Below are 144,179 nucleotides of genomic sequence, written 5' to 3'. Positions count from 1 at the left end.
GCAAAAGAAGTCTTACAGGGTCCTATGAAGATGGCATTTCTGTATAATATATTCACACATGCCAAAAGTAGCATTCTAATAAGCTGATATTCTCTTATTTCTATTGACACTTTATCCTGAAAAGTGAAATTCTTTTCTGACCCTCCTGCTTAGCTGGACTCACTGTCTACTTCCATTGTCCTAGCACCAGATGGATGGATGTTAAATTATTATGGGTGGTTTTTTTTGTTCTATTTCAGAAATCAATAAAGTTGATGCTGAGAAGATAATCAACAGCCGTAAGTTCAAATACTTTTGAGTTAAATATTAGACAATCCGCTTCACAACAAACAAGATTGTTACCCTTGATCAGGCATATTACTAAGTGCTTTTAAGAGTAATTATTTCATCTTCTTAACAATCTTAAAAGCCAGGTGCTGGTGGCTCATACTTGTAACCCTAGCTACTTAGGAGGCTGAGATCTGAAGATTTCAGCTCAAAGTCAGCCTGGGCAGAAAAGTCTGTGAGACTCTTATCTCCATTTAATCACCAGAAAACTGGAATTGGAGCTTTAAAACTCTAGCCATGAGCAAAAGAGCTCAGGGCCTGCGTCCAGGCTGAGTCCCATGACCAGCAAAATAAACAAGTAGGTAAGTAAATAAACATCTTAGAGATAAATGTGGTTGCCATCTCATTTGAGAGATGAAAAAACTGAAACACAAAAAATGTAAAACAATTGTCCAGATTCACCAGCTTGTCCATGGTGGGACCAATGTTCAAACCCAGGAAGTCTGGTTGTAGAGCTCCTGGACTTCACAAAGACTTTTCTTCCCATAGCTTACCCATTCTTCAATTGCTGTTACTCTACCTAGTAGACAGGTGATTTAGGGACTTCTTATAATTCTTATAGGGATTACATTTTGCTCCTATCTGCACAAGACAGTTAAAAACATATAAGGCAAAGTCACTCACTCTGTGTCATAAAATAAACATTATCTTTCTCTTCTAAATGGAGCAAAATTGACCCAAAATTCTGACAGGCTGTGGGAGACGAGCAAGGATGTCAGCTACTTATGACAGAATCAAAGGAGGTTCCACTGCTCAGGAAGGAGAGTGGCCTTGGCAAGCAAGTCTCAAGATGAACGGCAGACACTACTGTGGGGCATCGCTGATCAGCGAACGATTCCTGATAACTGCAGCTCACTGCTTTCAAAAGTGAGTCCTGGGTTGGGGATGCAGCGCATAGTGAGCTACTCATGATGCACAAGACCCTGCGTTTCTTCTAACAAGTAAAGAAAACACAGTGAGTTTATCATATTCCCCAAGATTAGGGAGATCTAAGGCTTGGCGTTCTGGTTTGGAAGAAAAATGATTTAATAAACTACCCAGCTCTTACTATGAAAGATGGAAAGAGTCATTCATTTCATATACTATATTTTTTCCTCACAGTAATTTTATTTTATATTGTTTTATACTCCACCCTAAGTCATTATAGCTGGTAAAATACATAATCTCCATCTATACCTCCTTCTCTTTCTGTGTCTGCATTACTTTCTTGGTCCTCTAAGCAAATATGACTCAACCTTAGTCCAAATGTTACTTTCCCTAAGAAATTGTCTTTTTTCTTAGGCATGCAGTTTTAAGTCCTATATTATTTCCCCACTAAATATATACACAGGCATTTTAAAGTTATTATAAATGCCCATGTTCATGGCAGTTATGACCCATGTTCATTAGATTTTAGATTCTTGAACCATATGCAACTTCTTGATTTTTATTCCTAAATCCCTATTTCCTACTGTGAAGGAACTCAAAAAGGAATGTTAAAATGAATTAAGAAATCAGATTGTTTTATTGCAAATGGACTACACAGCAAGGAAATACTAATGTCATGAAAAGTATGTGAATTATACAGGATTTCTACTATTTGACATAGAATTAGCATTATTCCAAACATAAATAAAACATACATGATTTTTGTTTCTTTAGGTCAAACAACCCAAGAAACTTTACTGTTAGCTTTGGCACTAGAGTAACTCCACCCTATATGCAACATTATGTTCAACAAATTATTATTCATGAAGACTACATCAAGGGTGAACATCACGATGATATTGCACTGATAATGCTCACGGAAAAAGTTTTATTTAAGAGAGATGTCCATCGAGTTTGTCTTCCCGAAGCCACACAGGATTTTCCACCAGGGGAAGGAGTTGTTGTTACAGGATGGGGAGCACTTTTTCATGATGGTAAGCCAGTGAAAACTTAATCGAGGAGGCAAGGTACAAAAGCAATGTGAAAACTCAGCAATCTAGGCACAGAATTTAAGGTATTGCTTACTTCCAGATGCTTTGTTCTCTAAGGATCCTTAAGAGAAAGTTGCATATGGCGTTAGGCTTAGTAAATTGCTTCTATTTGGAACATTGTAGGAGGTAAATTTGTGTGTAGAATCTCCTTATTTGGAGAAGCTAGTTGAGAAAATCATCATCCAAACAGATTCGAAGATAAGTACTTTGAAAGGCAACATGTAAAATCAAATTATACTTTGCATATGACTCCTTCATTGGTTTCAGTGAGAAAGTGTATAGACTTGGTCATCTTCTGCAGAAGAATCAGTCAGCTCTAGGTCTTAGTGTGCAGAGGACAGAGCTAGGCTTTTATTCTGTAGCGTTCCTCAACAGCACTTTTCCTGACAATGTTTACTTCCTTCAGGCGAATATCCTCTGTTGCTTCAGAAAGCACCTGTGAAAATCATTGATACAAATGTTTGTAATGCTAAAGAAGCTTATAATGGTGTGATACTGGACACAATGATCTGTGCTGGGTACATGGAAGGAAATATCGATGCCTGTCAGGTAATTCTGGACATTATTCACACAGACCACATAATATATAAAGAATTGCTACTATCTTACAGAAATCATCAATAAGGAGACAATGCAATGATTTGTAATTTGGCCATTTTGCCAATGTTCTCAGCTTTGGCACTAAAGTAATTGTTCTCTATAGACAGCATGTGATTATTTATATTTAAAAACCATATTATATTTACTCTAATATAGTCCAGTACTGTCCTAAATCCTGTTTGCAAGAATTAATTTATCCTTATTACAATCTTAGCATATGCATAGTGTTTTATTTGACAAATGAAGCAACTGAGGTAGAGGAAAGTATGTAGTGACATCTATTAAGTGTGAAATTATTAAGTGTGGAACTTGTGTACATCCCAGTCTATCTAGCATCGTAGTGCAAACTCTTAATTGTATTTCAAAAGATCAATCTCAGAGATGATTGAGTTACTACAGTTTATTCTCAAGATTTTTTGTGCCAGTCTTGGTGTTAGAACTTTTTGCTCAAGTCTAGTGATCTATCACTTGAGCTACAGCTCCCTTCTGGCTTTTTTGGGATATTTAATTAGGGATAAGAGTCTTATGAACTTTGGCTTTGAACTTTGATCCTAAACTCTTAATCTCCAAAGTAACTAGAGTTATAGGCATGAGCCACTGGTGTCCAGCTTCATCCCACCTTCTTACCCATCTGTGGCTAGAGTTTCAAATACTTTCCTCAAATATAAAACTGCAAATGTCAAGTATATTCATTCAAATGATAAGTCTCCTAAAAGCTTTTTCATAGAAGTAGGGTTTGTACACTGTTAGATCACACCTGCAAGTATATGCAAACACAAGAATGCATTCTGGTCAGCCATAGTGGAAGCAGATAAGGGGGTTTGTATTACATTTTTTTTGTTGTGGTCTCTCTGATATAACAACCACTTACAGGCTTCACCTGAGCTTATTTCCTATAACTAAGGTGTCTGAAAGGAAATTGTCCTCATGATACATGTGCTTTGTTTAATTTAGGGTGACTCTGGAGGACCACTGGTTCACCCAAATTCTCGAGACATTTGGTACCTTGTTGGAGTCGTGAGCTGGGGAGATGAATGTGGCCAAATCAATAAGCCAGGGGTCTACACTCGAATGACGGCCTATCGCCACTGGGTTGCCTCCAAGACTGGTATCTAAGAAAAAAAAAAAAAAAACATCTTGTAGCAGCAAATGCAAGTCAATTTTGGCAGCTACTCCTACTTAATATACTTTCAAAATTAGCGTGTAAGGTATTACTTATGTACTTTTATTTAAACAGTCTCAACAGGACAAAATGAGAAATCTCAGTTTGGGGTCCAGAAAGGCCTAAGTTAAAAAAAAAAAAGAAAACAAAAACATAGTCTTGTCCAAAATACTATTGCAAAGAAGTGGCACCATGGCACAAGTGGCAGAGCACTAGCCTTGAGCAAAAAGGAAGCTCTGAGACAGCACCCAGGCCCAGAGTTCAAACCCCGGGATCAGCAAAAGAAAAACAAATCTATAAAATATAATATTATTTTCTGTTTCAAATAACCCATATCATGGCTGTCTCACCAGAGCACGAAGATTTAGTTTCTTATTCTGTCAATAATACTTTGCAAAATTATGGAAGTATGTTCTTCTCCATGACAGATTTGGAGGCAGAATGGTGTATGAGAGAGAAAACACCTTCCACCCAAGACTGCCTCTGCTCTCATTTCATAGCCTGTATGGAAGGTGTGTGGCTGTGACCTTGTACCATTTGAAAAGAGATGTTGAGCTGTACTCTCTTATTTGTATTAGCATTAATCCATTCTTGTAACCATTATGAAAGAATATCACCACCAGACACAAAACATGCTTTAAATTCATAAAGATCAGGTATAGTAACTCTTTAAGGAGTCACTGTGGAAATGTCTTATTTGTAGCATATTTTAAAAAGTAGTTATAAATTTAAATTTTGAAATTATTTTAATTATAATGAATTTAAAGGAACAACATCTTTGCTCCGTGACAGTTTTCCTTTTCTTTTTGCCTCTTCTTGGTTTACTCAATAGTTTGCACGTAGCTTCTTCTCATTCTGTCTGTGTTGGGAAGTGTTAAGTGTTCCAATTCAAGATTAAAGATATATACGGTTTGGAACTCTCCAACCTAGAGTTTGGATACATGATTGCCTATCTTCTGGATGCTTCTAGCTTTCCATCTGTGAAGTGGACCTCCAAGAAGCTGTAGAGGTAAAAGTGAGGATACACAGATGCAAAAGGGCCTGTTTCAAGCTCATCCCTGGGAGCCTGGTGGCTCTCATGATTTTCAGGCTTTTGCTCCTGATTTTCAGATGGCTACTGGTGTCCCAATGGAAGGCTAAGTCACTGCACTGGCTTTACATTTTAAACAGGTGCCAGGAATCTTGACACTTCACCACCAACTATGACAGTGTTCCATGCTTTACAAATTTTCATGTTGGAAACTGAGGCAGAGAGAGACAGGAGAGGAGAAGAAAGAGAAAGAGAAGAGAGGACAGAGAATAGTGGAAAGAAAAGAGAGAAGAGGAAGAGAGGTAGGGAAGAAGGGAAGAGAGAGAGAGGATCATGTTTTCTTAAAGTCAAATGGGGTGGGTCATAGGGGAGCTCTATGTGGAGTCTTTTGAGGAACCTCCATATTACTTTCCAAAGTGGTTGAACAAGTTTACATTCCCACCAACAATGCAGTAAGGTTCCCTTCTGGCCACATCCCCTCCAGCATCTGTTGTTATTAAAGTTCTTGATTATAGCCATTCTAACTGGGGTGAGGTGGTATCTCAATGTTGTTTTGATTTACATTTCTTTTATGGCTAGGGAGGTTGAGCATTTCTTCATGTGTCTATTGGCCATCCTTCTTTCCTCTTCAGAGAAGTTTCTCTTTAAGTCTTTAGTCCACTTATTTATCGGGCAGTTGTTTCTTTGAAGATTTGTTGTTGGGTTCCAGGTATATTTTAGATATGAGACCCTTGTCTGTTGTATGGCTAGTGAAGATCTTCTCCCAATCTGTGGGCTTTCCATTGATCTTGCTAGCTATGTCCTTTGCCATGCAGAAGCTCTGCAATTTCATGCAATCCCATTTGTCCAACCTTTCTTTGATTTGTTGTGTTTCTGGGTCTCTATTAAGAAAATTTCTTCCTGTGCCAAGGAGACCTAGAGTTTCTCCTATTCCATCCTGTAATGTTTTCAGGGTGTCTGCTTTGACTCTGATCCATTTGGAGTTGATTCTGGAGCAAGGTGATACATAAGGATCTAGCTTTTAGTTAATCAATTTTGCCAGCACCATTTACTGAATAGGCTGTCTTTCTTCCATTCTATTTTTTTTAGCTCCCTTATTGAAGATTAGGTGGCTACCACTTTTGGGCCTTTACCCAAACAAGACCATACTAAAGCTACCAGCACAACTATGTTTATTGCAGCATTATTTACCATAGCTAAGATATGGAACCAACCCAGATGCCTCTCGGTAGATGAATGGATCAAGAAAATGTGGTATATATACACAATGGAATTCTATGCCTCCATCAGAAAGAATGACATTTCCTCATTTGTTAGGAAATGGAAAGACCTGGGAAAAATTATATTAAGTGAAGTAAGCCAGGCCCAAAGAAACATAGGTCCCATGGTTTCCTTTATTTGCAATAACTAATATATATATATATCTGAGACAAGCAGAAAAGGTCAGATATAATGATGTTAAGCGAAATGAACCTCAAGATAAGGACACAAGTGGTTTTCTTCTTTCTTGCTATTGTTTCTAACATATTTATAAGGTACCAGGTGATTTTTTTTTTGTTGCTTTGTATGTCCCTCCCCCATGGTATAACCCTTGTTTTCACTGTATTTGATGTTGGTATAATTTGGGGAGTGAAAGGGAAATAACAAATTGTTTAAATAGGGATACAGGCTAACCCATTGCGAGATGGGTTAACCCATTGTGAGATGTACAAGACGCTATGTCGAAAAACGAACTTTACAATTTAGGCGTTGTCGGGGGATGGGATGTAGTTGTGAAGATGGGAGGGAAGGGATGGTAGGGGAAAAACAAAGGACGAGGCAACAATGCTTGATAAAAAATGTATTCATTACCTTGCTCATGTGATTGTAATCCTTCTGTACAGTATTTTCACAATAAACAACTTATAAGAAAAGTCAAATGGTACACATTTGTATATAATAGATGAATGATTTATTCTTGCTCTCGACAAACTTATTAGTGAAATGTGTTTTGATTGAGTTTTTAAAAGCTTAATGTATATTTTAGATTATGGCAATAGTTTTATATGCAAGTAAATAAATTTATGAATTATTTTTTGATACACACATATATTTACTTAAAGGGTGACAAATGTTTATTTTTCAGTCTTCTACAATCTATATTTTTCTTTTATGAACAGCAGAGGGTGCTGAAACTCAGTTATCAGGCTTCAAGTATTCCTCATAAATGTTGCATGTACATTATCAACTAGTCAACTCTCTAAAGAATCAAGTTCAGTTCCAACAAGAGGCAAGAAGATGGCTAAAGTAAAAATCTCCTTTCCAATTTTTTTCTTGTAAATAAGTATAAATCAAGGTTAGTTATGTACACTGTCATCAATTTGTATCATTTATCAAGTGAATGACACCAGGTCACTAGGCAAATAAATAAAGTTTATGAGGGTAAATGATTATGGGGCATGGTTATAAACAATTCTAGGAGCCAGGCACAATGACTCACATTTGTAAAGCTAATTATTTTGGAGGCTGAAAGGTGATGGTTCGAAGTTTGAGTCCAGGAAAAGCCACAAAACAGAACTGTTATCTCAACTATAATAATAGGAATTATAAGTAGGAAGATTGGAGTGCAGGGCAGTCTAAGCATAAATATGAGATCCTATTAATGAAAATTAATGATAGCAAAAATTACTAGGGACATAGGTCAAGGGGTAAAACGTCTGTCAGACAAGTATAAATTCTGACTTCAAACCTCAGTGTTACCAAACAAAATAAAACCTCCAGAAAGAAATATAGATTTATTTTAAAACTCTATTCCTGTCAAGGAGAATAGCAAGTACTATGATAAAAATATGTATATTAAATAATGGATTCTGAAAACTACATTTAGCAGAGACAAAATATACTGTAAAATACTGTAAAACTAAAAGCAAGATAGCTATAACTATTGTCATGTGTAGACCCTTACATTTCATTTCATATGCCTACTTGCATAATCAGTAAGAGTAATTCACTGTTAAGGCAACTGTATTTCAACTTCTGCCTCAAATTCCTCTTCTTTGCTCATTAATGTAATGGAGTTGCAATTCTCACAAATTCATTGTCACCCTTAACACTTTTAATTTCTCCTTTTCCATTATTTTTCTCTAAGTTCTAAACCTGATGGACTCTAAGACCTGTGGCAATTTATCAGTGCATGAAACCTATGCATACACACACACGCGCATGCACACATATATGAATGTATGTTCTGAATATGAAGTCAGTGCATTCAGAGATACTTTAACTTTTATCAATGAATGTCATTCTTCAGGTCTCTACTTAATCTCATATCCTCAGAGAAGATTTCTCCTGTTCTTTGTAATAAAGTATCCGTGTCCTTCCACTCAGGTCCCTATACCTTTTCAAATTCCTTCATAGTACCATATTTGACATTACATTGAGTATTTATTTGTTTACTTCTTGTCTTTGCTCTGCCTCTAATAATAAGGTCTGTGCTGACTTCACCACCATCACAAGAACAATGAGACATGCTCACCTAGCTAGGCCTTAACTGAGTATTTCTGAGAAAAGAAAACTGATCCATGAAATATTAGTTTCAAATGAATATAAAAAGCAAATGAACAGATTATGTTATATGCAGACAATTTCAACTTCTCAATGAATAACTCAAATCAAAATAGCACCAGATGACTCTTGACTTCATCTTTAGTCACCGTTGCCTCTCTGCCTTTCAGAGTTCTTGTCAGTAGGTCAGACAGCACAGAAGTCACAGTAAAATGGATGAGAAGGGATGCAAATTTTTCTTCTAAAAGGCTGCAAACAAAATACATGGAAGAACATTGCTTTGAGATACAAGTCCATGACATAGCTATTAAGTTTAGTACTCAAAGGCTAAAGACATAGTCAGAACTCCTTCTAATCTAAGATAAGTTAAACTTCAAACATATTGTTTATAATTAGGTAATGTATGTCGTCATAAAGGTACTGACTCATACACTATGAGCACATTTTGAACTTGTATAACCCCAACCACCACAAGACAAAGAATACATGTCACAGGTTACTTAATTGTATAACTTGTATATAGACAAGATCTATTCTCATGTGGTAATCTATCAGTCATCAAAGGATATATTTAACATTTGATGAGAAACTTGATAGGATCCAAAGTGTTCAACATACAGGATTATACTAGGAGTCACCTGAATTTTCACTAATGGTATTATTTGAGCCTTTGTTATGCTAAGTTCCTGCCCTTTTCTTATTATATCTATAGATCAGAATCAATTAGATTACCACTAATTGTAAGACAAAACACAATAGCTTTACTACATATTTTATGGATCTGATATGATTTTTCACTCTATTTTCTTTCTGTGAGAAGAGTGGCTGCATTCTCATTTCTAACCCCTGGACTTGCTTGTTATTCTTTAAACACAGAACATTTGCAAATTTGTTCTGGATATCTAGTGATGAATGCATACTATACAGTGATATAAACCACAGCCGCAGGGAAAACCATCATACATAAGATAACTTGTGGATCCATACTGCCCTATTGCTACATCAGTTATTCTTGACATGTCCATCCCTTAGAAATCCTAAGCTCCACCTTTTGCAAATCAAGGGAAACATTCCTAATTCATGTGGCTTGAATAGTCATATGAGTAATTCTCTTCCACCTACCATACTGTTTCGTATGTACAAAGTTCAGAAGCTGGCCTGGAGGTGTGGCTCAAGCATGTGGCTCTTAGTTCAATCCCCAGTACCACTGAGTGGTAGTCTCTATGTTAGTGTTCAGGCTTAAGAATTAATATTTGGTGTTCTATGGCGATCTCAGCCCTGTACCTGAGGAGAAACTCATCTCTCTGGGGTGGCTCCTGCCATTGTTACCAATCTGGATGCCAGTCTCACACTGTCAGTTTCTTGGGACTGCAGTGTTGTCAATTGTTCCAGGCAGGAGGGTGCATAGCAGGCAGTCGGGACTCCTGCTCACTTCCTGCCCTGCACACTGCAACCTGGACCTGCACCCATCGGTATGGCCACTGCTATGTCCACAGCCACATTCTCAGTCTGTCACCTAGTATATTGCTTCTACTCTACAGATATTCAAAATAAAATGATTAAGAATTTTGATCCATTCATCTACTGAGGGGCATCTGGGTTGGTTCCATATCTTAGCTATGGTAAATAATGCTGTGATAAACATGGTTGTGCTGGTAGCTTTAGTCTGAGCTTGTTTGTGATTGTTTGAGTAAATGCCCAAAAGTGAGATTGCTGAATCATAAGAGAGCTCTATGTGGAGTCTTTTGTGGAACCTCCATACTGCTTTCCAAAGTGGTTGAACAAATTTACACTCCCAGCAACAATGCAGTAGGGCTCCTTTTTGGCCACATCCCCTCCAGCATCTGTTGTTATTAGATTTCTTGATTATAGCCATTTTAACTGGGGTGAGGGAATCTCAACGTTGTCTTAATTTGCATTTCTTTTATGGCTAGAGAGGTTGAGCATTTCTTCATGTGTCTATTGGTCATTCTTATTTCCTCGTCAGAGACGTCTCTCTTTAAGTCTTTAGCCCACTTATTAATTGGGCAGTTGTTTCTTTGAGGATTTTTTGTTGGGGGATTTAGTTTTTTGAGCTCTAAGAATGCTTAAATGAGGATGCAGGCTGACCCATTGTGACGATGAGATGCACAAGACACTATGTTGAAAACCAACTTTACAATGTCGGGGTGAGGGAGGCAGGAGGAGTTGGGGAGGTGGGGATGGAAGTGATGGTAGGGGAAAAACAAAGGAGGAGATAACAATGCTCTCAACAAAATGTACTCATTACCCTACTCATTAACTGTAACCCCTCTGTACAGCATTATACATATATGTATAGATTTATACATATATATATATAATTTGAAATGGCAACAGTACAACATTAAAGCAAGCAAGGGTCCTTCCAGTGGGTAGTCTTATATGAAATTTCATTAACTGCACTTCTCATGTGTCCAAAAAAGCTATGGTTCAGAAAAGCCATTGCTGAGCTAGGGATTCTTATTAATCCTTTAAAAGAAATCATAAACTGAGGTTGAAAAGTTAACCCCCCCTCCAAAAGTGAGCCACTTACACCTTAAATGTGAGGCCATATCACATGGAAAGCTTATTGTATAGAAAGCTTACTCCTAAAAGATTCTTTTTCTTAGTCAGGAGCTGGTGGCTCATGCCTGTAATCCTAGCTACTCAGGAGGCTGAGATCTGAGGAACATGATTCAAAGCCAGCCCTGGCTCAAAAGTTCATGAGACTCTTATCTCCAGTTAATCACAGAAAAAGCCAGAAAGGGTGCTGTTGCTTAAGTGGTAGAGTGCTATCCTACAGCAAAAGAATCTTAGGTACAGTGCCTAGGCCCAGGGCTCAAGGCCCAGGATCAGGAAAAAAAAAAAAAAGATTCTTTTTCTTAAACCTCTGGTTAATCACAGAAACTGCAAATACTTTGTCCCTTTCATCAAGACCAAAATAAAAACAACAATAACAATAAAAGAGACCTATACTTCTTACATGTTTAGCAGATTAAATACTGTGGATGCATGAAGGCTGTGAATAAAATTCATTTTCTCCTTTGTAATTTTGGAGGGGCCATGTGGTACATAAATTCCAGAGAGTACTACCAAGAGTTGAATTATACTAAGATCTGAATCCCATCTGGCCACTTATTTGCTGGGTGACTTGGGGAAAATTGCTAAATTTCTGTTTGCCTTGTTTCTTGTTCTCTCATCTATAAAATGATGGCAAATAATTATAGCTATCTCATAGGGTTATCAATAAATATAGAGTAAGTTACTCTGTATAGAGTACTTAAATTTCCTGGCAGTTATTGAGTTCTCAATAAACACTAGTATTTATACAGTTTTAAGACTTCATGCAATCTTGTATTTGTGGGCTTGGGATAATAAAAGGTTAAGAAGAACTTGAACCAACCCCCAAATTTTAACAACAATCATTCAAGATAATAGGATTTTGAACTTCAAAATTGGTTTTCCTTCATACACATAAAAATGTATAAGATGTATATGTATGTATGTGTATGTATATTAGTTTAATAAAATCTAAAATAAATTTTGTTTTAGAAGCCTAAATAAGATAATATTTCTTTTTTAATTTATTTTTATTGTAAAGGTGATGTACAGAGGGGTTGCAGTTACATGGGAATATAATATTTTCTACCATTACTGTTCCTTCCAAAATCATCCAATTTTTTTATCCCCCCCCCCCACTGTATAAACATACTCAACACACACACACACACACACACACACACACATACATATATATATATACACACACATACATACATACACACACACCAAAAATTCACACATTCTTGATTATAAAAATTAAGGTAATAGTATAGATCACTGATAAACTAGGGTTGGTAAGATTAAGCAAACTAAAAATTTTAGTATATTTGTGTCCTAAATACTGAACTCAGGGCCTGGGTATTGCCCCTGAACATTTTTTGCTCAAGGCTATGCTTCATTCTGCCATTTGAGCCACAAAGCTCCACTTTTGGCCTTTTTTTGTGATTAATTGGAGATAAGTCTCAAGGATTTAAGGATTTTCTTGCCTGAGCTGGCTTCAACCAATGATCCTTAGATCTCAGCCTCCTGAGTAGCTAAGAATACATGTGTGAGCCCACAACGTGCCACTAATACTGCTTTTCTTAGTGGCAGTGTCAACATTTTGGGTCATACAGTTCTTCAGGATACTAGTATTGTATAGACAATACAATAAAAATCATGTATTGTTTACTTGAAATTCTAATTTACTTGTATAACCTGTGCGCTATCTCATAACTCTTTTTTTAAATCTCTGTTAATAGATTAGTACTGACTTCCTAAACTATCATCTCTAAACTTAGCTATATAGCCTCAATGGGAGGTATTTCTTTAGAATTTTAACATTTAGATTTGATTGGCATATTAAAAAGAATGACTATTCAGCTGAGGATACTACACACTCATAATCCCAATACTCAGGAGGCTTTGGCAAGAAAATCATACATTCTAGGTCAGACTGAGCTATATAAAAAGACCTACCCTCTCTCTCCCCCACAAAAGCAATACGCATTGAATATATGAGTCTTGATGAGATTAAAACACCTATAAAACAGCCACCACAAATAAAACCCTAAATGTAGACATTGACAGCTCCATATTCTTCCACAAAATAAAACAAAAGATAAAAAATAATAAAAAAATAAATCAAAGATCCACATAGGTGTTGCTTACCCTCTAGCTCCAAGCTAATTTTCTATCACACAAACACACACAGATGTCATACCTTCAAGAGTATTTCCCACTTCTGATACTACACCTTCTCTTCTCATCATTTAGTAACCCATTATCTCCCAGTCATATAGTCTATAATATTTTTAAGGATGTAAGAAAACATAACACATCACAGTTTGGAAGTAAACTAGTTTGAATCAGACTCATCTTGTTCTTCCTGTCTCCTTCGTTCAGGCTGTTTCTTCAGGTCCTGTCAGTCTTGAGTCAAGGTCCTTCCTTTGCTTTGTTGAATCCTAGATGACAGGTCTTGGGTTAAAGGGTAAGTTGTGGTAAGAAAGGGCATTTTTCACAGAATTAAAATTTTTAGTGTATTATTTCATTCTTTTCTGCTTCCTTATTCCCTAAGATATTTTCATTATGTTTTTGTTTTTAAGCCAAAGGCTGAGTGGTTATTTCTTATCAGGGATTGGGTCTCTCAATTTACTCATCTGATCAGACTAGCTTAGTTGTGTTTTATTTCAAATTTGTTAAGATGTATTTGTCATCTGGACTTCCACATTGATTATTTCTCCGTTTCATCTCTCTGTGACATTGTATCTTTTTAGCCAATTAAGTCATTTGAATTAAGGGTATTTTAAATATTACCTTTAAGTAGTTGTACAAAGGAGTTGCCAGTTAGCCAGGTAGTTTATAAAACAATGAATCTTGCAACTTAACTTTTCTGGAAATAGTAACAAGGTAAAGAATTAGTAAATTCTTTCTGGGAATCACTCACTTAGGTCTGGAGAGAATTAATATTCACGTGCTGAGATGTAATAGCTATAGGGTTGTGGAAATGGAGAGAAGGGGAAAGAGAAATGTCACGATACTTAAGAAGGACCCTAAACTGACCGAAATTTGGATTTAAACTCATTTCAGAAGAGACCCTGTGACCAGAAGCAAATGGTCAAAAGCAGACTATTGTGGCAGGTACCAGAACCATTCTCCCCTGGACCTAACCAGGACAGGAAACATTTTAGAGTTGAGAAGTCCAAAGATTTGTCAACCAGAGAACAGAAAAAATTAGGAATATCTCCTATGACTTTGAGGTGCTTCCTGGTAAGCTGCCCTAGCATATACCTACTATTTACCTACACATCATCAGTATGTTATCTTGGCGCAAAGCAGAACAGAATTAAAAGAAAAAAATCATACTGAAAGTAGATATTAACCTAAACAGGAACTTTTAGACAAGCTCTTATAGAAAACTAATCTGAAGATGGGACATGGCTCAATGGCTCCAGTGATAGAATATCTCCTAGCAAGCAAGTCCATGAGTTCAAGCCCCATGGAAGGAAGAAGGGAAGGAAGGAAGGAATGAAGGAAGGAAGGAAGGAAGGAAGGAAGGAAGGAAAGAAGGAAGGAAGGAAGGAGGGAGGGAGGGAGGGAGGGAGAGAGGAAGGAAGGCAGGGAAGAAGGAAGGGAGGCACGCAGAAAAGAAAAAAAAAAACTCTAAAAACAGAAAATTCATGACTGGGTACCAATGGTTCATAACTCTAATCCTAGCTACTCAAGAGACTAAGATCTGAGGATTTTGATTTGAAGCTACCCTGAGCAGGAAAGTCCATGAGACTCTTATCTCAAATAAACCACCCAAAAGCCAAAGTAGAGCTCAAGTGATGGAGTATCAGCCTTGAACAAAAGAAGATTAGGGACAGTGCCCAGGCCCTGAGTTCAAGCCCTAAGACTGGTACAGCATCAGAGAAAGAAGGTATGTCTGATAGAAAAAAGGAAAAAAAATCCACTCTTTGCATATCTGAGTATAATGAGCAAATGCTGATCACGCAGCAATTTCATAAAACAGATAAACAATATCTACAACTGAATCTCCAGAAAGATTCTGTCATTGCTTTTGCCATGTCATCAACTTTGTAAGACATCTTCAAGTCAGCTTTAAGATCATGAACTACCTGAAAAGAAATCGAAGGCAATAATAGATCCACATAGAAATTATAAACTGTTTTTACAGTTATAAATTGTTATAAATTCATTGTTTTTCCAATGACTCCAGATACTTTGGTAATGAATACAGAAAATCAGCAAGATACATTGAAGTGCCCAGCAAGTCAAGAATCCAAAATATGACAATAAAGAAGAAATCATTATGACTGGATTTTTAAAAACAAATTTTATTTTGTCCAGTTTTAGAGTTCAGGCCATGGTTTCTTTGTCCCTTGTTTTCCCAATGTTTTGGGGCTGAACATTGTAGTTATGGGAGTATATGGCAAAGGAAGCTCTTATGTTAAACAGGAAGGGGGAAAAGGAGAAAGGGGGGAGGGAGGGAACAAGGAAAGGAGAGAGAGAGAGAGAGAGAGAGAGAGAGAGAGAGAGAGAGACAGACAGACAGACAGACAGAGAGAGAGAGACAGACAGACAGACAGACAGAGAAAGAGACACAGAGAGAAAGACAGAGAAACAGAGACAGAGACTTCCAAAATAATAACTCCAGCTGGGTATGAGGCATTCAACACATAAGCCTATGGGGAAGTTTTATATTCAATGTATAATGACCTCTCATAATACAAAATACACTCAGTCCGTGTCCAGGACTCTCCATAGTCTTAATTCTCTCAGTGTTGAGTATGGACTGAACTCACTCAGTGTTGAGTATTAGACTTACCCTCTTTTCTTTTTTTTTTTTTTTTTTTTTAAAATTTTATTTTATTTTATTTGAGAACATACTGTACAGAGGGGTTACAATTACATGGGCAGGATAATGCATACATTTCTTACCAAGCATTGCAGCCTCCTCCTTTGTTTACCCTTCACCTCCCTTCCCAGCCTCCCCCCTCCCCCCCACCCAATCATACACCCCCACCCCCACCGACATTGTAATGCTGGTTTTGACATGACTTTTTGTACTTCTCATTGTTGCAACAGGTCCACCTGAATCCTTAAACGACTTGTTTGTCCCCACTTACCCTCTTTTCTGTGAGCCCTTTAAAATAAAAAAAGAAATGACTTCAAAGACAAGACAGAAAAAAAAACTCTCCATTTGTAAAGGGAGTAATTAAACCAAAATAAATCCAGCAGAAACAAAAACAAAACAAAAAAATCCCCCATTAATTCCTGTGGATCCATGGCCAGCATCTAGCACATTAGTGTCAGCATGTGCACTGAATGGGATTGGGCAGCCCAACCTCTAAGACCTTGCAGTGTGCGGCCCATGTGACCTTTCTCCTGGGCTGGCTCCACTCATTGCCTATTGCTTACCACAGTAGGCCTTTTCAATGTCCTCTCATTCCAACATCCTAGAATCTCCATTTTCTTAAGGTTTTTTAGGGGCAAGGATTCTGATCCTGCTAGACCTTGCTCACCTTCCCAAGTTTTTCTTTGAAATCTGGATGGATTTTATGATACCAGAGTTCTTGGCTTTTGCATATATGCAAAATCAGCATTGCTTGATGAATACCAATGTCTGCTCCCAGCTTAAGCACTAACTTGGCTCTCTGAAACCACAGCCACATTCATCTCTGAATGCCTAGATGGCTGGGCACTGAAACAACTTTTTAGCTCTAGGTGAGCCTGGAATCCTGAAGGCACTTTCTTCTCTGGAGAAGAGGTGTGAAAGATTAAACCCTGGAGGCTGAAGTGGATGGACTCAAGCAAATTCCTAAGATGTCCTCAAGGCATGTTTCCTATCTTCACAATTCTTTGACTTCTTTTTAATGATCCCTATCTTGTCAGAAAGCCTCACTTTTTTTCAGACCCAATGACATGGGGATTTTTCTGAGCAAACTTCAAAGTTTTCAAGTCTTTCTGCTCTTGATGCTTTCTGCAAACCTGGCTAAAAGCAGCTATCAATAATCCATGCCACAGTATGAATGCTATGCTGTATGAAATTTCCTCTACCAAATTTGTTAATCCATCCCCTTTAAACTGGGATTCATACAACAGGGCTAGACAAAATGGAGACAAAATATAATTTCCCATAATGGAACACGATCAGCCTCTGCTTTGATCTGGTGTCCAAAAGAATACTTGTTCGAATCTGAACCTCATTTCTCTCAACTTTATGGTCTTCTGGGATCTGATTAGAATTATCCATCCAGCTAAGAGCATGCTAAGGTTTCTTTATCAAGTCAGTTCCAAAAACGTACCAAAGTTAGGTTTAGTCACAGCAATAACTCACATCTGTAGTACTAGATTCCTGTATTTGTTATTTTTTCAGAGCTGTGAGCAGATACCTGTCAGAAATAAAGTAGGAATGATTTGGTTTTGGCTTTGTGCATCAGCACACAGTCACTTGTGCCCAAGCACTTCAAACATCATAACAGGAGAGTGAAACAGAGAAGGTTATCACCTCTTGGTCAGGATTTTTTAAAAACATGATTAGAAAGGGCATGATTAACCTTCTTTTAACCTGTAGAAAACTAAAATTAGATCCATATCTATTACCCTGCACCAGAATCAACTCCAAATGGATCAAAGACTACGAAGTCAAAGCAGACACCCTGAAAACATTACAGGAAGAAATAGGAGAAACTCTAGGTCTCCTTGGCACAGGTTGAAATTTTCTTAATAGAGACCCAGAAACACAACATATCAAAGAAAGTTTGGACAAATGGGATTGCATGAAATTGCAGAGCTTCTGCATGGCAAAGGACATAGCTAGCAAGATCAACAGAAAGCCCACGGATTGGGCTGAACACTAGCTGTACAACAAACAAGGGCCTCATATCTAAAATGTACCTAGAACTCAAAAAATTAAATCCCCCCAAAACAAAACCTCAAAGAAACAACCGCTCCATTAATAAGTGGGCTAAAGACTTCTCTGAAGCAGATATAAGAATGGCTAATCAACACATGAAGAAATGCTCAGCTTCTCGGGTCATAAAAGAAATGCAAATCAAGACAACATTGAGATTCCACCTCACCCCAGTTAGCATAGCTATAACCAAGAAATCTATTAACAACAGATGCTGGAGGGGATGTGGCCAAAACAGAACCCTACTGTACTGTTTGTGGAAGTGTAAACTTCTACAACCTCTCTGGAAAAGTGTATGGAGGGTCCTCAAAAGACTCCACATAGAACTCCTCTATGACCCAGCAATCCCACTTCTGGGCATTTACCCAAATGATTCACAAACAAGACCACACTAAAGCTACCAGCACAACTGTGTTTATTGCAGCATTATTTACCATAGCTAAGATATGGAACCAATCCAGATGCCCCTCAGTAGATGAATGGATCAAGAAAATGTGGTATATATACCAATGGAATTCTATGCCTCCATCAGAAAGAATGACATTGCCCCATTTGTTAGGAAATGGGAAGACTTGGAAAAAATTATATTAAGTGAAGTAAGCCAGGCCCAAAGAAACATAGGTCCCGTGGTTTCCCTTATTTACAATAGTTAGTATATATCTAAGATAATTTTACCAGATGAGCAGAAAAGGTCAAAAGCTATGTACATATGATCATATAAAATGATGCTAAGCAAGATATGGACACAAGAGGCCTTTCTTTGTTGTTGTTGTTTTAATGTATTATGTGATTTTTTTTGTTTCCTTTGTATGTTCTCTCCCCCTATGGTAGGTATATCCCCTATTGTCACTGTGCTTGATTTTGGTACCCTGCAGCTTGTATATACATTTCTTTAATTTGGGGAGGGGAAGGGGAATAACAAAATTCTAAGACAAGGACACAGGATGACCCATTGCCATAATGATACCCACAACACAGTATATTGGAAATGAACTTTACAACTTTGAGTTGGTGGGGAAGTAGTGAGGGAGGAGGGGAAGGGAAGGGATAATGGGAGAACAACAAAGGAAGGGGTAACAATGCTCAACAAGAAATGTACTCATTGCCTTCCTCATGTAACTGTAACCCCTCTGTACAACAAAATAAAATTTTAAAAAACAAAACAAAAAATTATTCTTTTATGCAAATTGTCAAGACTTCTTGTTTCTGCTCAATAGGTAAAAAAAAAAACCTATATTAGTAAGGAAAGAGAAAACCAATGATCTAACATGACTATAAGCAGTATCAAAAAGGTTTTTGAACTTGCAACTACAAGTTTTAAAAACCTAGTGGAGTTACACAACTCAGTATAAATAGATGTATATCTGTGAGGTTAACATAATTTGAATTATCCAAGAATACTTACTAAGTGGTTTAATACGCACAGAAATGTGCCAATTGCTATTAAGAATTTGGAAAGGAGACAATTTTTATAAACCCAGCCAAGTCATTCCTTTGCCTGAACTTTTATGTTTATCTTTTATCTTCTTTCTCTCCCCCTTCCCCCCACCTCTGCAGTACAAGATAATCTGAGTACGTAAATTTCATATTTGGTGTCACCTTTATTACAGACTTATTTTTTTCATTTTTGTTGTTGTTGCCAGTCCTGGGGCTTGAACTCAGGGCTTAGGCACTGTCCCTGAGCTTCTTTTTTGCTCAAGGCTAGACTCTATCACTTGAGTCACAGCACCACTTCCGGCTTTTTTTGTTTATGTGGTCCCATTCCCAGCCCCAATTTTTATTTTGAAAAATAATTTCACGCATAGAGAAAAGGCAGGTGTATATAAACAGAATCTTCTTTCCTTTTTTGTCGGTCTGGATCTGGGTGCTGTCTCTGAACTTTTCAGCTCAAGGGAGAGGTCTATCATTTGAGCCACAGCACCATTTCCAGTTTTCTTGTGTTTAATTGGACATAAAAGTCTCACGGACTTTCCTGCCTGAGCTGGCTTTGAACTGCAATCCTCAGATCTCAGGCGTGAGCCACTAGTGTCCAGCCAGTATCTTATTTTCTCCACATACTTTATTTTCTAATATATGATGATCACATTCCATTGTCTCCACATATGTGAGCATACATTTCCTAATGTAAAAATACAGCTCTGTATATGGTAAAAGCACTACAATGAGGAAGCTAACATTGATATTTTACTACCTCCCAATCCACATACCTCATCAAGTTCCACCAGTCATCCTAGCCACATTCTTGACCGCAAAGGGATCCAGGATTGTGTGTCACAATCTGGAAGAATTCTGCAACCTTCCTTTGACTTTGATGACCTTGAAAGTTTTGCATTAAGACATTACTTATTCAAGGTATCACTCAATTTTCATCTTTGTTATCTTCTCCTAGACACTTAAAAATATTCTTTTCCTCTTTTTGCATCCTATTGTTTAAGGGTTGTTGCTCTGTGTTTGACTTCATAATTGTTTTCTATTAGTTATTAGAATTCCTGAATTTTACCCCAGTTATAATGACTATAATCCAGTACTCTAATAACAACAGATGCTGGAGGGGATGTGGCCAAAAGGGAACCCTACTGCATTGTTGGGGAGAGTGTAAACTTGTTCAACCACTTTGGAAAGTAGTATGGAGGTTCCTCAAAAGACTCTACATAGAGCTCCCCTATGACCCAGCAATCCCACTTTTGGGCACTTACCCAAATGATCACAAACAAGGAAAAAGACTTTTCAAAGGAGAAAATATAGAAAGTACAAAGGCTCTGAGGAAAATATGACTAAAGGAAAATCAAATTGGAAAGAGTTGGAAAGTACAATGGCAAGGGATTCAGCATCCTAAATTCTAAGGTAAGGCTTTGAATTTTATTCTAATTTCTGAAAAAGCACATGGGGATTTATTTATGTAAGGCTTTAATATAAATCTCGCTAATATTTCCATATGATCACTTTATTTTTTTAGAGTGTAGATTGAATAGAGGATGTATTGATGCCAATCCAGAAGAAATGCAATAGTTCAAATCATGAATGACTAGACCATTTATTACAGTGCTATTTGGTAAGAAGTGGTAAGATTTGGGAGACATTTAAATGTACAATGTCTAGGTATTGGTCTTTTTCTTTGGATTGGATGTAGCAAAGAGTCTGCAATGACTTTAAGATTTTATTTTTTTCCAGTCCTAGGGCTTGAATTCAGGGCCTGGGCACTATCTCTGAGCTTTTTTGCTCAAATTAGTTAGTATTCTACTACTTGAGCCACAGCTCTACCTCTGGCTTTTTGGTGGTTAATTAGAGATGCCAGTCTCAGAGACTTTACTGTCGGGACAGGTTCAGATGGGTGATCCTCAGATCTCCACCTCTTTGCGTAACTGGGATTATAGACTGAAGCTACCAGTGCCCAAAGACTTTGACATGAAAAACTGGGTTAAAAAAATGCAACTATGTTACGAATCATTTATGTAATACTAATTTCTGGTTATCCTTGAATTCTTTTTTTGGTGCTTTCCTTAGTCTATTTTGTGTTACCTTAACAGAATGCTACAGATTGGGAAATTTATGAAGAAAGAAGCCTATTTTTTACAACAGCGTCTGACATGGTTGCTAGCATCTGAGAGGACTTTCATGTTGTGTTATCTCATAGTGAGAGGCAAGGGAGGTAACAAGAGGAAGAGAGGGCTGATCACTCTCAGGATGTCAATCTTATTCCCGTGATGCTGACATGAATCCATTCCAGAGGACAGAACTTTCATGAGCCTATCTTTCAGCACTATTGCATTAAGGATTAGATGTCCAACACATGAACTTCAGAGGAAACATACAAATCAGAGTTTGTATGTGCCTGGAAGCATGTCTTGCTATAGTAGAATTGAAAGCCTGTCACTTTTATGCTGTAATGTTTCATTTGTTGATATTTAATAATCACAGTCACTTTATGTATTGTAACAAAAAACAATGTAAAAATTATTACTGTAGTGCTTGTTTCCAGTTTGTTTGTTTGTTTGTTTGTTTATGTCAGTCATGGGGCTTGAACTCTAGGCCTGGGTGCTGTCCCTCAGCTCTTCAGCTCAAGGCTAGCACGCTACCCTTTGAGCCACAGCACCACTTCCAGTTTTCTGGTGGTTTATTGGAGATAAGAGTCTCACAGACTTTTCCTGCCCCAGCTGGCTGTGAACTGTGATCTTCAGATCTCAGTCTCCTGAGTAGCAGCGCCCAGCTTTCCAGTTTATTTTTCTTAGCACCACACAAAGGCATATGAATGAGAAAAAAAGGGTATTTGTTGAAGTAAAGATTGCATAACTAAATTCTTTGACCAGCTTTTTTACTTCTGATGTAGTATGTAGCAGTGGTCAAATTATATAGCCCTCCTATAAAATTTACCCAGTAAAGTTTCTCTCTACATTTTAGAAGCTGTAATAGCTGATAGGTAGTTTTCTGTCCTCAGATGTCTCTGGCAGAGAGCCACAGATAATGATAGTGGTGCTTACAGGTCATTAGATGAATGACTCAATTGAAGAGGTGTTGTTTTTAGCACAGTTTGGTGATTGGCTAAAGGGTGATGGCACATGACTAGCTTCAGATGGAACATATCCTTTTTGATCTTAAGCCCAGGCCTGAGCCAAACCTAAAGGGTTAAGTTTAAGAATCAGGAAGGAGCTCTGCATGTCTTTCATTTATTTTGGATCTCAGAGGGAAGAGTCCAGAGTTTCATTCCAGGACTATTTCCAACAACTGCCAGCCAAAGAAGTAGATGTTGTCTAATGGTGGAAATCTCAAGATTATAAACTGAAAGGTATGGAAAATGATACAAGCATTAGTACATATTTTAAAATTTGTTTTTTCTCCTTATGTTCTTTTTGTAGTTTTTCACGGTGAATTTTTTAAAAAGTTATTTCTGCTTACATTTAAAAACTGTCGTGGAAAAATTTTATACCCTCTACTTAAGTTTCAATGAATAATGGTATTCAATTTATTGTTAAGAAAACTACTTTAAGTCAGTTTTCAAATATATTGGACAGTTTATAATGGCGTTTATTTTCTTTTTCTTTCTTTTTTTTTTTTTTGGTCCAGTTGTGGGGCCTGAACTCTGGGCCTGGGCGCTGTCCCTCAGCTCTTCAGCTCAAGGCTAGCGCTCTACCACTTGAGCCACAATGCCACTTCCAGCTGTTTTTTCTGCTTATGTGGTGCTGAGGAACCGAACCCAGGGCCTCATGCATGCAAGGCAAGCACTCTACCACTGAGGCACCTTCCCAGCCCTGGCATTTATTTTCTTTGAAAGGTTTAACTCTGTGGATAAAATGTGTTGAAGTAAAACACATTTTATGATAACACTAAAATGCTATTTTGTATTTTTAGTATATTAAAATTTGTATTGATGAGGCAAAAGCAATGCTAATGGAAACTGCTGATATTGTCTGTAGTGTGAATCAAGACAGATGACCTGCACTGTCACATGTCATGAAATTCATCACTTTGAGGTATTTCAGGGGGAAAAAAGGAGTTTCAGTCTCCCTTAAGGCTGCTATTGATGATGCAGAGTAAATCATTAATTTATTAAATCTCAAATACAGTTCTTCCTTAATGGGATAAAATCAGAAGTATTCATAAGTACTTTTACTACATACAGAAATACAATCAGGAATGTCTTTTTGGAGAGTAGGATGAAAACTGAAATAGCTACTATTTGGTATGTCTCATCTGTGCCAGAAGAACAACTGATGAACTACAGTTATTAAGCCTTAGGACAGATTATTAAATATGAATGAGACAAATCTGTCATATTAAAGAAAGAATGAATCAGTTGTTGATAGGAATCAAGCAATAGTTAGAAGTTTTCAGTTTGTATATACAGTCATACAAATTTGACAGCTTCCCAATAATGAGATTGGTGTTGACATTAAAGGACGTTGACTTTATTATGATGTTATGAAATATGTCAACATTTAGGAAATCTATTTGCATAGCTATGTGAATAGTCAATACGTGACACCACAAAAATCATACATCTGAAAACATTCACTCAAGTGAGACAGCGATCAAAGTTCATACATAAACGCATTTTAAAATTTTATTGAGAGAGCTACAATTTCTATAATACAACTAACCTTTAAGAAAAGAAAACACAGCAGGGGTTGCACCATGGTGGAAGAACATACCAAAAAAAATCACATAGTACTTTAAGAAGAACAGCAACGAAGATAAAACCTCGTGTCCCTCTCTTGGGGTTCATTTCGCTCAGCATCAGGTTATATTGTCACTGTATTTGATTCTGGTGCCCTGCATCTTGTATACACCTTTTTCTAATTTGGGGAGGGGAAAGGAAATGACAAAATGCTGAAATAAGGATACAGGATGACCCATTGTAACAATGACATGCACAAGACAGTATGTTGAAAATGAACTTTACAACTTTGTGGGGGGGGGGGTGAGGGAGGAGTTAGGGAAGTAGAGAGGAAAGGATGGTAGGGAAAATATAGAGGAGGGTGTAACAATGCTTGATAGGAAATGTACTCATTACCTTGCTCAAGTTACTGTAACCCCTCTGTACAGTATCTTTACAATAAATATATATATTTAAAATTAAATTAAAAAAGAAAAGACAAAACCAAGGCTGCAAAAGTTGTAGGACAAAACCATAGGTGCAAAATTTTAAAAAGATGTCTGAATATTCTGCTAATATCTGTGTGACACAGAATTTTCTTAGAATACAGCAATCAAAAGAACATATTGCAGTACAGTAAATCGAAAAAGAGATAGACATAAGTAGGATTCATAATTTTTAATATATATTTGTAAATTAGAAAGATGAAATACATATTACTTCAAATAAATTAACAGATATATCAATTTTCTTGCATATATTTCTAATGAAATAATAAGGTAAATATTCATAGCTTATATCAATCATAATGTTGAGGTCTTTCAAAAAATTAGGACCAGATGTATTTCATTCACAATGTGAACATTAACTCAAAATGCATACCTCCAGCTTAATCCCCTGCAAAAGAGAAGTTAGCCATAACAGAACCAAATAATGATAGGGCTAATTTGTCAGACTTAATGCTAGATTACAACAATACACAAGCCACAAAAATGTTACTGTTCTTTTTTTTTTAATTCAGTGACTCACTCCATCCTGCATTTAACATGGTGATGATGCATTTAATGATTGTACACATCAAAAGCTTTCAAATCTGTACAGCTGTTATTCTGAATGGCATTTTTTTCTTTTAATTAATGCTTATCTCTTGTCCCCAGGCATTTAACATTTTAGTCATATCCACTATCATGCTGAGGATCTCAAACAATGCATACTTTTCTGTAATGAGAACTGTGTTTCGTCCTCATAAATCTAAGTCCTTGCCTTTTCCTAGATAAGGCAAATGAAATCATGGAAGCACAATCATTCTAGGATATAAAAAGGTATCAGAAATCATGTAGTCTAAACTTTCTTTTGACAGAGATAAAAACAAACTAAGGCCTAGAAATGAATAGAAAATATGCCAGGTGGCAAAATGAATAGAAAATATGCCAGGTGGCAAGTGACCAATTCTGGTCCTGGATTCTGGATTTCTAGTGAAATGATCTTCTAACTATATGGTCACCTAATGAATTCCCTATGGATTTCCACTTCCTAGTATGTATAGTCTTTGATCTTGAGTTTGAAATGCTGAATAACTAGTTTATAGCAATTCAATAGGACTAAATCAGTAATCTGTCAATCCACTAAGGGGGCTTAGTTTTATTAAGTTGATTTTTTTTGAGGTACTAAATTAGATGTTAGTAAGCATAAGTTGAAAGTCAATTTTGAAAGTGTAGCTTAGTTTTCCAGGTGTGTGTGTGTGTGTGTGTAGTTTCTTGACTCAGTAGATGAATGAAACAAAACACATATCCTTATCAATGGTCAATCCTTATAATCCTTATGGAAATAGATAATAGATTAATAGATAATATAGTTATTATATATTTTATACATATACAGGTAGTTTTTTATTATTGTTATTCAGGTAATATTATTTAACCAGAATCTCTGAAAGATTATACATAAAAAAATGTTTGAGCCTGGCACTAGTGGCTCATGCCTGTAATCCTAGCTATTGAGGAGGCTGAGATCTGAGGATTACAGTTCAAAGCCAGGCCAGACAGGAAAGTCCATGAGACTCTTTCTCCAATTAACCATCAGAAAACTGGAAGTGGCACTGTGGCTCAAGTGGTAGAGTGCTTGCCTTGAGCTGAAGAGCTCGGGACAGTTTCTAGGCCCAGACTTCAAGCCTCATGACCAACAACAAAAAAAAAAAAGAGCTAGGAACTAAGAACAAGTTTGTACCCTAAGGAACATTTTAATTCTTTAGCCCTTATAATTTTTATATTCTTTTTCTCATTTTTTTCTTTTCTTTTTCTTTTGTCTTTACCCATTTTCTTCTCCAGTCTTCAGAGTTGAATGATATTATCATTATATTTGGCTGGTCATCAAATCATATATTTATATTTTGTATTAAATCTCTTTGAAATACAGTATTGGTTTACCAATTTTCCTTTTAATGAGCTTGGAATTTTTTATGTACAAAATCACATTACTGCAAATAGTATCTTTACACATATGACGTCACTAGTTAAATGTCCTTTTCTAATCTCTTGCTATTTCACAATACTGTGAACACATAGAAAATTATTAAATAATATTTAAATTCCCTATTTTAGCAATGGGATAAACAATACCTCAGAGGAAATAATTGTCAATATTAAGACAAGTTAGTAGAAAAGTACAGATACTTATCAATGGTCAATCCTTATAATCCTCATGGAAGGAGATAATTTCTAACTTGATAGTAATTATGACTATTTATGTAACAATTCCTTTTTTGAGAGATATTTGATAAGTTTTACTTGTCTATAGTACATTTCAAGAAATTGCATACACATGAGTAAGTCTCTGTTTACAATAGGTTTCTATTCTAAACCAAAGAGTAGATAAGAGAATAATTTGTATATTTCAGATCTATCATTAAGTGTAAACCTCTCATCTTGCAGTTAATTGGGCATCTAACTATAGCTTTCATAAGGAAATCCTGACCAACCAAAATTGCACCCTGACTGGTTTCGTTCATGAATTACGGGCATAAAATGACTCCCCCAGTGACAGGTACTTCAGTTATGCATAGATAGTGAGATAGATTAGTCAGGAATTAGTATACGCACTGGAGATGAATGAAACAATTCACATGGCTTAGAAAAGGTAGAAATTAGTGAAGTTCAATGCTAAAAAATTGGAATTGATAGCAAAGTTGGCTAAAATTTAATGGGAGTAACATACGAGCTCGACTTCATGGGGAAATTGAGAGGTTAAGTCAGAGCCAATCTTAGAAAGAGAAATTCAAAAAGCAAAAAACAGAGAATCTGAGTGATACCTACAGCTTGCTGGGGACTGTCTTTCCTATTCTATCTTGTACTTATCTGATGTCTTAGTAGTGTCAATTTTGAAATAGAAATACTTTACAGAAAACAATACAAACTACTGAATTTGTTTTGTAAATGTTTCTTGGTAATAGCCATGTCAGTGATTAAAGATCAAATTAGAGCATTTTTCAAAGTCAGTAGTAAAGATGCTTGTTTGGTATAGAATATAGAGTGATGTGTGTACAATATAGAGTGATGTGTGAATTATTCATTATGCTGTGATGAAAATATGGTTCTACTGTGAAACAGAAAAAAAGAAAATCTGTCCTAAGAAATGTCAAAATATCATAATAGTTAAAAAAATTGAGTTCCCAGTGGTTTAGGTTTAGCTAGGGTTTAGGAGTTAGGTTTAGGTTTAGCAAGGGTTTAGGAGTTTGGGTGGGGGAGGGCGTCAGTGGAAGTGATCCATCTTCAGAAGGTAAAGAATAGTTTACCACTGATTTAGCATTGATGGTGGATGTTGATAGTAACCACACCAACTTCAATCAGTTCCTTATGGTTCAAAATCTTTATAGATTATATACCCTTATTTCCTGCATGCAGGTACAAAATAGACTGTGTCTATAACAACTGACTCCTGCCTGGTGCTGCCATTGCTTTATTTATTTATTTTTATTTTTGTCAGTCATAGGGCCTTTACTCTGGGCCTGGGTGCTTCCCTCAGCTCTTCAGTTCAAGACTAGTGCTCTACCACTTGAGCCACAGCACTACTTCTGGGTTTTTCTGCTTATGTGGTGCTGAGGAATCGAACCCAGGGCCTTGCATGCAAGGCAAGCACTCTACCACTGAGTCACCTTCCCAGCCCCCCATTGCTTTGTAGTTACAGTGGAAGGGCTAAGTTATTTTATACTCCTTTATTATTAGGAATCTTTATATAACCCATTCCAAAAAATCTTAAAAAGCCTTTAACAACCCAAGAAAAACTTTAAGACGAAATATCTATCTTGATTTTCTTTTGAGCATTATTCATTGTAAGATTCCTATTTTTAATCAGTTTAGACAGAAAAAAATATATAACTATTGTTGTGGCCTAGCAGTATCACATCAATCTAGTAAGCCTTAGTTCAAACTCCCATACCACCAAAAATGTTCTCATTCAGTTAGTGGGTTGTGGTAACTTAAGGCTGTAATTCTAGCTTCTTGAGAGGCAGAGATGGGGTGGTCATGATTTGAGGCCAGTCCAGGTATAAAGGTTTACCAAACTCCACCTCAACCAAATGCTGGATGTGGTAGTACAAACCTGTTATTCCTGGGACACAAGGAAGCAGAAATAGGTGGATCAAAACCAGTATTGGCCTGAGCATAAACAGTGTTAATGCCAATAATAACCAATGCAAAAGAGACAGAAGTATAAGTGGTAGAATGCCTGTAGAGCAGCCATATAGATCTATCTACTGATAAAGGAAAGAATTTTTACCTTCCATGTCCAGGTAAAAAGAGAGAACAGGTTACTTTCCCAACTTTCAGAAGGTATATTCAGAAAAAAATAAATAATAGAACAGAATAGGAGAAATCTGCCACTTAGTGTTAATTGATTACCTACTCTGAACATGTACTTGCCATCACATAAAAACTGAAACAAAACATGCAGTTGCTGGCCATTAAGATTTTTTAAACAGGATTGAAAAAACAAAACTCAAATACACAAATGACACAAACTGGCATCTCATTAAAATCTAAATTGTATATAATTGATTATAAGAGAAATAGCTAAGACTTCTTGAACAATGTAATACCACTCCTAAACTACAAATGACGACACAATATGTACTGAATGATCATAGTTTTGACAGATAATATTCCAAGTTATCTCCATTCCATATTTCATTTGTTAGAATTATTCTAAAAGATATGCTACTTTTACATCTCTTTTAGAGATAAACGGCGGCACTGACAGATTAAATGACTTAACAAGAACCACAAAAGTAGGCAGAACAAGGATTTGCAAGCAGTCTGTACTCAGGAACTGGCCCTTTAAACTTATTACCTAAACTGTGAGAAATTCTAAGAAAGAAGTGGTGTTAGCTTGGGCTTTTTACGGAGCCCTAGTTAAATGAGAGAAAACAATAGGGAGAAGACCTGCCTAGGAAAGAAGCTGTGATCATTGGAGAGAACTAACTAAGTTTAGAAGGCAGGGTATATGTTGTAAGGATGACAAAGCTTAATAAGACTTGAAAGTTTATTACGTGATACCACATGGGAACTGAATTTGAGATGAACTTCATTCTTCAGGGGGTTTGAACTTCATTCAGCCAATTCTTGATGAAGTCGAAAAGTGTCATTAAAACATCTTAAAAGGCATATAACAAAATTATATTGATAGGCCATTGGTTTTAATATAATGTAATGAACTTGAAGAAAGAACAAAGGACACAGTGTTCAGAATACGCTTCTGAACTCTATAAATATTGTTGTAATAGACTAAGCTAGGTTGAGAAGAGGGAGAAATATATGGACTAAGGCAATATTTTGAAAGAATAAGGATCAAAATCACCTGGCTAGATACTGAGAATGAAATTGAAATCAAGTCAAGGGTACCCATCAAATTTTGAAAGCAAATTATGTGGACATGATCAGGTACAAAGATTAATTAAGTTTGAGATGACTAATCAAATTTAATTATATTTACCATTTCAACTTTAACACTATGCTAAACACAATCCCTGGCATATGAATACATGGTTTAAAAATATATTTTCAAGTATGTGATTGAACATGCAAGACATGAAACAAAGACCCTTGTAATAACTGTTAAGACTTCAATGAAATGAGGGAGTAAGTAGGGATAAAGATTTAGAAGTTATTCAAATAGAAGGAAGTTTTTATAGAGTCATGAGAATGGATTGATTCATCAAAGACAAACCCAGAGAACTTTGCAGGAACATCATCCACCTGGAAGACATAAATTGGCACAGTAGAAGTTTTCAATGAAGTAAGGATGCCAAGAGAGGCCCTATCTTCAGTTTCTACATAATATTCTCCAACTGAGAGAAGTGTATCAAAGTATGTAAAAAAGTAATTTTCCAACTGATGACCTTATAGAAAATAATAATAATAATAATAATAAATAAATAAATAAATAATGATGACCTTATAGAAAAAGCAAGGAGATGAAAGGGAGTAGGAGGAAGAGATCATAAGAATTAGAGATGAAATAGTCATTAGTCATTCTTGAAAGAAGGAAGTAAGAAATAATTACTTAATGTTTGCTGCTTCCCAGAAACAATTTGAAGGAATCACTCTTAAATTCCTCGTATTCACTCTTTTATTGGATATTCAGTATCTTCATCAACATTAGCACCCATATTTTACTGATGAAAAACTTTGAGGTTCATAGAGTTTTGCACACTTCTTCCATTTTACCAAGTTGGTAAAAATGTAGAGAATTCATTAAAGGATTATGTTTTAGTTAAAAAGAAAATTTCCTACACTTTACTGGACAGGTGTATAACTTGAAAACTAAAGTACATGAAGAGGAAATAGAAAATGGAGGTATAGTTTTGTTTTTTTGTTTGTTTTTAAAATGGGCAATAGGGCTGTGAAGGTGGCTCAGTAGTAGAGTGCTTGCCTTGCATACATGAGGCCCTGGGTTTGATTCCTCAGCACCACATAAGCAGGAAAAGAAAAACAGAAGTGGTGCTGTGGCTCAAGTGGTAGAGTGCTAGCCTTGAGCTGAAGAGCTGAGGGACAGCACCCAGGCCCAGAGTTCAGGCCCCACAACTGAACCCCCCACCGAAAAAAACAAGGGCAATATATAGGCTGAGTGCCAGTGGCTCATGCCTGTAATCCTAGCCACACAGGAGGCCAGGTGGGGCAGGAAAGTCCAGGAGACTCTTATCTCCAATAAACCAACAGAAAACTGTAAGTGGTGCTGTGGCTCAAGTGGTAGAGTGCTAGCTTTGAACTGAGGAGCTCAGGGACAGTGTGCACACTCAAAGTTCAAGCCCCACGACCAATAACAACAACAACAAAAAAAAGTGGGCGATCAGCTATGGAGAAAAAACTGGGAGAGAGTGATAGAAAGGGTGACAGTGTCCAAAAAGAAATATACTCTTTATCTGACTTTTGAAACTGTAACCTCTCTGTATCTCACCTTTATAATAATACAAATAAAGAAAGTACTAAAATCTCCTAATCTGAAGTTTTTACTCATTGGTCTGGATTATAGCCACTGAATAGAAGGAAAATATGTGTGACCTCTCTTTCCATATTCAAATTCTCTTAGAAAAACAAAATCTCAGCTACTAGATTGATTTTGTCCTGTTTTCTAAATGTCCACAGATGTTCTTATACATTCTTAAAAAATGGTTTCATTTATTCATAGACTTCTGTTGAATGGATACTATACCACAAATTTTAGCAGACAATAATGAAAGTGCAAGTAAGAATGAGAATATACTGAAGAAGTCCTCATAAAAGAGTTAGAATATTCTCAATGAAATCAAATGGAGAACCTTGTTAATGTGAGAATGGGGTTGATATTAGTATTAAATGTTTAAATCAAGAATGCATGAAGTAGCTGTTGTAGGGATTTCCAGTTGGAAGGATCAAAGCAGAAAAAGGAAGAATGTTTTGGACAACAGGATCCAGATTTGTTTGACTTGATTTATGCTTCCATCGCCAGGGAATTGTTTCTACCATGAAAAGTGAAATGGCCAAGATGGAAAATTCCAAAACTGGCACAGATTATTTACTGGATGTGAACACTTTTGCTTTTTTTTGAGTTAGATAATAAAAAATCAAAAGATATGTTCATGAACTTCCATTTTGCTAAAAAATACAAATAGATACATGTAGCTTACTGAGTCATTTAGGTATACAGTTGTATAACTCTTGTGTTTTTACATTAAAATATAAGTTTTAGCATTTAAAAGCTTCATATATTTTTTAAAAAATTAAAGTCCTAGAACCAACTGGCCAGGTAATTTCCTTTGATAGAAATCAAACAAATGATTTGCCATTACATAAAATAGGGTTTGGGGTGTGTGTGTGTGTGTGTGTGTGTGTGTGTGTGTGTGTGTGTGTGCATGTGCGTGTGCGTGTGTGTGTGCATGTGCCAGTCCTGGGGCTTGAATTTAGGGCCTGGATACTGTTTCTGAGCTCTTGTTCTCAAGGGTAGTGCTCTACTACTTCAGCCAAAAATCCATTTCTGGCCTTTTGGTGGTAAGAGTCTCAAGATCTTTCCTGCCTGGGCTGGTTTCAAATGGTAATCTCTGATCTCAACCTGCTGAGTAGCTAAAATTACAGGTGTGAGCCACTGGTGCCCAGTTTAAAATAGGAATTTTTCAAAGGGAAATTAGTTAAATGAAAGTAAATTCATTCATAAAATTGCATATAATGGAGAATAATATCTAAACTGTGAGTGAGATTTGGAAAGTACCATTTAGGGAAAAATGAAGCAGACCAGGAAAGTGCATCTCTGTGTATTTATAGAATATATCTGAGAGGAGGCATAAAAAACTAGGGTGAGGAAGAGAGAGAATCATTATAGAACCATTTTATGTATCCTTAAGCATGGAAATGATCACAAACTGAGGGACATGCCAAGAACACAGAAGTATAAAGTAGGCTGTAATTAAGCATCAAAATGTTTAATAGAAAAGATAATTAATAGTTATTCAATGAGGAAAAATAGTTAATGTTTTAAAAGAGATCTGCTTTTCTTTACAGATAATGTCAACTATGTGGCAGGAATGAATTCAAGATTCAAAATTCAGAATTCAAAAGTGAGAATGTTGAAGGGGGTGGCATTGATCAATATGTAATATATTCACAAACTGCTTTGTAAAATGGCAACTTCTTCGTACAACTACTTAAAGATAATTAACAAAAATTACTTCTTACAATCAACTAAGTGATAAATAACTCAGCCAATACTAACACTGGGGGCAAGAATGTTGAAGACAAGATATGCCTAGTCTGAAATACAGACCCGCAGACCACTTACCAATTTTAAAGAGGTCAAGATATATTCACAAAAGAAAAATCTTGTAGATAACAACTTAATTAAATTATCTAATCATCAGTCAGAGTGCAAACAATTTTAAAGTGCTGCCTGACCTCAAAAGGACTCTGTATCATCCATGAAGGAGTATTCACAAAAACTTTAACCTGAATCTAATAATATAAAGACCATCAAACAAGTCCAAGTTAAAGAATGTCACACAAAAAGCTTAGACTCTTCATACATGTCAAAGTTTTGGGTACTGTTCTATATAAAAGGACACTAAAGAAACATAACAATAAGTACAATGTATGATCCCTGGCTTGACCCTGGTTAAAAAATATAACTATGCATGCTGATAATAATGTAAAATTAGACAGCTCAGTTGGAAAGAGTATGGTAGTTTTTCAAAAAGGTAAACATAGAATCATTACATGACCTGGTATTTTTCACATCTCTCTCTCTCTCTCTCTCTCTCTCTCCGTGTGTATATATATATATATATATATATATATATATATATATATATATATATGTATGTATTTATATCTGTCTGTCTATCTATCTCACTCTTTCTATCTATCCATAATCTCCATAAGAACTTGAAGCAAATATGCATGCCAAAAAACATGTTCATCATTGTCCATTACATAAAAGTCCCCTCAAAATTCATTAACAGATGGACATAAGTGAGTTGAGTGAATAACCAAATGTTATTCAGACATAAAAGATTCATGCATGCCATATGGATGAACCTCTGGATGAATCTCTGTACCATATATGGACCTCTAAAACTTACTAGAAGTGTGAGAAGGTAAACACAGATAACACGCAGAAGACAAACTACATCTCTATTTCTCACACATTATAGTCATTATATTTATAATTTTTATTATATCATAAATTCTATCAGGTACAGAGGAGTTGCAGTTTTATAAGTCAGGTAAAGAGCATATTTCTTTTTAGACAATGTCACCTCTTCCCTCTCCCAGTTTTTCCCTCTTGTCCCCACCCACAATCTCTTACCTATTATAAAATTCAATACAAAAAGCATCAAAGATCTTAAACAAAGACTTGAAATGTTGAAACTACTAGAGAAAAACACTTTATATTACAGATACAGGCAACAACTTTATGAGCAGGACTTCAATAGTTCCAAAAATTATAAGAAGAATTAACAATTAGAATATCATTGGATTAAAAAGTTTTGCACAACAAGGACAATATTAACATCCTGAAGAATGGGAGGCAATCATTTCCAGAATATATAAGGGACTCAAAAAATTAAGCAATTAACAAATGAATAAATGAATGGAACACCACTCTTAATGTAAGTACAAGTGGACAATGAAGATATTTAAAAATCAATAACACTCAACCACAAAGGAAACAAGAATTATTAAGAATGCATCTCACCATACTGAGAGTACCGGTCACCACAACAATAAGCAATAGCCAATGCTGGTAGGAAATCCATACCAGCATGTTGTAGATGGAAATCTTGTATACTATTAATGGGAAGATAAATTAGTTCAGCCACTACGGAAATCAGTATAGAGTTTCCTCAAAAACCTAAAAATAGAATTTCCATACTGTCCTGAAGTTCTACTTGTGGGCTAATACCTGAACAAATGTTAGTCAGCATACAATGGAGATAGCTGGATAACCATCTTTGTTGCAGCCCTGCTCAAAAAGCCAAGTTACAGAATCAGCCTAGACACACATGAACACATGGACCAATGAAGAATTATGCAATATGCATATAATTATGTAATATGCATATACAATTGTTATCACTAAGACACTGAAAATAAATTATGCCATTTGTAGGAAAATGGATGAGATTGGAGAGCAACATTTTAAGAGACATAAATCAGACTGAGGAAGACAAAGATGGAGTTTTCTGTCCTAAGAAAACTCTAGATTTAAAAAAATTTTTAAATAAGTTTTTTATTGTGAAAATACCATACAGAGGGGTTACAATTACATGAGCAAGGTAATGAGTACATTTCTTATCAAGCATTGTTGCCTCCTCCTTTGTTTTTCCCCTACCATCCCTGCCCTCCCATCTCCACGACTACCCTTCCCCCACCAAATTGTTTAAATAGGGATACAGTGGACCCATTGCAACATGAAATGTGCAAGACACTATGTTGAAAAATGAACTTTGCAAATTCTATATTTTTAAACAAATAAGGGCACAAACAGAAAAAGGGAGAAAAGCACATGGGAGTGGCAGGGATTAAAAAGAGGAATATGAGAAATGCACATTACATGCATGTAGATGAATATGACAAATGCACATTGTATGTATATAGGAAATACAATGAATGCCATGCAAAAGGCAACTATTAATGAAAAAATTAATAATTGAAAATGAAAACTAAGTCAATTTCCAAAAGCCAAGCTTGCTAGTAGGAATGGTTCTTTAGACTCTCTGGAATCAGAAAGTTGTTTCTAGATTTTATCATGAACACAACAGGACAGTGTAAAAACTAGTCCTTTTGCCTAGGATCTGTGCAGCTTAGAGCAAGCACTCTTGGTTAGCCAGATGTAGACAATAGAATTATCTAACTTCCATTGTGGTAGTAATAATTTCATATAGTCACAAATTGATAGTAAAGGTAACTATTATCTTTTTTTAAAATTATTTTATTGTGAGGATGCTGTACAGAGGTTTACAGTTACATGAGTAAGGTAATGAGTACATTTCTTTTTTTATTGTGAAAATACCATACAGAGGGGGTACAATTACATTGATAAGATAATGAGTACATTTCTTACCAAGCATTGTTGCCTCCTCCTTTGTTTCTCCTTCCCATCCCTTCAAGGTAACTAACTATTTTCTTAATCCTATCTCACAGGTTGAATGTTTTCCATAGAAATAAATGTTTTATAAGTAATAAAAGTAATATTCAAGTTGGAAAATATGCCAATTTCTCTTCCAAGTTTTTACTTTCAAGATAATATTTTTATTTGATTTGAATATACGTATTGAATTTACATATATCCATATATTCAATACATATTCTTTGATATGTATGTACATATTCAAATGTACTCATATATATTCAAATACAATACCTATTGCCTCTGAATTAATACTATGTATTATATTTGAATACGTACATATCAATGAATATATGAACACATATGTATTTATATTCATCAATAAGAAATGTGGTTTGTTTGGCTTCTTTTCTTTTTAAAAAACATTTATTGTAAAGGTGACATACAGAGGAGTAACAGTTACACGAACCAGATAATGAATACATTGCCTTTTGAACGGTGTTACCCCCTCCTTCATTCTCCCTGTTGGGCTTCTTTGAACCCCTAAATCTTTTCTGTATTAGCTAAGTATGTTCCTTTATAATACTTTACTTCTATTCCCAGACATATCTTCTCTGATTAGTTGCTTGACATTAATCTTTGAACAACTAAAGGTCTTTCTTCTTTCTTTTGGTATTCAGGGTTGAATCTAATGGTTTACACATGTGACACAAGATTTCTAACTCTGAGCTACATCCTCAACCCAATTAGAAAGTCTTTGTACAGCACAGATTGTAAAGACAAAGATACAGAAATTACTCTGCTTCTGTCATTTGCTGTTACCACAGGGGTTTTTATTTGAGCTTAAAAATTTAAACAACAAAGGACTGCAGACTGAGAAATGTTAATTATTGACTTGGTTGGTATAAATTTTAATTTATATTTGAAACAGTTTACCAAATTTGAGTAAAATCTTTAAAAATGGCAAAAAAAAGAAAATCTTTGTAGTCAGAGATGAATGCTGCTTACTACAGCTTGCTCAGCAACTAACTTACTTCTTTACCCAAAGCAGGCTCAATATATAACGTCTAATAATGGCACACATAAGTAAGAGTACATTTGAGTCCAGTATCTAGACTTTTTTTTTACATTTTTATTGTAAAAATGCTGAACAGAGGGGTTACAGTTACATGAGCATAGTAATGAGAACATTTCCCATTGAGCATTGTTGCGTCTTCCCTCTCACCTCCACAACGACAACAACCCCTCCCCCTTCCCCACTGTAGTTGTAAAGTTCGTTTTCAACATAGTGTCTTGCACATCTTATTGTTGCAATGGGTCAACCTGTATCCTTATTTAAGCATTTTGTTTTTTTTCCTTCTCCTCCCGGAATTAGAAAAATGTATATACAAGATACAGGAAAAAAAAAAAAAGATACAGGACACTGACATCAAATACAATGAAAACAGAGGTAAGAGGGGGAACATACAATGAAACAAAAATGTACATTATAAATACATGGTACGTTATAAATACATTAGACACAATAGCAAGAAAGCAGAAAGATATTTGTGTTCCTATTTTGGGGTTCATTTTGCTTAACGTCACCTCATATGATCATATGTACATAGCTTTTGGCCTTTTCTGCTTTTCCTACACATATACTAAATTGCAAATAAGGGAAACCATGGGACCTATGCTTCTCTGGGCTTGGCTTACTTCACTTAACATAATTTTTTCCAAGTCTTTTCATTTCCTAACAAATGGGGAGATGTCATTCTTTCTGATGGAGGCATAGAATTCCATTGTATACACATACCACATTTGCTTGATCCATTCATTTACTGAAGGGCATCTGGGTTGGTTCCATATCTTAGCTATGGTAAATAGTGCTGTGATAAACATAGTTGTGCTGGTAGCCTTACTATGGTCTTGTTTGTGATCGTTTGGGTAAATACCCAAAAGTGGGATTGCTGGGTCATAGGGGAGCTTTATGTGGAGTCTTTTGAGGAACCTCCAGACTGCTTTCCAAAGTTTACACTCCCACCAACAATGCAGTAGCGTTCCCTTCTGTCCACATCCCCTCTGGCATCTGTTGTTATTAGATTTCTTGATATAGCCATTCTAACTGGTGTTAGGTGGAATCTCAATGTTGTTTTGATTTGCGTTTCTTTTATGGCTAGAGAAGTTGAGCATTTCTTCATGTGTCTATTGGCCATTCTTATTTCCTCTTCAGAGAAGTTGGTCTCATGAAATTTTTTAAGTGCATGATAGGGTGTGACCTTGACAGTGATTGGTTCCTCTTCCTCCCCTGCCATGCCACCCGCCCCTTTTGGCTTTAAAAAGGGCTGCTCTCTATTAATAAACGAGTTTTCTTCCATGCTTAAAAAAAAAAGGAAGAAATTTCTAAAGCTGACAAAGTGATTTGACTATTTTAGATAACTATATATTTTGGAATGAGTACTATACCAATATAATGAAATAATAATCAACAAATAAAAAATATGAATCCATGTTTATCATATATGTATATCATATAAGTATCATTTGTATATACATATGATTATATGTCACTATATTTTAAAATCCTGTATTTAAGTTATCTTTCAGAAATTATGAAATATGTTTCTGTAGTCTTCTGTGTGGAATTCCCTTATTTTTATTCTTTATAATCCTATTGCTCCAGGCTTTAGAAACCAGAAAATTACAGTGCTAGGCACTCATGCTGGGGCTTATTATCCTGTAAGCTTTAACACGTGGCAGCTATTGTAATCCTCGCATGTCAGCATCAGTAAAAGGAGTAGCAGACAGCAGCGACCAGCGATAGGCATACTTTCTAGTATCACAGCTCAGATACTGGGCACCTAGCTGATGAAAATAATTTATAATATGGTGCTAATTCTAAAAAAAGAATGGGAGTTGAGAGAAAGCAAAGCACCCAAGGTGGGTAATTCTTAAGGTCACTGTTTTAAGTCCTTGGTATAACATAATCAGTCTCTTTTTCACAGAGAGAAAAACAGATGTAAGAAAGTTAATAGGATCCCTGTGTTCACAGAAGTAGTTATCGCGAGTTCCAGGATTGTACCTAGGCATCTCACTGCCGACTGACATCCTACCATGCTCAAGATTTTACACAAGCATGAAATAAGTTATTTATACATATTAATTGACACTAGAAGGAGTGAGGGAGAAACAAAAGCTACAAGATTTAAAAACTAAATAGAAAGTAATTTGTATCAAAATCCCAACAGAAAAGCTTCCTGGGGTAGACATTTGAGTTTCTATTTTTGAACCTTAAAAAACAAGCCAAACCAAGAGAAGATGAAAGAGTTATGATATATGTGTATGTGAAAAAAATAATTAAATCTGTAAAGTTGTTTAAAAAGAGAGAAGTGATAAGAAAGAGTAATAGAAAGATGAATATGATCAAAATACATGTGTATGGAAACATCACAATGAAACCTCTGTTATATGATTAATATGTACTAACTAAAATTAGATCACACCTATTCTAATCCTTAACTATTTAAATATACTTAAGGCACACATTACTCTGTCTTCTAAGTTTTTCTCTATAATAAGGTTCAATATAAAAATGTTAATATTATATAAGAGAAGTATGTTGTCTGATTTTAAAATCCTCAAGTCTGTTTCTTTTCTTTTTTCATCTTTTAAATTTAAATTTAAATTTAAATGTGATGTACAGAGGGGTTACCGTTACATAAGTCAGATAATGAGTACATTTCTTTTTGAACAGTGTTACCTCCTCCCTCATTTTCTCCCACTTTATCCCCTCCCAACTCTTCTGACCCTCAAGTTATAAAGTTCATTTCCAACATAATGACTAGTATGACTTCTGAATTGGTTCACCCTTTATCCCACCATTTCTGTGATTTCCTTTCTCCTTCCCAAATCAGATAACTTATGTACAAGACAAAGAGTACTTTGTAACAAAAAGAAAAAAAGAGAGAGAGAGAAAGAAAGTAAGAAAGAAAGAAAGAAAGAAAGAAAGAAAGAAAGAAAGAAAGAAAGAAAGAAAAGAAAGAACTGTAGACAGTACAATAAAAACCTTTTGTTTCCATTTCTTGGAGTTCATTTCAATAAGCATCACTTTATGTGGTCGTATACACATAGCTATTGAGCCTTATGATCTTCTCCTAAGAATATCTTCCTTTAAGCTGGTGCTGGTGGCTCACATGTGTAAGCCTAGCTACTATGAGGCTGAGATCTGAGGATCGAGGTTCAAAGCCAGCCTGGGAAAGAAAGTCTGTGAGACTCTTATCTCTAATAAACCACCAGAAAACTGGAAGTGGTGCTGTGGCTCAAGTGGTAGAGCACTAGCCTTGAGCTGAAGAGCTCAGGGACAGTGCCCAGGTCCAAAAAGAAAATATTAAGATCAAACTAAGTATATTTCTAGTATTTTAGATTAAGATGTTCTGGATGAACATTATTGGAGGATTATATATTCAAACTAAAGAAATATGCAAGCATATAAAGGCACTCACAGTCCCTGACTGTGAGGAAAGGGCCTGTTTTGTTTTTATTTGTTTTTCCTCCATTTATCTACTTATTTTATTTTATGCATCACCTTTATTAGGGTAAATTGGTTCAGTTTGATCCATTACTTCTAAAGCTAAAATGTGTTAGAAACCAGGAATTCAGTCCTGTCATTTGCTTCTGAGAAAGGGAGTCTCATCTCTCTACTCTTCTTAGTTCTAGTCATCGCAGCAAGGTGACAGAATCAGCTGCCTTGCTGATGAGCCCAGGACTTCCTCAGTCCACAGCACTACATAATTCCCTCAAGGGAAGAGAAAATATTTCTAATGAAGAAATAAGAAGGGCTACCAGGACATTCTAATGTTTTGTGTTCTTTCAAACAAATTGGGCCACACCTTAATACTGATCATACCTCCCTAACCGGAAAAGTGTGACCTTCTGAGTCATGGCCAGCAGTTGCACCTTGTGAGCCCTTTGCTCCCCGGTGCTTCTCTGCACAGGTATTGACAATTACTTCATTGTGTGGAAATGGCTGGCGTAAAATTGAACATATTCTTATCAGGTTCTATCAAGACAGCAATCCCCAGTCATTAAGCCTGTCAGACTTGTTTTCCTTCCTTGTTGTCAGTGACTGCCATTATTTTCCAGCCTCCCAGCCCTGACCTGACTGATAGAGATCAGATGGTGACTGAATAGAAGCTTGCCCCAGTCCTGGGTCCATGATGTATGCGTAAGTACTCAGCTTTTCTCAGTGACTTGTCAATGGCAGATGTTTATGTTTCCTGAGACATGCCGTGAAGATGCCAGGCTGGTAGAGCTTACTTTTTAAAAATAATATTTTCATGTATTTTGTGTTGAAGCTTTATTTTGTTAATTGTGGATATAATAATTTTGTGAAAGAAAAGAAGCCAGTATGCTTTTCCCCCCTAAATAATGGAGCTAGAAGTAGTATGCAATGCTATGTTTTAATATGTAGAAAAATATATTCTTGAAGGAATAGTCTTTAATTTACTTCTTTAATATATTTCATTTCAGTGTTTGACATAGGTCATTTATGTCTTTAGACTATTCAATACCATCGCCAGTAAGATGGTATAAGTTTTTTTTAAATCATATGTGGCTTATTGAAGCAACTATGGACAAGGAAGTATAAGTTGAAAAGGATAGTCTATTCAAACTCTTGTTTAACTCTAAATGGAAGAAAGTATGCCAGCAGTATGATTATTTTATGTACAGAAATGAAACAATTGTATGTATATATAATTATCATCTTAAACTTTGGTGATATTTGTAATAATTGGATTGAAAGAATCTGTCAGCTGATAAATATATAAATTTATTCAAATATTGTATATAGGTAACTCAAGCTATTGTTTTATAGACTCAGAAATGAATAATTGATACTTGATGGATCATTCCATTCAAAATTGCTTAGTGTATGTTTGTTTCTTTCTCAAAAGATGAATTGGTCAATGGACACAAATATTCTACATGTTCTCCACTGTCTGATGTGTTAGATTTGATCACAGTTTTGTGATAATTGTAATTGTACAATCTTTTGAGTTTGTCTTCAATGTAATACTTTAAGCCTGCAGGCTCTCACTGTCTTCAATGATGAGTGTTTTTACCCTCCCTACTTTACTTTCTAATAACACAGGAGCCTGAGGAAGTGTCCATTCAATGTATCAGGCTTCCCCCACAGACCCTTTAATGATGGCATGATATATCATATTGTCTATGCTTTTAATTAAATCAAGAAATATACTTCTTTTTTACCAAGATAAGACAAAACTCTATAAAATCGTGTAGAAAAACTTACTTTTATATTGATAAGCATTAACATAAATATGATATAGTTAGCAAAGTTCCTTTGAATTTCTCCATTTGTTGAAGAATTCTGTACTGTGGGTTTCTATCATCCTAATTTTCCTTGTCCTAATCTAAGGCCTCATCTCTATCTTCTCTCTCTCTCACTATATATATATATATATATATATATATATATATATATATATATGTATATGCCTTTGTAATAATATATAAAAATGTAGTATATATAATATGTAATATTTAATATTTTTGTTATCTTTAAGCAGTTACCATTCAACATGTGAGTTTATAAGTATAAGGCATCTTGACCCATATCACTCCTTTCATCATTCTCGCCCATTCCTCTCAACCCAATCCTTCCCTTCCATTTTCCTAGTTTCATAGGATTGCATTGGATATTATGACTTCATTCTCCCACCCCTTTTCTCTCTTCCTTTTCCTCCCTCACATCTCCGGCACCAACTTCCTGATATTCATTTTGTTGCACTGTGAAGTCAGTTTTTCTAAGGAGTTACAGCATTTGAATTCTCCCCTGCAGCTATTATACCACAGCTTCATCATTATTTCTTTCCACTCTGAAAGTGGTGTTCTAGACATGTGAAACTTCGAATTCAAAGTTACAAGAGGTTTCAATTCAAAATATGTAGTTTAGAGAATTTTAAATCTTTTTTTAACTTAATTTTTTTTCCCCCGTAGGGCTGGTCCTAGAGCTTGAACTCAGGGCCACGGCACTGTCCCTGTGCCTTTTGTGCTCAAGGCTAAAGTTCTACTACTTGAGCCACAGCTCCACTTCCACTTTCTGGTGGTTAATTGGAGATAAGAGTTTCATGGGCTTTCCTGCCCAGACTGGTTTCAAATATAAGCTCCTTAGATCTCAGCCTCTTGAGTAGATAGGATTACAGGAGTGAGCCACTGGCACTTGGTAGAATTTTAAATCTTTTGAACTGAATATCAAAGCAAAATTGTGGATCTTTTTTTTGTCAGTTGTGAGCCTTGAACTCAAGGCCTGGACACTGTACCTGAGCTCTTTTGCTCAAAGCCAATGCTGTATCACTTAGAGCCACAGCACTATTTCTGGTTTTCTGATGGTTAATTGGAGATAAGAGTCTCACAAGGTCTTTCTCCCTAGGCTGGCTTCCAACCCTCAGATCTCAGCCTCCTGAGGCAATATTGCTTTTATCACAGATAATCTGCAATAATATGGATTGTTTATAAAGATAAAATAAGAAGTTTGAGTAATAGGTGCATTGATTATATTACTAAAGGTATTTTGCTCTAGATCTAGAAAGAGTTAAATATGTTTGTAATTTCTTAGGATTAAGTCCTGTCTTTTTAATTTTGGAGAAGCTGAAAGGGTACTGACATAATGTTTAGATGTGTTCTAGATCCAGCTTTGCATGCAATTGTCTGGAAAACTTACCTCTCAAGAGCTCACTTTTGTCTATAAAGAACAGGGGGAGTTTACAGTAAAATAAATGGGGTGAGAATTATCATTATTGGTGTGGTTCTTAAAATAATCTTATAAATGAGCACAAAGCTATCTGTAGTTTATTGGTTTACTTGATTAATTTTGAAATTTTCTTTATTGTATTTGGATAATAATGATAACATTTTTTGTGATCTCTTATTATATCTTAAGTAGAAACTATAAGCATTATCTTGTGGGAAAGCTTCAGATATGTGAATCTTTGTGTTTCCTGTGGAGATGTAGAACGTTTCTTACTGGGTCATGGTCAAAAATATTTTTAAAGAACATTATATTAGATAATCCTAAAGTGCTTTTGAATTCTTATATTCTGTGATTTCACAGAGTCAATAGCTAGTAGTTATGGAAAATATTAACTCTAGAAGGCATAAAAGAACCACTAAAATGATAAAGAGAGTGTATATTAGTAATATTTTCCAGTAAAAAGAAGTACAAATGAGGCACTCTGAAGTACTCTCTAATCTCCTAAAACTTCTCTGAGTATGTAACAATATTAATCTTTAAAAACAATAAAAAGCTAGCTGATAAAAAAAGGATATGTTCTGAGTTGAGAGAATATAGTCTCTGAGTAGTCATGAGCTCTAAAACAGTTGCAAGTAGATACTGGAAATTTTCCAGTGAAACAGTCTATGGAGAAGCTTTTGTATCTGGATTAAAATATCTAAACTTTCTCCTGGACTTGAGTAAAATTTTACTTGAATAAAAGATGAAATCTACCTTTTAAACCTTTTACAGGGATTTACACACTTTGGAGGTTCTATTGACATCAGGTTTCAGTGGCAGATCTAGGTGAAGGAAAATTCAAGGAGACCACCTACATACACGGAGTTTTCTCAGTCTACAAGAACATTCTTTCTCACATTTGGCACCCACTGTCTTCCTTGTAAACAAACTTGCTATGACATGTTTTTCCTTCATTGATATCTTAATCATTCTTAAAGCACAGCCATCTCCTTCAAACTTGCATATCACTCATGAATACATCTATTGGTACTTATTTGTTTTCAGTTATTTGTTATTAGTTATTTGTTTTCAGTTATGGGTCTCTAGTTAAATATAAAGCTCTCTGTATTTCCAGAGACATACTGCTGCTCACTCTAGATTCTCAACATTTGTATGTATGACTATATACCACTAATGCCAAAAAACAACATTGAAAAGAGGAAAGGTTAGGAGTAAATTAAAATTAAAGTTTAGTCCTCATTACATATCTATTAACAATGCCATGAATATTTGACTGATAATATCTAAATGGTAAATTTATTCCAAGTAAGCTTACATTGTGATGATGAAGATCTATTACTAGAGAGAAGAAAACATCAGATAAGTGGACCAGATTTTAAATTTCATTCATCAACTGAATAAAATTACTTGTGACACTAGCTTACAGTGTATTAGTATCACATTAGTATCACATGTAGGCATTTATAAATCTGCATACATTATACATGCATGTTGGTTCTGTATGTATAAGTAAATATTATATTACATATGCATATCCGATGCATGTAAGAGACCACATGGGTACATACAATAAAAAGTCACTATTATTGTGTTTCTAATCTAAAGAAGATGTAATAAGCAGTTAGACAAGTAGAAGTAAATTATTATAAGCATAATGAAAATAATGTAAAGGTTGTATACTTTCCCCATATTCCAACTCAACCATTTAACCATCTAGCTTTAAAAAAAGAGATTTTTCCCTTTATATGTTAATATTCTATTTACTTATTTTTATTAGCAAGTAAACAATTGCTGAAGTTGTAAAAGGGATTTTGAAAACATTAAATACTGATATTGTTTGCCGCTATGCTTAAAGACAAGTGTAGGAAAGCAATATTGATACCAGTGTTTACAGGGAAGTAAGTCTCTGTTACTTGATATAATTATTAGCAGTCATCTTCAAAAAGGATACTGTGGCTGGCAAAGTGGCTCAAGTGGTAGAACTACCTGCTAAGCAAGTGAAGCCCTGAGTTCAAACCTCAGTATCACTAAGAGAACAAAAATAAAGAGGATATTATAACTTGGGAGTACTGCAAAGTTTGATGTGCTAAGGTAGTAGATGCATATTTTGGAATAAATTACAAGAATGTTTTTATTAAGTCATAATTACTATACAGCTTATTATTTATAGGCATTGTGAACTCTTAGCATTTCAAAATGTGTTCAAAACCCAAGTTCAAAATCAATTCAAAGACAAATCAGAGATTTCATATTTCTTGTGTTAGATTCTGTATATTGTATTGCCTTCCAATAGTGCACATAATAAAATTTTGACTTAAAAATTCTGTGTAGTTACCAAAATTTAGAATAACTTAAAATGAATTTAAGTTTTTTGCTGGGGGCCAGTGGCTCACGTCTGTAATTCTAGCTATTCAGGAGGCTGTGATCTGAGAACTGAAGTTCAGACCCAACCTCAGGCAGACAAACCCAGTTTGTTAATGAAGAGCTGGTAGTAGAGGTGTGCCTCAGGTGGTAGAGAGTCAGCCATGAGTGTAAAAACCAAACATGAGCATCAAGTCCTGAGTTAAAGTCCCAGTACCTACACACACAAACACAAATCTATTGCCTTTGTGATTTTTGCATAGTTAAAATATTTAATTAACTGCTTATTACTGGTCAAAATTTGAGAACAAGCTACTTTGAGGCATCCTATTTTTTACATATATATATGTATATATATATATATATATATATGTAAATGACATTATGTCTGAATGAAGAGTTATAGCTCACATTTTAAGTATCTTGCAAAAATAAAACTTAAACTATAGCTTTAAATGAATAAATGCATAAACCAAGTTAAAATGATATACCTATTAGAATGTAATTTAAACTTGAAGAGACAATTTCAATCTAACTCTTGAAAATAGTGGGGGGAAATCCAGTGAAGAACAACGTGTAGGTTGTATAGGTTCTATTGTAAAGAAAAAGGAATGCTAGGTACCTGTGGCTCATGCCTGTAATCCTAACTATGTAGAAGGCTGAGATCTGATGATTGTGGTTCAAAGTCAGCCCAGGCAGGAAAAATTGTGAGAGACTTATCTCCAATAAACCACCAGAAATCTGGAAGTGGAGCTGTGTAGCAAGTGGTAGAGAGCTAGCCTTGCATTTAGGAAAAGAGCACAGGCCCTGAGTTCAAGCACCAAGGTAGAGAAAGAAAGAAAGAAGGAAGAAGGAAAGAAGGAAGGAAGGAAAAAAGAAAGAGAGAGAAAGAAAGAAAGAAAGAAACAAACAAAGAAAGAAAGAAACAAAGAAAGGAAGAAAGAAAGAAAGAAAGAAAGAAAGAAAGAAAGAAAGAAGAGAAAGAAAGAAAGAAAGAAGAAAGAAAAGAAAGAAAGAAAGGAAGGAAGGAAGGAAGGAAGGAAGGAAAAAAGAAAGAGAGAGAAAGAAAGAAAGGAAGGAAGGAAGGAAGGAAGGAAGGAAGGAAGGAGGGAGGGAGGGAAGGAAGGAGGGAGGGAAGGAAGGAAGAAAGGAAGGAAGGAAGGAAGGAAGGAAGGAAGAAAGGAAGGAAGGAAGGAAGGAAGGAAGGAAGGAGGGAGGGAGGGAAGGAAGGAGGGAGGGAAGGAAGGAAGAAAGGAAGGAAGGAAGGAAAGAAGGAAGGAAAGAAGGGGAAGGAAAGGGAGGGAGGGGAAGGAAAGAGAAGGAAAGAAGGAAGGAACAAGGAAGGAAAGAAAAAAAGAAAAAAAGGGGAAAATCCAGCTAATATTTTGCTATATGATGTCAAACAACTACATTAACTTGTAACTCCCACTCACAATGGGCTGCTTTTTTCTCATGCTATTTTTTTCTTTAAGGAGTCATAAAAAGGAGTTGCCATTTAACAAAGCAGTCTATGAATACACTGCATTTTGATTTAATCCCTTTCAACATTCTTATCCTCACTCCCAACTCACACTTTCCCTCACTTTTCTTAATTTTGTAGGCTGTACATTGACTTCTGGACTGCATTCCATTCTCCTCTTCTCCTTTTCATTGTCTACCCCTCTCCCCTTAACCTCTCCCCTGAACCCATTTCCTGGAGTTTATTTTGTTGAACTTTTACTTTGCCTTTCTAAGGAATTACACTATTTGAGTTCTCTCTTGGATCTTTCATATTTCAGTTAGTACATCTATGTACACTAGCATACCACCCAACATATTTACTTGTAAGTTTCTAAGCTAAACCTACCTTCCATATATAAGGGAAGTCATGTAACTTTTGCCTCTTTGGGCTTGACTTCATTTGATATAATTTTTCCAAGTCTTCCCATTTCTTTACAAATGGTATATTATCAATTTATTTCTAAAGGCTGAGTAAAATTCCATTGTGTGGGTATTTATACACACACACACACACACACACACACACACACAATTTTCTTGATCCATTAATGCATTGAGGGGAATCTGGGCTGATTCCATACCTTGGCTATGGTGAGTAGTGCTGCAATGAATATGATTGTGCTGGTGGCTTTGCTGTGTCCTGGTTTGTTATCTTTCGGATAAATGCTCTGGACTGTTTTCTTTCATTCTTTCTTTCTTTAATCATCAGCCAAGTAAATCTGAACAGGCAGAAAGACCTAAAATATGTCTATACCAAACCATCAGAGAAACAATACAAAGTAAAAGAACCTCTAGCTTCATCTTGATAAAGGTTTTTAAAAATAGATTAAAAATCAGGTCATTTATCTTGCTCCCATCTTTCACCCTCATTTAAGCCACAAGCATAAACCTGAACAGGTTGGAGTTTGACGTATCAGTGTAGCTACCGCCTCGAAACTAACATCAGTAAGATCAGCTCAACTCTACTCTCTATTACATCTCAGAGGCATTTCCTGTCCCATTATGACTCTATACTTTGCCCTCTCTTTCCTTATTCATTCTTCCACATTCATCCTACCCCTTTGTGACTACTTCTGATGATTATACCTTCATTTCTCATCTCAGTCTTCCCTTCTTTACGGTACTGGCCAACCATTTCTGCTACATAGAGGATATATATATATATATATATATATATATATATATATATATATATATATATATATATATATTTCATAGCTTAACTAGCATATCAACTATTATATCAATATTAACTAATGGGTTATCGTAACTGAGTATTTGGGATATTACCAGATAAAATGAGTAGGACAAATATCTTTGCCTTTCTACAGAATAAGAAGAATTCTTTTTTGTTTTTGTTTTTGTTTTTGTTTTTACCAGTCTTGGCACTTGGGCCTGGGTGCTGTCCCTAAACTTTTTTTCCCCGCTCAAGGTTAGTGCTCTACCATTTAAGCCACAGAGCCACTTCCAGCTTTTTCTGTTATTAACTGGAGACAAGAGTCTCACAGACTTTTCTGCCCAGGCTGGCTTCAAATTGTGATCCTCAGATCTCAGCCTCCTGAGTAGCTAGGATCATAGGTAGGAGCCACTGGAGCCTGGCTAGAATTATGCCTTCTTTAGAGGAGGAAATATGTTCTCTTTAGCAGAAAGAACAGACTTTCCTTTCATGATTAATTCTTTTGAGACCCCATTATTCTTGCTTAGGATTGTTCCTGTACTCTTCATTCCTTTGCTCCATCAGAGCTGCAAGAATGTATTCAATACTACTTCATCCTAATTGACAAAACCGTAATTCATTCCTGTTTTAACTTATTTAACTAGTCATTTGTCATCTTTGTGCTAAGAGGCAACCTTTCAAAAAACATTAAATTTGTAACTAAACTGTAGCAACATGAAGGATAAGGCTGATAAGCTGTTCTCTCCTTTCATGAACTTAAAAATTTGAGTTGGGTATTTAGTTACATGTGTAACTCTTTACAGCATGGAGATTTATTGCTCCTCCCTTTCTTAGGCTCTCCATTCAGAGAAGTGGGTTGTAGTTCATTTAGGAAGGTAGCAAAGAATAATCACTATATTCTTATTTTACTATCCAACACAAATAGGCTGAGTTAGAGCTCAATCCTAACTATCTTACTACATTCCTACACTCATTAAAAATGTGCTTTAAAAATGAACTAAGAATTGAAGCCTCATTAAGATGTCTATTATCTCTAAACTAATAAGACTAAATATCCTATTTTTATGATTGTCTTTCTGGAATTGACTTAACAAGTTATAAACAAAGTACATAGGCATGTATTAGAAGTTATTTTAGATACAGTGGAACTGGTTTAACTGCTTGAATTGTGTTATCTGTGCATTAGAATAATTGACGAACATTATTTAGAATGGAATCTATTGAATTGTATTTTTCTTTGATTCATATGCTAATGTTGAGGAAACTAATGTTGTATTTATAATGTTTAACTGTTTAACATCATTGGGAAAACATAAAAAACTGGTTCTAAAGTCACACAGTATATTTAATTAAATGACTATATCTTGTTCATAGGTTTGAAATGATGCTTGGTTTTCAAGGTTTAATTTCTTCAGTGGCTTTTATTTGTAGCCAAATATAATAACAAGTTGACTGACGGATGTTAAGCAAATGCCTATTGTTTTTACAGAAATAAAAATAAGTTCTGTCAGAATACAAAATACAGGGAATAATACAATACAGGGAATCATAGGTTTTCTTTTTTATTATTAATGTTTTTTTATTGTGAAAATGCCTTACAGAGGGGATACAATTACATGAGCAAGGTAATGAGTACATTTCTTTTTTTTTTGGGTCCGGTCGTGGGGCCTGAACTCTGGGCCTGGGCGCTGTCCCTCAGCTCTTCAGCTCAAGGCTAGCGCTCTACCACTTGAGCCACAGCGCCACTTCCGGCTTTTTTCTTTTTGCTACATTATGTGGTGCTGAGGAATCGAACCCAGGGCCCCGAGCATGCAAGGCAAGCGCTCTACCACTGAGCCACCTTCCCAGCCCCATGAGTACATTTCTTATCAAGCATTGTTGCCTCCTCCTTGGTTTCCCCTGTTCATCTGTGCCCTCCCATCTCCCCCTACACCTCTTGCCCAAGTTGTAAAGTTTGTTTTCAACATAACGTCTTGTTCATAAGTTTTCTTATACAGGCAAAAATCAAGTACTTGCATTGCTTAAACTCTAGACAAACTATACAGTTTGTAAGTTTTCTTTAAAAGCAGAGAGGAGGTTAAGCTGGACACCAGTGGCTGTTGCTTATAATCCTTACTACTCGTGGAGGATCACAGTTCAAAGTCAGTCTTGGAAGAAAAGTTTGACAGACTCTAACTCCAAAATCAAAATCAAAAGCAGGGCTAGCTATATGGCTCCAGTGACAAAGTGCCAACCAAGCAAGCATGAGGTAGTGAGTTTTAACGCTTACACTGCCTAAAATTTAACTCTTTGATTTTTATTTTACAATTAAATGGTGTATAATTTTTAAACTATCAGCTAGTATCTGATTATAGAAAATAAATATGGATAAGCTGCTTTAATGTATACTCTGATCCTTAAAAATAAAATTATTTTTAGAAAAAAATGCAAATCTGATGAAATCTCTTTTTAGTTAGTCACGGATAAGGCAACTTGGCATTTGAAGGGAAAATTACAAGAATGACAAGCTCTTAAACTTGGTTGTATGGCACATTCTCTTTAACCTACTCATTATCTCTTATACTTGGCCTATCAGAATGTGACTGAGAGATTCTGGGACATGTTAATTTTGTTTATTTAATATGCAGATTATGTGAGGTGTAAGTGAGAACACTGTTGTTCTTCTTTAATCTAGGACATTAATATCTTAATCATAGCTCCTCCCTCTGAACTGGATTTCAAAACAGGACCCAAGTACAAACCTTTATACCAGATGCTTTGCAAGAGGCTAAAAAATAATAAATAACACTTGCTGCTTACTGAGAACAACTGCAGTGGATTTAAAAATACATATTGATGTATTTAGTTGTTTTTTTCATCATGCAAATGTTTTTAGAAGGGCGTATGGCTAATAGTTGATGACTTATTTTTCAGAGTATCTCAGGAGACAAAAACAGAATTAAAACAGTGATTGAAAAGCTAGTCTAGGATTTGAACTTAGTGCCTGAGCATTGGCCCTGAGCTTTGGTGCTAAAGGCCAGTCTTCTACCCCTTGAGCCACAGCTCCACTTGTGGCTTTTTGATGGTTAATTGGAAGATTCTCATTGACTTTCCTTCTCTGGCTGGCTTTGAATCTCAATCCTCAGATCTTAGTAACTTTACATATATAAGACCAAGTCATCTAGAAACTTTGTTGTTGTTGTTTCTGGGGCTTGGGCTTGAATTAAGGGACTAAGTGATATCCCTGAACATCTTTTTGCACAAAGCTAGCACTCTACCACTTGAGGCACAGCATCATTTCTGGATTTTTCTGAGTATTTTATTGGAAATGAGAGTCACAGACTTACCTGCCTGGGCTGGCTTGGAACTGTGATTCTCAGTTCTCAGCCTCCTGAGTACCTAGGATTAGAGGTGTGAGCCACCAGCACCTGGGTTGAGGCTTTTCTTTAAACCTAAATGGATATTGAAAATTTTCAAGTGTTTTTCTATTAATATATTGTTTATCTTTTATTTTTAATAATAATTAGTTTTTTTTTTCGGGCTGGGAAGGTGGCTCAGTGGTAGAGTGCTTACCTTGCATGCATGAGGCCCTGGGTTCAATTCCTCAGCAGAAAAGCTGGAAATGGCACTTGAGCTGAAAAGCTGAGGGAACAGCACCCAGACCCAGAGTTGAGGCTCCACGACTGACCAAAAAAAAAAAAAAGTTTTTCTTCATTTATTTTGTGCTTCTTTTTCCTATTATCATGGATTATCATGCTTTTATGTTCAAACACAAGAGATATAATTTTTTTTTATTCTTCATTCAGCTGATACTATATTGATTTTCACTTTGTTAAATCAGGATAAAATTAATCTGCCTTTCGAAGACACTCACATCTTTTAATGTGCTATTAAATTGCTTAAGGGCAATCTCTTGGAATGAGTTTTATAAATCTAGTTTTTATTTTCAAAAATCCTAAAGTCTGTCTCAGTTTTACTCTCTTAAAAGTTTTTAATTTATTAAACAAGTTTTTGGCAATGACACCACTCAGTGTTAATCTTTCCAGAACAGAGGGTAATATTTCTACTATGTGCTCATGTAGTAACTGTAGGGCCTACCTGGTCATTTAAATATACTTTCTTTGAGCTTCCTTTGTGTCTCCTAGCAGTTCTGAAGGGTACAGACACCAGAATTATGGCTTACTTTGCCTTACGTTCATTGGATTTTCTTTCTTCCCAATTTTCCTTTCTAATAGGTTTGCTCTTTTAGTCACCCAGTTCTGAGTTTTAACAAATGCATACAACTGTACAAATGCCACCACACTCAAGGTGTGAATTTAGTTTCTTATGTCCATTTTTTATTTTTTTCTACAGTTTGTTTGTCTTTCACAATATGGTATCAATGAGATAATACGGTATAAGCTTTAAAAAAATCATATTTTGTAACATGCTTAGTTGAAGCCACCACAACTCAACCATGTGGTTTCCTATTTAAAAGGATGTGTTTGTTGGAGCAATTGTGCTCTTTATGGATGAGCATTGCATATGGAGCAGAAGGGAATGTGGTTCTTGCTGTTGCTGGGTGGGGCATTCTTTCTACAAATGGCAGGTACAGCAAGCTGATTGGTAATTTGCTGAGGCCTTCTAGTTCCTTATTGATTTGTCTACTTACTTGACCAACTACTGAGAGAAATGTGTTGATATCTCAAACTATACATGTGGATTTGCCATTTTTTTCTTCACCATACTTCTTTCTGCTTCAAGTGAAATTATGTTATCAGTTGTACACTCACTAAAGGTTGTTCTATCATTCTTGTTGAATTTCCCTCTTTAATAGTATGTATTGTCTTCCCTTAGTTCTTGATAGAAATCTAGATTTTAAGTTGATAGTAGTATTAACATACATAGCCACTGGAGTTTTCTTTTGATTAGTGTTTACATATTTTATATTACATATTTTTTTTATCATTTTTATTCTTTTATTCTTATGTTTTTGTATTTAAAGTTGTTGGTGAAGTCTTTGTATAATTGTATTCTTTAATTGGGATTTTATGACAATTTATGTTTAGTGTAGTTACTATATGGTTGGACTTAAATCTAAACTTTTTTGTCTAAGTGCTTTATATTAGTTTCATTGATTCCCCCCACCTTTTAACTTTTCCATACCTTTTTAAGTTGACTCTTTTTGGATTGATTGTTTCAATTTTTCCATCATGGGAATTTTAGCTATAACTTTAAAAATTATTAACTCCTCTCTATGATTTATAATGTATACTTTAAGTTACTATATGTATATAACCTAATGATATATTACTTTACATCATATTAGGCTACATACTACTAGCTTCTCTCATGCCTTGGCCTATTTTTGGCATACATCTTACTTTCTTTCAATCATGTTATAAATCCCATGCTCTATTAATATATCACACACTATGTTGTTAGTAATTTTGCTTAATAAAATCGATAACTTTCCAGAGCAATTAAAAATAATGAAGTTGTCTTTTCTGTACACGCCTTCTATGTAAGTACTAATCATGCATCTGCTTCCTTCCCTTGCTCACGTATTGCCCCTGCTCAGAAACCTTTCCCTGCCTTCTGCTTGTCTCACTCACTCACTTCTTTACGGTCTTGTTCAAATGTCAACTTCTCTGCAAGGCTTTGTTTATTTGTTGGTTTATTATTTTTTTCCTTTTGGATTATCATTATTTGTCCTTCTAGTTATATTACATTAAATTTCTAACTGTCTAACTCCATTTGATCCTTCCCCATAAGAGTGGAAGTTTATGTCATGTTCACTAATGTATCTTAGACCTGAAGATATGTTAGGTCAAGACCTAAAGTTTCTTAGACCTAAAGCATATAGCAAGTGGCTATTTGCTTCATATAAAAATAAGAATGGTGAAGGAATGCTAATGGAACATTGAGTTAGCATTTAGAACTCAATTTTTTTATTGGTCCATTCAATGGTGTAAATACTGTCATAAAACTCATGTGTTAAAATTGTAACCTTCAAGGTGACAGTATTGAGTTTGATTTCTTAGAAGTGATTAGCTTATAGCATTATCATAAATGTGTTAATTGAATTATAAAAGAAGCCAATAGAATTTTAGTATGCTTCTTGCCATGTGAGGAGACACATCTGTATTAGAGTTCCAAATTTGACTCAGCAGACACAAATCTGCCAGAATCTTATCTCCAACTCCCAGTTCCCAAAACTGTGAGGAATGAATTTCTGTGGTTTAAAAACCCACCAGTTTTTTTTGGATTTTCTTTTAGAAACATAAACGTACTGAAATACGTGTATATTTTGTTAAATACTTATTCCTCAAATACACTAACTTCTTTTCAGTATGAGAAATCTCTGCATGGCCCAAATTCTGATTTTAATATTGAAATATCAGCATAGCAAAAAAGAAACTAACAAAGTACCCATTTTAATTATTTTTAAGAGACTGTAGGACACAGTGTTAAATATTACTGTGACTAATTTGTGTCTACGAATGGGTTTATAAAGTGAACCTCAAACTAGTAACATGTTAGGAAAGACACTTTAATAAAGACCAATTGATGCAATAGCTTCCTTCCTAGACCGCTCGACCATTTATTCTACATTTAAAAAATATTTCAATATTTGCTAGGTCTCATAGCTATTGCATTTGTCTTTAGGGGTGGTTTGAGTGCTAATAAAAGGTTGTGAGCAAATATTCCATAAGCTGTTCATTATTATAGTTTTTAAAATTCTGTTGGGTGAATTTAGAAGGAGATTGACTTGCCTTTGTTGCTGATTCACTGTTTTGAACAGTTTCTTCTCTTAAGAAATTTAGAGTATTGCAACTAAGGGTCTGGTGTGTAGGGTATACATTTGAAAAGTAATCGGAAACAGCTGAACATAACTTTGGCACAAACAAATAATTCCACTGATAAGCAGGTATACTATAAAATATTAAAACAACAGTAAAAGATGATTTATAGAAAAGGAATTGTTAAAAGCTGTTTATTTACTCATCAAGCAATTATTTCATTCTGACCATTAGTCTGGTATAAAAGTAAACAAATTCATGTCATTATTTATATAATTATATAAGTACAACTGAAAAGAAGAGTTAGAGCCATTTATAGCAAAAAAGAGACCCCAAAGTTTAATGACATAATAAAATGTTACTAAGTTTGAATTATTAGAAGATATAATATCTTGAATTAAAAATAATTGAAAATATAATTACATGCATGAATAATATTTAGAACTAGGCCATCAAGATAGTCCCAATTTATGTACCTTCAGTAGTGAGAATGATTTCTCTGTAACTCATTAGTGATTAAGACCAAATGTTAGAATCGTTTAAATAAGGATACGGGTGGACCCATTGTAACAATGAGATGTACAAGTCGTTATGTCGAAAACGAACTTTACAACTTTGGTGCGTGGGGGGCGGGGAGGGGGGGAGGCACAGAGGATTGGCAGGGATGATGGGAAGGGATGGGAAGGGGAAACAAAGGAGGAGGATGCAATGCTTGATAAGAAATGTACTCATTATCTTGCCCATGTAATTGTAACCCCTCTGTACAGTATTTTCACAATTAAAAAAAGACTAAATGTTAGAAGAGAAGCAAAGGAGGAAAAATGGGAAGGAAGGAAAAGAAGGAAAAATGGAAAGAAGGAGGAAAATATAAAAGGTTAGCTTTAATTTTTTAAAGTATTTCTATTTTATTCAAAGTAAAACCTCAGCAGTTAGAACTGTCTGACTGAAGTTTTACTGAGTTGGATTTTCGTGAAAAATCAAAATACTTTAACAAATTACAAACCTTTATTCCATTATTATGTTTAATCTCTTTGAATATACCTAATTCCTAATAGAGAAGATTGTTACTTGATTCTGAAGAGAAATTAATAAAATATTAAACAATGTAATCTAATTTAATAATTCAGAAAAGGCCACTCAAGAAATTTTATTTTGAAGTGTAAAAGTTACTTATTGCACAGCAATTTATATAATATTCATTTCTATTTGAAAAATAAACATTCAAATTTGGTTTTTATAAAGCAAGTTTTGTAGACAAACTCATATTTATGAACTTCACTGAGAAAAAATCTGTACCTTCTGTTCTTTGAATACATGTAACTTAGGATGTGATATAACTACTTGTATACTGTAAATTAAAATTAAATGAGGTATATTTTAATGTCTATGTGCTATTAATATATCAAGTACTCTCTACACATTGGAGATAAAGCAATGAACCAAATAGATACTTCATGTCCTGTTTAAAGATTCAGCATAAGAGAATGATTCATTTCAAAGCTACAAAACTTGAAAGAGTAAAGATTGTAATAACAAATTATCAACCTCAATTGGAAAAATACATTAGAAAAATAAGGTAAATAAAGGTAAAATACCTGTGCTTGTTTATATCTTTTTATTAAATTCCAGTATGATGGTTAATGTAACATGGAACTTGTATAAAAATAGTCTATAACTGGTAGACTTTACCTAAATAAGACATAAAAGAATTTGAGATGGAAATGAACTTAATTCTGTGTGTTTGAGAGTAGCTCCAGTTTTACTCATCATTTGCATCCTTGAAGTCCTTTTCCAGCCACTTTATTCTTGTAAAGACAAGAAAATTAGTTCATAATGTAGGAAAACATTCCATTAAAGTGAGAAAATAAAACAAAGCAATCATACTAAAGAATAAAGATATCTAGATTAGATTATCCTAAAAATTAAATATTTTCAATAAAAGTCAATGATTTAATAACATTTTAGCAATGGTACTAACCTTTATAAAATCATGGCGTGTTAAACACATCCTAACTTTAGTATCATAAGAAACTTATGAAATAGATTCTTTTACAGTCATTTGCTGATGAAATAAGTGATGCATATTGAGATTAAGTATCTTGGCTAAAATCACACAGCTAGTGCCAGATTTAAATTTTTAAATAGAAAAACTACAGCCTAGAATATATGCTTCTAAAGCATTATTTCACATTATCTTTCAACTCACATTTCTCAAAGCAAACTCTTTGCCTTTTAACTGCCCCAACAGAGCAAACCATAAAGAAAGATTTACCAATTTTTGGTGTTTTTTCCCACTTTGCCATGTGTCTACTACTGAAACTTGAAGGGGAAGGACTGAAGTCTGTGGATATTGGTTATTTTCATTGCTTCCTTTGTGCATTTAAAACTACATTTAAAATTAATATTGTTTGCTCTCTTGCTATTGCTCTTCATTAGCAAGCATGTATCACTGAGTATGTGTGTGTGCTATTATGTGCATGTGTGCTATAAAAGATCATTAACCTTGGTTAGCCCTTGATGAAGAGATGTTACTAATCACAGGCTTGCCCAGAAATGAAGACTTTTTTGGCAAGAAGTATAGAGGACTATGCCCAAACAAGTGTCAAATATGTATCTGTGCCCCATGTTGAATACAAATATGTTAAGACATGTGTAAAACAGAAAAAAATAAAGCATTTCCCTGAGGGCTGCTGCTGTGAGAACATCTGATCAGGGCATAAATATTTATCGTGTACATAGGAAGATACAATGCATTTAGTTTGCATTTGGTTATTTGCATTTCTTTGTTTCTAAGGATAGTCACGTATGTAAATCCTCATCTTGATGAAATCAGTTATCTGATTGCTTCACTCAGTTCAAATAAATTGCACAGTGTTTCCATGCAATGTTTTAATGAAATTAGAAACAAACAGATATAAACCCAATGAGAAAGTCATATAAGGGTAATCTTAAAGATTTGAAAGACTTTTCCATACATTATTACAGAAGGTAGAATCCTTACAAAATAACTTCGCATCTCTACTTAACCTTTTGCCCAACACTTCCTTTTTTCATTTGTTTTACTTGGTCAAACCAATAGCCAAATTTATTCAACACCAACACTTAGCTCTCTCTGTTTCTAATTCTGAGTTGCATCATTTGGTTGATTTTAAAACAAGGTTAGATTCTTAAATTCTAAACAAGCAAAAAGCAGACATGTAAAGTTCCCAGGAAGATGTGTTTATTTAAATTTACCTGCAATATTGTTCCTATTAATATTTATCAACTTATGAAAAATGCTTTCTCAACGTGTGTCTGGTATTTTCTCCATGGCAGAAAGGAGGCATAACCCATTCATTTGGTGGCTGGTGAAAGAAAGTGTGATTGTACAACTGATTTTAATTTATTTGACAACAGGAACCTTGTTTGTTTATTAGAGAGTAGCTAGTGCCTAGAAGTGCCAAAATGGCTGGTCGGTACAACATCAGATTGTGTGATGTAACTACTACAGCATATGTAAATGTTGATAGTGCATGCCTAAAAAGCAATAGAAGGCTCATCAAAGGTGAGAGATGCTTTCTTAGGAAGGGAGGAGAAAAAGGTTTTAATGTTTGGAAGCGTGGTTCAGATGGTTAAGCACCAGCCAAGCAAGTGCCAATGCTCTGAGTTCAAACTCTAGTACTAGAAAAAATATTTTTAAAAATATAAATAAACATATTTTTTAAATGGTTTTAAAGGGGCTGGGAAGTTGGCTCAGTGATAGAGTGCTTGCCTCACATTCATGAGGCCCTGGGTTCGATTCCTCGGCATCACATAAGCAGAAATATGCAAGAAGTGGTGCTGTGGCTCAAGTGGTAGGGTGCTAGCCTTGAGCTGAAGACCTAAGGGACAGCGCCCAAGCCCAGAGTTCAATCCCCACGGCCGACAAAAGAAAAAAAAAAGGTTTTAAAAATAGGCTGGTGATCTAATAAAATATTTTTTTAATCATTACTGATTAAAATATATGAATTGTAGGTTATTTTTAATTCTTAATTCTATGATTCTGTGTAGGTCCTCAGTAAAAGCAAGGAACGAATACATAAATGTTCAATTCCCATGCTTACAAATACATTTGTATATTCAACCAATATATAATATGTCATTCCTCAGCAAGCAGGTCTTATCACCAAGGGCTACCTTGCCTATATCTCAGTCTTTTCTAGCTTGCTCTAGTTTGCATCTTTCTACCAACTGGGAGGTGATGGAGCTTTGGGAGCTGGTTATAATAAGAGGAAGTTATATTAGAGGTAGTGTCCTTAGGTCATCCACAAAAAATTTGTAAGACAGAGTTCTTTGTGATAGTGAAGGATTTGAGCATATGACTGTCCTCAGCCTTCACTTGCATTATTTGTTTGTGCTATTTAGAATTCCTACAAAGCCATGAAAGGATTTTATCTCTCATTTTAGAACGAGTAGCTTGAATTGTATATCTCTTCTTTTTACCCTATGCTATTCTCTCTTCCTCCTCCCCTTCCTCCTCTTCCCCTTCCCATCCCTCCCTCTATCCCTCCCCCTTTCTTTCTCCCTCTTCCTCTCCTTCTCCCTCTCACTCCCCCTCCCCCACTCAAGAATTCTAACCTGGCCTGTCTGACCACTTGTCTACCTCTTGCTCACAGACATCTGTGTCAAGTTCTAAACTCAGGATCAGACTGTATTCTGTTGGATTCTCACATCCTTCAGGGTAAATTTCCAGCTTTTTGGATGATGAGCCTCCTCCATGAGCTCTGCCATGTCCTCTCACATTTCTGCAGTGCTGAAAAAGGTTTACATCCTGTAAAGTTTTTGTAGACCATATGTTCTTTGAGGACATGTCTCATCTTGTTTTTACTTGCAGTTTTGTTTCCAATAGTAATTATTACTGATGGATGTTTTTCACATCTCTTTTTTTATTTCATTTTCACATACTATTTTCTCTCTATTTCTTTTTCTACCTCAGAGAATTAATTCATCAGTCTGTCTCTTTGTCTATTTCTTTTAGCACATTCCCTAGATTGTAAATACTCCTGTGTTTTTCTCCCCATTTAAGATGTGAGCATGCTAAAGGCAATGATTGTATCTTAAATATTCCTATCCTAGGGATGCAAAGTACTTTCCAAAACACTACTTTATTATGGTAGGCAACGTTCCAGGGATTTTCTCTATTCTCATTTAGTGGAAGAAAGTTCATGATATATTTTAAATTCATTTTCCAAACTTCAGATTGCCTGTTTGCCATCTGAAAATGTAGTGGGGAGAAACCAACACTTACTGACATTGAATGTCAACATCAGTAGAGCTTTAAAACACATGCTGTAAGTGTGATGTTGGAAAGGATACACAAATTAAAGCCTAATGTTTGTTTCAAATTTACTTGTGATTTACTAATAGAAATATTACTGATTAAAAAGATGCTACAAGTAGACATAAAGTACAATCACAACGAGTATTTTCTTGCATTACTATTTTCTTTCTTTCTGTTATGACAGACCAGTTGAAATTTTAGAAACTGAATACCCACGAGTTGAATACCAAAGGAGACAACAGTTTTGGGACCCTATTCGACTGGCTCTTTTTACATTGGCAATAGCAGCCATCATAGGAATTACAATTGGTATTGTTACCCATTTCGTTGTTGAGGGTAAGTATTCAGATTACATTTCTATTGCTTGAGTATTCTATAGTATGATATTTTACAATTCCATTGTAAAATAGTATTTGCATGATATTAGCATTTTAATTACTGATGTTTTATTGATGCTAAATTACAGTTTTCTCCCACACAAAGTGTTTATCCTCAGTAATGCTTTTGTAGAAAATCTGAAGAAAAAATAAAAAAGAGAAAGAATGAATACAATGGTCTGAAAAATAAAGATAAATTTACATGATCTAGTATAACATGCTTTCCTCAGGATCAATAAATTTATAATTTATCTTAAGAAAAGCTCATTATATAAAAGAAAGTACCTCAAAATATTTTTATTAAAATTAAAATTTAAACTTAAAATTTAAGCATTATTTCTGAAAAAAATCAAATTATTCCATGACTAGAAGGCTCAGAATTGAATTATATGTAAAAAGTATATAATCAGGAACATAGATGTGCCAAGTAATAATTAACTAAAATACATTTACCTTTGTCTTTGATATTTGAGTTTATAATCTCAGATTATTGAGACTTTGCCTAAAATTTTAAGGACTGTCATTAGTCATTATAAAACAACCATACTTGAAAAACCTCCAAAGAAGAAATGAAATATTTTCCAATGTGTCCCAGCTCAACTTCCTACATCCTTTGATTGGGGTATTGATTAGATCCATTTCTTGGAACTTCTTAAGTCAAAAACATAAGTCAACTAACCCTATAAAATTTCCTTTGTTGGGTAGTCTCTTTGACATAAAACGAATAGCTAATGAATAGCTTTGTGTTTCAAACTACCCACAAAACCATAATTGTTCTCAAAAAAGAACAAATTTATAATAAAACACAGCAAAAACATATTGTTAACCATTTTGGAGTTTTTGAAAGCTGAAAATTACTCTAAACTCATACAAAGACGTTCATGTGCTAATCTTCAGAATCTATAAATGTCACTATGCAAGAGAAGGGATATTATATACATTAAGAACGTTGAAATGGATCCTGGACACCAGTGGTTCACCCCTGTAATCCTAGATACTCAGGAGGCTGAGATCTGAAGATTACAGTGCAAAGCTAGCACAGGCATGAAAGTCTATGAAACACTCATCTTCAATTAACTACCAAGTGGTACAGTGCTAGTTTGGAACAAAGAAGCCCAGATTCAGAGCACAGGCCCTGAGTTCTAGCTCCAAGATTGGCATAAGAAAAAGATCCTAGTATTTTTGAGACGGGAAGATCTTTAAGGATTTTCTGGATAGACCCTAAAATTAATCATAATTATATAATATTATATCATAATTATAAGATAAAAGAGTGGGAGGGGGGAGATGGAAAGGGATGGGAAGAGGAAACAAAGGAGGAAGCAACAATGCTTGATAAGAAATGTACTCATTATCTTGCCCATGTAATTATAACCCCTCTGTACAGTATTTTCACAGTAAAAAATTTTTTTTAAAGATAAAAGACTATTTTATTTCTTACTAGAGACAAAAGAAGTCAAAGGAGGAGGAATGTAATATGGAGTCATGAGTCAAAGAGTCTTTAGAAAAAAAGGCAAGATTTTTCTTGTTAGACACTCCAGAAGAAACCAACTCTTCTGACGCTGTAGTTTTACCCTTGTCAAACTGACATCAGATTTTTGTAGAAGAATCAATTTGAGTTAAGTCACTAAATATCAACAACAAGAAACTAATCCAGGGATTAACACTTAAGGACTTGATAAATCTATCATGAGACATTCCTAGGCTGTGTAAAAAGTTGCTTGAGTGATAGGGACAGTTAGTAAAGGAAGAAGGCAGATGATGAGAAGGGATAGAGAAGTAAAGAGGCATCTAAGCCGATAGCCACATTTTCAAAAGAAACAGACATTTTCATAACGTAACGTGGAAGAGACAGGGAAGAAGTGTACTGTTTTAAAACAGTACATTTAAAGAGTGTAAATCTAAAAAAAAATAGTCAAACTGGGAAATAATTGCTATGGAAATGAGAATTTTAGCAGATTTAACGGTGAAGAGTTGACCAGGTTAAGAGCTTGTGATAAAGTCATTTTGAACCTCAAGCTTTTGATAAATACGAGTGATCAGCTTTCATTGCATTAAAATTCTGAGTTCCATTGCCAATTAAAATAAGCTATTTTAATTTTGGAATATGTTAGGCTTATCATTGCTATCTAATGAAAAGTATAAGAAATGCTTTGAGCTATGGGGAACAGAGGGGCTGCTTATGAAGTGACTATAAGATTTTCCTTTCAGGTGAATGACTTGGAGAAGGGTTGAAGAAATCAGGTCCTATTAGAAATCTGAAATTTTGCTGTGATTATCAATTTATCTTATCTAAAAGGAATAACAATAAAACAAGGTCAAAGCTATTGGACAAGCATCAAGTATACCGATTAGTAAAGATAAAGAATTAGAAGCATTTGTGGTTTTGATTTTTGTTATTGCTTTTTGTTTATTTTGCTTTATTTATTTATTTATTTTAGGATATTGTGCTGTCTTTTTTCTTTTTCTTTTTCTTCTGGTCAGTTGTGGGGCTTGAACTTGGACATGGGTGCTGTCCTTGAGCTTTTGCACTTAAGGCTAGTGCTCTAATACTTTGAGCTATAGCTCCACTTCTGGATTTCTGGTGGTTAATTGGAGATAAGAGTCTCAAAGACTTTCCTGCCCAGGCTGGCTTTGAACTGGGACCCTCAGATCTCAGCCTCCAGAGTAGCTAGGATTGTAGGCGTGAGCCACTAGTGCCCAGCTTTTAACTCATATTATGGAGTGGACTTATGTTTGTTTGGATTTGATATGGACATTGAATGCATTTGTCTGGTGCTTCTATTTAGACTACCAAGACCCAGTTGATAATGCCAGATCAGTTTCTAAGAATTGAGGATTACTTTTTCTCTCTCTCTCAGGTTTTGTACTAACGGTTTTAAAAGATCATTTTATGTCACTTTGGTATTCATTTTTAAAATAATTTGTTTTATTAATTGACTACCAAGAACATGTATCTTATGTTGTTATTACATGAGAAGATACTTGTGAAGAAAAATGAAGCTCATGGTGTAGGGGGCTTACAGAAGAGGACGGAGAAGCTCCAGTGGTTTGACCTCTAGTGAGGGTCCATGTTGTTATGTCATCCCATGGGAATAGCATGATGAAAACACAGAAGGGAACAAGACAGGAAGATAGAAGTGGGAAGAAACTAACCAGTCTTGCTCTTTCATAGCCATCTTCTCTCAAGGGAAGTAACTCAGCATTAATCACTTTCAAGGGTAATTACCTTCCATAGGCTCTATTTCTCTGTTTTTCAGTGCTAGGAATCAAGCCAGTGCCTCACACACCGCTGAGCACAAGCTCTGACCCTGAGGTATATTTTCCAATCTCAAGACACAGTTAGGGATTCCGTGTCCTTTCACAGTACCACTATGGCGACCAACCTTCCACTACATGAATCTTCAGGGGACAAATTACATCCAAGCTACACTGGTGAACTCATATCCCTAAATTTTATCACTCAGCACAATGAAAAGGCCTATAAACTACTGTGTCATATATCTTTCAGATCCTTTTTGTTTTATCAAAGGAAGTAAAATTCTACCAAATGAAATTCCACTAAAAAATAAATATAAGAACATTGAACATTCTCTGATTCTTTTTTACTTGAAATTGTGGCAGAAATCATTAGTTGCCTTGTAGATTACTTTAGTTCATTTGTTTTCATTATTGATAATACCCAGTTGTCCTAAACATGCCATAATTTACTTATGCACTGAAGTAGATAGATAGTTGCCTTGCTTAAGACTTTAGACTTATGCATATAGCTTGTACCCCAGGGAACATGGACATGTGTGGTTTTTCTTAATCTTCATGAATAATATCAAACTTTTTTTTAAAAAAAGCACATTGGAAATTCTCATTGCTTCCAATTATCACCAACATTTTGTATTGTCAAATGTATTTTACATTTTCCAATTGGGTGTAGATTGTGGTGTTTTCATTGTAAAGTGAATAGTTATTTGTTAGGTAAACAATGATGCTGTGGACATATTCACGTGTCAATTGGTCATTTGGGTTTCTTGTTATTATGAAGTGACTGATTTTTATTTTATCTCATTGTTTTTAGTCATCTGTTCTTTCTTATTGGTTTTGAGTAGCCTCACTGAGCTTTGGCATGCACATGTAAAGGAGTATTATTTTTCACTTCAGAGGTTTATTATAAAGATTAACTTAGGTGATTAATTTGTAGTTAGCACAGTATCCAGAATTTAATAATTTCTCACAAATATTTGCTATTATAAAATTGGATTGTCTATAAATGCTTTATAATTCAATTTGTATAAAATCTCTTTAAAGCTCAGTTTTCTTACTGGTAAAATAAGCTGAACATATCTAGAAAAGTTCAGCATTACTGTAATACACTTGTCAGAAGATAATGACTAATGTAATTGTATCATTATTTTAGAGCTTTAATATAATTTAAGTGCATATTAAATCCCTTACTTCTAGCTCATTCAAAGGATGCTTTGTCTAATCTTTCTTTCTTTCTTTCTGTTTCTTTCTTTCTTTTTTTCTTTTTTCTTTTTGTCAGTTGTAGGGCTTGAACTCTGGGCTTGGGTGCTGTCCTTGAGCTCTTTTTGTTCAAGGCTAGGACTCTTCCACTTTGAGCCACTGCTCTACTTCAGTTTTTTGTTTGTTTTGGTGGTTAATTGCATGTAAGAGTCTCACAGGCTTTTATGCCTGGGCTGTCTTTGAACCAGATCCTCAGATCTCAGCCTCCTGAGTAGCTAGGATTACAGGCATGAACTACCAGCACCTGGCTTAATAGGGAAAGTTTAAAAAAAATGTGTTACAATAAAAGTTTCATTCTGGAAGGTAATTCTAGCTTCTATATGGATTTGAGGGGTAGATTTGAGCAAAACAGTATCCAGGTAAAGATCCTACTTACAATACTTAGGTTTTACAATCAACGGCGAGGGCATGAACCAAATTACTAGTGGTAGTAGGATGTAAGTAGATAGTGGGTTTTTAAAACTTAGGCAATAACATTACCAGGACCTAATGATTAGGAAGGTATTACATCTAATATTACTCCAGGATCTCTAGTATCAAAAGAAGTAGCTTATCATGAGAACATTTAAGATAGTGAATATAGATAAAGAAGCCAAGAACATTTAAGATAATGAATATAGATAAAGAAGCCAATATTTTTATAGGAAAGTCCATTTGCTTGTGGATTAAAAGGTGGTTGATGAGGACCTGAATTAAGAAAGCAGCTCCTAGGAATAGGTTAGTGTAACCAGAATCAGTCATATGCAAAACTCCAATTTAGGTATTCCAACATGTCGAGACTGCCCATCACCCAAGACATCGAATAAAGAGACTAGTGTTGATAAAGACCAGAGAAAGAGATCTATTATCATGCCACTGCATTTTAGTTCATCTTTCAGTTACAAACAAGAGCGTACGTTTTAAATAGAAAAAGAACTGGAACATGAGGCTAGATGTATGCATTATTAAATATTCCTGGTCAAAGTTACGGTGCTAGAGGAGTGGTCAGGTTATCATTTCACGAGTAGTCAGATGACACCTTGTTACAAATAAGAAGGCCATTGCTACCTGGTGATAATTTGGACTCACATCATAAGTTATTTACCCATAAACCTTTTTGTTCTAAAAACCAAGATGACCACAGAGGATGGAGCTCAGAGCAGAAGAGATAGATGCAAACGGAAACAAAGCATTTGCTGCCCCAAGTGAGGAGTTAGTGTTTTTAGGAAAAGCGGTTTCTAAATCGCTCTTACAAATCCCAAATCCCCCATAGAAATGAAAAAGAAAAACAGGATAGCAAATGCAAATGAATAGAAGTAGTTTGAGGTGATTTCAACATATATCCTCAGGGTAACACGGCAAAGAACAGAAAATCTAATTAAAGGAGAAGAAAGTACTTTAGAAGAAAGTACATGGAATCTGAACATTCCAGGTTTTAGTTTGGAGGATATTAGCTTAATGTAGTGTTCTCCTAAGCTTCGCATTCTAGGAGGCTTCTATACTTGGGGAATATAAATACATTTAATAAATGATGGAGTAAGCAATAGTTAACATCACAACTACACACAAGTCTTTAGATATTAATTTAGCTTCTACTTCCAAGTCTTTATGTCAGTAGGATAATAGCTTTACAATAGGGGCAAAAGCCAAAGCTTGAGACCTCTTATAACTTTATAATAGTGCTAATGACCTAAATAGACTTATTCCCTGATGTACATGTACATTTCATATATACAATAACAAAATGCTTATTTTATCAAGACTAACAGATGTACACTAGGAAATCCCAAAGGTAGTATTTGTAAAATTGAAATGTTACTGACTACAAGGAGCAGAAACATCAACAATTTTATTGTCCATTTTATTTGGAAGGTCCAAATGCAATGTCTATTTAACAAGAGTGGGGCCAAGGACATGATTATGTTTAACACTGGATCTTTCATTTATTTTACCTTTCAGATGATAAGTCATTCTATTACCTTGCCTCTTTTAAAGTCACAAATATCAAATACAAAGAAACTTATGGAATAAGATCCTCAAGAGATTTTACAGAAAGAAGTCATCAGATTGAGAGAATGGTAAGTCCCACAGAAAATGGTTTATGAGTTTATACTCTTGCCATAATTTGAATGTGGCTGTTATGTGAACTTAGTCTCTCTGTGCCTTAATTTCTTTGACAGTAAAGTAGATAAAGTATCTGCGCAATGCAGTTACAAGTATTGTAAAATATTACAAAATATCTAGGCTAATTGTGTACACCTTTAACATTGTCTGTATGTCCTAGATTGTCAAGATTATGGAGTAAACAACTAATTAGATCCTGAGAAAATTAAAACAAGTTTCCATTCTTCTTTTATTGTTTTGGGGAGTACTGAGTTTCAATTCTTCACGTCAGGGCCTCCTGCTTACTAGGTCCTTAAAACTTGAACTGTACTCCCAGCCCTTTTTGCTTTAGTTTTTATTTTCAGATAGAAACGGGATTATAGATGCTAGCTAGCATGCCCTTTTAGTGTTTGAGCCAAGGTCTAACTACATTTTTGCTTGGACTGGTTTTGAATCTTTGCCTATCTTAATCTTCCAAGAAGTTGGTATTACAGATTTGAGCCACAGAATTGTGGCCTCATTTTTTAAATAAGTTTTTTATTGTGAAAATACTGTACAGAGGGGTTACAATCACACGAGCAAGGTAATGAGTACATTTCTTATCAAGCATTGTTGCCTCCTCCTTTGTTTTTCCCCTACCATCCCTTCCCTCCCACTTCCACAACTATATCCCCCGCTCTTGCCTAAACTGTAAAGTTCATTTTTTCACAGTGTCTTGTACATTTTATTGTTACAATGGGTCAACCTGTATCCCTATTTAAACAATTTGTTTTTTCCCTTCCATTCTCCAAATTATACCAACATTAAATATAAAAGAATCATGTGGTACCTTATAAATACGTTAGAAACAATAGCAAGAAAGAAAAAAAAAAACACTTGTGTCCTTATCTTGGGGTGCATTTCACTTAACATCATCTTACCTGACCTTTTCTGGTTGTCTCAGATATATACTAGTTATTTCAAATAAGGGAAACCATGGGGACCTATATTTCTTTGGGCCTGGCTTACTTCACTTAATATAATTTTTTCCAAGTCTTTCCATTTCCTAACAAATGGGACAATGCATTCTTTCTGATGGAGGCATAGAATTCCATTGTGTATATATATCACATTCTCTTGATCCATTCATCTACTGAGGGGCATCTGGGTTGGTTCCATATCTTAGCTATTGTAAATAATGCTGCAATAAACATAGTTGTGCTGGTAGCTTTAGTATGGCCTTGGTTGTGATCATTTGGGTAAATGCCCCAAAGTGGGATTGCTGGGTCATAGGGGAGCTCTATGTGGAGTCTTTTGAGGAACCTCCAAACTACTTTCAAAGGTGGTTGAACAAATTTACACTCCCACCAGCAATGCAGTAGTGTTCCTTTCTGTCCACATCCCCTCCAGCATCTGTTGTTATTAGAGTTCTTGATTATAGACATTCTAACTGGGGTGAGGTGGTATCTCAATGTTGTTTTGATTTTCATCTCTTTTATGCTTAGAGAGGTTGAGCATTTCTTCATGTGTTTATTGGCCATTCTTCTTTCCTCTTCAGAGAAGTTTCTCTGTAAATCTTTAGCCCACTTGTTTGTTGGGCGGTTGTTTCTTTGAGGATTGTTGTTGGGGGATTTAATTTTTGAGTTCCAGGTATATTTTAGATATGAGACCCTTGTCTGTTGTATGGCTAGTGAAGATATTCTCCCAATCTGTGGGCTTTCTATTGATCTTGCTAGCTATGTCCATTGCCATGCAGAAGCTCTGCAACTTCATGCAATCCTATTTGTCCAATCTTTCTTTGATTTGTTGTGTTTCTGGGTCTCTATTAAGAAAATTTCTTCCTGTGCCAAGGAGACCTAAGGTTTCTCCTATTCCATCCTGTAATGTTTTCAGGGTGCCTGCTTTGACTCCGAGGTCTTTGATCCATTTGGAGTTGATTCTGGTACAGGGTGGTATATAAGGATCTAGCTTTAGTTTTCTACAAGTGACTAACCAATTTTGCCAGCACCATTTACTGAAGAGGCTGTCTTTCTTCCATTCTTTTTTTTTTTTTAGCTTCCTTATCAAAGATAAGGGGGCTATATGTCTGTGGGTTCATTTCTGGGTTTTCAATTCTATTCCATTGGTCCTGAGGTCTGTTCTTGTGCCAGTAACAAGCTGTTTTGATTACTATGGCTTTATAGTAGAGTTTGAAATTTGGTATTGATAGGCCTCCAGCACTGTTCTTTCTGTTAAGGATCGTTTTTGCTATTGGGGTCTTTTATTATTCCATATGAATTTTTGGATTGCCTCTTCTATTTCCTTGAAGAATGAGGTTGGAATATTGATAGGTATCACATTGAATTTGTACATAGTCGTGGCCTCATTTTTAACTATGGCTTTGATCTTCTTTCCTTCCTTCCTTAAAAAAATTAGCATTTACTAGTTGTACATTGTGACTTCCACAGTGGCATATAATGTATCCTGATTAAGGTTATCACTTCCATCAACCTTCCTCATCCCCCTCAAATCATTTCTTGAAACAATTTCAGTGGGTTTCATTGTTCTATTTTCAATCATGTATATCAAATATTTCAGCTTTGTTCACCCTCATTCATTCTGTTAGTCTTCCCCACCCCCACTGATGCCTTCTCATTAATAGAGCTGTTTTACTTTCCTTCAATATACTTTACAGGTTTTAATTTATATTAATTATTAAGTGTGTTTCATCACAATAGTTCATATATGTGAATGTATAAATTAATTTTCTCTTACTTTCTCTTTCCCATATTCCCCACTTGCCAATTAGTGAGTTTATGTCATTTTCATACACAATATACAAACGTCTTTTGATATTATCCTTTCTCCATGATTTGTAATCATCATTCATTATGCAGATCAAGTCTACTTACAATTGAAGAAATGTAGACCCATTTCACCTTTTTTTTTTTTTTGGTGGTTGTGGGGCTTGAACTCTGGGCGTGGGTGCTGTCCCTGAGCTCTTCAGCTCAAGGCGAGCGCTCTACCACTTGAGCCACAGAGCCACTTCTGGTTTTCTGGTGGTTAATTAGAGATAAGAGTCTCACGAACTTTCCTGTCCGGACTGGCTTTGAACCACAATCCTCAGATCTCAACCTCCTGAGTAGCTAGGATTATAGGAGTGAGCCTTTGGCACCCGGTCTTCAATTCTGAATTTTAGCTATTGAGAATAGAGCTCAAATAAACATGGATATGTAAGTATCTTCTTTGTATGTTGGTTTGCACAGTTTTGGATATATGCCAAAGGGTGATATCACAGGGTCACAATGTACATTCATCTTAAGTTTTTTGAGGAAGCTCCATACTGAGTTGCATACTTGTTGCACAAGTTTACATTCTTACCAGCAATGTATCAAGGTTCCTTTTCCCCTACATCCTAACATCTGTTATTATTTGATGATTGCGAATCTGGGTGAGGTGGAATCTTGGTGAGTGTAGTTTTGATTTGCATTTTCTTTATAACTGAGGACCTTGAATATTTACTTATGTATCTGATGGCCATTTGGATTATTCTTCCTAAAATTATCTGTTCAATTCATTTGTCTATTTACTAGATGGGTTATTTCTACCTTTATTGTTTAATGTTTTGCTCTTTGTATATTCTGGATATTAATCTTTTAGCCAGTGAATATCTAGTGAAGATATTCTCCCATTCTGTGGGTTGTTTCTGGATTCCAATAATTGTTTCTTTTGCTGTACAGAAGCGTTTTAATTTCGTGTGCTCCCATTTGTCAACTCTTACTGATATTTTTCTGGCAACCAGGGTCTTTTTCAGAAAAATAATTACCCATTCGTCAATTTTCCAGAGTTTTCCCTATATTTTTCTGCAGTACCTACAAATTTTTAGGATTATTAGGATATTTTCTCCATTTGAAGTTGGGTTTTATAGTAGGCAGGGGATTTAGTTTCAGTCTCCTGCATATTGGTAATCAGTTTTCCCAGTACTGTTTATTGAAGAGGCTATCTTTTCTCCAGTGTATGCTTTGGTTCCTTTGTCAAAAATTACTGGAGCTGTGTGATTTTATTTCTGTATCATCTGTTCAATTTGGTTGTTGTTTCTGTTTTGTGTCAGTATCATGCTATTTAGTTACAGAAGTCTGGTATTGTGATACCTACAGCATTGCTCCTTTTGCTCAGACTTACTTTTGCTATTTGGACTCTTATGCTTCCATGTGGATTTTAGGATTAATATTTAAATTTTTATAAAAAAGATTTTTTGGATTGTGCTAGGCATTGAATTACATTTGTGATTTACTTTCAGTAATATGTCCGTTTTCATGTTATTAATTCTACCAATCCATAAACATAGGAGATATTTCTGTCTTCTGATGTCTTCTTCAATATCTTTCTTCAAGAAACTTTTCTTCAAGTTTTCATTGTAAAAGTCTTTTACTTCATTGGTGCATTTATACCTAGTTTTGTTTCTTTTGTGGCTAATGTAATGGAATTGTTTTCCTAGTTTCTTTCTAAACTTGCTTTTGCTGGGATTATTTGGCATTCTCCTCTATTTGGATCCTTTCTATTTATTTCTCTTGTTTTATTGCTCTAGCTAAGAATTCTAGTACTCTGAAGTAAGAATGATGAGAGTAGATATTTGATTTGATTTTAGTTTGTTTCCTTCAGTCTTCTTTAACAAAATAATTTCCATACTCATTTCAGCATTTTCTCTATTTTGTTTTTGAAATCACTTAATATAGCTCCTCAATGGATAATTCCTGGTATCAATCTCAAATTTAGTTATGTCTTTGAACATTTTGGTTTTCTTTTATGGTGTGTATATTTACCAAGGAATTTATTACTTAAAAGTATATTTGATGCACTAGTACTACCCAATATAGCAAAAACATCAACTAGAACAGCCCTCACTTTTGTCCCGTCAGGACTACAGACAGAGTCAGTTATCAAAACTTAGTATACTAGCTAGGAATGTAGACCTTTATGCTTATGAAAGTTATCCTACAACAAACAGGTAATGGTTGTGTAAACAGAAACTATATTAATATCATTCTTTATGATTAGCTCTAAGCACTATCTTTTAAAATTAAAAGGTGAAGTGTTTACAGGATAACTAATACCTTATAAAATAATTTTTTATTTTACTCTCTGAGAAGAACCTCTTCCTTTGCTGATCAAAAAGGAAAGATTTTCCCATGTTGATCTTTTTCTCATTGAACTTTACTTTCTCAGTATGAACAAGGTTTAAATTTGTATGCTTTTTATTACTGTTTACTTCTATATAAGCTAGTTCTAAATGTTGAAAAATCGATACACAGCATTCTTCTTTCCCACAGTTAATATTTCATATCCAAAAAGGTTTTACAATTATATTTCCACAGTTTTTTGCCATTCAAAGAATATCCCTAAAGTTAAGTCTGAATAGTCTTTAATAGTCTCTCTTCCTTTGTTTAAAAAAACCTATATCCTCATACATTTTATTTTTCTTGAAACTTCCAGTTTAGTCTTTCCTGTCTGTCCTCTAGGTCTACTTCACAAGGATAATCTTTGGCCAGGATGGTACTGCCCCCATGTGGGAAGTCACTGTTTTCCCTGATTTTTAAAGTAATTAAAGATTATTCTTTTTAACTAGTGCCTTTTGTGTATGAGAATTTTTTTGTTTTCTCATGTAATTGTTTCTTTAAACTTCTTGCTTTTGACTTTTGCAAGAAGGCCAATGGTATATGAAATTTATGTGCTTATACACACATACATGCTAATTTAGAGACTTAATTTTATTTTCCACCTATATAAGCAATTTTCTTAGTTCTACAAACTGACTTACTCCTAAACTGAGATGCTAAGCCATCTCTGCCACATATAAATTTTCAGCTTGTTTTCATTCTGTGATTATCAGCCCTCAGGCTTATCCTCTTAGTTTGACAGTAAGTGTTGTTATCTATTATTTTAATTGGAACTGCTACAGCAATTTACTACGCAATTATGTAGCTCAAAATAACAAACATTTGATTTTTAACAGTTCTGGAAACTAAAAACAGGAAATCAAAGTGTCAGGAGTTTGTGAGCAGGCTCTAGGCTCTTTCTTTGTTAATTCTAGCTTCTGGCCACTCCAAGTGGATCCTTACTTGTTACTTCAAAGCACAACAGAAGTTGTCATCTATGTCATCATCTTCCCATGGATTTCCTTCCTGTCTCTGTGATTTTTTTAGTCTCTGATTAGGATCATTCTATGCCTTTTTAGATCTATGATGTTCTCATTTTGAGATTTTTGGTTATATCTGCAAAGACACTTTTACAAACAAGAATATGTTTACAGATTCCTGGATTAGCTACATTTTTAATGGGCTCACTTTTTTCTTCAGCCCAGTGCAACTAGGATGATTTCAGTTGCATTCGGGCTCTTGGTAACATCCCCTGATCTTTTCATACTGAGATTTTTATTTAAGTTGTTTAAAATCTACAAACTTGTGTAGAAATAATTCACTTCTTTATTTAGACTTCTTTCATGTAGTTTAATAAAACTTTACATTAAAAAATCTTACCTTTAATCAGTTATAATCAGTGATATTTTTGTCATTGCTATTAATCCTTATTATTATATTTTAGGTACATATTCTTTTTGAATTTCTGGTCATTTCTGTCTTTTCAATCTCCTGCCCTTTTGGAACTTGTTATTTTTAGCTCTGTTCTGGATTTTCGGGCTAGTGGATTCTTTCCTTTGCTGAGATATAGTGCCTTTGAGAAGGATCAATCAGTGGCAGCTTTATTCCCCACATGACACTTGGTGATGTCTGGAGACTTGTTTCTCCATCACACTGAGGAGTGGAATGAATGACATGTAATGAACATGGGCCAAGGACACTGCTAAGCACACTGAAATTCAGTCAAACAGCCTCCTCGCTCTCAGCAAAGAATTATCTTAGTCAAAGTAATTATGGTCAGATATTCAGCTTCCTGGCTTTATTTTGTCTTATTTTGTCCATTATTTATCTTCCTTTGGCTGAGCTTAAAAGAAGTAAAATTTATTTTCTACTAAAGACATTTTTCTTCAAGGCTTATTTCTAATTTTACGTTTAACATTATTTTAATAAACTCTTCAAAAACAAAGAATATATGGACTGTTATTTGGAACTCCAGTTCTTACATATCTGTGTATTCAAATTTTATTATTTTACAATTTCTAGAATTGGTACTCCTAGAATATTATCTCATATCTATGAATACTTTATTTCCTCTTTTCATAAATATTTGATATTATACTTCATCTTTATTGAAGGAAAACAAATAAAATTAGTAGAAATCTGTGCATATTAAGCACATGAGAATTTTCTGGTTGGTTCTGATTTTTTGTTGTTGTTGTTGTTGGTCCTGGGGCCTGAACTCTGGGCCTGGGTACTGTTCCTCTGCTCTTCAGCTCAAGGCTAGAGCCACAGTGCCACCTCTGGCTTTTTCTGCTTAAGTAGTGTTGAGGAATCTAACCCAGGGCCTCATGCACGCAAGGCAAGCACTCTAGCACGAACTACCTTCCCAGCCCCTGGTTCTGTCTTTTTTTTTTTTTTTTATGATGACAATAACTTACTGTTGTGTGTTTAAGCATCAGAAACCACAAGGCTAAAAAATTCTCCAAAATGTAGAAAGTATCTCATAATATTTCAATTTTAGCTACTATTTCCTCTTCTCTTTTACTTTTTTTTGCAGCTATTTTCTTACTTTCTAAAAGATTCTTTCCACTCCAATACTCACTTTCATGGGTATTGAGATATTTCACTTTAAATCATAGTCTATCCAACTATATTTCCACTAATTAACCATCAAGGCTTCAGTTAATTTGTTTATGTAACTATTTAGCAAATATTTAAAGAATTTCATAGTCTAGAATTCTGTCAAATACTGGGCATTATACAAAGTATAAGGTATTGGCCATGTATTGATTTGGTAGTACTGGGGTTTGGACTCAAGGCCTTATGCTTGTTAGGCAGTTGCTCTTATCAAGTCATATCTCCAGCTCTGTTTCTAAGCTTTTGTGCTCAAGGCTAGTACACTTGAGCCACAGCTCCACTTCATTCTGCTAGTTATTTTCTTCCTTTCTTCCTGTCTTCCTGGGCATGCAAGCCATCCACTTATGTTATATTTCCTGTTCTAGCAAGGACAATGGCCATGAGACATTGAACCCAGCACTCGGTCAAGAAGGGTTCTCACTTTTCTGCTTGGGCTTGTCTTGAGCTGTTGTCTTGCTAATCTCAGTTCCTGAAGTCCTTAGGATAACACAAGTGAGTCACTGTCTTCTGGTTAGAAAATGTTTCATGTTTTATTTGTGGCAAAAATAAGCAGTGAACAATATTTAACAATTTATAAACATTTGAAATTATTGATAGCTTCAATCATGGTCCTTTAGCATCTTTCTCTGCTCTGCAGCCCCCAACTGAAATCCCACAGTCAGATCTGTGGTAGGATTTATTTTAAAACTGGATATATAATTTGACAATACCCCAGGGTCTTGATAGAGATATAAATAGAGGTAAGAATGATTTAAAGGGTGGCAGTGACCAAGATGAATTGTCCTTATAGATTAACATCTTGAATTGAAACAACTACCTGAAGATAATAAAAAATAAAATTAAAACAAAAATAGATAAGCAAACTAAAATTACTACTATAACATTTAAAAACAAGTTTTTATACTGAGGACTGCTGATTTAATTAAGCTAATGCATAAAGTATATCTATTTAATTTGATACAATGCAGAAAAGATTTGTTGAGTACCAAGTCCAAGACCAGCAGTATATGAGACACTATTCTGATACAGCCTGGTCTCCTTTTTCTTTCCAGGAACATTAGGTAAAGGATTTCACTCCTACTAACCCTCACTACTTCAAAACTATAAAATTTTGCTTGTTTACATAAAAATAAAATAATATAAATAGGGCTTCTGGTAGTTTTTCACTTATCTGATATATTGGCTTTACTTTGGAAATAAATGTGTAGAATAATCCAAAATGTTCATACTCAAAATGATAAAACAATGGTTATAGCTGGATGATTTTCAAAAAGACTGGGAAATTTCCATGACACCCATCTTCTACATGTAGCACTTTCAGCATGAAAAGCCTACAACTCTTGGCTGTAGGCTTTTCTAACCTCTTTTTTTCAGTAATAGCGTCTTTTTTTTTTTTTTTGTCGGTCGTGGGGCTTGAACTCTGGCCCTGGGCGCTGTCCCTCAGCTCTTCAGCTCAAGGCGAGCGCTCTACCACTTGAGCTACAGCCCCACTTCCAGTAATAGTGTCTTTATGCTCTGGCACTACAACAAAGTTTAAGGAATTATTCTTAAGATTGCTTTTTTTTTTCTATTTCAAGGAAATAAGCCTTGGAGATGTAAAACATTAACTTCAAAACCTTTTTTTTTCCACTGAATTTTATTGGCTCCTTTCTAGCTGCTAGCTAAACCTCATTTGAAAAGTGAGACTATGTGATTACAAATCTTCTCCAAAAATATAGACACTGAAATAGAGGCTTAACACAGCATCTGCTAGCTCCAATCAGTTTATTCCTATATCGGTTACATTCCAAGAAATAGGAGGTGACTTAAAATTGAATGGATTATCAATCAAAGCCTGTTAAGATTTTTGTAATAAGGAAATGGAAAGAGCAGAAAAAAGCAGAGAAGAACCTAAACATAAATGTGGTTTCAAAAGCACATCCTCAGCTTGATTTCTCTGGGGAAATCTGAGGCCTAGATTTCATCACACGTGTGGTTTTGAAGAAGTCAGAGGGTTGGGCTGTTTGTCTTATACCAAAAAGGACTGTCCAGGGAAGGTGGAGCAGAACTTCCCAGACTTCACTGGGTGAGGTACTCAGGTCAGGCAAGGACAAGCCACAGGAGAGATGTCTTACCTTTATGTTGTAGATGTAGCTAATAGCTATTTTACGTTTACATTTTCCTAGGTTATTAACTGAAATAGCAAAACACAATTTTCTGTAATTATCCTCAAGTAGATGTTTGAAGAAGCAATCCTATTATTTAGTTGATTAAGTTCAGGATACGTGGCATCTCTCTGCAACCATGCAGATGAAACTGAGCCACCTTGTGGAATGGGAATGGGAAGACAGGGAGTGGGAGAAGGGGTCAAGTTTAGTTCCATTTTTACAATATGGTTGAAACTGTGCCAGGCTTGTACATTCAGTATTCTACTTAACCTTCCCTCCTGGATCTCTCACAGTTACCTTTCAAAATTACCGTGTCTCCAGCTCATTGTTGAAAATTGTTCCCTCTCCCATTCTCATATCCTTATTCTTTTCCCACTCAATGAATTATATCGCTGCTCAGCTCTTGCTAGCCAAGATAATGCCCACCTACATTTTCTTGATTTTCACATCTCCAGGTCTAACCATTTACAACTTACTGTCTCTCTGCAAGACCTGTTAGTGTCTTCTCTCAGGTGAGCAATGTACAGTTCCCACTGTTTCCACGCCAGAAGCCATGTAACATCTACACAGCAGCCAGAATGACCTTCAAAACCACAATGTTAACCTTTTACTCCAAAATTTTAGGATAAAATCCAAGTTCCTTAACAAAGTCTCACAAAGACATGCTTTGGCTCAAATGACTCCTCCGACTCTACCCTCTCCTCCATGTTCACTCTAGTCTACCCACATTATTAGCCTTCCTTTGGATGCCTTGTACTTTCTGTCTCTTCAAAGTGGAGAGTGCTTTCTACTTTCTGTGGTTGACTCTCATCCTTCAAGTTTCACTTAAGCATGGTCTACTTAGGAAAGTCTTCTCTTTTCTGCTTCCTCAGCTACCAACCTATATTACATTAACAATTGTTTTTATAGTAGATGTCTTTGTGTTTCTTACTATTTTGAGTCAAAGGCTTGCACCATTTTTGTTCAATACTTCTTATCCACAAAAAAATAAATACTCCTTTCCACGTATCTATGATAGTGCCTCAAACTCAGAAGACTCCAAACTGATTGCGTTGATAGAATGAACAATTGACAGGAAAGGAGGCAGGTATACTGAGAGTCATGAAGAAGACAAATGCTAGTTTTCAGTGTTAAGATTAAACATAGCTGGAGAACTAATCAAACATTGAATAAAATGTTATATACTTAATTTGTACAAGACTATCTGCACACCAAGGGTAGTACAGTCTTTTTCTTAGAGGAAGTTATGATCTTGTTTATGTATGGAAGTTTATACAGGGAAAAGAAAAAGAAAAAATAAGTAACAACACAATGGGACAATATAAGAGCTGCCACCGTTCCGCCTTAATTATCAAAATATATGACTAGAAAGATCAGTATTTTCATTGATCAGAGGTGGAAAATCCCTGTGAGTTAGCCGGAAGCTTTTTTGAAGAGGTAAATGAAATGAAATCAGTGTTGTTGTTGCATTGGTCCTCTGCTGGAACATATTCTTCTTACCGTAGCAGGAAGTACACAGAACAGGCCTGACTTACTTTCATGGGTGGAACCCCAAAGGAATTCCCTAGCAGGGAACCTCTAGCTGGCTTCCTGTCACTACTAATCTTTATTCAGGACTTAATCTTCTTGCAGTACCCAACCAAAGGGAAACTGCAAGCTCAAGCCTGCAAAAAAAGCAACAGGGTAGGTATCAGTCTATTTAGTCAGAGTCACATCTTTTGATTTGCTTTAATGTTGGAGTTCAAACAAAGGACTAGGGCATTATTTTAAGGTAAATGAATAATTTTATTGTTATCTCATACTTTTTTAATGCAATAATTACTAGAAAAATTATTCTTAGGTTTGGATCATACAAAAGAAAAGAAGACTAAATTATATTTCTGAGGTCCTGGTAGAAAAAGACAAATAGCAGTTAACATTCTCCAAAAAATGTTTACAGCACTGATTACATGCCTAAATAAGAAATTTCCCTTATCTCTCATTAAACTTTGAAGCAGAAAAGAAAAATAACCTATTAAGAAGTAGTCTTTCAGGAGGTATAGATTCAGGGACAAAGAATTTTCTTCCTGCTTTTTTTTTTTTTGTGATACTAAAGAGCAAACCCAGGGCCCTGCACATGGTAGGCAAGTAGTCTTCTACTGAGCTACATACCTCATTCACTCAAAACATGTATTTGGTTGATAATAGGTCTTGGGATCTCGGCTGCGCTGTCCATGAGCGCTCCTACACTCTACCACTTTAAGCCACAGGGCCACTTCCAGTTTTCTAATAGTTAACTGGAGATAACAGTCTGAAGTATTTTCTGGCCCAGGCTGGTTCTGAACTGCCTCATGTCAGCCTCATAAGTAGCTAGGATTACAGGCATGAGCCACCGGCATCCAGCATTGAGTTGTTCTTTAGGAGCTTTGCTTACTTAGGGTATTCCCACTCATTAACAATGCTCCTTTACTTGATCAAAGTTTAGTTAAGCTTCTGAATCCTCTACTAGGCTCATCTGTGCAATTCAACGCTAGCACAAAACAGTGCTGTTGATTTATCAAGAATCCCGTCTCTGATATGTGATCATCCTCTGTAGGTGTGCTGGCCCCTCTTTCTTCCTTTCCCCAGGTGACATATGATCTTCTTGTTAAGTGGGTTTAACTAGAATCACTCCCTTAACCTATTGTTTTTCTTTTGTAATTTTAAATCCACAGACCCTCCACCCTGTTCCTTGTCTACAAATTCTCACTTGCCCATTCTTTGTTAAAAGTTAAGCCCTATTTCTCTGCACTGCAGTGCTGATCTATGACAATGATCCTGAATTAGTCTTCCTTATCAGGCTTTAACAAGAGGCATTGAGTAATTTTTCTTTCATACCCTAATTCCCAACATTTTTTCAAGTATATCAGACACTGTGTGTTGTCAATGTCACTCAACGTGGTTAGCGTGGGATCTAAAGCCAGGTAGCCCAGGCTCATGTCCCAGAACTACTTCTTGTGCCACCTTAGACAAGTTTAAGCCTCAGTTTCTTCACTTGAAATGGAGCTGGTGAGACTAGTATTTTCCTCCCAATACCCTGTGAAGTTCAAATGAAGTTCAATGCCCATCATGGGTTCATGTCCCAGAACTACTTCTTGTGCCACCTTAGACAAGTTTAAGCATCTAAGCCTCAGTTTCTTCACTTAAATGGAACTGATGAGACTAGTATTTTCCTCCAAATACCTTGTAAAGTTCAAATGATGTTCAATGCCCATCATGAGAATAGACTTAATGCATGTAAACTAATATGTATAGCTAATGGTCACATTATTACCGTACCAGAAGCTATCCATGTTTAGAGGTCAATGCTGTAGAAGTATTGATCTCATGATGTTTCTCTTTGAATAGAATCTTTTTTTTTTATAATTTAGTATGATATGTTCCTTATCTTTACAGTAAGTATATCAACAGTTAAAATTTTCAATGACGTTTACCTATGAGGCTGAGATAATTGAAATTTAGCTTCCTTGAAAGACAGAAGTGAGCTTAGTGAAATCCCAAATCTTATGACTCAAATCTGACACCAGCCTATGGAATAATCATCACTGTGGTATCACTCCTACGTTTTTCAGTCTCCCACAGCCTACATTAGCATGTGGCAACATAATTTCAGGTAAAGCAATGTGCTACCATCTCCTTCCTTTTATAGAATTGTTGATTCTTAATTCAAGTGCCCAGATTATTCATCACTCATGCATTGTTTCCCCTAGCTTGAACAATGTATGGAGCAATGGAGACACAAAAATGAACCAGACACACTCATAGAGGGAGACACTATTATGTATCACTATGATATCTGTAGTAGAATCATAAGATGCCAGGGTGGCTTAAATAAAGGAGTGTTCAGACAAGCTTTAAGGAGTATAAATCAAAGCTAACTTATTTACCATTGGAGTATCACTGATTTTTGCTGCTAAACTTTCTAAATTTACAGCTAGTTTGGGTTGATAGTCTGTATCTTTTTTCCATCCTCTTCCTATTTGGTGTACATCTTGAGGATAAACTGCCATACCATTACAGAGCATGTTTAGGTGAAAGCTGGATTGAAAGGGAATAAAGAGAGAGAGAGAGACCTTCCCCACTCCCGTCACATCTATAGATCTTAGAAGCTGAAGTAACACATGGAATAAATTTGTCTCATGTCAACAGGCCAGAATGTCATAGCTGATGGAAGAAAACACATCTCCACTTCGCAGTGCCAGTGGAGGCAATAGATTTTATACCAGGAAATGACTAACTATTTCTGTAGCTGTCCTTTCAGTTGGAATTTTAAAAACAATTGCCAGAGATGGTGGTTAAAATATGAAGCAATCTCCAGCCTATAAGTTAGGTTTGTGACAAATTATTAAACATAAAATATGACCTGGATATTTGGACAATGGTTTCATTCAATTATGAGTGGGAAAATATAGCAACCTTTTTGTTGATACTGTTACTTTTGAGAAAGGGCACTACCCTAATGGAAATCAAGAAAGGAGCTATAATTTCAAAGAAACTTTCGAACTCTGTTATGATTTCTAAATAGGTACATTTGATTTTCCTTGTTGTAAATGTTCTTTGTACTTTCCCATAGTAAATATCTTTCTTCAAGGAAAGTGGTTTATCATCTTATACAGTTTTTTTGTTTATATTTCTCTGCATTATTCTTGTTAGTGAGTTTGCACTGAAGCCTGCTCAAATTGTGTCTTAAGGAAAACTTCCATACAACTTCTTATAAATAAACACAATAAAAATACAAAGCAACAAGAGATGGGAGGGCTTTTAAGGTAAGAGCAGAGTAAGGCAGGGACCAATGAAGGGATGAGGTTGCTTGAACTGAAGGAGACATTAGTTTGGAAGTGGGAGAATAACTACCCAGTGTTTTAGTTTAGAGCTAATGTCAGCTGCTAATATTGAGAGGGAACATCTGAGGGGAGAAAAGACAGGGCAGAAATGCATAAACATGACTTTTTGATCAACTGACTTTATACTATATAATGGGATTGAAGCAAGAGAAGTGATTTTAATATGCAGAAGGTAAAATTTACTCAACATTGTCACTAGTTGAAGGGAGTCAGGAGGAGGAAAAATTCCCATGGGAGGGATGCAGTATTTCCTGTTCCCAGAGGCTGCAGAAAATGTGGAGCAAGTCTTGCTATGGAAATGAACCTTATAAAAACTTATGTGGACTTATGTGATTCTGACTTCTGGGTCTCAGTCCAGCATTGCTTTGACTCAAAGCTGGTGCCTTCACAATCAACCGGGCTCTCCTTAGGGAAGCAAAACCTTTAGGGAATCAGCTCTCTGAACATCCAAAATCCTTCACAGGTCTGGCTGGAAAACTTAGAGAATGAAATGATGTAACAAGTGGTAAAACTGTTACTAACTCTATACCCGGTGTGAAATTCTCCACATCATAGAGAGATGACTAAATGATGATGTCAGAGTTACAGGAAAGAAGTTGTTAGAAGTTATGTCAAATGGTCTAATAATAGCATAATCATTTAAGGAAGCAACAGCTAGCTATGCATAATGACCCATGTTGGTAATTCCAGCTACTCAGTAACTGGAGGCAGGAACAACATGAGTTTGAAATGGGCCAGGAAGACCTTATTTCAATAACAAAATTTAAAAAGGAATTGCAGAAGAAACTAAAATAGTACACTATTTTCCTAGATTTAATACTTAGCAGGCACACACACACACACACACACACACACACACAAAACCAACGATACTACTAACAGCAATGGACTAGATGTCTCACTCTGGAATGAGGACAGCAAACAGTATAGACTTTCTTAGAAATGAGGATGCTGCCTTAAAAAACAATATGCACTCTAAAGTTCTCCACTGCAGGATAGAACTCAATGCTAAGCTCCCTTCTTTGACTGGCACATTTAGGTGATGGCCCTAGACTTGGGTGCTTGCTGCCCAGGGAAGTACAGGCTGGATTGGGGGTGAGGAAGGGAGAGGCTTGTGGAACAAATGAAAAACTTCCTGGTCCAGAGGCTGCAAAACTTGTTCCTGCCTGCAATGGCTCCTGGTACACAAAGAAGGGAAGCTTCTCAAGTCAAAGCAGTCTAGAATTAGAGATCTGAGCAGTGACAGCACTCACCCTCAGCCAACATTTAGCATCAGCTTTATACACTAGGAACTACAAGAGACCCAAGCTAGTTTTCCTCTACCCAAATGCTGCTGGATGACAGATCTGGTACCCTGAGTATCTGGGTAAATATGTGGCTGCTTTTCTAGGCAGTCCAGTGGTGAAAAACCGCAACTCAACTCTGCCACTGCAACTGTCTGACTCCTGAGTAGATAACCAGATGATGATTAGGGAAAAATCAAACACTGCAAGAACACAAAATGATATGTGCTAGATAGCATACAATAATACCTCTGAAGGCTCATAGTCTCAATTCTCTAATCGAATCAGACTGACATATGTTAAACTCTAAGACCAAGTCAAGCACTGGTGGCTTACACTTGAGATCCTAGCTATTTAAGAGAGTAAGAGCTCAGGATCTCAGTTTGAAACCAGCTTGGGCAAGAAAGTCCTCAAGATTGTAAGTTTTTATTAATCAACCAAAAAGCCATAAGTGGATCTATGACTCAAGTGGTAGAGTGCTAGCTTTAAACAAAGTAAGTTCAGGGACAGTGCCCAGGCTGAGTTCAAGCACCAGGATCAGCAATAAGCAAACAAACAAATAACATCATTGCTTAGAAGAAATGTACTTTACTGGCAAAGAGACAAAGGTTAAAGTAAAAAGATAGCAAATGGAGTCTAAAGCAAAGGGTAGAAACTGCATTCATATATGAGAGAGAAGACCTCAAACAAAAATTAGTAGAAGAGACAAAGATCACTTTATAAAGAAAACAATCCAATAAGAAGTGATGACCATAAACATTTGTATAGTGGATATCAGTGCAATCTGATACAGACAACATTTCTGAACATTATAGATACCCATATAATAATAGCAGTGATAGAAATAACTCACTCCTGCCAACAGACAGATCATCCAGACAAAAATCCAACAAAAAGCTTCAGAATTAAGTGACACTGTAGCTCAAATGGGCTTTACAGACAAAATCAAATGAAAATGGAAATATAACTTACCAGAGCTATATTCTATCTACATTAAAAATCAGAATGCTTTCAAAGTAAGCTAATCATACCTCAGAGTATTAGAAAAATAAGAAAAATCCAAACTCAGAGCAGTAAATAGGAATAAGTAATATCAGTTTAGAAAACAATGAAATGAATAATAAAGGAACAATAAAAAAAATCAAATAGTAGAAAGATGAAGCTTAACAAATCCTTAGTGAAACTCACCAAAAGAAAGGAGAGAAGTTGCATGAATAAAATTGGGGACCTAAATAGTATAAAAAGAGCAATATTTTAATTCATTTGATAATAATTAAAATTAATGTAATCAATGATTTGTTAGAGACCAGATAAGGCATGAGATATGTAATATAATATGACCTAACTATCAATTCATAAATAAACATTATGAGTCAGGCATTGCCAATACCCCCATTTGACAAAGGTATAGGAATTTTAAACAGTTTAGTTCAGATTGTTCAGTTCTATAAGGATTAGCACTCAGGGTTAGTCCTTCTACTGTGAAAAGTGGGGAATCAACTGAAAACCTTGTCTCTAGGTAAATGAAAGAATGACATTTTTCTTAAGACTAATTCTTTTATTTCTATCAGATGTCTAGAATATTTCGACGTTCTTCTGGAGGAGGTCGATACATCAAATCTCATGTTATCAAATTAAGGTATGTAGACTTGATGCGTAACTTCAAAATTGTTGAATGGAGTATTTGATTAATGTGATTGCTCAATTACACTGAGAAAATCTTAGTAGCAAAAGGATTTCATGTATTTTAAGCAATGCAGATTCTATTTTTTCATCTTTTTCCTATCACAATTGGAAAGAGGTAAAGAGCACATGAGACATGACATGCTCCTGGAAAAACACCCCAAGAAGGACAAGAAATGAGATACTGCTGCTGACACCATCTGCCCCTTATGCATGAAACTAAGAACAAATTTGGTCATTTTTATGTTTCTCATTTTTATTACATTTTTAATTTAATTTATTTCATTATAAAGGTGATGTATAGAGGGGTTACAGTTATATAAGCAAGCTAAAGAGTACATTTCTTATCAAATAGTGTTACCCCCTCCCTCATTTTCTCCCACTTTCCCTTCCCCAAGACTCCTATCCCCCAATTTGTATAGTTCATTTCCAACATAGTGTCTTGTGAGTATCCTTTGACTTACCATTTTGTTTTTCCCCTTTCCTTCCCCAAATCAGATAAATGTGTGTACAAGAAACAGGGTACCAGAACCAAATACAGTGGCAACAGGGGATAAATCAAAGAAATTAAAAAAAAAAAAAAAGAGAAAAGAAATAACTTCACATAGTACATTAAAAGACCCTCTTGTTTCCATATCTTGGAGTTTATTTCATTTAGCATCATCTTATATGGTCATATGTACATAGCTATTGAGCTATTGTGATCCTCTGCTAGGACAATATTGAACACATACTAATTATTGAAAATGAGGGAAACCATGGACCCTATGTTTTGAGCCTGGCTCACTTCACTTGATATTATTTTCTCCAAGTCTTTCTATTTCCTTACAAATAGGGTGATGTCATTCTTTATCCTTTCATCTACTGAAGGACATCTGGTTTGGTTTCATATCTTTGTTATGGTAAATAATGCTGCAATGGACATAGTTGTGCTGGTAGCTTTAGTGTGGACTTCTTTGTGATCATTTAACCTTCTCTTTAGTAAGGTTTTTTTTTACCGTAGTGTCAGTGCATTTTGTTATTATTTTAAATTATTCTTAACTTTAATTTTAGTGAAAATTAACATACATAAATCTGGAGTTATGGTTTGATATTAAGTTAAATACTAGAATACATTATGAGGATATTTCTTACATGATTTCTAAAAGTTCTTAATTTCATATATGTATATAATGTATATAATGTTTATGCTTTTGCTTTATTTTTTGTTGGTAAACAGTATAAATATGGTTAAATTATTAAGGGATTCATTTCTTTTCTTGCTTTCTTGCTGTTCCTTTTTCTGTTCCTTTATTTTCTTTGTCTTCTCTCTCCCTATTTTATTCCTTCCTTCCTTTTTTCATTTCTTTTTCTTTTGTCTTTGGAAATCATTCTCAAAAGTTGTTAGAAGCTTTCTGGCCCTACAAATCACAATATTACATTGTAAATTTTAATCACTGAACTAATGATCTTTTTATAAACTTCTCTTTCATTTACTAACCAAAGTATCAAACACTAAACTATTTGTGTTTTGTTACAATAAAGGCTATTTTATTTTCATAGCACAGAACTCATTGGACAGTTTTGCCAATCTCCCAGAGAGGCTAAAAGATGTATTCTATGTGCTCATAAAGCAAAGGTCTGTTCACTGGGTTTGGCAAACAAAGGTGTTATCTCTGCTGTGCACTCAGAAAAATAATGAGCTTGGTTATAAATTTTCTCAAAACACATTAAAAAGCAAATTCTTTAACTTCACAGAAAGCGTGATTTCATGATCATCTCCACCCAGCAAATAATCAAAGCAATGAGTTAAGAAAGGGCAGAGAATCTGATCATATTTAATAATATTTATTAAAATGAACTCCAGGAAATAGAAACAAGAGGTTTTTTTTTCTCTTTGTTGCTGTTTTGTTTTCTTTTCCTTTTGTCTTGTTAGTTTACAATAATGATAAGAAAGATTTTTTGTTTTTGTTTTTTTTTTAAAGAGGAAGGGCAGAGAATGGTCTTCTTTGGGAACTCTGGGCTTGGGTACCGTCCCTGAGCAATTCAGCTCAAGGCAAGGGCTCTACCATTTGAGCCTTAGCTCCACTTCTGGTTTTCTGATGGTTAATTGGAGATAAGCATCTCACAGACTTTCCTGCCGCTGTTGGCTTTGAACTATGATTCTCAGATCTCAGCCTCCTGAGGATTAGGATTACAGGCTTGAGCCACTGACACACTGCAGAAATATATCTTATACAGTATTTTTAGCATGTTGCCTTTATTTCTTCTACAGTGCTTCTAACTTTCCCAATTATTGAACATCCACTCTTATTCCTTTGGTCTAGAGATAATTTAAGGTATATCATCCATTATACTTCTTTAAACTTAATGAGTTGGATCAGTCATTGGCATGATTTGTCTACTGTTTTGCTCTTTAGTCCAGATGAAAAAGGTGTGAACATTCTATTAGTGCTCATGTTCCGGTACCCATCTACTGATAGTGTTGAGCGAATCAAGAAAAAGATAGAAAGGAATTTATATCAAAGTATGAAGATCAAACAGTTACCTTTGACTATAAATAAACCATCATTTACACTCACACGTAAGTCTGATTTTTATTTGCCATTTTTGTAAGTACCTCTGCTTGACTTTATTTTTCATTGGAATTTGGTTGATTCATTCTTTCATTTATGAATTTATACTAATACTACCAATTGATGTAGAACAAAACTAACAAACCAATTGATATAGAATAAAACTAACATACGTATTTACTATGAGGTAAAATTTGCTATTAGATTATTTCTCTTTTTTTAAACTAGGGCTTGTGAGAAAGCTTAAAATATTTTTTCCTATATGAGCTGAGATTGGATTCTTACTAAGCTCAATAAGATAGGTATAATTTTCACTATTTTATGGGCAAGAAAATTAAAAGACATTGCATGACCCAATCCCTTGGAGTAAGTAAATATAGGTATTGTAAACTATAGATGTCTTTACAGGTCAATTCTGGGAGTTACTTTTTTCTTTTTTTTTGGTTGGTCATGGGGCTTGAACTCTGGGCTTGGGCGCTGTCCCTGTGCTCTTCAGCTCAAGGCCAGCGTTCTACCACTTGAGCCACAGCGCCACTTCTGGCTTTTTTTTTTTGCTTATGTGGTGCCGAGGAATCGAACCCAGGACCTAATGCATGGGAAGCAAGCACTCTACCACTGAGCCAACTTCCTAGCTCCAAATCTCAGTTCTTAATAATGTCTCTACAACATGATCATATATCCTAAAAATAAAATATCTATTTTAACATAGGTCCTATTGGTTCCCTTATTTGCAATTACTAGTTTATGTTTGAGACAAGCAGAAATGATCAGATAAGTTGATGTTAGGTGAAATGAACCCCAAGATAAGGGGGGGTGGGAAATAGGAAGGGATGGTAAGGGGAAACAAAGGAGGAGGCAACAATGCTTGATAAGCAATGTACTCATTATCTTGCCCATGTAATTGTAACCCCTCTGTATGGTATTTTCACAATAAAAAAATTTTAAAATGAAGAAAAGAAGCACCAAATTAAGAGGGATAAATCATTTTTTCCTTCTTTTAATTTCCACATTTGAATTAATGAAACGAAATTTCTCAAACCATTTATTTGTTTTTTATAATTTTGTTTAAATTTGTTATTGTAAAGATGATATACAGAGGGTTTACAGTTACATAAGTCAGATGAAAGAACATTTCTTTTTGAACAATGTCACCCCTTCCCTCACTCTCTCTCAGCTTTTCCCTCCCATCCCCATTCACAAGTTGTGTAGTTCATTTTCAACCTAGTGTCTTTCCCCAGTAAGCAATACAGTTAACAAAAAAAAAAAAAAATATCTATTATAAAAATTTACTGTGCTGTTGAAGTTGTAGAATTTTTATTTGACAAAAATAACTTTTGACCTCAGTCACACACAATGATCATTTATTACACAGGTTGTGTGAAAACTAATACAAGTATATTCTGTCATTATGCTCAGTACCAAGAAAACTAACAGCATGTATTGTCTTCTGCCATACACATGCCACTCATTAAAAAAAAGATATCTCTAGGAAACTTCTAGTAGAGACTGGGACTTTCCCATCTTTGAATGTCATAGATCAGAGTGCTCAATCAAAGGAGCCCAAGAAACAAGGGCTCTGTGAGCTTCTCCCACTCTTTTCTCTTCTACTTGACTATCAAAGCCAAGCCACATAAACTAGAATATCAAATCAGCTCATTAAACAGAAATATTACTCTAACCTTCCCTGAATTTCTGTGTAGGAGATGGTCAGAAAAAAATTCTGTTGCTTGGGGCTGGGAAGGTGGCTCAGTGGTAGAGTGCTTGCCTCACATGCATGAGGCTCTGGGTTCGATTCCTCAGCACCACATAAGCGATAAAGTTGTGGCTCAAGTGGTAGAGCGCTAGCCTTGAGCTGAAGAGCTGAGAGACAGCGCCCAGGCCCAGGGCTAAAGCCCCACACCTGACAAAAAAAAAAAATCTGTTGATCATGAGGCCCTCCTTCCAGAGGGTACTGCCTAGGGAAGAAAGAATACTGTTGTGAAGGATCAAGAAGAGACTGAACAAATAAGCCCTGTTGGGCTTCCCCTCAGTCTGTTATTTTGAGATTATCTCCTCTTGTTTATTTGTATTTCTACAATATATGACCATGTGTTTGTTGTTAGAAATAATTGAAATGGGAAAATTTTTCCTGAGTTTTTGTTTCTTGAGTCCTGAAAGACTCCTATGTTAAAAAAAAAAAAAAGGAGTTTGTGTATTTTCCCATGCTAATCTATCCTAGTCCATTTTGTGTCAGAATACCGAGGAACTCTATAACGGATAAATACTTTTGTTGCTGCTGCTGTTGTTGTTTTCTCCATTCTGGGAATGTCTGTGCTCCCCAGAAAAGTGACAGTATGATTTTTCCACTTTCTTGCTGACCAACAAAACAGAACTGCTACTAAGTCAACCGAAAACCAGTGTAACTACGTTTAAATAAGCAGGAATACGTAACTCTGAAATGAAAAGGATGAGACAGAAGGTGTCAAAGGTGTCTGTGTCATAGGTGGGGTCTTTGCACTGTGAGAGAGCATCCTGCACTGCCCATCATATCTGTGACCTAAGCCACAAGCTTCCTGGCATTCCAAGGTAGAGACAGTCCTTAGTGAGGGTTGGTTATCACTTTTTGTCAGACTGAGGCCTTGAAATTGGGTCCCCAGGGACAAGTGATGCCCTTAGCTTCCTGGATTTGCTCTCTCATTGTTGGCCATTGGAATGTGCCTGAACCATCTAGTCTGATAAAGCGGTGATTGTGATAGAAATTGGGGGTTGCTTCTTCAGTTTTTGCTTAAGCGCCAAAAGAAAGCAAGCAAAGGCATTGATCTATATTCATTCTTTCCTACTTTTATATTCTCCTTCTCTTTTTTTCCTCCCTCCCTCCCTCCCTCCCCTCCTTCCTTTCCTTTCCTTTCCTTTTTTTTTTTGTGTGTGTTGTTGATACTGGGGATTGAGCTCAGGCCTTGAACTTACTAGGAAAGTGCTTCACCACTCAGTTATATGCTCAGTCCTTTTGTTTCTCAGATAGGATCTCTTTCTTTGCCAAGGCTGGCTTTGGACTTTAATCTTCCTGTCTCTGCCTCCTGTGTAGCTGGAAAAACACATGTGTGCCATCACATCTGTACATTTTCTAATATCTTTTTGTTTCCAAAGAAATATCAGAAAACCAAATGCTATCTGATTTTATTCTCAAGTAGAAATTTACAATTTGAACCAAAAATCATATGAGAGTAGAGGTTGATTGTAAAGCCCATGTTCTCTTGAAATATGAATGTCTCAGATAATCAGCATCTCTATTTATGAAACTTTGGCAAAAATAACATGAAAATGGGGACATATTTCATGCAAATTAATTCATATATTCATATATTACAGCTATTGACAGCAGAAAGATGCGAAATCTTCTCAACAGTCGTAAGTTCCAAACCTCAGAAGTAACTGTTAATTTCAAGTAAAGATAATGTTTAAGAGCTGCAGAAAAGTTAGTTTAATTTACCAAACACTTTGATCATTTTATGCTTTTATAAACAATTCAGTCTTTTTAATCTCTTAATATTTACCATATTAAATTTATAAGTTTATATCAAATAAGTATTCTACATATTATATTATTATTCTCTTTAAAAATTGCTCCATATTCTCTCACAATTCATGAGAATGCTTTAAACTAGTAATGAGCTAAGAATTTTCTTGCCATTTTACTGTTTTCTTCTATTTTTCTAGAAGTATTTGATATGCATATTTCTTCTACCTTTGCCATTTGCCCTCCAATACTTCAGCATATTTTTAATTTTGGTAGACAAATATATGCCCATTAAAATATTTTAAGAACACTTCCTACTTTCTATATGTGTATGAAGGTAGAAAAATAAAATCTATCAAAGTTGTCATACAAAGGGGTGATCAGGTATGGGGGAGAGGGATGGAGGAGGTGAATTTGATAGGAATACATTGGCTGCAAGTATCCAAATGTCACAATGAAATCCCTTGTTTAATTAATAGATGCTAATAAAATTGTTTGTCTTTAAAATATCTTTAGGGAGACTGATTTTAAAGTTTGACCAGTTGAAGATTTGACATTGAGGAATAAGAATCCTTTAATTTTTAGAACTTAAAGAATATAGTTTTTTAAAATATAATTAATATAGTCCTTGCAAAAGAAGTAAATTAATTCTCCTTAGTTGTGTGAAGGGCTGTCTCTCCATTATAAGAGTGCTATTTGCTGCTGGTGTGAATCTCCTAATTTTATATCCTACTTGCTCAATTAGCAATGTATAGTCTCCTCCATGGTTTAGTTTTCTCATCTAAAATAAATGTTGCTAGAAATGTACCTCAACCATTTAGCAGGAGATCTATACATTTCTGAAATACAATTAATTATCCATTGATAAAATAAAAATCAAAATAGTTGTAGGATGAAGAAAAATCCCTTCCTGCACATTAGATATGTGCTAACAAGGGCAGAGTGCCACAAAGGCATTGCTTGTAACAGGAACAGAAACTGTCAGAGGGATTCTCAGTTATGATGTCTGGTTGACATTATTCATCTATGAATGTTTTACAGAAACAGAAGTCAATGTTTATACTGAATTCCTTGACATGTTAGCAAATATTTCTTAGACTCAACACTGTGAGTAAGCTTTGTATAAAGTAACTTCAGATGCTGAGTGATATGACTATGTTAGAGTATGAATGAATTTCCAAAGTAATTCTACCTAATACAAATCAGGATCTCTCTGTCTCTGTCTCTGTCTCTCTGTCTCTGTCTCTGTCTTTCTCTGTCTCTCTGTCTCTCTCTGTGTCTCTCTCTCTGTCTCTCTCTCTCTTTCTCTGCCTTTCATGAGAGCAAACTAATACCTCGTTATGTGACAGGTTGTGGGATAAGGATGACATCTTCAAACATGCCATTACCAGCATCATCTTCTACTGAACGAATTGTCCAAGGAAGGGAAACTGCTATGGAAGGGGAATGGCCGTGGCAGGCTAGCCTGCAGCTCATAGGGGCAGGCCATCAGTGTGGGGCTACCCTCATCAGTAACACCTGGCTGCTCACAGCTGCTCACTGCTTCCGGAAGTAAGTGTAATGGAGCATTTGTGAGCATCCTTTACGACTGCTGCATTTATTTGCTCTTTGTCCCTCCATTTCTGTGTAAGGGCAAGTTTTATGTCTATTAAAAATGATCCTGGTTGTTGAGAAAGTGTGGTGGTGAAACACTTCTTGACAAAATGTCCAATGACCAAAGCAGGTTGAATTGGCCCTACTTTGTAAGGCTTCCCTCTCTCGTTCACAATGTATAAAGGGATGGAACAATTTGATTTTGGATTTCCAAATAGTTGATGAGCTCCTCAATAGGAGGCATATTAGGTTACCATAGCATGCAGAATTCTAATAGCTAGTGTCTAGCTTTGAAGTGAGCTCTACAATCCTAAAACTTCTGTTTGAATAAAATCTTCCCTTCACATATGAATGAGTAAGATATGTGACAGAATTCCCTCCTCTGGGCCCAACTTAGGGCAGTACTTTGGAAACCACCAATCTTTCAGGTTTTCATTATTCTTAAAAGTTGACGATTCACCAACATTGAAATCCCTCCCTTTTAAAATTCTTTTTGTGTGTGATTTCCGTCTTCAGAATTTTCCTCCACCCAGAAGACTTGAAGTGTCTGTATATGTCCAATTATTCTTGGTGGGAATATAGTTTAAAAGAGTTAAATAGACTTTGGAGAAGAATTAGGAGGCATAAAAAAAAACTGAATAGATTTTGCCTGTGATCTCAGTTGTGGGAGGGCAAAGTGTCTGTGAGAGCAGTTTATAAGAGAACAAGCCATGCTAGATCAAAGAGGAGCATGGCTTGTTGTTAGGTCAGCTTAGCCTTGAATACAAGGGAGGGGAATGGGTACAGGTGAAGAAATAACTGTGTGTACACATGAGGGCTTACACAGCAGACAGAATCAACCTAGCCTCAAAAAGCACAGTACAGGCCAGTAAACAAGAGCCAACAAGTAAGTCATAAAATAAAAATAGATGAAGTAGTTGATACAAAGGCATAATGCCTATTGATGTGCATAGTATTTAAAACAAATAAAAATGTCTACTCAACTCACTGAAATTGAGAAATAGAGAAGAAACAAAATCCGAAGAGTTCTTAACGAGACAGGAACTTAAAGTTTGAAAATGAATAAAGCCAACTAAAAAATTATGTCTAATTATTTAATAGTAGGAAGTATTTTTCCTATAAAGTCATCAAGTATAAGTCTCTAATCAGAGGGTTCTCTCAATAGTAAAATTCCAAAAGTGGAGTAGAAGTACAGTTGCAATTTTCATTTTGTTAAAGAATAAAGTGAAGCATAACAAATCTTTTTTTTTTTTGTCTTCCAGGAATAAAGACCCAAGTCAATGGATTGCTACTTTTGGTACAACGATAACGCCACCTGCTGTGAAACGAAGTGTGGGGAAAATTATTGTTCATGAAAACTATAAACGAGAAACAAATGAAAATGATATTGCTTTGGCTCAGCTAACTGGCCGTGTTGAGTTTTCAAATATAGTCCAGAGAGTTTGCCTTCCAGATTCGTCTATGAAGTTGCCCTCAAAAACAAGTGTTTTTGTCACAGGTTTTGGGTCTATTGTAGATGATGGTAAGCATTCAACCTAATTTTGTTAGTACAAAAATGTCTTCAGGTTAAACAAGCTTTTCATAAAAATAATGCTAATGCTTCCTAGATGTAGGTCCTTGGGCAAAACGGATTGGTGGGTTGAAAAGTTAAAGAAATAGAGCTTAATCTTTGAGTTTACAAATGAAGTTCTGGTAAAGGGGGATGACTGATATAGAAGAAAAGGATATGATATCAGAAATAACAAAATATTATAGGAGTAACTAATTAAAAATTATATACTTCCTAGATACATATTTTGATCAGCATCAAACTCTTAACAGTAGGTTTTTGTTGCTTATTCGAATCAATTCTCATTTTCATAAGCATCTGTGATGTCCATAAATGTGAGAATAGGGTATGAATATTTTGAGAAATCTTATTTTTGTTAATTAACAGTAATCTTAATCTAGCACTTTTTCTAATGTTGCTGTACTGAGGCTTGAGCTCAGAGCTTTGGGCACCCTACCACTTGAACCATACATTTAGCTCACTTTTCTGCTGGTTATTTTAGAGACAGAGTTTCCTAGATTTTACTGACCAGGCCGGCAGATCCTCCAGGTCTCAACCTCCAGACTAGCTAGGTTACAAGTATGAATCACCAACACTCTGATGTGTGTGTGTGTGTGTGTGTGTGTGTGTGTTTATATAATGTATGTTTTGTGCTTCTGCCTCTGAGAGGATACAATTTATGTGTCTTCCATGTTTCATATGCAATTATATTTGAGAGACACTGTTTTGTTTATCTGTGTATGTATGTTTGTGTAATAGGACCAACACAAAATAAACTCCGGCAAGCCAGGGTAGAAACCATAGGCACCGATGTGTGTAACAGAAAGGATGTGTATGATGGCCTGATAACTCCAGGGATGTTATGTGCTGGATTTATGGAAGGAAAAGTAGATGCATGTAAGGTACGTTCAAAGTTAAGGTCAAAACTTCAAAAGAAATGTTTCCACCAGATACTAACGTTGGCATATAGTATATCTTGGAGGAAAAACAATGACATCTATTTCACCAAGAGCTAAGCATATTTAATAATCCTAACAACAAATATCCTTGTATCAACTATTTAATGTGACTTGAGCCAAAGACAAAACACTTCCATTTATAGAGTGAGATACCCCCCACTGCCATAATTATCCCCATTTTTCGAATAGGAAATGAATCTATGGCTTCCACTTTTGCTCTTCACAATTTTATGCTGTATTATTTTATTAAACAAAATATCATATTTTCCCTCATAAAATAATGAGAAATGACATTAATGTAAAAAGAGATTGTTGGGGGGACAGCAAAAGGACAGAATGCAAAAGGAGCATGTAATAGAGCATGTATAATTGATTGACATTATACATTATATATGTATGTATATAGACCTATATGTATATAACTATACAGGTACATATATATATATATATATTTGTCAAAAGGCACCATAAAACACATTTGCACATTTTTACATTTATGGATGCTAGTAACATAGCTCATTAAAAAACATCAACTTCTAAACAAGACTCAGAAAGCTCCACAGGGTTCATAATCTCCTATCTCTCCATTCCTCTCCTCTAGTTCCCTTCTTTCTAGCCTCCTCCCCAACTCTGTCATCTCCCAGTGTTTGCAATACTGTTCCATCTGCTGAGAATGTACTTCTTTTCCATTTGCATTTCATTTTCCTTTGTTTTCATTCCAGGGCGATTCTGGTGGCCCTCTGGTCTATGACAATCGTGACGTCTGGTACATTGTTGGTATTGTAAGTTGGGGACAATCATGTGCTCTTCCAAAAAAACCTGGGGTGTATACCCGAGTGACTAAGTATCGAGACTGGATTGCTTCCAAGACTGGCATCTAATGTAGATGGCCCCATGAGTTATATGGTTCATGAAACTGAAACACTTACCTACATATTGTATATTATCATTTAGATTCATGAAGGTTGAACCAGTGTTTTTGCTAGATGTCAGGAAACTCTTCAGTCCTGGACCAATTTAACATGTGGTGACTTCTTTGTATGAATAAGACCAAACTCTACCATGAGGGAAGAAGACAAAGCAACGGACAGGAAGCACTGATTCCTCACTCACAAAGCAAACTGTGACACCTCTTAACGAAATGAATACCTTATATAAGTGGTCTCCCTCCATGGAGGATGGGAACATCATTTTCTATAGGAAATGAAGAACTGCTGGGCTGCCACAATCTTACCTCAGATGATATGCAGAACACCAGGAATTCTTGTTGTAAATAGGAAATGTCAGTCTTCCCTGAGGATTCAGGGCATCATATTCTAAAAGTGATGACAGGACATACATTGGATAGAATGAAGGAGCACGGGGCCTGCAATATAACTTGAACTCTCAACCTGTATTTCTATGTAACAGTACAGAGCAGCAGAGTGCTGTCATAAACCTCAGGAACTATCATTTATTGAAATGTGTCCGAACTTGCCATCAATGTTTCAATATGCACTACTCAAGCACTACTTTGGGAAGCATATTGTGTTGTTAAGAAGTATTTATGATTTACTCTTTTTAACACTGTCTTGCCATTCCTACATCAAATTAAAGCCAGCCTAGAAAAAAAAAGAAAACAAAAGACTCATTGGAGCATTTTTTATGAATATAAAAAGGACATAAAGCTGAGCTGGTTTCAATAATTACTAGCACAGCAGAGTGCTAAGTTCTTCATGGAAGAAACTCTCTTATGATTTATCTAGAAATTATATCAGCCTATGGCTACTGGTGCTTTTTATTTATTTTTTTTTTGTCGGTTGTGGGGCTTGAACTCTGGGCCTGGGCGCTGTCCCTCAGCTCTTCAGCTCAAGGCGAGCGCTCTACCACTTGAGCTACAGCGCCACTTCCGGTTTTCTGGTGGTTTATTGGAGATAGGAATCTCACGGTCTCTCCTGCCCGGGCTGGCTTTGAACCGCGATCCTCAGATCTCAGCCTCCTGAGTAGCTAGGATTACAGGCGTGAGCCACCAGCGCCCGGCTTGCTTTTTATTTTTTTATGTCTTTAGCTCTCTTACAGGTTGAGTGGCCATTGTGAGGTTGTGTGTGCTTTGTCTAAAAACACCGAGCATAATGGTTGGCATATATAAGGCACTACATAAAAGGAAGGATCCACGTTTTAATATTCAAGAACTCAATTCAGTTAAATAAAGGAATGGCCTTGAAGTTTACCTGTAGCTGAAATTATAGTGTTGGACTTAGTGAAACAGCACAGATTGTCTTTGGACTAGGCTTCTGGGAATTTGAACCCATGCCACATATACACTGTTTGTTCTCAGGCAAATCACCTAATTTTTCTGTTCACTGGCTTCTTCATCTGGACAATGGGAATAACAGTGATGCTACCTCACATGCTTGTTACGAGGATTGAATGCATTAAGACAAGTAAAGTATCACTGCTGCGACTGCACAGAGCAAGCCCTCAAGATGGATATGCTACTATTGATCATAACCACTGTGCTTTGGATTCAATAAAACTATTTGTAAAAACAATTGCTTCTTACTCCTTTAAGACAGCACAATTGATTTTATCATACGCTAAATGACATTGTAAAAATATAGGCGAAGGATTAGACTTCCAAAATCACTTTCATGACTCCTTAACTTCCTTTGAAATACATCTACTTACAGACAAGTAGTCTATAGATCATTTAACTACAGGAATGTACCCTTTGTATTCATTTTCCCACCTTCATCCAGGCACAATTGTTGCTCTGATCTGTCAGAGGAAAACCTGGCCTATCCATTTCCTTAATGACTGAAAGTTTTGTTGGTTTACATGTATATGAGTTTCTATGTAATAATATATGTAACCAAAATAAATACAACTTAAAAAGTGGCCTAGATGCTACTATTTACTTCTCAATAAGATGTAAGCATAGAAAGGTTTTGCATGAACACCTCTTCTTTTTCTTTTTTCTTTTTTGTGTGTGTGAGTGCGTATGCATGTGCTCACATGCACTTGTCCTGGGGCTTGAACTCAGGACCTGGGCGATGTCCCTGAGCTTTTTGGCTCAAAGGTAATGCTCTACCATTTGTGCCACAGCTCCACTTCCAGCTCTATTTCTTGGTAGTTAATTGAACAGTCTCATGGACTTTCCTGCTCTGGCTGGCTTTGAACCACATTCCTCAGATCTCAGCCCCCTTAGTAGTTAGAATTACAGGCATGAGACACAAGCACCTGGCCACTCCTCCCTTTCAAAGAGGAAATGTCTTCAAAATTCTGAGTTAATGATTAGTAATAACTATCATCAGAGAAAGCATGGTAAAACCATTCTTACACTTCAATTGCTTAACTTCTCATAGTCTGCATATAGCACAGAAATATCTAAAGATTTCTAAAAATATTGGCAAGTAATAAATGGGCTTGATTAATGTTAGACTTATATATATATATATATATATATATATATATATATATATATATAAAGTAAATATCTCTTTTGGTACACAGAGGAAAGCAAATCTGTCTATCAACAACTTACCTTCTGCTTTGTTAAGTTCTAAAACAGTTCATGTATACTTTTGTGTAATTTTATTTATATTTCATAAGACTATGACAATGTTTTATATATGAAGTTTCTATAAAAATATGTATACTGATTTAAATATTTCCATGCTTAATTAAATTAAATGACATTTTAACACAAATGAAAAGAATAAATACAAAAGGCCGTAAGGAAACCTGAGAAATGGAAAAGAGAATTTTTAAATGGCATTTATGTATTTGGAGTTTGGTATTTACTGATGGGATATTCTAGGAATCATGTAATATCTTTTATCTCATGTTTTATATCTGTTAAAAGGAACAATAAACTATAATGGATTGTGTGGGGTTTTTTTTGATAAATAATACAGTTGAAAAGTTAAAAATGTTTAAAACCTGCTCAGAAGATATAATGTATATTATTGTATTAATACAGATGGTATTGAAAACATAGTAAGATTATAAAAAAAGCTTAATTTGTGCTTTTCATAGTGTTGGCATTTGTATTGCTTTGTGGATTTTGTAAGCAAAAATGTGGTTTAAAATAAACAAGTAAAAAACAGCAACAAACATTAGGTTTTCCTGGGGGAAAAACATTAGTAATTTCACTAAGCTCTATACTTTTTCCTACACTCTTTCAGATTCATTGTTTTCAGAGATAGATCAGATGCACTAGTAATACAAAATAAAATCATTGCAGAATCTTCATTCTCATGACTGTCATAAGAATGAAGGGTTTGGGCTGGGAAGGTGGCTCTGTGGTAGAGTGCTTGCCTCGTACACACAAGGACCTGGGTTTGATTCCTCAGCACCATATAAGCAGAAAAAAAAGGATGGAAGTGGTGCTGTGACTCAAGTGGTAGAGCACTAGCTTGAGTGGAAGAGCTGAGGGACAGCGCCCAGGCCCAGAGTTCAGCCCCACAACGGACAGAAAAAAAAAAAAAAGAATGAAGGGTTAGTATCCAAATATAGAACAACATTGGACCAGAATTTTTAATAGTCAACTATTGTTGTTTTCATTATTGAACAAGAAGAATAACATAAATATATTAACAGGAATTTAGCTTTTCAATGTAATAAACGTGTGTGTGTGTGTGTGTGTGTGTGTGTGTGTGTGTGTGTTGTTGGTCCTGGGGCTTGAACTCAGGGTCTGGGTGCTGTCCTTGAACTGTTTTAACCCAAAGCTAGTGCTCTACCATTTTAGCCACAGCTCCATTACTGGCGTTTTGGTGGTTAATTAGAGATGAGAGTCTCACAAACTTTCTTTCTTGGGCTGGCTTTGAACTGCAATCCTCATATCTCAGCCTCCTGCATATGCAGGATTACAGATTTGAGCCACTGGCACCCTGCATTGGTTTTTGTTAATATGTTTGTTTGACAGCAAATGATGTTTGGTGGTATTCCTTTGTGCAATCTGGAAAATGAAAATGAACTTTTCATAAATAATTGAAATTAATGCTAGAGTCATAGCTATTAGATCTAGGAATGAACACATCAACATTTTTTTCTGAGTACTGTGATATCTAAGCCAAATACATTTCTATAAAGTTATACAGTGGGCTGTGGCCAGTGTAGGAACAGAAATTCGAAGTTTTTCTCTCCAGTCCAGTTTTGTCTTCTCCACCATTGCTGTAGTCCAATTATGTAGGCTCAATAGTCAAGAACATTACAATCCTAGAAATCACCAAAATTAAATGATCATTGCCTAACCACTGCTTATCCGTGTGAAACATAAATGTGAGGTAGGCTAAATTCACATGCTGTTCAAGCAAAGTGGTCATATAACCAAACAAGTTTTATGATTAAGACAACAACTCACTTAAAATTATATTCAAGTATAACTAAGAAAATGAAGGCTGTTTGGAGGTGTCTGGTCTTCAGGCAGTTTAAAGCCCATGAAATCTTATAGACACATTGGCTGCCCACATCCTGTCTGTCTGTACTGATAATTTTGTATGACCAGAGAATGATGATATAAATATTCAAATGGTCCTTGGCAGAAAAAAAAAGATTTGTTACCTCTGGTTAGACAAAGCTGCTTGCTAAATTAATTAAATTGTAATTAATATTCAATGTATTCATCCTCACTTCCAAATTTACGTTGTATTTTTTGCCTTACATTTTTTGTCTTTTTTTACCCTTCACATTGAGCTTTAAAGTTATGAAGTAACTTGAAGACTTCACATGGTTCAAGTAAAATATTTATGCAATGTTTTAAAATGAAAACAAAACATTTTCAACTTTATCAAAATACATGTGGTTTTTTCTCTTCAGTGTTTTAATGACTTGTTAGAAAAATCTGTTTGACAAATTAAACTACAGAAGCCCTTGACATACAGAAAACTAAAAAGAGGTTTTGATTAAGCTGCTTTTATAAATGCTTACACTCAATATTTTTATAGATTTCAGTATTTTTCTTGCACTAATGATGTAAATACAGATAATGAGCAAGGATCTAGCACATGATTTTAAAAGAGAAATATACCTTTGTTTTAGCTGCCTACAAGCCACCAAATGGAACTATCATCAATCTACCTCAAGAGGTTGTGAGGCTTTTTTGATGAATTGTAAAGTACAAAAATCAAAGAATATTACAACTTTATTCAAAAAGAATATAAGCCATTCCAACAGAAATGATGTGCACATGTGGAGATTCCAAAGATTTTTTTCTTTTTTGCTAATCCTGGGGTTTGAACTCTTGACCTGGCTGCTGTCCCTGAGTTTCTTTTGCTCAAGGCAAATGTTCTATACTTAAGCCACAGCACCACATCTGGCTTTTTTGAATAGTTTATGAAGATAAGAGTCTCACAGAGTCCTTCCTGGGCTGGCTGTGAATCATGATCCTCAGATCCTCAGAGTAGCTAGAATTATAGGCGTGAGCCCAGGCACCTGCCTTCAAAGACTTTTCTACAATATTATCATGCTTTCAAAAGAGAAATTTTTGTATATTTCACAAATGCTGCTCTATTGCTGTAATCATATTTATTATTTTCTCATGAAAAATATGTAACATAGCCTGTGTAGTTAAGATTCATTCAAGTAAAAAGTATCAAGCAAATTAAATAAATTGTCTACTTTTTTTGGGGGGGGGGTCTGGTCATGGGGCCTGAACTCTGGGCCTGGGCACTGTCCCTCAGCTCTTCAGTTCAAGGCTAGCACTCTACTACTTGAACCACAGTGCCACTTCCTGCTTTTTTCTTTTTGCTTATGTGATGCTGAGGAATCAAACCCAGGGTTTCATGCATGCAAGGCAAGCGCTCTACCACTGAGCCACCTTCCCAGCCCTTGTCTACTTTTTTAAAATTCAAAACATACTTTAGTATACTATGTCTGAAAACTATAATCATTCTATTTGGAACATTCTTTGTGTGTGTATGTTGGTTCCTGGGCTCGAACTCAGGATTTGGGTACTGTCACTGAGCTTTTTGTGCCCCAAACTAGTGCTCCACCATTTAAGCCACATCTTTATTTCCTCTTTTTGATGGTTAATTGGAGATGAGGCCCATAAACTTTTTTGCCCAGACAGGCTTCAAATTGCCATCCTCAGATCTCAGCCTCCTGAGTAGGTAGGATTACAGACATGAACCACTGGTGCCTGGGCTACTTGGGACATGTTTAATGCTCTGGTATAGTTGACATGGAAAATACCACAGACAGATCTGTGCCAAAGTGAGAGTCATGGCTAGCCAGAGTCATGGTATGTTTTGTTCCATTGTCAAATTGTGTTCTTATTTACTTAAAAATATTATTTTTCAGAAGAAGAGGCTAATCTGTTTAATTTTGTTTCCTTCCTGCTCTCCATCTAGGTAGATTAGATGCCTTCATTCTAAATGTTTTCCTCAGGAAAAAAGTCATAAACACATGAAATTGCCAACATAATACTTCAAATAACAATCCTTCCAAAACCCTTTTTCTGAACGTTAAAGATTTATCTTTCTTTTTCTATGTGGAGATTCTTATATTCTTGGAATAGCTTGAAATCCAATAGTATTTGTCTTACAAATGATAATTCTTAGGAAAAGGAAATTAGGAGGTTGAATGAACAGAGAAGCACTATGTAGTGATGAATATAAAAGTGGATAGGAGGTTGGTGCTAGTGGCTCATGCCTTCAAGCATGGATATTCAGGAGGCTGAGATCTGTGAATCACCATTCAAAGCCAGCCCAGATAGGAAAATGTGCAGGTCTTTTATCAACAACCAGCAAAAAGCCAGAAGTAGAACTGTGGTTCAAGTGGTAGAGTGCTAGCTTAAAAATGCTCAAGAACAATGCCCAACCCTCCAAGTTACAAATAGATAGAAGATAGATAGGTAGATAGATAGATAGATAGATAGATAGATAGATAGATAGATAGATAGATAGATAGAATAAACAATACAAGAATAAAAAGCCTTAATAGTTGAACTAATTTACATTCTTACCAGCAGTGAATATCTCATTCCTGCCAATTCATTCTTGATAATAAGCATTCTGGCTTGGGTGCAAAAATCAGTGTAAAGATTACTCAAAAAATAAAAAAATAAAGTTTTCACATGGTCCAGTCATGCTAATTCTAGGGTAGAAGCCTAGAATATCAGCTTACATAGACATATCCACAATCTACTTTCATTATAGTACTACACATAATAACCAAATTATATAATCCATCTATGTACCCATAAAAATGAGCAGATAACATTTTATGCACAACAGAAGTTGACTCATCTGTGAGGAATAATGAAATTACATCATTTGCAGAAAAATGGATAGAACTGGAGATTGTGAAGTAAGTGATAAGTAAAGTAAGCCAGTCCTACATAAACAAGTATCGTATCTTTCCTCTCATATATGGAAGGACTTGTAAGTAAACTTGTAAGTAAACTTGTAAGTAAACTAAGGACACAGAAAGAGGAGATAAGAAAGAGTAACAGAGGAAATGAATATTATCAAACTATGTTGCCTGAATATGTGGAAGAGATGATATAATAAAACCTCTTACTTTGTACAATTAATATACTAATAAAGACGTTAAAAAGTAAGAGGAAAGATTATGCTGCTGAACAGATGCGTGAAACGTTTCTTAGAAGCAAAACTGTGACATTTCAGAATGAAGATTTTATTTTTTTAAGAATTAGTGGAAATGGATGATTGATTTACTCCTTTAAAAATAATTCAGAGATTAATATAACAAATTCTTATTGATGGGTAGAGAGCACATACTTATATCAACTTAACCTTTTAAAGAAATTATATCTTTTAATTCCTGCATGTATATGCATTACTGATTGGTCTAATAATGTGTATATAGTTATATCTTTTTCCATTTGAGATTATGTTATTTATATACATATATTAAATGATTATTTTTGGCTTCGTCATCAGTGTTAATTAACCTTTGAGTTAATATACCAAGTAGTTATATCATAAAGACCTTGCCTAGGACATCAGACTAGTCTAACAATTTACTTTTATACCAAGATCAGGAACTCTCAAGTATGTCATCCATGTTGTCATTACACAAACACTCTTATCACTGCACCAGATGAGGACACTTGTAACCACTGATGCCTTCTTCTACTCTGCTTATGTCCCATCATGTAAGTGATTTTCTCCTCCCTTTGTTTCTCCACTGGTTTAGCAGCTCTCCCTTGTTCTTTTTTTTTTTTTTTAATTTTTTATTGTGAAAATACCGTACAGAGGGGTTACAATTACATGAGTAAGGTAATGAGTATGTTTCTTATCAAGCATTGTTGCCTCCTCCTTTGTTTCCCCTTCCCATCCCTTCCCATCTCTCCCCACCCACACACACACACCAAAGTTGTAAAGTTCGTTTTGCAACATAATGTCTTGTACATCTCATTATTGCAATGGGTCCACCTGTATCCCTATTTAAACAATTTGGTTTTTTTGTCCAGCTCCAACTGGTTTCAGATTCCTCCCTGTTCCCCTTTGTATATTGCTACATTTGACATCATAGAATATTCCCTCATGATCTTGTAAAACTCTAGATGTAACTTTATTTCTTTTAAAAATGTGTTTATTACTACTATAAAGGTGGGTTACAGTTACATAAGTTAGATAAAGAGTATATTTATTTTCAGACAATGTAAATGTAACATTATTTTTGTCAATCATGGGGTTTGAAGTCAGGGATTAGGCTCTGTTCCTGAGCTCCTTTGCTCAAGGTTAGTGCTCTATCACTTTGAGCCACAATGCCATTTACAGTTTTTTGTTTGTTTGGCTGGTTGGATGGTTTTGGTGGTTAATTGGAGATTAGAGTCTGATTAGAGTCTGGGCCACCTTTGAACCATAACTGGAGTACTGTCACAGCTTTCAAACCTTTTTCAGTTCTCACAGCTAAGCTTCAGTGTTCCTTACAATGCAGAAACAAGGCCCTTGCTGGATGCCAACCAGACACCAGCACCATGCCCTTGGATACTCCAGACTGCAGAACTATGAGCCATTAAGCTTAAAACAAAACAGAACTTTCCAGTCTGCAGTGGTGTTATAGAAACACAAAACATAGTAAGAATCTCCTTCCTTCTTTCTTTTTTTTAATAAACATAAGGTGGTGCTGAGTTTCTTAGAAGAATGTTTTTTTTTTTTATTTTTTTATTGTGAAAATACTGTACAGAGGGGTTACAATTACATGGGCAAGATAGTGAGTACATTTCTTATCAAGCATTGTAGCCTCCTCCATTGTTTACCCTTCCCATCCCTTCCCATTCCCCCCTCCCCCGTACCCCCACCCTGTCCTCTCCCTCCTCCCACCAAAGTTGTAAAGTTCATTTTCGACTTGACAACTTGTACTTCTCATTGTTGCAAAGGGTCCACTTGTATCCTTATTTAAACGACTTGTTTTTCCCCTTCCCCTCCACAAATTAGACCAACATCAAATACAGTGAAAGCAGGGGTTATACTGTGGGGGAGGGACATACAAAGCAACAAAGAAATAATCTTATAAATGCGTTAGAAACAAATACATGGAAGAAAACAAAACATTTAAATACATATCTTAGGGTTCATTTTCCTAACTTCACCTTATCTGACCTTTTCTGCTTGACTCATACATATACTAGATATTGCAAATAAGGGAAACCATGGGACCTATGTTTCTTTGGGCTTGGCTTACTTCACTTAATATAATTTTTTCCAAGTCTTTCCATTTCCTAACAAATGGGGCAATGTCATTCTTTCTGATGGAGGCATAGAATTCCATTGTGTATATATACCACATTTTCTTGATCCATTCATCTACTGAGGGGCATCTGGGTTGGTTCCAGATCTTAGCTATGGTAAATAATGCTGCAATAAACATAGGTGTGCTGGTAGCTTTAGTGTGGTCTTGTTTGTAAACATTTGGGTAAATGCCCAAAAGTGGGATTGCTGGGTCATGGGGAGCTCTACGTGGAGTCTTTTGAGGAACCTCCATACTACTTTCCAAAGTGGTTGAACAAGCTTATACTCCCACTAACAATGCAGTAGGGATCCTTTTTGTCAACATCCCTCCAGCATCTGTTGTTATTAGAGTTCTTGATTTTTGCCATTCTAACTGGGGTGAGGTGGTATCTTAATGTTGTTTTGATTTGCATTTCTTTTATGGCTAGAGAGGTTGAGCATTTCTTCATGTGTCTATTGGCTATCCTTCTTTCTTCTTCAGAGAAGTTTCTCTTTAAGTCTTTAGCCCACCTATTTATTGGGCAGTTGTTTCTTTGAGGATTTGTTGTTGGGGGATTTAATTTTTTGAGTTCCAAGTATATTTTAGATATGAGACCCTTGTCCGTTGTATAGCTAGTGAAGATCTTCTCCCAATCTGTAGGCTTTCTATTGATCTTGCTAGCTATGTCCCTTGCCATGCAGAAGCTCTGCAACTTCATGGAATCCCATTTGTCCAACCTTTCTTTGATATGTTGTGTTTCCGGGTCTTTATTAAAAAAATTTCGGCCTGCGCCAAGGAGACCTACGGTTTCTCCTATTCCATCCTGTAATGTTTTCAGAGTGTCTGCTTTGACTCTGAGGTCTTTGATCCATTTGGAGTTGAAGAATCTCCTTATTTCTTAAAACAGGAATACTTGTCCTAGAAACAAAAGAGTTAAGGAGAGAAAACCCCTTAATCTTCCATTAACTTCACAAAAATTTGTTATTTCTTTTCAATTACTAAATTGGCACATAGAAAGAGAAATGGTTAGACCAGTGACTTTGTTAACCAAGAGCAAAAACTAACACTAGAAGTTTGTTTACAGGGATGGTTTGTGGAAGGTTAATCAGACAAAGGGAAAATCAAAAGAGGAGGAAGTTATCTTTAAAAAACCTGAAAGGGTTTTGGAGTGAATGGATCCCATGTTGACAGATTCTAATGAAATGACTAATTGTGAAGCAAGTTGTGAGTAGAGAATATAACATAAAGAAGGGAGAGACATTTTCAGTTTGTGGAGCAAAAACTCAATGGGAGAAAAAGAATAGACTAATAAAAGAACATTCAACTAAGTCAACTAAGTCAAAGAGAGTAGAAGATAATGTAACTAAAAAGTGAAGGGCACAGAGAAGAGAGGTGAAACTCATGGTTTCATGACTAAGATGGTGCACATCTTAATCAAAGTATATTTTGATTTTTTCCGTCTAAGCAGAATCTCCCTTTAGAACACACACAATGAACTGTTGGGTCAGATATAATCAGCATGTGTTCTCTTGGAATAAGCAAATCTAATCAAGGGCAGTCAAGTGTTTCCTGAAAACCTGTGATCTCATCTTAGGCTTGCCCTGGATAGAGATGGATGGCTGGACCTCAGGCTAGCCTTGTACTGACTCAGAAGGAAAAGTGCTGCCCCTTGAAAGACAAATACAAAGCTTCTCAAAGTATCAAAAGGTGTGGCTTAAGTTTGGGACTTGACATTATTTTTCACTTAATTTTAATTAGCCACAACCAGGAAATTTTTATTTCCTGAAACAAGGACTTATCGAGAGATTCCTTAACTCAAACCAGATTGTGAGTTAACATTTACCCATCCCAACCTGCTCAACAAGTTCCTCTTTAATCCTTAAATGTTCTTCACTTTAGTCAGCTTACAAGTCTGAAAGAATACTCGGGAGTCTGATCATTTGACAAGAAATCACAAAGCAGGACTGAGGAGGTGGGAGAATTTCTAGTCTCGGAAGTGTGTGATGTATCAGTAAGTTTAATTTTATTTCATGTTTGAAAGATTTATTTTGTATTTGGGCTTCCAAATAGCAAATTGGAAACAATTCTGACTTGGAAATCTAAGAATCTTCTCTACTTTTACTTTTTTAGCTAACAGTTATCTAGTAATAATAATGTTCTGTCTCAGAAAACCATGTTAATAATTTTATATTTGGGGTTTTAAAATTTTAATGTTGGATTAATTGAAAATTTAATCTAATGTTGTATTTCAATTGGGAAGTTTTATGTGAGAATCAGATCATAGTAGATGGGAGGAAAAACAGAAATAAGATGAGGAAAAAAGCAATTTCTCATCCTCATTTAATACTTTGGAATGTATAATGTTGCTATAAGTTATGCTATAAATTGATACATTAAAAAGAAAGAAAATACTTAAGTTATAGAGGAAGCACTGAATTTTAATATCCCTTTTTGATGTCAGTAAATATGACTAAAACTCAGAAACATGAGTGAGAATTTTAATGTCCTTGGAGAAATGCTTTGCCTTAAGAAATAATACAGGCAACATAAAACAATTTCTATTTAAGCATATAATAGAGAGTAGCAAATAAGTGACTATAAGACTTTTTGTATTTTGCTGGATGTGAAAGTAATTTTAAGTAAGTAATTCTAAACAATTTTTAGTTCCCACTATCATATCTGAGATATTCTGTATTTTGGACTGTTTGTGCCATTGTCAGACATTAATTCTTCATCTACTGTATGAAGTGAATGAGAAAAAACTATCAAAACAATGAGGATATTTTCTAATAAACTTTTCTAATAGCAATGATTAAGGTTGAACCTTTTATTTTGTCAACAGTAACTGGATATTTATTTATGAAATTCAATTAAACATGAGTGGATTTCTAGATCATAATTGCTCTAATAAAGTTATCCATTTACAATCTTTCAAAATGGTCCCCTTTCTACCTTGCTTACATTATAACCATAATTAAGTGTTGGTTTGCTAAATTACAAACTAACAAAACAAAACTTTTTTGGTCTTTTTTTCTTTTTTCTTTCTCTTTTTTTATTCAATTGGTCCTATTTATAGAACTGGTACACATTAAGATTTACTTCAAAAATAAGTTATAACAGAAGTAGATTATTAATATATCTTAATATCATTATTTAAACATTTTCAGTCTAGAGGAAAAAGTTGATGTCATTCCAACAAAAACAGTTCAGTGAAACTCATTTTTAATCTTGATTTCATTAATATTTTGGCATTTATTTAATGGCTATTATTTGCCAGAAAGCATTCTTGGTATCATAAAGCATAAAGTTTGAATGAAATTTTTATTAAGATTAAATATCAGAAAGAATAATAAAGTGGATTTGGTCAAATGTTCTATATGAGTATATAGAAATACTGTAATAAAATCCCTTTGTATAATTAACACACACGATTTTTAAAATGTTGCCAGGCACAGTTATGTAAACCTGTAAACCTAGCTATTTGGGAAGCAGAAATGGGGGAATCTCAGTATGAGGCTAGCCTATGAACTAGGCATAAAAAATGTTCCTAAGACTCCATCTCAACCAAGGCCTAGGCACAAGTGACCTCAACCTGGTATTCCTGCTATAGAGGAAGCACAATGGATGGGTGCAGAGACAAAAACCTGCCAAGCCGCTAAACTCAGGGTAGAACAATCATTGCCCAGATTGACCTGGACATAAAGTGAGACTCTACTTCAAAAATAATCCAGGCAAAAAGGAGCTGAAGCCATGCCTCAAGTGGTAGAATGCCTGCCAAGCATGGGTGAGGACCGAGTTGAATCCTCAGTACTGTATAAATAAATTAAATAGATAAGTAAGAAAGAAGAGGTGTGACTCAAATCATAGAATGTCAGCCTTGAGGGAAAAGGCCAAGAGCATGAGGTCCTGAGCACAAGCCTTAGTGCCAACACAAAAACAAACAAATAAGTTCCTATTAGATTATATAATTCTCTAGTATAGTAAAGGCAAGATAAATCCACCTTCAAGTTTAAGAAAACAAGTGATAGTGACACTGAAGGAGAGAAACTGGTAAAATAATCAAAAGGTTAAGAAGCTACTTAGATTTTTACCTTCCTGCTAACTCCCATTTACAAGAGTTTCAAAATTGTCCCCTCTACACTCAAAATTTCAAAGTCTCGTTCTCTGTTCAGATAACCCATATGGAGCTGGACACGGGTGGCTCACATCTGTTATCCTAGCTACTCACGGGCTGGCTGAGGGCTAAGAATCACAGTTTGAAGCCAATCCAAGGAAAGAAAGTCACTGAGACTCTCATCTCCAGTTAACTACCAAAAAGCTAGCAGTGGATCTGTGACTCGAGTGGTAGAGCTCTAGTCTTGAGCAAAAATTGCTCAGGAACAGTGCCTGGTCCCGCGTTCAAGCCCCATGACAGCACACAAACAAACAAAAATTAATAGATAACTGTTATGCCAACTATTTAATACTTTGTGGCATTTTATTGGCTTTGTGGCTCAGAAGGAATGGATGTAGGAAGTGCAGGAAAGCCTTCTCTAATCTATCAGTCAACGCCTGAGAGCTTTCTCTGCTTTGAAACATAAATAGATCTTTATTTTGTTGTTACCAGTGAGTGACGTGAAGAAAATGTATCTATTTCTTCATTGTACATGCCATTATTCAATATGATGCTTACCACATTTGTGAATTGAATCACTTAATTGTTTCAATTTATTAAGGACCAACTCACTTCTAATCAAAATCTCATCAGTTCCTGGTCATCTAGGTCATCTGTGTTTAACTCCAGTTTTACAAACTGTTAGACAGAAATATTTTACTTTTCTAGTAAGTGTAAATATATTTTTAGTATTTAATTCTCATTTGTATCCCTAAAAATGAATAATTATAAAATAGATTCTTAAGATGATCTTATTCTTACACTAACGTTCTGAGTAACTTTACAATTCTCTTTGTTTCGCACGGAAATTCTAGTCTCTCCCTGTAATAATACCTATCAGTGGATTTTAATTCATTTCCCACAGAGGTTGTTAAAGTCAAGTTTTGGTTTTATAATAGTATGAATTAAAGGGTTCTGTCAAATAAAATCATATCAATATAGAAAACAAAGTCTAATAATTCTCATTTGGAGACCAAATTTATCATTTCAGTGAGAGGCTTCTCTTGTCTTTCATTAAAAACTTAATTAAAGCTTTATGAGAACATATACACATTTACAGATGTATGCATATATATAACATGTATATTATATATGCATTCACAATTTTGCTTATGCATCCTGGAGCTTGAACTTGGGGCCTGGGCACTGTTCTTGTGCTGTTTTTTACTCAAGTCTAAAACACTTGAGCCTCTTCTACCTTTTTGATGCTTACTTGGACACGAGAATCACATGGACTTTCCTTCTCAGAGTGTCTTTGTACTGCAATCTTCACATCTCAGTCTCCTGAGTAGCTAGGATTGCAGGTGTGAGCCACCTGTACCCACCTACATTCATATTTTTAATCATGTAAGGAGTTTTAGATAAGATTTGAAACACAAACAGATTTCTATTAATTTATAATTAGATACATTTCTAGAAAAAGACCATAAGGATCTTCAAATGCATTCTATTTTAAAATTTTTCCCAACACATACTGAAGTCAGTATTGCTTGTGTAATATATTTGAAGCATTATTGCCAATAATAGGCATCTTTTTATATATTTAAGATCATTCACTTAAGAGAATTAGTCATATATGGGTACTTGTGGTTTATGTTCTGTGATCCTAGAGACTCAGAAGGCTAGATTTGAAGATTGCCGTTAAAAGCCAACCTGGAGGCATAGAAGTCCATTGTGTATATATACCACATTTTCTTGATCCATTAATCTACTGAGGGACATCTGGGTTGCTTCCAGATCTTAGCTATGGTAAATAAGGTTGCAATAAACATAGTCGTGCTGGTAGCTTTAGCATGGTCTTGTTTGTGAACATTTGGGTAAATGCCCAAAAGTGGGATTGCTGGGTCACAGGGGAGCTCTATGTGGAGTCTTTTGAGGACCTCCATACTGCTTTCCAAAGTGGTTGAAAAAGTTTACACTCCCACCAACAATGCAGTAAGGTTCCCTTCTGTCCACATCCCCTCCAGCATCTATTGTTGTTAGAATTCTTGATTTTAGCCATTCTAACTAGAGTGAGGTGGTATCTCAATGTTGTTTTGATTTGCATTTCTTTTATGGCTAGGGAGGTTGAGCATTTCTTCATGTGTCTATTGGCCATCCTTCTTTCCTCCTCAGAGAAGTTTCTCTTTAAGTCTTTAGCCCACTTATTTATTGGGCAGTTGTTTCTTTGAAGATTTGTTGTTGGGGGATTTAATTTTTTGAGTTCCAAGTATATTTTAGATATGAGACCCTTGTCCGTTGTATGGCTAGTGAAGATCTTCTCCCAATCCGTGGGCTTTCTATTGATCTTGGTAGCTATGTCCTTTGCCATGCAGAAGCTCTGCAATTTCATGCAATCCCATTTGTCCAACCTTCCTTTGATTTGTTGTGTTTCAGGGTCTCTGTCATTATGTTGAAAACGAACTTTACAACTTTGGTAGTGGGGGGAGGAGGGTTGGGTGGGGGGGAGGGCTGGGGGAAGATTAGATGGGATGGGGAAACAAAGGAGGAGGCTACAATGTTTGATAAGAAATGTACTCATTATCTTGCCCATGTAATTGTAACCCCTCTGTACAGTATTTTCACAATAAAAAAAAAGAGTGGAGAGTGCTAGCCTTGAGCAAAAGAAGCTCAGGGACAGTGCCCAGGCCCTGAGTTCAAGCCCCAGTATCAGCGCATGAGAGAGACAGAGACAGAGAGAGACAGAGAGATAGAGAGAGAGGACCAATCATGAGACTCCTTAAGCATATGTCCACCTCTCAATCAATAAGATTAGACATACACTGTAGGGGAGAAAGAAAGGAGCCCCCCCTCTGTACACACACACACACACACACACACACACACATACACACACACGTCCAAGAGAGAAACTGTGGACATGGGTGGACACCTGGCACTGGAACATCTTGCACAAGGAATCATTCTCATTCATCCTTTCACTGTTTCTTTTGATTACGAATAAACCTACTCTGCTTAAGAAAAAAAATAACTATTGCCTAAAGGTAAATTCTTTTCTGTGCATTTTCAAAATTTCTGAAACACTGCCTTAATATTTAAAAAGTACTCTACAGCCTACAACTTTCATTAGCTATATTCTACAATCTCCCTAGTAAATTAAAATATAATTCTTCCCTCAGCAATATGATTCACTATGGCCATCTTAAATAAAGGTCATTTATCTCCTCATATTCTAGGACACTTCATGGTTAGGAGTTTAGTTGGGCTTATGAAATTGTCTTGTTTCTTTAAGGTTCACATAGTTCCATTTTCCACCTTCTTGCTTCCTTCAGGTCTATCCTTACAACTCCCATGAGAATGCCCGTTTTCAATCACTGTCTTTTGCACTTCTCTATCTCCTTTTTTACATCACATCCCACGTTTACCCCAGGTAACATCAGTGTGTTCGTGATAGATGTTGAATTCCCTAGTTATTTATTTCCTTGATATTCTCATCTGTGTGATTTTCTCTTCAAATACTACTCTCCTGTCCACACCCTGGATTTGTCATTGCAGGGTTATGATTCTATATGAATCATAACTTTATACTTCTACTACTATTCTAAACTTCCTCCTTAAAATCTTTCTTCTAATTCATCAGGGTTCTCAAACATATATTTAATATTGCAATTTTGTGGGGGGGAGGGTTTGAGACAAAGTCTCATTTGTGTAACCTAAGCTGGTCTTGAACTCATAATAGAGCCTGCTAGCCTTTCAAGTACTGAGATTGAAGGCATGGGCCAACAAGCAGGCCAAATCTTGTTTTACATTGTATTCTGGTTTTGGTTTATTTGTTTTATCTGAGACAGGCCAATCTAGAACTTGTGATCTACCTAGCTGTACCTTCTGAGTGCTGGAATTATACTTTTGGACCCCCACACCTGTCTAAATGAATATTTTAGCAATACCTTTGCCCTTTATCTTTTCTAGGGGAAATAGAATTATGTGAAACATGGGGTGCCTCTTCTAGTACTACCATACAATTTTTTTTTTTTTGGCGGGTCGTAGGGCCTGGGCATTGTCCCTCAGCAGTTCAGCTCAAGGCTAGCACTCTACCACAGCACCACTTCTGGCTTTTTTGCATATGTGGTGCTGAGGAATCGAACCCAGGGCCTCATGCATGCAAGGTAAGCACTCTAGCACTGAGCCACCCTCCAACAACCACCAGACAAGTATATAAAGAATTTACCCATTCCACTCTGGTATCTGTATACCACCATTGCCTATTTTCTTTTTCTTTTCTTTTTTTTATTGTCAAGGTAATGTACAGAGGGGTTGCAGTAACGTAAGTAATGTAATAAGTACATTTCTTGTCAAACTTGTTACACTTTCCTTCATTTTTCTCCTTCTTTCCCTTTCCCCCCATCGTTCCCCAAGTTGTACATATCATTTCCAACATATTGTCTTGTGATTGTCGTTGTTGCATTGGTTCCCTGCTTGTCCTTTGTCTCACCATTCTATTGTTCTACTTCCCTTCCCTAATTCAGATAAATGTATATTCAATACCCAGGGTACCATAATCAAATACAGTGACCTCAGGGGATAAACCATAGGGGGAAAAACACACAAAAGAAACAAGGAATCACACAGTACATTAAAAACAACAAAGAAAAACCTCTTCTGTCCTTGTTTTGGAGTTCATTTCATTTAGCATCATCTCATATGGTCATATGTATATAGCTATTGAGCTATTCTGCTCATCTACTAAGATTATCCTAGATGTATACTAATTATTGCAAATAAGGGAAACCATGGGACCTATATTTCTTCGGGTCTGGCTTATTGCACTTAATATGATTTTTTCTAAGTCTTTCCATTTCCTTACAAATAGGGTAGTGTTATTCTTTCTGATGGAAACATAAAATTTCATTTATATATATATATTTACATCACATTTTCTCAATCCTTTCACTTACTGAGGGGCATCTGGGTTGGTTCTATATCTTAGCTATGGTGAATAATGCAGCAATAAACATATTTGTCTGGTAGCTTTAGTATGGCCTTATTTGTGATCATTTGGACCATTTTCTACAATAACAGTTCTAACTTCTCCAGCTTCCCCAAATTTCCCATTCTTATCATCTGCCTTCTCATCTTCTATTTTTGTTGTTGTTGGTGGTGGTGGTGGTCAAAGGGCTTGAACTCTGGGCCTGGGCCCTGTCCCTCAAGGCAAGTCGAGTGCTCTACCACTTGAGCCACAGCACCACTTCCAGTTTTTCTGAGTGTTTTGTTGGAGATAAGAGTCTCACAGACTTTTGTGCCTGGGCTGGCTTTAAACCGTGATCCTCAGATCTCAGCCTGCTGAGTAGCTAGGATTACAGGCATGAGCCACAGGAGCCTGGCTCTCATCTTCTATTAATTAACAAAAACAAAATGTTTGATTAGATGAGAATTTCTTTAACTTCCTCATATCAAAGCAACAAATCTACCCACATCCATCCACATTCTCAAGCAGATGTGTAGTTGTCCAAGTCCCTCCATATAACAGGTTGAACCATGTGACCTTATCAATCAATATATAAACACTTTTTACCTATATGAAAAATGGATTTATATGAGTGAAAGTAATAGTTTTTGTAATGATTGTTCAAACACGTTCTATACTCAACTCCCCTCACAAAGTCAGAATATTTACTGAGTAGCTTTTACAATTGTAAAACTATCAAAATAGCCTGGGTGCTCGTGCCTGTAATCCTAGCTACTCAAGATGCTGAGAGCCAAGGATCTTGGCGACTTGGACTCCTATTCAGCTACCTAAGAACAGACTTAATAACTCTTCATACCTAAATGCTTTAGCTTCCTCAAGAGAAATGATTATATCCTAGCCTTTGCCTCCTTTCAGGCACCTAGAAAGTCATAGGTCAGTCCATGTCTTCACTCTCTTGAGGCATGCATCCTGTGACCCAATGTGCTTTTTTACTGTCTGATGGACAGCTCCCCAGTAAGCCCTTAGTTCCCATGGCAACTCCACCTACTAGTAATGCTCTTAGTTGTAGTTAAGTACTACTTTTATACATCTTGAAGTTTTTCCAGAGTTGCTAGACCTTGTATAGAAATAATAAAATTCGATCTCACAGTGTGCTTCTTCTCTGTAAAATGTATTCTTTATCCTTAAGTTCTGTTTTTTTAATACATGCCATCGTCATGGGTGCAGTAATCCTGCATTAAAATCTATACTACATAGAGGAAATATTGATAACAGAAGACACTAAGATATATTGAACACAGCATTATTTCAAGTTCTTAGAGAAATCTCTCTAGCCTCAGTACCCTGCATTGAAAAATGGGCATAAAATTTCTTTTTATTTATTTATTTTAACTTTGTATTGGGAAAATACTGTACAGAGGGGTTACAATTACATGGGCAAGGTAATGAGTACATTTCTTATCGAGCAGAAGAAACTCACATAGATGTTGGGTAAATCTCATTAAGGAACATATGCATTTAAAACTGTAGAGTTCTATATAAGTGAAAGCTATTAATTATCAGAGTAACTTTATTTTACTCTTTGTTTTCTAAATCCTCCATGAAAACAATGGTACAACCTTGAGTTAGAGACTGCTCTAAAAATCACTCTTAATAAGCTTTTTTAAAAAAGCAACAGAAAATGCATTAAACACAGGTAGAAAGAGCCTCAAGAAGTAAGGTAGCCTACCTGATATATCCAAATGACATTTGTATTTAGTTAAAGGAATATAATGGAGAGTATATTACAGTAAAGTATTTTCTAGGGAAGTTTGAAAGTGGGAGAAGAGAATTTTGTAGCCAGAGATCCTTTGATTAAAAAGATCATCAGAAAAAAACGATAATCAGGAACTTCCTAATGGGAATGACTTCTATGTGGGGTTCAACTGTCTTGATGAAGGAGATATCAACTGCTTACATTTTTAATAGCTTCATTTTGTTCTGCAAGATCATATTGTTGAACTCAATATGATACTGCTAACATTGATTGAGTACTTCTTCTACCTTTATTTTTCAAAATAATAATGTAGAGGTTGTCTCAGTTTTACAGACTAAGCAACTCAAGCTCCAATAAGTGAACTAGATCAAATAACTTTATAAAGTGTATAAGAATTCAGTCCAAATATAAACCAGGCTCTTTCTTCTACATGTACATGCTCTCAGACAGCTAGTATAGCTATTCTGACCAAATTCTGATAAAAAATAAAATGGTAAATATACTGTTCATTTTCTGTTCATCTTTATGTGATATGCACAGGATTGGCTGAAGAAGGCTAAAATATCCTGTTAAAATTCCCTTATTTTTCCTTATATATTCAAACATCTTTCTTAAATATGATAATACTCAATATATAAAATAAGATGCAGCCCAATAAATCTAATGTCTGCAGTAAGTGGTAAAATATTTTATATTTGAAATTGCAGAAGTAAATGTTAAATATCTTCAACAGAGATAGGCACACAAAATGGAAATTGCTGAGAAAGTTCATACTTACAAAATGAGAAATAGCAGTTCTGAGAAGTGACAAGCTCAATTGTAAAATGTCACAATGGATTGCCTTGTCATAACATTTACCTTAAATATTTGTAATTTTTGTCAAAACAAGAGAACTCTAAAGCAGAATTGTCAAAACTAGTGGAGAAGAATTGTTCTGGGCAATTGTCTTCAAGAGTCTTGATCAATGGCAAATGATAATTGCTATCAGTTTTTAATTGTCTCAATAATCTAAAATTTCCTTCAAGGTAATGTTTCTCACAGAAAAATAAGTAAATTTACATTGGTTTATAAATCATTGAAAAATAAATAGTACTCACTGACCTTCCTTATCCCCTTCTGAACTCTTACTACTAAAAAAAGTTATTTTAAACACATTTTAACTGTAGTATGACTCAACTTTCCAGTTACAAAACATTTTGTCTTTCATATTTACATAATGTGGGTTTATGAAAGCAAGACTTACGACATATCAGAGCACAAAGAAATACAAAACAAAAAAGAAGCCTCATTTTATCTCTTAGATAACTTTTAATATTTGTGCCTTAATCACCAATTTTATGAAAGTCTCATTGTATCTGCTGGTAAAATGAGATTGATTATCAGTATCACTAATAAGACAAGTCATGATGAATTACAAGCCCATCATCTACTAATATATGACAACTTTCTTCCTGCATTATTCTTTCTTCCTTAGTCAATGAAACAATATCCTAAAAGAGATGAGCTACCTATTTTATTTTATATTTTCCTACATCTTAATATCTTTGGCCAATAATTGATTTTCTTGAGGATATTCCAGAATTCAGTTAGCACAAAATGACTGCTTCTGAAATTGGATTGTCCAATAGAGTTTGCTAGACCTTCTCCCAAGCTTGGAATGTATAGAAAAAAAATATCTATGCTAGAAAAAAATCTATGGGAGGAGGATAAATAGAGCTTTGCTGTACTCACAGGTGTTCTCCATAACAGCAGGAGCCTGTGTTGAGAATCATTTCAGATTCCAAAGTACTGGACAGCAGCTCCCACATCCAGGGCTTTCATGAGCAACACCACCAACCATCCAGCAACCCCTTCCACCAAGTAGAAACCTTTTGGTGGAGGTTTATCCTTTCTCAGCTGCTTTGGAATAATCAGATTTCCTGAGCAATAACAGTAATAATCTGAAGTCTTTACTGAGTTTCAGTTACTGTTCTAAGTGTTCTTTTCATGTGCAGCATTAATTCATTTAGTATTTGTAATAATCCCACAAGGTGAGTATTATTATTCCCACTATACTGATAAGGAGTCAAGGCACACAGAAGTGACTGCCTAAGATCCAGCAAGGAGGACTCGGTATAAGAACGTGATTTTCTTTTGTTTCTTTAGTACGTTCTTCGCCCTATGGAATATTCCCTGTTGTCACTGTATTTGATTGTGGTACCCTGCATCTTGTATATACATTTATCTAATTTGGGGAGGGGAAGGGAAAGGTAAAGAACAAAATGCTGAAACAAGGACAGAGGATGACCCATTGCAACAAGAAGACTCACAAGACACTATGTTGAAAATGAATTTTACAACTTTGGGAGGCTGGGAGAGGAAGGAATGGAGGAGGTGAGGGAGGGAAGGGATGGTAGGAGATAAACAAAGGAAGAGGTAACAATGCTTGAAAAGAAATGTACTCATTACCTTACTTATGTCACTGTAACCCCTCTATACAGCATCTTTACAATCAAATACATTTAAAAAAAAAGAATTCAGGTAGGACACCTGTAGAGCCTGAACCTTGAACCACCATGTTCAACAACCTCTTTGAGAACCTTCTCACTATTGTAGTCACTGTTGTGACTGAAAGAAACCCCATTGTTCTTCATCTCTGAGTCACTGAGTGAGTTTCTGTCAGAGAACATGCTGATTCCCAGGATTAAAGGACACATACACACAAAACCTCAAATGCTAAGATATCTATCCAAGGGAAAAGAACCTAAGATATTCTTTGGAAAAAGACTGTAACGTCAAAAGAAAATGTTCTGCAAAGATTTGTTTCAACGAGATAATATAGTTTATGAACTTTCAGGGAGGGAGGAAAGTGAGAACGCTGTTTGAAAACCATGCTTTGATTGTTTGTGAAGACTTTTTCTGGACTGATATGATGAATGGGTGGTTTCTGTCACTGCTCACATTCATGGTCATATGGATAGGAGAAGCGAGGGGGAAAGAAGACAAGAAAGAAAAAGCCTGATCCTTTCGAGAGTTTTAAGAATAAAATCTGTGATTGTATATTAATTCCTTTTATCACTTGTCTCCTTCTCCTGTCATGGATGAAGTTCATCCCCAAGTCAACTTTCTGGTTTTGTTTTGCAAATGGTCTATGACACATTGTTTTTGCAGATAAATATTTACCAACTATGTATGAGGTACATGCTTCTACCTGTCTAGAACAGCCACTGAAATCAGGCACTCTTTATGTTAAAACGAGGTTAGTACAAAAGCAGATAGGAAGAAAAATATTTTATTAAAAAATAATCTAGAGCAGGGAGGGCGGCTCAGTGGTAGAGTGCTTGCCTTGCATGCATGAAGCTCTGGGTTCAATTCTTCAGCACCACATAATCAGAAAAGGCCAGAAGTGGTGCTGTGGCTCAAGTGGTAGAGTGCTAGTCTTGAGCTGAAGAGCTGAGGGACAGTGCCCAGGCCCAGAGTTCAGGCCCCACGCCCAACAAAAAAGAAAAAGAAAAAAAATCTAGGCCCAGTGTGGTAGCACATATCCATAATGCTAGCTACTAGAGGAATGGAAACAGGAGGGCCTTGAGCCCCTACTGAAAAACCAATTCAAAGGAAAAGAAGAGGTGTGGCTCTAGTGTGAGAGTGCTTGCTTGGAAACACTAAAAGGAGCAAGGGAGAGGAGAGGCAAGGAAAGAAGGAGGGAGGGAAAGGAAAGAATGTATACTTCGAAAAGGAATATGTGCTTTGAAGTGTATCTACATGGCTTAGGAAATCTACTCACACAATTTCTCACTTATGAAATACTCCTAAGACATCACTCAGTCACAATAATGCTTCTTACGTTAGAAATGGAATGATTCAAAAAGTAAGCACATCATTTTTCAATGAGAATTTTGTTACAAAACAAGCTCCATTTTATGAATGATGATTTAGGTAGGAAGACAGTGAAATGATACATCCAGCATCCTTAAGCTTAAAAACTTTTCAGTCAATTCCTTCAGAAAAGGAATCATTAGTCCTCTGAAAGTCTCCTAGCAATTTTCTGTACCTCTGCTAGTTATTTGTGTACAATTACACAAAAACAACAGCTAGTGTTCAATTTGTTTCTAATATACATTTTGTCTCTCCAAGGCCAGCTCTCCTGGGTGGTAGAACAAATACATTGAAGCCATGGATGATTGCACTCATTGTTACAGCTGTTGTTTTGGCTCTAGCAATAATCATTGGTCTCCTTATTTATTTTTTAGCATATGGTAAGTTTGTGTTTTATTTATTATTTTTGGAAATTTGATGACCCTTTCAATTTCTTTCAAAATCTTCAAATTATTCCATGCTTCATTTGGGAAATAATAATCCTTTATACATAAAAATTATTGTTAGCATTTAAAAATCTAGTGTGGTTTGTATAATATTACCTTTTGAACAAAGCAAAAACTTCACATGCTAAAATACTTTGTGATATAATATTACCCAATACACTGGCTGTAAAGTATTTTGGTGAAATCATACCTACAGTATTTGCAACAAGAGGGTTTTATTACGCTATTTCCTTTTAGGCACACAGTGTACACTGAATCAATTATCTTCTCCAACATATTCCTATTGCTTCCGTCCCTCCTCCTCATTTTACAGACAGCATTTGTTGGGTTTCATTATATTATATTCATATAGTAGATATGAATATAGGTAAATATATTGTACATATATGTGTATGTGATCCTCCCTCTGACCCCTTTTACATTCATGAACTGTTTCCATGACTAGCATCATCATCATCATCATTCTAAGCTCTATAATCCATAAATAAGAAAGAACATGAATTGTATTTGGCTTTTGAGCTTGGCTTTTCTCACTCAAAATGATGATTTCCCTAGCCACCTATTTTCATGAAAATGATGTAACTTCGTTCTTCTTCATGATTAATAAATAGTCTATGAAGATATATGTATCCCATAGATTTTTGAGTTGTTGAGTACCTTGGTGGATTCCACAGTTTGAACAGACTTGCAGTAAAAATGGCTATGTATGTTATCTCTTGCTACTAAGTTACTTACATTCAGATATATACTCAAGAATGGTATGTTGAGGTCATAATATAGGTAACTTTAAAAATGGTTTTTTTGAGGATCCCTCAAATTAATTTTTGGAGTAGTTACCTTCTCACCAGTGGTAGTTTCTTTTTTTCTAACATGTTTGTTTTTTATGTTCTCTGTTTCATATATTTACACAAGTTTCATACATTAGAGAGAAAACAGTGGCTTCTATTTTTCCTTCCAGATCAGAGGTCTCACTATTACCAAGCTTCTTTCCAGATCCCCAGTATGGAATATGATCCTGAGTTTTCTGTAGAACACTCAAGAGCTAGTTATGCCTTGAAAGAAAAAATTAACACTGAGGTAAGTCAGAGCTTTCCTCGCATCATTCCGACTCAGGAAATTCTGATCAGCCCAGGTGTCGAGGGGAATGGCAGAGTACTTTGATATAGGAAGCAACATATTTAATTAGAGACATCTCAGCATGTGGAGTCAGAAACATCTAAATACATATTCCAATTTTGTGGGTGGTAATAACTAAGTTGAGAATATGTCCACTTACATCCATGTTAAGCTTCCCAGATAAAATATGCAATGCACATGTAAATTTTAATTTCATATTCTATTATAAGAATGATTTCATAACAAGAGGGTTATTATACCTAAATGAGCTTTTCAGGGATAACTACTAACAAGCATTAAATAATATATATCATAGAAAGTTTTCACGTAAGTACTTTGTGACATATTGAAATATATATAATTCATACTTAACAAAATTGTATTTTTTTCTTTTCTCAGATAGATCAGATATTTCAAAGATCCATTTTAAGCCAACATTACATCAAGTCTCATGTTGTCAACTTTAGGTAATTCTAATTAATTCATATAATAAAATACCATAAATTATAACATATAATACATTAATGTACATAATTATTTATACAATTATTTTATATAATGCAGCCACACAATAAATTTATATGACTTTATATAATTATTTTATATTGTAGTCTTACATTAATATTTTCCTGAATGGAGTGTTTATAATAGAATATTTATAAGTAATAATGTAATATTACTAGGTGTCATTTTATAGTACTTAGCATGTCAATTGAAGATTCTTACTATCACATATAAAAGGTACACATATAAACTCATGACCAGAACTATTTATTTATTTTAAACCCAAATTCTACATTTGTCAGATACTTTCCCTTCCTTGATTATGATGGAATTTTATAAGCAAGGAATGATTCAAATATAACACCAAGGTGGTACATCCAGAGGGGAAAAGTCATGCCAATAAAATACCTATGTTGCATTTTTAAAGCTATATGTAATATTTAGTGTAATGATTACTGTGACTATGATCTCACTCAGTTTGGTGTTTTTGATTTTTCAGGCCAACTAATAGAGGTTTGAAAACAGATGTATTGTTTCTATTTCAAACTCCATCTGTCAAAGCAGACACTATTAAATGGCAAGCTGATAATATTTTGCATGAGAATTTGAAATCGAACAACAGCTTCTTGAAGACAGATATTTCATTACCTCATCTTAGAGGCAAGAAATGTTATTTCTTAATGATTTTTAACATTCTTCATAAGAAAGAAAACTCTCACCACAAAATGAAATCACTTTTCAGTTGTAAAGATTATAGTAACTTGAAGATGGACAAGTCATCATACAATCAACATCAAAGCTTTTTTCCTTTGGCTAGCATAATAATAATTATGAAACATGAATGGTATGGCTAGCAAAATACACTAGGATTTCTTTCCTTTTATAAAAGTTATTTTATTATATGAAGTAATTGTGTAACTAACTTATTAATTTGTTGTATAAAGTATTAGCGAACTTAAAAAAATCATATCTTATGGGCATGGTATTGTACATTTTAGCAGTTGCATCAATTATCAATGATTTTTGTTTTATTTTTTCCAGAAATGCATGGAACACAAGCAAAGCACATTCTGAATAGCTGTGAGTTAACGGATATCACTGAGATGACCATAAACCAAAGAATAATACTACAAAGCATTCGACCTTTCTCTATTCCCATGTTTAGTGTTTCCTAAACATTAAATTATTATCTAAATAAATATGTTGTTTTAATCTTTCAAACAGGAAACCATTATTGCTAGCTGGGAATATTTACATGAATTCCTTGGACAATTTTTCTCTTCCCCACAGAAAGTTTCATTAGTGACTTCTTTTACCATATCTGTGTATTTTTGTTTTTAATTTACTTTTCTCGTAGGGTTGTGTGTACAGTCCTGGGACTTGAGCTCAGGACTTGGGTATTGTCACTGAGGGTTTTATTTGTTTGTTTGTCTGTTGTTTAAGGCTACCACTGTGCCACTTGAGCCATAGCTTCACTTCTGGCTGTTTGGTGGTTAGTTGGAGATAAAAGTCTCCCATACTTTCCTCTCCTGGCTGGCTTCCAACCTTGAGCTCAGATCTAGGCCTTCGGATTAGCTGGGATTATAAGCATGAGCCACTGGCTCCCTGCTCCATATTTACCTATGTTTGTCTTATTTTGTAGTAGAAAAATTGGCTCAGGGGTAAATGATATCCATTAACTCCAATATGGAAATTAATACTTGAACTATAGTAATAATGTATTTTTACTAAATTAATACATTTAAAAACAGTACAAATGATGTCTTCCTACCATACATAGTGTATGTTTAGCTCTCAAAAATGGCAAATATCACTGAGTTAAACTGCTTCACATATGAACATGAGAGACACATGAATAAAACAAAACTTAAAGGAAGTTGCTTTAAGCACACCAAAGAAAGTGTTGAATAATCTTTAAATGTTTTAATTTAATAATAGAAATACTCATATTCTATCAATATGAATAGTCATCAGTCCACTAAGTGTACTATTTATTCCAACAGACTTTTTAAAGGCAAGTGACTGTCATCAGTGTTTCTTGGTTAATGGTATGCTGACCATTCCTAGTGACAATTTATAAATGATGCAACCATTTTGCTCCTTTGTGACAGGTTGTGGTTTAGGAATGGAGTACCCACCCATGGAAAGAATTGCTGGTGGCAAAACTGCAGATCAAGCTGCCTGGCCATGGCAAGCCAGCCTTCAGATGGATGGCAGCCATTGGTGTGGTGCATCACTGATCAGCGAAGAATGGCTCCTGACTGCTGCTCACTGTTTTGACAAGTAAGTCCTGCCACCCACAAGGGTGCCAGTGCCATCTCTTTTTCTCACCTTCACATCCAGGCATGTTTATCTCTCTCATGAACATCTTCTTCATGAACATCTAGGCCTCCGAATGATTCCACTCAGGACTGTCCACAGGCCTAGATGAAGTGACAATTACTGAAGAATAATAGACATAATTAGAGAGACTGTCTTCAGCTCAAGCCAATAACACATTCGGCTGCAATCTCAATTCATTTCTTAAGTATGGATAAGCCACTGCTGTCCAAAATTGAGCCAAGTTTACCAATTTTCCTGAGCTATATTATAGATTTTTTAAAACTCCACTAACATAGCAGCCATACCTGCAATTTACCCTAAGATTTTCAGGGGTGAAGAACATTGGACCTGTGGGCAAAAGATTTCACACCCTCATATGATGCTGTATTTTTTTTAATTTAATTTAATTTTATTTGTGAACATACTGTACAGAGGAGTTACAGTTACATGGGCAGGATAATGCGTACATTTCTTACCAAGCATTGCAGCCTCCTCCTTTGTTTACCCTTCACATCCCTTCCCAGCCTCCCCCCTCCCCCCCAATCCCAATCCTTCTCCTTCCCCCCCTTCACCCCCCTCCCCCCCTCCCCCCCCCCTCCCCCGCACTAACGTTGTAAAGCTCGTTTTGGACATGACAACTTGTACTTCTCATTGCTGCAACAGGTCCACCTGTATCCTTAAACAACTGGTTTTTCACCATCTCCTCCACAAGTTATACTGACATCAAATATAGTGAAAGCAGGGGTTATACTGTGGGGGAGGGACATACAAAGCAACAAAGAGATAATCTTATAAATGTGTTAGAAACACATGCATGAAAGAAAAAAAACATTAAAATACACATCTAAGGGTTCATTTTCCTGACATCACATTATCTGACCTTTTCCGCTTGACTCATACATATACTAGATAATACAAATAAGGGAAACCATGGGACCTACGTTTCTTTGGGCCTGGCTTACTTCACTTAATATAATTTTTTCCAAGTTTTTCCATTTCCTAACAAATGGGGCAATGTCATTCTTTCTGATGGAGGCATAGAATTCCATTGTGTATATATACCACATTTATATGCTGCAATAAACATAGTTGTGCTGGTAGCTTTAGTGTGGTCTTGTTTGTAAACATTAGGGTAAATGCCCAAAAGTGGGATTGCTGGGTCATAGGGGAGCTCTATGTGAAGTCTTTTGAGGAACCTCCATACTGCTTTCCAAAGTGGTTGAACAAGTTTACATTCCCACCAACAATGAAGTAAGGTTCCTTTCTGTCCACATCCCCTCCATGATGCTGTATTTTTTATTTTCTGTATGCCTTTTGAAAATTTGATATTCATTCCCTTTGAAGAAAAAAAGAGATGTAGTAACATTAGTGAAGTATATATAAAATGGGAAAATAGCCAAGTGCTGGTGGTTCACACCTGTAATTCTAGCTACTAGGGACGCTGAGATCTGAGTATCATGATTAAAGCCATCCTGGACAGGAAAGTCCACGAGACTCTTCAGTTCATTACCACACAAAAAAATTAGAACAGAAACTGTGACTCAAGTGGTAGAGTGCTAGCCTTGAAAAACAAAAAGAGCTCAGAGACCAGTACTCAGGCCCTGAATTCAAGCCTTACAACTGGCACACACACAAAAAAAGCGTGAGGGAAATATATTAGATAAAATGCTCTGTGGAAAAGAAGCATAAAAGAATGTATTTGAAATGGCTCCATTTTTCTTAGTGTCTCCCTTTTTATTTTTCTATCTCTCTCCATAGCTACACACATGTAAATATACACAAATATACATATGAACATATATAAATATATAATTGCATGGTTATGGGCATGTATGAGTACACAATGAAAATATGCAGGTAAATATGTCTCATGTTTTTCTTCAATGAATCTGTATTATGGCAATATTGTATGATTTTAAAAATACAAACTTACCTCGAGGAGAATAATTGAAGCCACCTTACAGTGGAGGGGGTTGGTTACCTACTAGACAAAAGAAAAATTGCTCTAGGAAGGAAGTTTTGAATAATCACTTTTAAAAATTTGCCCTTCTCCCATATTTATGTTCCGCACCCATTCAGATTTCTGGGCAACTTAAAAATCAGAATGACCCCATTGTGCTCTTTTTACTCTATGATCAGTTCCAAAAACCCGAAACTATGGACAGTCAGTTTTGGAACAACCCTCAGACCTCCGCTGATGAGCAGAAGAGTGGAGTCAATTATTATTCATGAGAACTATGCCGCCCACGAGCATGATGATGACATCGCTGTGGTGAGACTCTCCACGCCTGTATTCTTCTCTGAAGATGTGCATAGAGTCTGCCTCCCAGAGGCTACTTTGGAAGTCTTGCCTAAGAGCAAAGTGTTTGTCACTGGATGGGGAGCAACAAAGGTCAATGGTAAGTGTCTCAGAAAAACAATAGAGCAAAAAGGGTAGACTCAACCTCTTTCCAAATGGAGATACACAACAAAATTGAAAAACAGATATATAGATATAGATATATATATAATGAGAAGAAATACTAATATCTTACAATAGATACAGAAAAAGCAAACATAAAACCAGGTATGATGAATTATGAAAACTGTATTAACTATTACTAGTACATAATACCTATATTTGTTTCCATTTGTTTTTATTTTTAATTTTTGCCAGTCATGTGGCTTGAACTCTGGATCTGGGCACTGTCCCTCAGCTCTTCTGTTCAAGGCTAGTGCTCTACCACTTGGGCCACAGCGCCACTTATTTGTTTCCAGTTATATAGACTATTTTAGAACCTTGATAACTTTTTCTTTAAGAAATACTTAAAGCTTATCATTTCACTTGATGTGACTTGCAAGTACTAAGAATGTCAGGCTGCTGAGATGTGTTATGCAGCTAAACAGAAATAGCCATACATAAGGAATTGGGATGGGGTACCTCTCATTCATGTATTTATGAAGCTGTTCTTGAGCCTGATACTTTATAAAGTTCACAGCAATTTCATCTTACTCCACTTTATAATTCACAATAAGCTGAAAGAGTAGACTTTTAAATATTGATAGGAATTCTCAGCGTCTACATTCTCAGTTAGACTTTTTACATATGGTTTGTTCTACCTTCAGATTCCTAATTTTTATTCTTTGCTCTGAATCTGAATTGATATCTTACATGTGGACTTACTCAAAGCACCTTTTTGATCAGTCTTTATCAGTGGATAATTATAGAAATGCACTTCTTTCCAAATGTACTTGAAAAAAGTTTAAATTTTAATTGTAGAAGTGATGTACACAGGGGTTACATGTCACATAAATCAGGTAATAAGTACATTTCTTTTTGAACAGTGTCACCTCTTACTTGAAAATTTGACATTGGGTCCACTGTCATTTTTTTTTTAGTAGTAGTACCAGAATCAGAACTCAGGGCTTTCATACTTGCTTGGTTTGCTTGCTCAGCTAATACTCTATTAGTTGTGCCATGCTTCTACCTCAGCTTTATGCTGCTCAATTTGAGGTAGAGTCTTTTGGACTTTTCTTCCCAGGCTGGCTTTGAAATGGGATCATTGAAATCTTAACCTTCTGAGTAGCTATGGTTATAGGCATAAACCACCAGTGCTCAACTTAGAGCCCAAGAGTTTTTTTTAATCAGTGTTGGCATTGTTTTATAGGAAATGGTATTAAATAAAAAATAAAATTAAACCTTTAAGTTTTAAAACCACTTCTGGTGAGAGTAGAAATGGAAAGCATTGCATTTTTTTCCTAGATTTAATTAAACACCTAGTATTAGTCTTGGCATATTTTAGATTTCATCATGAACTTTTCAAAGCACAGTAGTATGCAGGTAACTGTGTGGTGTGCTATCTACTCTAACAAGTTGTATAGTTGTATACTTTTCAAAAATAATACTGTACATAGGTAGCACTTCAAACTGAAGCCCACAAATAGATATTTGAGCATGGTTTCTGAATTTCAAAACTGAAACATGGACTACTTAGGTTTCCTTTTCTTGCCTTTCAGGATTTATTCAATTAAAAATGTTACCTGGTAGGCAAACTGAAACTTTCTGTTCTTAGAAATTCTTTCCTGAACTATTGGTAGTATAAAATATCTTGTTATATGGTAAGCACTTGCATGTTTTTGAAGTTTAGATAATGGAGCTTGAACTCAAGGCCTGGGCCTTATTCTTTTTTTTTAATTCTTTTTTCATTAATAAGTTTTTTATTGTGAAAATACTGTACAGAGGGGTTACAGTTACATGAACAAGGTAATGAGTACATTTCTTATTAAGCATTGTTGCCTCCTCCTCTGTTTTTCCCCTACCATCCCTTCTATCCTACCTCCACAACTACACTTTCCCCTCCCCCAACCCCACCTAAATTGTAAAGTTTGTTTTTTCAACATAGTGTCTTGTACATCTCATTGTTGCAATGGGTCAACCTGTATCGTATCCCTATTTAAACATTTTGTTTTTTCCCTTCCTCTCCCCAAATTATACCAACATCAAATACAGTGAAAACAGGGATTATACCGTGGGGGAGGAACATACAAAGCAACAAAATAAAATCACATGGTACATTATAAATACATTAGAAACAATAGCAAGAAAGAAAAAAACCACTTGTGTCCTTATCTTGGGGTTCATTTCACATAACTTCATCTTATCTAGTCATATGTAGATAGCTTTTGACATTTTCTACTTGTCAAAACAGACAAACATTGCAGGATGGAATAGGAGAAGCCCTGTTCTTGATCTGTTTTGCTCAAGGCTAGTGCTCTATCACTATGAGCCAAAGCTCAACTTCCAGATTTTAGGTGGTAAATTGGAGATAAGTCTCACTGCCTTTCCTGTCCCAGCTGGCTTTGAACTATGATCCTCAGATTTCAGTCTCCTGAGAAGCTAGGATTACAGGCATGAGCACCAGTGCCCAGCTACATCTGAATTTTTTTAAAATTGAGATTAAGGTATGATAAACTTTTACCCTTTAAAAGTAGCATCCTGACCAAAAAAAAAAAGTAGCATCCTATATCAACTAGCTAAAACAAAATTACAAATTACAAATAATTGTGATATAGCTGATTGTATCTTGAGAACATAAAAATCTGAATGCCTTTCTAGATAACCCAAATAGTGTATATATATATACATATATATATATATATACACACACAGATATATACAGATATATATATATATATATATACACAGATATATACATATATATATATATATATATATATATATATATATCTGAGATACTTGGACATGTAAGTACTTTCACTTGCATAAAAATCTGTGTAAAGAGAAGTTGGAGAGCAGATTCTCTCACTAAGAGTATTCATAGAAAAATGCTAGAGGAATGATCCAGGTGAATAAATTCACCATAGTCTTGATGATCTTCAAGGACTGTAGAGAAGTTAAACATATATTCTGAGCAACATAGTCTCAGGTGAGTAGATTTATCTCTCACTAATAGTATTTATAGAAAAATGCTAGAGGATTATGACCCAGATGAACAAATTCACCATAGTCTTGATGATCTTCAAGGTCTGTAGAGAAGTTAAACATATATTCTGAGCAACATAGTCTTAGGTGAGTAGATTTATCAGCTTCAAAACAGAGAACTGGGTTTCTTTATACTGAACATTCTTTACAAAACCCTGAGATACCTTAATCTCCTCTTATAAAAGCTGGTGAGGTAAAGTAATCTTAAGTCAGCTAGGGGAAGCACAGATTCTCCTAATTGTTGAGGAATACCCTGAGTTTAAATCTAGCATTTTCCTCTATTTAGCTATATAATTATGGCAAGACTCTTAGGCAGGTAAGGTCTCCCATCCTTTGGTTTCTGCAAGAACAAATAAGATTGTAGGAGTAAATGGGCTGGACATGGTACCTGTCATAGAAGTCTTCCCCCAAAATGTAACTTGTTTCCAAGCACAGTAATCTAGTACAGAAACCTATTAACTCAAGATGAATGATTTACCATTGCTCTGCCTTATGTGAGACAAAACAATTAGCTATCATAACAAGAAAGTAGAAATTCTTCACCTATTTATTTTTTTTCTTACTAAGGTCCTTTTCCCAATACTCTACGACAAGTTGAAGTAGAGATAATAAGTAATGATGTATGTAATCAAGTTAATGTATATGGTGGTGCTGTATCATCAGGTATGATATGTGCTGGATTCTTGACAGGAAAACACGATGCTTGTGAGGTAAGAATAGATGCAAATTTTTTTAAAAAATGACTGTTGAATAGGGTTGGACTTAGCCACTGGTGTTAGTCAGACTTTCATTGCTTTTGACAAAGACTTGAGAAAAACAGATGGAGGAAAGAAAAGTTTCAGTTATGCTGGCATGCTCGATCACATTTAGACTGTATAGTAAGTTTTAACATATGCCAGAGAGCATTTGGTGGAAAAGAACAACTCAGCCAAATGGTGGCCAGGTGATAGAGAGGAGGGACCAAGAAAGGGACCGAGGACCAGATATAGCTCCCAAGCACATGACTTCAGTGACTTACCTCCTCCAACTAGGCCCATGTTGAGAGGTACCCACCACCTTCAATAATGCCATCAAATCAAGCATCCATGAATGGATTAATCTATCCATTAGGTCAGAGCTTTCATGTTCAAATTATCTCTTAATGATTGGACCCACTAATTGGGAACCACATCCTCCACAAATAAAGCTTTTGGGGACATTCCCTATCTAAATCATAACACTGGCAATAGACCAATGTTACCTCACTTGATTCTGTGAAATAAATTTATGGGGGCAAAAAAAATGTAGAAAGAGGGAGTGAAGGAGTCCAAGACATATTCTTTATTTAACATTCTATTAACCCATCTGAAAATGGTCTTCAGTTGCAAAATAGAACTCTAATTGGAGACTAGGAAGTAGTAGCCAATTGAAGAACAAGAAGTAGCAACCAAGACAAAAAGCTATTCAATCAATGCTTTAAGGCACAGATAAAATCAACAGTTAGCTATGCAGTCCCTCCTAACTGAAAGCTATGATGAGATGAACCCTGCAGACATTTCCACAGCCAATAACGTTTCACTTTTCCAGTTTCTAAGGCTTTGACCTTAAAAAGTGTAGGTCCAGATCACATTATATTTCTTTAAAGCAATATGTTTATTTTGAAAAGGTACATTGAAAATACTTCTTAACCTTAGTCAAAGATACAGGACATTCTCATGATTAAGGAACCATAAGCCAGTTCATTATGACTAGGGATTCCACCTTGGTTTGAGAGAAAATTCCTTTCAGTAATAACTTGTGTACAATTGATGCAATTTCTAGGATGCCTTTCTATTAATTGGTATGAGTGGAACAAAGTGAGATTTTGATTCAATACTGGATATTATTTCTATCTAATAGAGTTAGGAAGAGCTTAATGTTAGAGATGACTCTTTACTTGAATACTGACTTCATCATTTATAAGAAAATTTGAGACTTCCTAGACTTAAGTTTAGTTTCTGGTCTCTGTTTAGACAAAGAAAAACTAAAACCTTAGCCTTAATCGCAAAAACTTCCAGATGAAGACACAGAGGAGTAAATAATTAACTCAATTATCATAGTAATACTAAGTCAAATGAATTAGTTTTACATATTTCAACTCAACATATGGATTTCTTAAACATCTAAATGGAAACTGATTCTCATTCTGACATCAATTGATCCATCACAGTGACTGTTTTGTTTTCTTCTTCTGCAGGGTGATTCTGGAGGACCTCTGGTTATTACACTTGATAGAAATATCTGGTATCTTATTGGGATAGTAAGCTGGGGTATAGGCTGTGGAAAAGAAAACAAGCCTGGACTTTATACCAGAGTGACTCATTATCGGGACTGGATTAAGTCTAAAACTAACATCTAGTGTGTCAACTACCTCCACATTCAAACTGTAGATGTCATCTGTGGTCTCCAGCAAATCATGCTTAGTGTGTGTCGCCATGTGTATTGTCAATGTCAAGTTGAAAGTGACCTTACTCCTTAAATATGAAGAAAGAAGTCTTTCACTTCATCAGAAGTGCTTTGCTCATCATGAGCACAGAAGATGCTGGCAACTCCACGAAGATCTGTCATTCCTCATAGTGTCTCTCCTTACCTCTTTGCTCATCTTTCAGTCTCTAATACTATCTGTATATAATCTGGTATTTTAATTAAGTAAATCACAATTGGTTTGGCATTCCACACTTGTTTCCTGACAGAGCAGGCCTCTCTTCTGTAGTGGCACCACCATTTGTCAACTTCCTCTGCAGAGAATTCTCATTAAGAATAGCAAGTCAAGATAGTTTTGGTCAGTGTTGTCACAAATGATAGTGGGTGCACTAGTTGTAAAATTAAGACTAAGACTAAGACTTAAGAGATGGCACTTTCATTTTTGCTCTCAAATGTGCATTTAACAGCTCTGAAATATGAACATTTGTCATTATTTATATTTGCATCCAGTGGGCAGATTTTAATTTTTTAATGATTTTGATATATGTTTTGAAGTGGTGAAAAAAAATCCTTGCATGATATAGAAGGTGAATTGTAAATATTGCCTAAGGCAGGATTTGTCTTTGAACTATGTAAAAGTGCCGGTGGCTCATGATGCGATCCTAGCTATTCAGAAGGCTGAGATCTGGGGATCCATGGCTCAAAGCCAGTCTGGGCAGGAAAGTCCATGAGATTCTTATCTCCAATTAGCCACCAGAATACCCTAAGTGGTGCTGTGGCTACACTAGAGCACTAGCTTTGAACAGAAAAGCTCAGGGACAGTTCCCAGGTCCTGAGTTCAAGCCCATGACTAACAAAAATAGAGAAAAAAAAGAAAAAAGAAAAAAAAATGTCTTTCAGGACTCAGAAATTAAAAGCCAAGTTTCTTTGTCTTTAATTTTAATTTCTATTCATTTGAAATGTAAAGAGGCCAGATGTCAATGAGAAGGAATTCTTTTTCAGCTCCATCTCTAAAAGTGATAGAAGATTCCTTTCTTGTGTAAATATACTTTTCAGTTGCACTTCATTATCTATAATATATTTTTGAACAGTTTTATTTTCAACAAGATTTAGAACAATTTAGGGACCTGAGGAATGAGAAAGTCGTCAGTGCAGACTTATATGTATTATATCTTCATAAACAATTTACAGGAGAAACCAAAATAAAGTGAGACACTCATAAGTAGTAATGGTACAAGACTTGAAGATGTTTACTAAAAAAAGATGCTTAGGAAAGTACAAGACAAAGACAGTATACTGTTAACAAATACAATGTTTAAATTTATGTAAAAATGACATGCAGTGTTTGCTGAATGATATTTATAGAAAAAGTTCAGATGATCAAGCAGACATCTTGGAAGAACTTAATATTTTTGATATGATTGTTCTTTTCATATGTATTATAGGTTTTCTAATTCTGTGTATGACTACAGAGTAATATTAAACAAAACTCAAAATTATTCTATGCATCTAAACTTTATTTCTTTTACATTTTTTACTGAAATAAATATTATTTTTAAAACCAATAATACTTTAAATTTAATTCTTAAATTTACTTGCACAAGGAGTTGCCATTCGACAACATAGCTTATGAATATAACAATATTGATCAATATCAGCCATTTCATCATTCTCCCCCATGCCTAACTCAGTACACCCCTCAATTTTTTAAATTTTAAAGAATATGCCTTGAATTTTATGACTGCATTCTTCCCCCTTCCTCTATTCATATGCTAAGATTTTGTGGGGATTTTTTAATCAAATAGATGTCTCTCCTACCCCCGTATCATATCTATTCAATATATCATAATATATTCAAATATATCTGTGACAATAGGCTCAATTCTCCTTGATTCATCACTAGAATGTAGGGCTTCTTAGCCTTTGAGGAAAACAATAAATTTGTGACAGTTTGTCACAGTAATTCTCTTTTGAGGAAGGAGACTGTCCTGCATACTGTTCAATGCCTAGCAACATTCCATATTTCCATACACTGGATTCCAATAGTGTTCCACCAAGATATATGAACCAAAAATGACTCTAGACATTGCCAGTTGTACCCCTGAGAGCATTACCAAATAGGCAACAGATGATCACTGGTTAAAAAAATTGTACACTCACAATTCCTACGCATATTTGAAAATATTCCCTTCCTTTGTTGATCTGGGTGCATTGAAAATGTCAAAAAAAATCTCTTAGATTATGTCTGCACAATCCTAGCCAGATTATTTGCAAACTGAAGTTAGTTAGAGGAAGACTGAGGATCAGGCTACTACAGAGAGAGCATTCACGTATCCAAAATCTTACAATGTATTTGTTTGTTATATGCTTAATTCCTGCATCATTGTACCAAGTATGTCTACTTAATCCGCAGAATACATAAGGACCACTTGAAATGGGGTCTATGAATTCAGGGAGGCACACAGCTTATTAGCCACTCGTTGCGAAGTACAGAATATTAAGTTGCAGAATAACACTAAGCACTAAAAGCTAAAATGACCCAGATAGTAAATAGCCACTAGCTAGGTAAAGCTATTTGGATGTAAATTAATTATATTTAATACATTAAATTTTTATTTTTCAATCATACGAATGACATTGCAAACACAAGAAAGCTATTTGTGGCTGGTAGCTACTATTCTGGACAGTAAAGATCTAGAAGAACTCCTTCACCTCAGGATGTGATCTTGGACATCACTGACCTAGAGCATTCAAGGCAACAACCTATATAATCACTTAGCAGCTCATATAGCAAAGTTTTTGGTCAGTGGTTCAATTGACACTATATGAAAGGATCAAAAAGGTTTTGTTTTGATATTTCTTATCATCTTAGAATGTGAATTAATAACAACTCAACAAAAAGTAACTAATGGGTGAACACTGGGGGTGACTTCTATTAAACACAGCAAATGGTCTGATAAGGAAGAAGTCAAGCCAAATAAAACAAGAATTTGATTTCATAATGCATTAATGTGCTTTGATGATAGCTAACTGCAGAAAATGGACAGCAGGTCATAGTGACCCACAATTTTGCAGAATAATAGTCAAGATACTCTCATGGGAAGTGCTACTCTACTGCCATCTTCTGGCTCAGGTTTTATCTATCTATCTATCTATTTATTTAGTGGTTGTGGGGCTTGAACTCAGGGCCTGGGCACTGTCCTTGAGCTCTTTTGATCAAGGTTATTGCTCTAGCACTTTGAGCCAAAGTGCTACTTCTGGTTTTTGAGGTTAATTGGAGAAAAGAGGCCAAGGAGACTTTTCAGTCCAGATTAGCTTCCAAATGTCATCCTCAGATTTCAGCTTCCTGAGTAGCTAGGATTACAGATATAAGCCATCATCTCAGGTTATATTTTTAATACAATTATAATTTTATCTTAAGCTATATGAGATTTTTCTCAACATAGAATACTATAAAAATAAATCTGGCAATCACTCCTCAATATTCTCCTAAGCAAATCAAAACTTACAGTTTTGTGCATCCTTTTATGAGCATAAATAAAGGGCTTATCCAGTTTTTTTGTTGTTGTTTAACAAGTGAGATCATTTTATTAGTGCTTTGGTTTGTGATTGTGTATGTGTGTGTATGTTTCTGGCAAAATGAAGAACAAGAACAAGACACTTGCTACCTTTTGTGTGTGTGTGTGTGTGAAAATACTGTACAGAGAAGTTACAATTACATGGGCAAGATAATAAGTACATTTCTTATCAAGCATTGTAGCCTCCTCCTTTGTTTCCCCTTCCTATCCCTCCCTTTTCCCCTCCTCCCCATCCCCCCTCCCCCCAGGCCAAAGTTGTAAAGTTAGTTTTTCGATATAATGACTTGTACATCTCATTGCTGCAATGGGTCCACCTGTATCCCTATTTAAACGAGCTGTTTTTTCTCTTCACCTCCACAGATTATACCAACATCAAATACAGTGAAAGCAGGGGTTATACCATGGGGGAGGGACATACAAAGCAACAAAGAAATCATCTTATAAATATGTTAGAAACAATCTCATGAAAGAAAAAAACATTTGAATACTTATCTTGGGGTTCATTTCCCTAACATGAACTTATCTGACCTTTTCTGCTTGTCTCAGACATATACTAGTAATTGCAAATAAGGGAAACCATGGAATCTATATTTCTTTTGGCCTGGCTTAGTTCACTTAATATAATTTTTTCCAAGTCTTTCCATTTCCTAACAAATGGGGAAAGGTCATTCTTTCTGATGGAGGCATAGAATTCCATTGTGCATATATACCACATTTTCTTGATCCATTCATCTACTGAGGGGCATCTGGGTTGGTTCCATATCTTAGCTATGGTAAATAATGCTGCAATAAACATAGCTGAGCTGGTAGTTTCAGTATGGCCTTGTTTGTGATCGTTTGGGTAAATGCCCAAAAGTGGGATTGCTGGGTCATAGGGGAGCTCTATGTGTCTTTTGAGGAACCTCCATACTGCTTTCCAAAGTGGTTGAACAAGTTTACACTCTCATCAACAATGCAGTAAGGTTCCCTTCTGTCCACATCCCCTCCAGCATCTGTTGTTATTAGAGTTCTTGATTATAGCCATTCTAACTGGGGTGAGGTGGTATCTCAATGCTGTTTTGATTTGCATTTCTTTTATGGCTAGAGAGGTTGAGAATTTCTTCATGTGTCTATTGGCCATCCTTCTTTCTTCTTCAGAGAAGTTTCTATTTAAGCCTTTAGCCCACTTATTTATTAGGCAGTTGTTTCTTTGAGGATGTGTTGTTGGGGGATTTAATTTTTTGAGTTCCAGGTATATTTTAGATATGAGACCCTTGTCCGTTGTATGGCTAGTGAAGATCTTCTCCCAGTCCGAGAGCTTTGTATTGATCTTGCTAGCTAAAGACACTTGCTACCTTCTACAAATCCATATAAAAAATAGAAGAAGTAAACATAGATACTGACAGGACTATGAGATGGGATTTTCTGAAATGGAGTGTGGAGGAGGAAAGATGGCTGAAGCCTACACAGTCGAAAGGAAAGCTTTGATTTTAAGTTTTACGCATATGACCGCTAAAGCTCTACTTTGCCCTTTATTGCTTTGAGACAATTATTACACGATTTTCATATCGAAACTAATCTGAAAGCAGAAAGATGTCTCTTAAGGAGAGCAGTTTCTAGAAATCATAGCACTAGTCAAGTCTTTTCAGATAGTCCATCCTTTCTGTTATTTTTTTGAAAATGAAATAGCTTTTTTTCAGTTCTTTCTCTTGCCCTTTCATACCGGCACATCAAAATCAAGGGATGTCCTTTCTCCTAGTGTTAACCTTCCTACAAAAGTTTATTAGTGTAGTTCCTACAGAAGAGTTGGTTCTGAATAGGTCATTGAATAGGAATGAGTAATAATAGTTTTGTGGCCTATAGGACTCTCTACGCTGGATTTATCCCCAACTTGTCTCTTAATATTCACCTCAACACAGGTGAAGTCCTGATCTTTGGTTCTTCCATAGTTCACACTTCCAGACAAAGAAGCTACATCCATGAAGCCAGAGCCCAAAATAAATGGTTTGTACACTGCAACTTCCTCAAAAGAAAGCCAGTAGACTAAGGTAACAAATATTCTTAAAAGCAGAAGCATTAGAATATGCATTCTAGTGGCATTAGTCTCATTTGAATAGAATGTTATAAAGTAAGCATGATATCATTAAAGATATAAGGAAAGTTATACTTGTCTTCATGTACATTGATCATCTGAAACAAGAAAAAATTTAAAAAGAGAAGTAAATGGATCTATTAGACCTGAAAAAATAAGAATAGAAATGTAAAAAGGTATATTTGGTGAGACAAAATAGTAGGATTAATTGAGGAGCCCTCCTAGAAAAGCAGAATGAAATAAGTATTGAAAAAATTCAGGAACACAGGAAGCTAAATGATCCAGCCATACCACTCTTGGGCAACTACCCAGAACATCACAAACCAGGATACCATAAAGACACTTGACATTCATGTTCGTTGCTGCATTATTCACAAGAGTCAAGTTAGGGCAATAGCCCAGATGCCCTACAATAGATTAATAGATATAGAAAATGTGGTACACATACATAATGGAATTTTACACAGCCATTAAAAGAATAATGTCATTTTCAGGGAAATGGATGGACTTAGAACAAATCATGTTAAGTTATGTAAACCAAGCTCAGATAGGCAGATGTTTTCTCTCATGTGTGGAAGCTAGATCTAAAATACCCCTGGACATCATAAATTGTATAGGGCTACAGACATTCAAATGCAGTGAGACTAGAGAAGGATTTTCTTTTTTTTTTTTTGTAGGTACCTTGTTTTTCTTTTTTTTTTATTGTGAAAATACTGCAGAGAAGGATTTTCTTAAGGTAGAAACACAAAGGTGTTTTCCCTATATTCTGCTGATCGTAGATAGATAGATAGATAGATAGATAGATAGATAGATAGATAGATAGATAGATAGATAGATAGATAGATTTACTCCAAGAAATGGAAATAAAAGGTTTTTTCTTTGTAGTTGTTTTGGCTTTCTTCTCTTTCTGTCTTGGTTATTTGTTTATCTGTCTTTGGGAGAGCAAGAGGGGGCACAGAAATTGGGGGGACAAAGAATGAACAAATGCAGTGGTGATATTCCGGACACTATTGAAAATGAACTACACAACTTAGGGATGGAGATGAGATTAAAAAAAACAAACCTAAGCCTTTCCATTTCCTAACAAATGGGGCAATGTCATTCTTTCTGATGGAGGCATAGAATTCCATTGTGTATATATACCACATTTTCTTGATCCATTCATCTACTGAGGGGCATCTGGGTTAGTTCCGTATCTTAGCTATAGTAAATAATGCTGCAATAAACATAGTCGTGCTGGTAGCTTTAGTGTGGTCTTGTTTGTAAACATTTGGGTAAATGCCCAAAAGTGGGATTGCTGGGTCAAGTGAAGTAAGCCAGGCCCAAAGAAACATAGGTCCCATGGTTTCCCTTATGTGCAATATCTAGTATATGTCTGAGTCAAGCAGAAAAGGTCAGATAAGGTGATGTTAGGGAAATGAACCCTAAGATATGTATCCAAATGTTTTTTTAATTTCATGCGATTGTTTCTAACGCATTTATAAGATTATTTCTTTGTTGCTTTGTATGCCCCTCTCCCACAGTATATAATCCCTGCTTTCACTGTATTTGATGTTGGCTTAATTTGTAGAGGGGAAGGGGAAAAACAAGTCGTTTAAATAGGGATACAGGTGGACCCATTGCAACAATGAGAAGTACAAGTAGTTATGTTGAAAACGAACTTTACAACTTTGGTGGGGGGGGGGGGCGAGGGATTGGGGGGAAGCGGGGGAGGATGGGAAGGGATGGGAAAGGGAAACAAAAGAGGAGGCTACAATGCTTGGTAAGAAATGTACTCATTATCTTGCCCATGTAATTGTAACCCCTCTGTACAGTATTTTCACAATAAAAAAATAAAAATAAATAAATAAACTAAAAGTGAAGGAAGGGGTGATATCCCAAAAAATAAATGTACTCATTATCTGACTCATGTATCTATAATCCCTCTGTATATCACTTTTATGATAACAATAAAACTTTTTTTTAAGGAAAATGAAAAAAGTTTCAGAGACAAAGAAGAAATAAAAATGCTGACATCCACTTGTGGAGGAGATGGGGAAAAACAAGTCGTTTAAGGATACAGGTGGACCTGTTGCAACAATGAGAAGTACAAGTTGTCATGTTGAAAACGAGCTTTACAATGTTGGTGGGGGGGAGGGGAGGAAGGATTGGGACTGGGGGGGGGGGGGAGGAGGGAGGCTGGGAAGGCATGTGAAGGATAAACAAAGGAGGAGGCTGCAAAAGCTTGGTAAGAAATGTACGCATTATCCTGCCCATGTAATTGTAACCCCTCTGTACAGTATGTTCACAAATAAAATAAAATAAATTAAAAATTAAAAAAAAATGCTGACATCCAATAATAATCTTTTTTTTTTTTTTTTTGCCAGTCATGGTGCTTGAACTCAGGGCCTGGGCACTGTCCCTGAGCTTCTTTTGCTCAAGGCTAGCACTCTATCACTTGAGCCACAGTGCCACTTCTGGCTTTTTCTGTTTATGCGGTACTAAGGAATCAAACCCAGGGCTTCATGCATGCTAGGCAAGCAATCTACCATTAAACCATATTCCTATCCATAATAAGAATCTTAAATGGAGAAAGGGAATATTTGAAAAAATAGTGATAACATTTTCATGATTTGAAAAAAAAAACAAACTTTATGTTAAGAAGTTTAAAGATTGAAGCCAGCCCAGGCAGTAAAGTTTGTGACTCTTATTTCCAATAAACTGCTCAAAAAATCCGGAAGTGGTGCTGTGCCAGAGTGGTAGAGTGCTTTCCTTGAGTAAAAGAAGCTCAGCTCAAGGTCAGTGCCCCAGCCCAGAGTTTAAGCTCCAGGACTGACCAAAAACAATCTTAAGTCTTAAAAAAAATTCTTAAAACCAGGTGCCAGTCTCTCATGCCTGTAATCCTAGCTACTTGAGAGCCTGAGAAGAGGAAAATGGTAGGAAAATGGTGGTTCAAGGCCAGGCAAGACAAAAAAGTTTGTGAGACTCCTTTCTCAACCCATAGCAGAGCACAATGATATGCACCTATTAGCCCAAGCTGTGAGACATGACAAGACAGAGAATCATGGCTCCAATCTAGCCCATGAAGTAATGTTCATGAGATTTCCTTTTCATGGAGCAAACCTGGACATGGCTGTCTGTGACTTGTCATCCCAGCAATAACAGTAGCCTGCTCAGGCAGGAAGTGAGAGCCTATCCTAAAAATGACCAATGAAAACAAAGCTAAAGGAAGGGCAGTTAAGAGCACCAGCCAAGCAAGTGAAAGGCCCTAAATTCAAATCCAATGCCCCCACCACCAACAAAGTTCCTAAAGAGCTCTCAAGAGCCATAAGGAAAAGAAGAAGAAAAAGCTAGTACCCAGGTACACTAGAATAGGCTTTAAACTATTAAGGTAAAACCTTTTGGAATCTATCAGAGATTACTTATGGCTTATTTAGCAAGACTAGTCTTGTTAGGAGTAAGAATATTTATTTATTTATATGTACTTATTTTTACAGGATCATTACTACCTGGTTCTTGTTTAATCAGTGAGTACACAGATAACTGAGTCTCTGGCTTATCAGTTGAGGAAGTAGGTACATAATTTGATAGGGCATCTGTAATCTTATAGAGACTAGAACTGTGCAGCCTGCAGCTTCTTTCCACCAGGGAGAAAACTGGCTCTTAATAGACAAGAAGTATTTGTGGGGTTTTTTGGCCCAAGCTAAGGCTTGAACTTAAGGATCTCACACTTGTAGACTTGCTTGTTAACAGCTGTTTCTCTACCACCTGAGCCACACCTTGCAGTCTAGTTTTTGTTGTTGCTGTTGTTGTTGATTCATTGGAATTAGAGTCTCTTGAACTTTTCTGCCAGGAATAATTTCAAATCACTATCCTTCAGTTCTCAGCCTCTTGAGTAGCTAGGATTACAGGCACCAGCTACCAGTACTCAGCTGAGAGGGAATCACTTCTACAAACTAACAACTGCATAAGGGTTCAGAGTTTGCAGAACCAACATTCTCAAAGGCATGATTCAGTTTTCACATCTTACATTTCAAATTCATGTTTTCCTAATCAGGGTCTTGAGTGAAGCAAAGCAGATTTGGTTGGACTAAATGTTCAACCTCTGTGAATCTCTTAGATCCTCATTGTATTATGATATGATGACATACAAGAAATGATCTGTTTTTAGTATGTGTTCAGACTTGCTCTGACCTAAAAGAGGAAACTTCATGAGCTGATAAAGTAAATGTGTATTCTGGAATGTTTTATATTTATCTGTTAAGGAAATTTAACTCTGATGTTTCTTTGTTAATTTCTTTTTCAGTGTTTGGTTGTTTGTTGAATGGTTGGTTGGTTTGGATGTTGTGCATATTCTCGAGAGGGATATTTTTATTACCCACTATTATTAGATTGGAGCCTATCTCGTTCTCTAAGTTCTGTGGTATTTGTTTTATGAAATTTAGTGCACTAATGTTTAGTGTAATTATAATCATTATATTTTCTTGATAGATTATTACTTTTGTCAGTATGTAGTGACATTCTTTTTCCCTTATGGTTTAAAGTACGATTGGTAAGATATTAATCTATCTACCCCTGCTTGCTTGGGGATTCCATTTGCTTAAAAGATCATTTTCTATCTTCTCACTTTCAGTCTGTGTATATCTTTGCTGTTGAGGTGAGTTTCTTATTTTTTTAAATCAAATCAAGCAGTCTTGAGTTCTTTAATTGAAAAGTTTTGACTATTTGTGATTAAGGTTATAGTTGAAAGGTATGTACTAATTTTGGTGGCTTATAGTTTTTATCCTGTTTGTTTCAAATACTCATTTTCTCCCTCCCACCCCCATTCCTCTGGGAGGTTTAATGGTTTACTGAATTCCTAATGTTGGACGTGTTCTTAATTCTCATTTGCTTATCTTTTCTTCATATTTCTATGAGGGTTCAGAGAGTCTGAATATTCTGCCTATTCTTTCCCAAGG

At 35.6% G+C, this 144,179-nt stretch overlaps 3 protein-coding genes across 3 annotated transcripts in view; all 3 read left to right on the top strand.

Moving 5' to 3' along the window:
* The window catches only part of LOC122106843 (transmembrane protease serine 11B-like protein), an 8,705-nt gene extending 4,684 nt beyond the window's left edge, over positions 1 to 4,021 (top strand). Inside the window, exons 5-9 of the mRNA XM_042678373.1 lie at positions 240 to 278; positions 1,020 to 1,194; positions 1,969 to 2,228; positions 2,692 to 2,834; positions 3,840 to 4,021. Coding sequence (XP_042534307.1) covers positions 240 to 278; positions 1,020 to 1,194; positions 1,969 to 2,228; positions 2,692 to 2,834; positions 3,840 to 4,001 — 779 coding nt within the window. The 3' untranslated portion in view covers positions 4,002 to 4,021. The remainder of the gene's footprint in view (positions 1 to 239; positions 279 to 1,019; positions 1,195 to 1,968; positions 2,229 to 2,691; positions 2,835 to 3,839) is intronic.
* A 37,357-nt stretch (positions 4,022 to 41,378) lies between these two features.
* LOC122106683 (transmembrane protease serine 11F) lies at positions 41,379 to 96,834 on the top strand. Its single transcript, XM_042678150.1, has 10 exons — positions 41,379 to 41,467; positions 61,300 to 61,451; positions 67,949 to 68,067; positions 85,686 to 85,753; positions 88,197 to 88,360; positions 91,701 to 91,739; positions 93,198 to 93,399; positions 94,704 to 94,963; positions 95,750 to 95,892; positions 96,672 to 96,834. Exons 1-10 carry the CDS (start codon positions 41,457 to 41,459, stop codon positions 96,828 to 96,830), a joined length of 1,317 nt encoding a protein of 438 aa, XP_042534084.1. The 5' UTR covers positions 41,379 to 41,456; the 3' UTR covers positions 96,831 to 96,834.
* Positions 96,835 to 108,580: 11,746 nt separating this feature from the next.
* LOC122106684 (transmembrane protease serine 11G-like) lies at positions 108,581 to 133,528 on the top strand. The gene is made up of 10 exons (XM_042678151.1): positions 108,581 to 108,622; positions 121,540 to 121,661; positions 122,686 to 122,804; positions 123,243 to 123,310; positions 123,847 to 124,007; positions 124,389 to 124,427; positions 125,459 to 125,630; positions 127,809 to 128,068; positions 131,719 to 131,861; positions 133,367 to 133,528. The coding sequence occupies exons 1-10, from the start codon at positions 108,615 to 108,617 to the stop codon at positions 133,526 to 133,528; spliced, it is 1,254 nt and encodes a 417-aa protein (XP_042534085.1). The 5' UTR covers positions 108,581 to 108,614.
* The last annotated feature ends 10,651 nt before the right edge of the window (positions 133,529 to 144,179 follow it).

The sequence above is a fragment of the Dipodomys spectabilis genome, unplaced genomic scaffold (genome assembly GCF_019054845.1).
Source record: "Dipodomys spectabilis isolate Male_0828 unplaced genomic scaffold, ASM1905484v1 ptg000043l, whole genome shotgun sequence".
NCBI classification, from domain to species: Eukaryota; Metazoa; Chordata; class Mammalia; order Rodentia; family Heteromyidae; genus Dipodomys; species Dipodomys spectabilis.
This window is presented reverse-complemented; position numbering and strand designations above follow the sequence as displayed.

Coding starts and splice junctions, on each gene's coding strand:
- LOC122106684 (XM_042678151.1), top strand. Junction 124,008..124,388: donor TTCATTACCTCATCTTAGAG/GCAAGAAATGTT, acceptor TATTTTTTCCAG/AAATGCATGGAACACAAGCA. Junction 131,862..133,366: donor GAAAACACGATGCTTGTGAG/GTAAGAATAGAT, acceptor CTTCTTCTGCAG/GGTGATTCTGGAGGACCTCT.
- LOC122106683 (XM_042678150.1), top strand. Junction 68,068..85,685: donor GTCATCAGATTGAGAGAATG/GTAAGTCCCACA, acceptor TATTTCTATCAG/ATGTCTAGAATATTTCGACG. Junction 85,754..88,196: donor TCTCATGTTATCAAATTAAG/GTATGTAGACTT, acceptor TTTGCTCTTTAG/TCCAGATGAAAAAGGTGTGA.